The sequence below is a fragment of the Theropithecus gelada genome, chromosome 14 (genome assembly GCF_003255815.1).
Source record: "Theropithecus gelada isolate Dixy chromosome 14, Tgel_1.0, whole genome shotgun sequence".
NCBI classification, from domain to species: domain Eukaryota; kingdom Metazoa; phylum Chordata; class Mammalia; order Primates; family Cercopithecidae; genus Theropithecus; species Theropithecus gelada.
Window position 1 is genome coordinate 42,840,232 of NC_037682.1, and position 144,179 is coordinate 42,984,410.

The window sequence follows — 144,179 nt, forward strand, 5'->3', positions numbered from 1 at the left end:
TTGTATTAGTATATTTGTGTATTCCTTCAGATTTAATGCAAGCCTATAAAAAGGACTTGGGCTCTTTCCCAGAGGAACATTATAGGATACAGTCCGAAGACAAATACTGTCTTTCATGAATAAAACCAGTTATGTTTCATCCATCAGAGCGATGCTATTATATTCAGTATGCAAAAAGTAAATATGAAAAATGTATCTATAAACCTGATATATTTTAAGCAGATACTATAGGTGTGTGCTGAACGTGTTCTAATCCTCGAGTTCCTGCATAACCTAGAAAAGGCAGTGGACTCTGGTTCTTGTTTGACTCTCAATAAACCCACCTTTTTTAGGCAATGTGACTGGGCATTGTATTAAATCAAGAGACATAAAGATAAATATACATAGGTCTGGCCTGCACTTCAGGCACTTTAACTCTAGTAAGAGAGAAAACATTACTGTAAATCAGATTGAACTAAGATAAGCAATACATTTAAATAATATGAGGCCCAAAAGAGAAAGCGCATTTTGATATAAAAATATTGAGAGACGTCTAGAAGGTAACTAGGAATTTGAATGTCAGAAAAGAGACAAGAAAGGAACATATATATTTGTACTTATTTTTTGTCTTACATTATTTTTAATAAAGTAATTCTTGATGCTGAGCAGTTTACACAGAAAGTAGATGTGGAGAGGGCTGCCTTCCAGGCTCTTAGCATTAAGAGGCCATGTGTGTCTTGACACCCCTTGGATGGGATGTGTTATTGCATCTTACTGGAATAGCATGTTTTAAATTAATGTTAGAATACTTATTTTTTGTACAGAAAAATCTGTTGGGCATGTATAACCCAGTTTGGCTGCAAGCTCCTTAAAAACCTTAAAATTTTTTCTTCAAGATTCACAATGTGAATGAATGACTTAAAAAAATAACATTTGCATTTCTGACTACAAAAGCAGTCCATGCATTTATTGAACACTCATTTTCTGAAGATTTACTATATAGCTTGCACCAGAAGCAGCAATGTTAACACAACAATCTGGAGAGGTTACAGAAAAGAGAAGCGGTATCAACAGAGCGGGCATCTGGTTTATCAAAGTACTAAGAGTGGCGTCATGAGGTGGGGTACCAGTGTAACCATGGGTGTCCTGGGTTATGTGGGAGTGTGGAAGAGACAACCTGGGTATCATTTAAAAGGGAAGAATAGGAGGACAAAGGTGAATGGTAGGGTTTCAAAAAATGTTACTGATCAGAGAATGAGCTTCAATATTTTTCCTTTCCACCACTGGGACTCACATTTTTCAGCGGCAGACTTATTCTGATATGGGCAGAATAAAGTGTCTTTTAAACTTGCTCCAATTGTTTTACTGTGCTTATATAGTTCTTTACGACTCTGGCTGCTAATGTCATAACATGTGCAAAAAGAGTCATAGAATGCCTTCCATGCATACATATCGTGGAAATTACAGTGGTAAACAAGAAAAAGCTCTTCCTTCATGGTGTTTACAGTCTTATTGAATTTACAAACAAACATGTATTTTCAGTTTGTGATTTTTTTTTTTTTTTTTTTTTGGCGTTAGAGATTCAAAAGAAAAAATACGTATCCTTTTTTTTCTTTTTGGTCTTTCTAGAAATGGTGATGAATGCAGCTATTTAATGTATTTAATTCAATTAGTCTGTAGAACTAAACAGATATTATGACTGCTTTTATAAAGGTGATTTTCCCCCATTGCAACCCTTGTAAATTACTTGTCACATAATATAGTTAAGTAAAGTGAAATGATATTTTTCAAATTTTTTTTCTATCTTCTTTCCTCTGACAAATGTACATTTAAGGTGAGATTTAAATGCAAACTTCCAAACTACTACTCAGCATGAAAGTGTCTCCAATGTGCTTGTATTTATGCAGGGCTATAGAAAAGTAAGGCATGGAGAGTTATTATAATAAAATGATTTGGTGATGAGAAGAAAATGAAACAGCTGGGACAAAATGAAGCCATGGACTCAAGGGAAAATTAAATTCATGTCCACACTAATGCTCTTACTAGCTGACTTGTTGGAAAACAAATACAATTTATTAGATAATTTTGCTATAGTGAACGTTTTTTGCAGAATCAATCATTCACTGCTGCTGAATATTACAATAGTGGAATAATAAAGATTTTTAATCAAAATGATTACTGATTTTTTTCCATTTACTTTAAAAGCTGTTTGTAAAAAAACACAGTGGCTTGCTGTTTCATTTGGCTTGATGAAAAAGTGAAACCCAATATATAAAGAATTATGAGTTCATTTTCTTTCTTTTTTTTGGTGTAGATTTTCAGCACATAATAATTTATACTGCATTTCCTTCTAATTAGACTGAACTGAAATTTCAGCTAAAGCAGGCATGAGCCCCCTATTGTTTTATTTGAATAATGAATGGTCGGAAACCTAGCATTTAATCTAATGCAGAATGGGGAGCAGGTCTAGAAGGTTACCAGTGAGAGGGGGAATGGCTGTTTTTATTTAAATGGAAACTTCGTATTTGGTGACCTTGCTGTATAATGTTTTCTTTTCATGTGTGTGTGCAATTTTTATTTTTTCACAGGGAGGTAAGACCGTGTGCTGTGGAGTTTTCTCTGGAGGCCTGTTCTCCTGGCTGGATGTGTATGACAGGTTTAGGCATTAAATGGCTTTAAGCTTGTCAAAGAAAGGTTATTAAAAATGTCCCTGCCTTTCAGGCTCCATGCTCAGTAGGAGCCCAAATGCAGTCCTCTGAGGCTGTCTTTCTATTTAGTCATGTCATTTGGCTCTTTGCCTATAGCAAAAAATGAGACACCATCTGTTATTTTTCACTAATGGCTGTCGGTCCCAAGCTTGCCTGGATTGCTTACCCTTTTCCCACCAGCCGCTGGACACAGATTCACTAACATGATTCTCTATAGAGAAGTGTGTTTTATTATCAACGGGCTAAGAAATGTGGAAGTGCTTAATTACTTGAAAACACGATTCGAGTCTAAGCTATTGTCCTTAATTCATTACCACATTGAAATGTACATATTTTTTTGTATTGCATTGATCTGCATTTTATGGGAGAACTAGTATTTTTGCTTATGATAACAATAGCTTGTATTAATTTAAGGCATATAAGAGTTATTCTTTTAATTCTCACAAGTTCGTTTGTACTAGGCGTTATTGCCTCCACATTACAGATGAGAAAATAAGCACAGGTTTTCATTACTTGCTGAGTTCCAGATCAATTAAGAGCACGATTAGGATTCATCCAGATCACACTTTCCTCCAGAGCTGTACTCTCAACCACAACACTGTTGCTTCTCTACATAATGTATTGAGTTACTTGAGGTAATAATGTGAAACCTGAAGCCTAAAAAACACTATATGCCGGGAGCAAATTGTTTTCCCTGGGGTGATTTTTGGTGTCTGCATTTATTTACGAGTGAAGAAACACCTTCTCTTTTGCTTCAGGAACCATCTTGGATTTCCAGCTTTGCAGTCGGCCTTGCTAAAAATTCTCCTTGGCTTACACATGGAGTCTCAGAACCCCAAAAAGACCCTCAATGTCAGTGTGTTGTCAGACTCTTACAAACAGCACTCGCTTGAAAAACATTGGCTGAAATATCACTTATCACCAAGGCTATGATGTCTTTTCCATTTCAAAACCTCAACATGAGACAGTGCGTTGGAACAAACCTTTGTTATATAGCAACAGATAACTGTTGTCTTAGACTAAATCTTGGTAAATTTTATAGGTAGTATATATTTTGTAGTTGAAGTTACAACATTGTTACCTAGTTTAAAAACTCTTACTGTGTATTAGTTACGATGATGGAACTGAAAATACTGAAAAAGCTAAACGAATAAAAATCAGTTTGGTTTTCTTTGTCAATTCAAATTCAAATCGTTTCTGGAAAACTTCATTATGATTTATGTGAAGCTAAAAAGTAGGTTAACTGCATTGTTAGAGTGTCATTATTGGCAATTTTGCTGGACATTTAGTGATGAGTTGGGCAAACTAAATTGTTACAAACTAAATTACTCTGCAGAAAGCTAGATTTACACTATGTTAACAGAGGTTGCCCAAAAGGAAGACTCCATTGTCAAATACATTTGTGAAACATTACCTTGAAAATGTATGGTTCTCTCTACTAGAGAAAAAAAAACAATCAAAACCCCTTTGATCTTTAATACATTGGTGTGTATAGAAAATTTTTTCTAAGGCATAATATTTACACTATTTCCTAACCTTTTTAATCATGGAAACTTATTTTTTGAAGTTTTTACATGTCTAGTTTTTGGTAAATGTGCTTTGGAAGATACTTACCAGGTATGCTACCTGCATATTCCAAAGACACCTTAAACTCGTATTTGTACTTTTTCATCTCGCAATTAGAGCCTCTCTTAACTCACTTCGCTAGTTGTCCAAAGCAACAGCTCATCAGCTTCACTCATGTATTATTTTCTTTCATTTCTCACATCAAATTAATTGCCAATTGTTATACATTTTACCTCCAAACAACTTCTTGGAAACAACCTCTTCTTTTCATTCCCACTGTTTATGCCCCAGATCACATCATTATGATTTTCTGTCTCTGTACTGGAGTGATAGCTTCCCAATTGATCTCTGTGCTTTCTATCTCCACGTATGACCAGAATGATCTTTATAAAATATAAATTGGGTTTTGTAAATCAGGTCCTTGCGTAACTTCACAGGGTCTCCACAATGAATAATAAAAGTTGCAGTCCTCCACGTGGCTTTTAAAGTCTTCTGTGATCTGATCCACACTCATATCTTCTCTTCTCCCTGTACTTTAATCATTTGGGCTGCTTGTTGTTTCCCAAATACAGGGTGACTTTTTTTCATGTATTTGTGCTTTTCCTGTTTCACCTTCTTAGAGTGTCCACCTGTCAACTCTACCCACCGATTAATCTCTTGCAAAAACTTTCTAGCCACTCCACGCACTGTTATTTATTTTGTCCTCTTTTCTTACAGGGTTTCTTAATGCAGGGTCTGTGAGGCATTCTTCTGGGAAGAGGTCCATGGAGAATGTGGTAGTCAACCCGAAAGTTATTCTCTGATAATAGCTGCCTCCTGGTATTTATATTCTTTTGTAGTCTTCCATATTTTATCAGGTCACATAGAATACTGCATAAAGGATAATATGTCACTTCTGATGGTAGGTCATAAACAGCATTTTGGCTTTCGTCTTTATCTCCTTCACGGATCACTTGCTCTGAGGAGAACTAACTGTCCTGTCATGATCAGTCCTAGGAAGAAGCCATGTGTTTGAAAAATAAAATTTTCTGAGATAGCCCATAGGGAACTCCCTGAGGCCTCCTTCCAATAACCATGTGAAGTGAGCCATCTTGAAAACATGTTCTCCAGCCCCAGTCAAGCTTTCGGCTCATAGTAACCCCAACTGACATCTTTACTACAACCTCATGAGAGACCCTGAGCCAGAACCATCCAGCTAAGCCACTTTCAAATTCTTGACCTTCAGTAATTCTATGAGATAATAAATATTCATTGTTTTGAACTGCTAAGCAATCAGGCAAATATTTGTTATATAGCAACAGCTAAACAATTTAGACTATCATTTTCTCAAAAGGGTCCATGACCCAAAAAGGATTAAGAATCTCTGGCATGCATATTATTCATACTGTACTTCTATTAGCATTTGCCACTGTGTGTCATTTAACTATTGTGTGTTTGCCAGTCTTTCCTTACAGAAAGCTACCCCAAAACAGCAAAATTACATTTATCTTTGCATCCTCAATACTACTTCTGAGCTAGAACTATAAGACAATATTTTAAAAGATTTTCTGATTAAATGAAACTTTACATTTTATATGGAGCTTGATGTGAATATAGGCTTACAGGAAAGGTTATAAGAAAGGCAATGAAGGTCATCTTATGGTGCTTTGATGCATTAGTTTATTTACTGAGAACTTCTAGATAATTCCAACATATCTGAGACTTTTAAAGGAGCTCTCCCAGTGAAAGAGATACAGGGAAAACAAAATGTATAGATGCAAAATGTTACGTATGGAAAATACTTGATTTTTCTTCTCTTGTAACAGAATCTAAACCTATGTCTCCTATGATGTAAGAGCCAGGGAAAAAATATCTCAGCCATTCTCAGGTGATTGGGCCCTCAATCAATAAGGATGATATAAACTAGGTATGGCTTCAGACTAGTCCGTGTGTGTGTTTGTGTGTGTATATTTCACATATGTGTGGTTAGGAGGCATTTAAAACGTGTCATGTTTCTGTAAAAACCAAAGTCTGGCTTGCAGAAATGTTTATGGGAATCTATAAAAGGCACACAGGGCTTTTGCGTGGAGTTAGCTGAAACACATATGCATAAAAAGAGAAGTTCTTTAAAATTGGCTGTTGGGCTTTATAGTATAATTATATATATTACAGAGCACTTTTGTGCTTTATAATAAAAATATTACTTTTTTTGTTTTCCTTGTTGCTTTTGCAAGAGAAAGTGTTCCCTAATACAGCAATAATTGAATGGGCAGTACAGCAAGTCTGGCTCTGCACACTTACAATTCACAATCAAAGAAAATTCTAGAAATCTCAGATCATTTAAAATTACCAAACAAAAAGGAGATGAATTAGAAAGAAAGAATAGGCTTATCAAAACAGATCTACCTTGCAAAGTCCTTATGGCAATCTATAGTTTTACGTTTGATAACATGGGTATTCAACAGTTGAATAAACACAATTTTTTTTTTTTTTTTTTTTTTTTTTGAGACGGAGTCTCGCTCTGTCACCCAGGCTGGAGTGCAGTGGCCGGATCTCAGCTCACTGCAAGCTCCACCTCCCAGGTTTACGCCATTCTCCTGCCTCAGCCTCCCGAGTAGCTGGGACTACAGGCGCCCGCCACCTCGCCCGGCTAAGTTTTTGTATTTTTAGTAGAGACGGGGTTTCACTGTGTTAGCCAGGATGGTCTCGATCTCCTGACCTCGTGATCCGCCCGTCTCGGCCTCCCAAAGTGCTGGGATTACAGGCTTGAGCCACCGCGCCTGGCCGAATAAACACAATTTTGTAAGGACAGATTGATGCTATCTGCTCATACTCTTGTTTCATCATCACACTTGGGATGCATTCATGTTGTTGACACAAATCACAGACAACAGCAAGATTTTCCATGTTTTGACATCTTTTTTTAGAGGGAAAAAGCAATGAAAAAGATATAGATATACCTCAGAGATATTGTGGGTTTGGTTCCAGATCACTGCAACAAAATGAATATCACAGCAAGGCAAATACTGAAATAAAGTGAGTCACAAACCTTTTGGTTTCCCAGTACATATGACAGTTATGTTTAAGTTATACTAGAGTATATTAAGTGTACAATAGCATTATGTCTAAAAAGCCAATGCACATATTTTCACTAAAAATTAATTTATTGCTAAAAAGTGCTAACAATTATCTGAGCTGTCACTGAATCACGTTTGTGCTGGTGAAGAGCTTCACTTCCATGTTGATGGCTGCTTTGAAGCCAGGCATTGATTTCTTCTCTCTAGCTATGAAAGTCTCAGGTGTCACTTCCTTTCAATAGAAAGCTGCTTCATTGGCATTAAAGATCTGTCTTTTAGTGTAGCCACATTTATAAATGATCTTAACTACACCTTCTGGATAATTTGTTGGAACTTCTCCATCAGCATTTGCTGCTTCATCTTGCACTTTTGTGTTATGGAGATGTCTTCCTTCCTTAAATATCACGAACCAACCTATGATAGCTTCAAACTTGTTTTCTACAATTTTCTCACCTCTCTCAACTTTCATAGAATTAAAGACAGTTAGGGCCTTGATCTAGATTAGGCTTTGGTTTAAGGGAATATTGTAGTTGGTTTGATCTTCTATCCAGATCATTAAAACTTTCTCCATATCAGCAATATGGCTGTTTCACTTTATTACCATTTCTGTGTTCCCTGGATTAGCCCTTTTAATTTTTTCATCAACTTTTCCTTTGCATTTACAACTTGACTAATTATCTGGATGCAAGAGGTCTAGCTTTCCACTTATCTCAGCTTTCAACATACTTTTCTTATTAAACTTAATAATTTTTAGCTTTTGGTCTAAAGTGAGAGATGTGCAACTCTTCATCTCACTTGAACATTTAGAGGTCATTACACTTGAACATTTAGAGGTCATTACACTTGAACATTTAGAGGTCATTATTAATTGGGCTAGTTTTAATATTGTTGTATCTCAGGAAATAAGGACACCCAAGGAAAGGGAGAGAGATGGGGGAACAGCCAGCCCATGGAGCAGTCAGAACACACACAACACTTACGGATTAAGTTCCTCTACATTTCATTGTGTCTTACACGGGCATGGTTTGTGGTGTCCCCAAGTAATTACAATAGTAACACCGAAAATTACTGGTCAGAGATCATCATAATAGATATAATGAGAAAGTCTGAAATATTGTAAAAATTACCAAAATGTGACACAGAGACACAAAGTGAGCACATGCTGTTGGAAAAATGGTGCAGATAGACTTGCTCAAAGCAAGACTGCAACAAACCTTCAATTTTTTTTAAAAAAAGCAATATCTGCAAATCACAGTAAAGTGAAGCACAATACAATTAAATGTGCTGGTGGCTTTTTAAAAATGTAAATGCTGTATTTTCAGGACTCTTCAAGTATAGCAGGACTGATATTTCCTAAAAGTTTGCAATTGTCTCATTGGAAAAGAATTTCCAAGATTCTTTTGTCTTTGGGGAATTTTTAATAGTATGTACCTTCATCAGATGTTTACCCCTGAGGCTAGCTTTTTCTCTTTAACTGAAAGTAAGTGATTCACGAAACCTCCTAAATGAGATGAACTTAAATATTCAGCATTCCCAACACTCTGAATCATCTCTACAAAATGCTAACCAAGTTGTGATACAGCCTACATGCAAATGGCTCTGGAGACAGACACTGCCTTCAAAACACTGACTCAAGAAGCAGGACGTTTTCCTTATTTTAAATTGAAATATCATTTTATGGCTGTCACACAATGGAACTGTCTCAGTCTAGTCCCTCTTCCATAGGACAAGTTATCTGGAACTCTCACCTTGCTCAAATTCACCCCACTCCCATCCCACCACCGTACCCTGCTCTTCTCTAGACTACATATTCAAATTCCTTGGCTTAGCTTTTCTTTCAGTCAGCTGATGGGTTTCTACCTCTTGGTTTAAGACCTCAGTGCCTTCACTTTCCCCATCCTGAAAGGCTCCCTCATCCTTTACCCAGTTAACTGTTACCAGTCTCTCAGGACTCAGTTTGTCACATCCTCAGAGAAGCATTCTCATGTATTGCCTGTAGGGCCAACAATATACTCTGTTAAAAGCATAGTGTACATTTTTTATTATTCTTTTGATCTGTAATTCTATATCTGTGTGACTCCTAGATGAATGTTTGTGCCTATGTATTTGTCAAGTTGAGCTGCTATAACAAAAGACTGTAACTGGGTAGCTAGAACAACAGATATTTATTTGTCACTGTTCCGGAGGTTGGGAAGGCCAAGATCAAAGTCAGGGAAATTCACTATTTGGTGAGAGTCCACTTCCTAGCTTGCAGAAAGCCACCATCTCATTGTGTCCTCACGTGGCAAAGAGAGAAATATCTGGAATATTTTTTTTCCTTCTTATAATAAGGGCACTAATGGGAGCTGTCAATAAGGGCTCTTTATGGGAGCTCCATCTTCATGAGCTCAATTAAACCTAATTAATTATCAAAAGATCAACCTCCTAATATCATCACATTGGAGGTTAGGGCTTCCAAGTATGAATTTAGGAAGGTACACAAAACATTCAGCCCACAACAGTCCCCTACTAGACTCTTCTCTACAGAATAGAGAACTCTGTCTCTCCAGCACTGGCACAGTGCCTAGTACATAATAGACATTCAATAGTTGCTGAATGAATGAAAGAATTCCTTATATGTTGTTTGATCATCTTAATATCCTAAGGGGCCCTTCTTAAAAGAGAATTTCTTAGGATATTTTTGATCAGTAGCATTAGAATGAGCCTGCCACATCCTATACTTAAACATAAGGATCACATAGTAGCCCAAGATCTCATTAGCATTTTGGTGTTTACAACCCCTTGTATCACCCTGTTGACATATAGAGAGACCTTTTCTTCCAGTGGTAGTATGGGTTCTTCACCTTTACACCTGCAAATAAAAGCGGGAGGGTCAGACTGCAAGTAAAAGCAGGAGGGTCTTGTGCATATGAAAAATGTTGCCCAAATTTTTTCCAGAGCAGTAGGGAGTTAATTTTAGTCCGTTGCCAAGATTTTGGTCCAGATCTTTAGTAGGATTACTTGAACTCCAACAGGGTAAAACAGTTTCCTAGTTTTACAGAAGGTTTGTCTACTAGATAGGATAACTAATAGAAACTATTGTGGTACAAACTAGCTGATGCTCAGGTTTAAAACTTAGCTCAATCCAGGATGAGTATAAACCATAATTTAGTCTCTACAGGAACATCTAGGTTCCATCCTGTTTTGTGTGAAATCTACCATCTGACTGGAAGCAAATAAGACTCTAGGTAGGAGATAAAAAGGGGTTCAAGGACATGAGGACCCAGGAGCATTGCTGGTGCCACAGTACTCCAGTTCAATAAGGATGATTAGGTGAACTTATAACTCACATTAGAGAGTAAAAGGACGGGTTATTAATAATTAACATAATAATTAATGTCAAGTGTAACCTGGAACTGTCTTTGGAAAACCAGGCTCTATGGTTGTCCTAGTGATGGCATAATTCTTAGTCCCATTAGTCTCTGACACTGTTTAACTGTTTCCTGTTTTCTGTTTTTATCATCTGTAAAAAGTGAGCTGATACTGTTTATCTTATGAATAATGCCTAACAAACCACCTGATACACTATTAATGCTCAAGTGTAATCATAGTAGTTACCTTCCTTCATTCTCCTCTAATCTCCCAGTACTGGCTCAGAAATTGAAAGACTGCTCCTGAATAGTGGAGGGTAGAGGAGGCATCAGCAGACACAGAAGAGTGTTGGTAGAGACAGAGGAAACTGGGTCTTCCAGCTCAGAGCCGTATTTTTTAGCTTTGGTGTGTGTGGACTGTGATGTTGGCTTTCTAAACTTCATAAAATCATAGAACATAAGAAACTGCCACTTACCTACTCATGTACCAGTACCAACCAGAAAGGGTTAGTGTTGCAGTAATTTTTAGGAGGAGATATTTTTGACAATTAACACCAAAGGTCAAAAATAATTAATGTTATAGACATTTGATTTATGGGCCAAATATTTAGGGAAACCTGTTAAGGAAAAGGAGAAAAAAAGAAGAAGTGATCGATCGATCAGCCCTTAGATGTAGAAGCCCAGGATCCACTAAAATAAACATTACGAAGCCATAACACTCAGTCCTCCCAAACTCACACGTTATTTTCTTGGCTTATATATTTAGAATGTTTATGATTTTTTATTCTCTGAATACTTTTTTCCCAAATATTTCGGTCTCAAAAGTAAGTTTCCAGGGAGGGAAAACAAAACACAAAATAGATAGTGGCTGATTTTTTTTTTCCTTTGAAAGCTTTCACACAGATTATCATCTCAAAAACACAGTGACATGGTAAGAATGCAAAAATCAGATGAAAAATGAGCCAATGGGCAACAAAAAGTAGCTGTGAGAAACGAGGTTTATTAGCATCTTCCCGGGGGATGTCAGAGAATAAGGGAAGCTTTCAGGACTTGCTTCCAACTCTTCCTTACTCGTTGTTCATGAGGTGGAGCTGATAGTAAGGTCCTGTGGGGATCGAGAATGTTGGTGATCAGAAAACCAAATTCACTGTTTCACTGCCCTAAATAAAAGTGGGGGGACTTCTGCCTCAGCTCATCTTCAAGAAGGTGGAAGAGGATCGGGAACACCGGAAAACTGTTTCTCCTTTTTCTCTCCTCTGGCGCTCGTGGTGAGAGGTGAGGTATCTTGATAAATAAGAGCACCCAAGTTGGCTGGCTTCATCTCGGCTCTGCCAGTTACTAGTTATGTGACCCTGGGGATATTATTTCAACTCTCTAAATCTCATTTTTCTTATCTATATAGTGGGGGCAATTCAAATGCATGGGATTTTTGAGAACTTTAGATTTAATGTGCACATATTTTATAGAATAATGTTGGGTAGAGTAAGTATTCTGTGAGTGTGTCTTTTATTATCCATTATTGTCAGTAAAATACTCTCTTCTCCTGTCTTTAGATGCATCAAGAACCCCATATACTTTCTCACACGATTCAATGAGTCCTATGATTGATTAGTCGGTAAGGTGAGGCTTGATTAACCTATAAGGTGGTCCTGAAGGACTTGAGCTAAACTAACATGGACAGTTTCCTGTCCATCACCAAATCCTTCCAGAATCAGATGTACTTTATCTGATTGCTAAAAAGGGTAATGAAACCAAGCATGCTCAGTTCTTTCTCTGTTCATTCTGCAATCTGTCTATGCAGATAGATGGCATTCTAGTCTGCTTTCTAATATCCAGTAAGGTTACTAGACAGGGTCTGTCTTTAGTAACTAGGAAGATGAGCTACAGGTGTCCAGTTGAGTCACAAGTGGGTGGGGTAATCTATTTACTAATGCATCAGTGAAATATCAGCAACTCATTTAGCCACATACCTAAGCAATATTCTCCACATGTCTTATTTTTCACTTATTTCTGAACTTGAAGGTAAAGAAGGGGACGTTAATTGGCTTTGTATCCTCCAAAAATTATCTGGCCGATACATCAAGTGAAAGCTCCCTCAAAATAGGCAGTTCTGTTTTTTCTTTTTTCTTTTTTTTTGAGACAGAGTCTTGCTCTGTTGCCCAGGCTGGAGTGCAGTGGCACAATCCCAGCTCACTGCAAGCTCCGCCTCCCAGTTTCAAGTGATTCTCCTGCCTCAGCCTTCCGAGTAGCCAGGACTATAGGTGCCAAACACCACGCCTGGCTTATTTTTGTATTTTTAGTAGAGACGAGGTTTCACCATGTTGGCCAGGCTGGTGTCGAACTCCTGACCTTAGGTGATCCGCCTGCCTCAGCCTCCTAAAGTGCAGGGATTACAGGCGTGAGCCACTGCACCCGGTCGGCATCTCTTTTATTCGTTTTGAAAATTAGATTTTAGAGGATCGATATTACATATACTTGGTCTTTGTTTTAACTTTTCTTTTGTTTTTTCCTTTTTTTTTTAACTTTGGTGCCAACTGGTGTACTTTAAGTGTGACTGTCTATTGCAACCTGTCTAATGAAGATAGACAAATGGTAGTCATGCACTCTTTGCCTTTCCCTGACCCAGATTTGATAGTTTGCTTACCCAAAAACCTCTCAGGTTTCACTTAATGCCCTGATTAATTGCTCTGGTTTGCTCATTTATCATTTTCTCCATCAATGCTACTGTCTAGCCTCTATTCTTACCCCAAAGCTTATGGCAAACTCTATAAAATGAAGCATATTGTATATGGGGAGGGAACTTTAAAAGTATTCCTTAACAGTATCATTTTCGCTGGTATTTTGAGGGTATTTGATTAATTCCATAGTTGTTCCAATATTTTTTATTTTATCCAGTCCTTGCAACTTTTTTCATTTGTGTACCTTTTGCAGTGCCTGCATTGCAAACTACTTGAGATCACAGCCCTGTCATAAACATCTCTGTATTACCTGCATGGTTTAGACTAGTGCCTTACAAAGTATAGTTATTTAATATGACAGTCTTTGACCAACACATAATTCTACAAGAACCCTTCCAGGTTTTCCAGGTATCAGGTTCCATCATTCTGACTCTGTTGGCTCTGTTTATCTACCAATGCCTTTGGATTCCTAAGAGGTAGAACAGAGAGAAAATCCAAACCAGAGGCATGTTCTACTGATGACAAGAGTACTACCATAAATCTTATGTTCAACACTGGTGAGATAAATGAATTATTGGTGGAAACTCAACCATCTCCATTTAAGAAATTCTCAGTGCCTGGGAGATGGTGTCAAAATTATCCTGGAAGTGGGGTGGGTGGGAGTCATTAGTTTTCTAAAATCATGAACTTGAGTATTAATTAAGCAGTTGGTAAAATCGAAGTAAGGTAGTCAGTGTCTTTTCTTCCCACGTCCCCATCTACCCCATGTTAGAGAGTTGGAATTACTGAGGGAGGGGATGTATACCTCAGGCATGAGCAAGTAGGCAAAAAAGACCCTTCCCAAGGAAATGATGCATTTAGGGCATCTCACTCCTTTTCAAAAGAGAAAATGTTTCAATCCAATATTTATTTTTCATCTCTTCACTTCGAGCCACTACATATGGTCGTGTGGGTTATTCCCGAAGTGGCAAGTCTGGGTTTCCCTCTCCAGGTCATTTGTCCATAGTATAGCAACTCCACATCATGAAAGATGGTGCTTTTCACAAATTTGTGTAGCTGTATTACTACCCTCACCCCTCCAACCAAAGATTTTATCCATAAACCTAGAAAGTAGGACATTTGGAGACCTGCATGATAAAATTATTACACCAGAGTCCTTCCCGAGGTTAGGCTTGATGGGTCAATGTTGAGGGGATGGGTAGACAAAGGGGAAGGTGATCAATTGCAGTTGAAGAAGATTTTGACTGGAAAATCTAGTCTGGATTACACAAAGATGGGGAAACTCATTAATTGGTGGAACATGTCAGAATAAGTCATTCATCCATACAATCCAAACAGCCTTTTCATCTGTAATTCATGATTTTGGTTTTAATTGATGCTCCATTTTGGAGGATTTGCTCAAATCAGCAGTTAATTGAATTGATTCACAAGCAAAAAGCTTGCATGACTAGCTCTTGTTTATATTTCATTACCAGCATTCACCAACACTCCCATAAGAATAAAAAAAGACCCCTTCCCATAACCTAAAAATCTCTTATTTCTCAGATTGCTTTTGTGTTGTTGCTCTGGTTTTCATTTTAGGCTGCTTGAGATTTTTTTTTTTTTAATTTGGACACAATATTAATAGAATTCATCATTTTTGTCTGCTGACTTAACTACCAGGAGGCATCATCTGGCAATTGTCCCTTGTGCATCTAATTGCTTAATTAACATTCAAATCCAAGGATTTAGGAAAGGGTTGGTATTATTTTAACTTCTGAGTTAGTTAATTGCCACCATAACACCTTTAAAGCTGTCACACAGCATCTAGAAAGAGATTCTTGCGAGATGGATCTAGCTTGAGGTAAAATAAAAAATCACAGATTTAAAAATACATGTGAATAGTAACTCAGAAATGAGTATTTTTCTTCTAGAAAAATGATATTTAGGCATGAAATTTATAAATCAGTACTCTTTATTCAATCCCATTGATGAATAGCTCTTAAAAAGTATCTATGTATTTTAAAATGATTTTATGTTGTTTCGATCAGTGTTTACAAAAGAAGATGGTTAAGTGCCACTATACTTCACTTATTTATAAATTGCAGAGGACCCATTAATAATGAATTGATTTGACAAAAAGATAGCACAAGCAGATTCAGTGATACATATTTGGAATATATACTCTATAAACAACTGTAACTTCTTTGATCCGTGTAAAACATATTGCCTGAAAAATGCTATTTCCTAAAAATAAATATAGTAGGCACTACAGAAATAATTATTTATAATGTAACATTTTACATTTTGCAAAATGCAAAACAGAGATGATAGGGTATGGAATTTCTTAAACAAATTCAAATCTGAGAAAAATGAGTTGTTGGAAAAAAAGCTCAAGATTACAATGGATAGATAGATTGAAAGTACAAATACAAGACTCACAAAGGTAGAAATATTAAAAAGGAATGTGTAAATAAGGTTAACAAATAAATAACAAAAAAACTACAGATGGAAAAACAGAGCAATGTTCTTTACATCTACGTTCATCAATTTAACAACTAAAAATAGTAATATTTAATGCCACAAAATTGTGGAAAAATTTGTACATCCACCACTGGTCACAGAATAAATTGATATAACACATTTAAAAATAATTTGGTGGTCAACATCTATCAAAACCATAAAATGTATAAAGAAAGAAACTGTAAGACACATTAACATCTAAAAATAGGGAAGCCACTCAATGATTTCCTTTTGTCAACCAGTATGTATAGAGTAACAATAGTAATAATATTTATAATATCAGGTGAACTATGGAATATGAAATTTTATTTGTGCCAACTGTAAGGAAAAGATGCACATGACAAAAGAGCATAGAAATGTAAAAATTATTTCTGTCTTGTGGTGGTAGAATTTTAGGTGGCAGCTTACTAGTAGAAGAGAAGGAAACAAATGTAGGCTGAAGAGATGGTTTTTGTTAGCCGTGTTACTGTAGAAAATTATATAGCCTCTCTGAATCTCAATTTGTTTTTTTGCAAAATGATGCTACACCTACCTTATAACTTTGTTTCAGTGTTATATGACGTAACGCAGGTACAGTGTTTTAAGGAGTCTCAGAAAACAAAAGCTATAATACTATGTCATTCTTGGCAGTCTTGGTATCAAGAAATATATGAAAGAAGTTGAATAACAACATTCTTATACCAGGATAAGAATCACAGGTAGAGTGATGACAAGGGTTGAGTGATAAATGTAGACAGCATGTCTATCACAGGAAGGGCTTCTAATAAGATAACAGAATTTTAGTAGAATATTGAAGAAGGCAAGAGAGAGCTCTGTGAATATCAACGAAGATATTTTCCAGGTATAAGAAAGAGCAAATACAAGTACTTTGAAGTGGAAATTTGTGTGACTTTTGTTGACAATCACCTATACAACATAATAGCATCAATTTATGTTTAATATTTTTTGTTAGCATCTCCTGAGTGCTAGGTACTGGTTGAGTATAGACATAAAATATCCTTCCCTTTAATGGGCTCAAATTATAGAACTGAAAATATGTGAATTTAATCAATGCATTACAAATACCACAAATGCCAGTGGCTAAAACTGATATTTAGTTACCCTTATAGTTCATGCATCAGTGGGTCCACTAAGAGTTGGCTGGTCACGGCTGATCTTGGCTGGCTTGTTCATGCTTCTGCCAGTTAGCTGGGGGCTATTCTATTGGTTGGGCATAACTTAGTAAGGCAGCTCTGCTCCACATTTCTCTCATATTTTTCCTGGGATCATTTGGCATGTTCTTGTCATAGCCTTGAAATAAATGCAAGAAAGTAGTCTAACAGTTTTTTCAAGAACCCTGAAAATGACCCCTCCCTTATAGTTTTCACCCTAGGTACTTCACTTGATGCTCTTTAGTACTGGCCTGCAATTCTTCACTTACACCATGTCACTGCCGACATCCCACTAGCCAAAGCAAGTCACCTGAGCAAGCCTGAAGGCAGGAGTTAGGGAAACAGCACTACAAAGTCACATGGCAAAGAGTATGAATAGAAGGAGAAACTAAGAAATGGGACTATTTAAAGCAATCTAGAAACAATTCATCATAATTTGTTTCATCTTAACAAATATATAATCTAATAGTTTCCAAAGCATGGTATTCCTTACACTAGTGGTATGAGAAATGATTTTTGATAGTATTTCAAATGATAAACATTATTTATAATTTACAGTCATTAATAGTATATAGTTATTTTTATGTGTTGAATAATACAATAAGTGCCCTGAGCTCATAATTTTATGAGTATTGCTCCATAAGATGAAGTTGAATTAAGTAAACCAGAAAGTTAATTTATTGAAAAATACATAGTTAATAATGGTAAAAGTGTATGAGCGTATAAGGAAAAAACTCAATAGAAACGTAGAAGAATGAAGTGTAGAAGACATTTCTGGTTGGTATATGAACCAACTAAGAGCTTAGCAATGAGGAATATGGAGAAAAAGGAAGATTACAGGGGTGAGGGGTGACATTAGAGCAACATCTTGAACAAGTTGAGGTTTATAAGCCAGGGAAGGGAAGGAAGTATCTTCCAGATTGAGAAAGCAGCATGTTCAAAGTTCAAAGGTATACAAGTATATGGCACATAATATAATAATAGGTTCCATTGATCAGATGCTTATGGTGCCAGGCATTAGGCTAGAATCCTTCTGCACAGTATCTCACCCCTGGGTGATTACAGAGCCTCAACTCTTTCCATTATTTAATAGGCAGGGTCTTGTATGCAATAGGTTCACAGCAAATACCTCTTGGCTGAAAAAATTACTCATGAACTAGTTGGGCAATTTATATAATATCTTAATCCAAAGCCCAAGACTCCCAAAATCAATTCTCATTTTCAATATTTCTATTCCTTGGAAAGGACAATTTTATGTTTTTAGGGTTGCCTCAATTTGTTTTTCAGAGTGAGCTGTTTGATTCCCAAATGGCTTACGTCACCCAGGGGTATCAGAGTTGAATGCACACAGACAAAACAAGAGCACATTCACAAACTGAGAGAAATATTTATAAACGAAAAGACTGGAAACTATCTTCAGAGAAATAAATGAAAACCCTTCCTCTCTTTAAGCCTGAGCCTGAGGAACAGCTACCATCTGCCTCTCTTGGCCCAGGAGCCTGTGTTTGAATCATGATGCTGATTTCCCTCACAGAAACAAGTCAAAACAAGGTTTTCAAAGCAATTGCTCTTTTAAGTATAGTTTTATTTAGTTTGGCTGCGCTATATGTATTTTATGCATTATTTGGAGTTCCAGGACTGCTCCCTCTTCAGTGTTTTCCATAGATATAAATAACATCACCAGTTATCCAATTCTTTAGGACGTAAACTTTGGAGTCACTCTTGACTGCTCTACATCCAATACATGAGGAAATGCTGTAAGCTCATCCTACAAATTATATCCCCAAATTCTCCTTCTCACCTCTGCTGTTGCAGCTTTCTCCAAGTCATTATCACTTTCTTGGAGCTCCTTGCTCCTACTCTTGCCATCTTGCAATGTGGTTTATTCTCTATGCTGCAGCTACAAGAATTCTTATAAAATATAAATGGGGCCGGGCGCGGTGGCTCACGCCTGTAATCCCAGCACTTTGGGAGGCCGAGGCGGGCGGATCACAAGGTCAGGAGATCGAGACCACGGTGAAACCCCGTCTCTACTAAAAATACAAAAAATTAGCCGGGCGCGGTTGTGGGCGCCTGTAGTCCCAGCTACTCGGGAGGCTGAGGCAGGAGAATGGCGTGAACCCGGGAGGCGGAGCTTGCAGTGAGCCGAGATCGCGCCACTGCACTCCAGCCTGGGCGACAGAGCAAGACTCTGTCTCAAAAAAAAAAAAAAAAAAAAATATATATATAAATGGGATCATGTTACTACATTTCCCAAAACTCTCCAATGGCTTCCACTGGCGTTAGAATAGCATCAAAGTCTCTCCATGACTCAGAAAACAAAATGACGTAGGTATGCCAAAGGGAGCCAAGAACAAAAGCTCCCAATGGGTAAAGCTGGAGCAAAGTGACCACCACCATAAGTAATGTAGTATTGTATTATATCCCAAAAGATAAAGTCAATATCCGTGAGTCTACGATAATATAAATACACGAATGAACAAACATATAAATGGGAGATAATAAACAAACCTTTCGTGAGGAACAATTCCAAATAGGTTTTATTAGATACTGTTCCTTCAAGGAGATAAAGCACAACAACCTGTCCCTTAAGTGTGGGATGCTGATAGTAATGCCCTTGTAAACAGTATGGTATGAAAATGAGGAAAAATTACTTTACAGTCATTTAACAACAACTGTCTCAGTCAGGTGACCAATGATAGACGTCAGTGATCAGCCATGTTAGTAACAGGTATTCACGATACAATGTGATCAGAAGAGCATTTTACCTCTGTGGCCTTCCTGTCAAGAATGTACAAACCATTCTGAACATGCACAAATTGAGGGACATTTTATTAAATGTCTGACCAGCACTTTCAAAACTCTTAAAAATCATCAAAAACAGGGAAAGGCTAAGAAACTGTCACCACCAAGAGAAGCCCAAGGAGATATGATGACTAAATGCAGTGTGACTTCTTGAATAAAATCCTGGGACAGAAAAATGATTGTTATGTAAAAGCTAAGAAAATCTGAATACAATATGGACTATAGTTAGTAATAATGTATTAACATCAGTATTCTGGTTGTGACAAATGTGCCAGACTAGTATAAGATTAATAATAAGAGAAACTGGGGATGAGGTATGGGAAAACTATCTGTATTATCTTCGCAACTTTTCTGTAACTCTGAAGTTGTTTTAAAAAATTATTTGAAAAAAAATCACTTCCTGGCCTGCAAGGCATTGCATAATCGGTACCCTGGCTTCATCTCTATATTTTACCTCCTTACTCGCTTCAGCTACAGTGACATTCTTGTTATTCCTTGGGCCCATCCAAGCATTCTTCTACCCAGGGCCTTGGCTCTATCTGTTTCCTTTGCCTGGGATGCTGTTTCCCCCAGATACTCACACAGTTCTCTCACTTTATTCAGGTCTTGGCTTAAATGTCACTACTGCAGAGAGCACTTACGTGGCCATCTGATATAAAAAATTGCATCCTCCGTCATTCCCTATCCTGCTTTGTCTTCACCACAATGAATTTGGTATGTTCATATATTTCATATTCATTTCTTTACTCATTGTTTCCTCTTTCACTGTAATATAAATTTCAGTAAGGTGGAAGCCTATTTGTTTCGCTCATGATTGTATTTTCTGTTCCTGAAAGAATGCCAGGCATATAATACATGCTCAATAAAATATTTGTTCAATAAGTGACTGAATGAATTTAAATATTTCCCACAAAGTTGCATCATGACATTTCCAAAGGCCAGATGCTTTTAAATTTAAAACTTCCATCCTTGGAGAACCATTACATCTGCCAAGCACATCACATCCATGGTTTTATTTGATTCTATGTATGATGGTTCTGTTTGATAAACAGGGCAAGTGGGAATAGGGATGTTCCATTACTTACTTCAGACCTGTGGTGACTTTGTTAGAGTGTTCATCTCAGTTCTCAGATTCTTAAACCTGGGGTCTTTCTACTGGAACGCATAATGGTAGTATTTTTCTCCTTCTCCCCTTTTACACACACACACACACACACACACACACACACACACATTTTAATTTCTGAAGCAATTTGGACACTGACTGTCTGAGTAAATTTTTACTTCTCCCTTGGTGTAGCACAAGTGAGAAGATCTTTCTGGTCCTTGCTTAGAAGGAAGAAAATAAGTGTGAAATCAGCTCTTGTTGGTGCGACACCTGGTTTCCAAGGAGAAAATGGCTCTGAAGAGCTCTAAACTCTTTCCTAACTAGTTTTTGAGACTTAACTGGAGCCTTCGGTGGGATTTGGACCAGTGGATATAATCCATCATTATCATGAGTCTCTGAAGTCACAGGTCAAGTTGTTCATGAATTTGTTCACTCACCAGGTATTTCCAGAATGCCCATTAGGCACCAGGTGCTGTGCTGGGTGATGTGGAAGGGACAGAGATGACCGGAGCACAGCTGGGTTTCCCAGAAATATACAATGCAAACAATCTACTGAAATACAAATTATAAGAAAAAAGGTTAACAGTGACAAGAAAATAGAAGAACAGGCACCAAAAGGAAGATTTTTGTGAGCCAGGGAATGAATGATCAGAGCCCTAGGAATTAGCTGTGGAATTAACTAACAGAGAGGAAAAGTCAAAGCTATGATAATGAGGCAGAATGCAATTTTAAAAACATCTAAAATTGACATTTATCAATGTGTGTGCAAATATGTAATTTGCATTTATAAACTTCTTTTTTTTATTCACATATATGTACTATATAGAGAACATGAAAGTTCCTGTTGAAAATTGTTTCTTACCATCATTATGGGAAGACAGCAATGAACTCCGCTCCTGTGAAAAATAAAATGACCGTAAAAAATAGGTAGCTTTGAGCTACACACACTGTATTTCTTTTTAAATTGAGGTGTTCTACCTATTAAAGAAATGCAGTCATTATCCACCAGACATTTTCTGGGTAGAGAGGAATAAGGGAGCAAGATTACGTGTGAATTCTACCATTTATCTGAAATATCGCGTTGGTAATTTTTTGAAATCCACAATTGGTGGTACATTGTCCAGAATAAGAATCACTACTGCTAATTCCACTGCACCTCCCCATCTTCCAGCCTATCTCCTTCTACCACTAGAGTGCACCAGAATATTTATTACCAGCATGGAGAACCCAGTGAGAGAGCTTCAACGATAGAGTCTCATCTTTTCTTTCGATTTGATAATTCTATCACATAAACATTCTCATCTCTGTGAGAGATTAGGCACAGTCCAGGACCCCTAGTTTATAGAAAAAAAAACCCAGTTGGAATCAGACAAGGATGATGACTTCATTCAGTGGCCAAAATTGTAACTAGTCATTCTTTTTGGTGTGTATTTTGAGTTAAAAATTGGTACTGGATGTGGAGAAGGGAGCCTGTTTGGCAAGTGTAATAGAACAGCTTGAAATACACAAAATCCTGGTATGAAATTTGGCGAAAGATCCTTTTAACACATCAGTGAGCTAGTAATGTACTTTACAAATTCCTGGAAAACTCTAGGGAGTACACAACTTAAAAATCCAAACTATTATTAATATATTTTAGTATGATGTAGTCTGTAAACATCATCTTAACACCTACTATGTTCTTGGCACTGACGGGCTAGGTTTTAGGGTGGATTTGGCATTCTTGTTGAAGGTTACAAAATACCCTACTTCTAAAAATATTTCTTCTATAGCAATTCCTCCTAAAATGCTTACTTCTGCTTAAATTTTATTATTTGAACATCATTATCTTTGAGTTAAGTAATATTTCCAGGACACTTTTATTAAAAAGAAAGTTTTAAGCAAGAAAGGTTACCCATAGAGTTATTAATAATGATGATGGTGATCTTGGCAGCTAATATTTATTTATGCCTAACACAAGTAAAAACTTTTTAAGTGCTTTGCGTTTAGCTTATTTACATAAGGTCATTGCTATCATCATTATTATCATTTTACAGATGACAAGTCTGTAATACAGATAGGTTAAATAACTTGCCCAAAATTACACAGCTAGTAAATTGCAAAACCAGATTAAAACCCAGAGAGTCTATATTTAAAACCATACTTTTAACCACTATTCTGTATAATAACAATTTCCAAACTTATATTTCCAGTATATACACTTTCTCTAAGTTGTAGACTTATGACTGTCAACTTGACATTTCCACTTGGATGTCTCAAAGGCATCTCAATGATAATGTGTCAAAAATCGATCTCTTTATTTCCACCACCATTTCCCAGAAGTTACACACGAATACATCCCAAAACAAATATTCTCTCTCCCTCATTCTCTCTCTCTCTCTCTCTCACACACACACACACACACATACACACCATCATTTCAGTTAAAGTTACCACAGTCTACCCAGTATTAAAGTCAGAACCATGAGAAGCATGCCTGATTCTGAATGGTCTCTTACTCTCATATCCAAAACACCTGCAGATTCTATTGGTTTTCCATCCAAAATGTATACCAAATATGCCCATTATCTCCTACTTGATCCAAGCCACTGGCATCATCACTGAATTAGCATCCTATCTGGTCTCTGTGTTTTCTTTCCCTATCTCTCCACCACCACTAAATCAATATTTGCATTGAAATTATTGTGAACTTTCAGAAACCTGAGTCAGAAATGACACATTTAAAAAAAAAAAAAAACCTTCAAGAGTTTGTACTTAAATAAAAATTCTTTATTATGACTCAAATATTCTGTGTCTTTTCTCCCTTCTCTCTCTCTCTCTCTCTCTCTCTCATATCCTCTTAGGACCCACCAATCCCTTACTTACAATGTTGAAGTTGGGGGTGCTGATCTGCATATTCCTAGAGCATGCCAAGTTCTTGATGGCACAGGGAGTCTATGTGCACTTATCCCTCTGGTTATGTTTGATTTTCCTACCTTTTCACATGATTGACTTTTTGTTCTTCAGGTTTTAGCTTAAACATTGGCTTCTCTTAGTTATCTTCCCTAACCACTCCATCTTAGATAGTCTACACCCATTATCATTTATCCTAACACTTTGTTTCTGTATTTCATAGTACTGATCACAATCCATAACCATTTAGTTACTTATTATGTGCTTACGTATTTATTTCTCTCATGTCAATGTACATTCCAGAGTATCAGGAACCTAATGTCTCTTTTTCATTGTAGTCCTAGTACCTAACCAAGAATATGGCTTCCAGGGGACATTCAATAAATAGCTACTGAATAGTTTATCTACAAGAAAAACATGTAAAAATGAAGGACATGAGAATGCTAAAGTTTAAAGGATAGTAAAAGATATACCAGGCAAAGACAAACCAAAAGAGTTGAAATTACTTGTATCAGCAGGCAACAAAACTAAAACAAAACACACTCGTCTTTAAGATAAAAAATATATATAATGCACTCTATTAACCAATTAAAATATATACTCTACTACATAAACTGATTCGACCTACACTTTACTTAAAAGATAAAACATGATCATTTCAAAAGATGAAGTAAAAGCATTTGGAAAAATTCAAAGCTCATTTATGATAAAAACAGCAAACTAGGAATAGAAGGCAACGTTCTTTATCTGAAGGGTAGTTTCAATATGTTTTCAACAAGCCTCATGTTTAATAACGTAATGTTATGAGCTTTCTTTTTAAATTAACATACAAACAAGTTTAACCACCATCATTCTGTTCAAATAACAATGATTTAAAAATAGATATATTAATATTTGGAAAAAAGGATGTCATTGGTGACAAATACACATGTTTACATAAGTAAAAAGATTTTCCATTGGAACATTAGAATTTATACATTTAGGAAGCTGTGTGCTGATTAAATTAATACATAAAAATAAACTGCATTTCTTTACAAAGGATTGGTACAGTTCCTTAGAGCTTTTAAAATGTGAGTTAATCTATTAAAATGCTATTATTTTCCCATTTTACACAACTAACTAAAAATCAGAAGGCTATTAGAGTCCTCAAGTTGTTCTCATCTAAGTTAAAGGGAAAGTTTTGAATTACAGGGTCATTAATTTCTGTTAAGGAAAGAACTAATATAAAGAAGAATAATTGTATTTCCTACAGATGGATGTGTTCTGCAGAGGGAAAATGAGAACCTAATGACATTACATTTAATTTCTCTGCCTTTTCTTACTCTACAAATAACCAAGATTTGAAATATTAATACTTTCGATGATTATAAGACTCACACAAGAATTTATGAAGGCAGGAAAACTAAGTAAAAGTAATGCGCATAATAAGTCTCTGAAAAGTAAAGGTAAAATTTGTTTTGAAAATTTCCAACACAAATCTTTCACCCAGATTTTTAACCTGAAATAATTTTGGAAATAATTTGGAAACATTTTGGATTACATTCAAAATACAATCATTCCCTACCAGAATGAATTTTTAAGGCATGTAAGAATCCCCAATGAAATATTTATTTATCAACATTCCTTTGGTATAACAGCATTTTGTAATGGGGTTTAACCACTACAAATTCCATATGTTATTTGTTTCATTTTAAATTACTTTCTATCAAATAAATTTACCTAATTACAACTATGGATAACAGTGTTTTCTTCACCATTTGTTCATCCAGTAAGCTTTCCTTGAATCCCTGGTATGTGCCAAGTACCGATATTGGTAACAAGACTCAATTTCTACTTTCAAAGTCTTGACAGTCTAATGGATGATCAAACGCATAAACAGATTATTATAATATGTAATGGTTAATTCTACGAAGGGCTAAGACCAGAAAAGCCAGAAAAATATATGAGTCACTTCCCCACAATAGAGAGGTAGTCAAGGAAAGCTTTTAGAAGAGGTAAGGATTGAATTTGAGCTGAAAGATTAGCTGAGCTACCTAGGCAGAGAGAAGGCAGCAACTGTGATAGAACACTGTTCAGGAGGTGTTTTTAGTGGAATAATGAAGAGAAGGAGTATAAGAAGGGTGATAGCAAAAGACAAAGATAAAGATGCAGACAGATTAAAGATTACAGAGGGGGCCGGGCGCGGTGGCTCAAGCCTGTAATCCCAGCACTTTGGGAGGCCGAGGCGGGTGGATCACGAGGTCAGGAGATCGAGACTATCCTGGCTAACATGGTGAAACCCCGTCTCTACTAAAAATACAAAAAAAAAAAACTAGCCGGGCGTGGTGGCGGGCGCCTGTAGTCTCAGCTACTTGGGAGGCTGAGGCGGGAGAATGGCGTGAACCCGGGGGGCGGAGCTTGCAGTGAGCCAAGATCACGCCACTGCACTCCAGCCTGGGAGCACAGCGAGACTCCGTCTCAAAAAAAAAAAAAAAAAAAAAATTAAAAAAAAAAAAGATTACAGAGGGTTTGTATGCCATAATTCATCCAGAGTAAAAGATTTCTGTGGATCCACTGAAAGATTTTAAGTTTGAAGGATCATCCCCTAGAGGCTTTAGAAAGAGCATGGCCCAGCCAACACTTTGATTTTATACTTCTAGCATTCAGAACTGTGACACAATGAACATCTGTTGTTCTAAGCCAACGGGTTTGTGATTATTTTTTATGGCTGCCCTAGGAAACCAATATGGAAGCTATCACAGTGCTTTAGACTGAATTGTGCCTCTCTTCCCTGTCAGATTGATATGTTGAAGTCCTAGTCTACAATACCTCAGAATATGACTATATTTTAAGATAGCGTCTCTAAAGGGGTTAAAATGAGGCTGTTAGGGTAAGCCCTAACCTAATCTGACTTATATAAGAAGAGGAAACAAAAGGAGACATCAGGACTGTGCATGCATGGAAGAAAGACCAGGTGAGGATGCAGCAAGATGGTAGCCATTTGCAAGCCAAAGAGGGAAACCTCAGAAGAAATCAAACCCCACTGACACCTTGGTCTTGGACCTCCAGTCTCCAAAACCGTGGAAAAAGATGCACTTCCATTGTTTAAGCCACCGCGTCTCTCGTATTTTGTTATAGCACCCGTAGCAAGCTAACACATACAGTAGTACAAATACAAAGAACTAAAGCCTTGAAATAAGTTTGTGACTATGGGGATGGAGAGAAGTGCACAGACTGGAGTTTAGTAACAAGATGGAATTGACTTATTCTGTGTGATGAGTAGGAGAGTGAGGAAAAGGGCCCTGATTTGGACACAGAGAGAAGAAAGAGCTGTAAGGAGGAAAGAGAAAGACATGGGTTTCCCTATTAGACATGCTGGGAGTGTGACATGCTGTGGATGCGTGAAAATGGTGCACTGGCTGTTGGAGATGGAGGTTTGGATGTCAAAAGAGTGATCAGGTCTAAATTTTTAGCTCTTAGAGTCATCATTATATAGAAAGTCTATGGAGTCACAGGAAATGATAGGCTCACTTAGGAGAGCCCAGAGAGAAAGGAAAGAGAACTGAAGATCTAAGGAACACCAACATTAAGGGACAGGCCGAGGAGGAGGAAGCCACAGCAGTGTCAGTAGAGTGCTACGGCAATTATTTGTGTTCTATGGGTAGAAAGGATCCATCAGATCTGGCAGTCAAGAGTCCACTGGCACCCTCGCCAGAACATTTTTATTTGAGTGGTAGTGGCAAAAGGTAGACTTTAAAGATAGGTTGTGGGGCACATGAGACAAAAGGAGCAATATGTGTAGGTGACTCAGGATGGGAAACAGCATAAATGTTATGGTATCTTATAATGTTTCTGCATCAAGGGTTAATTTACTTTTTAAAGGTTGGAGACAACTAAGTATGTTCAAATGTTGATAGAAAAGGAGTCAGTGGAGATGAGGAAGAAAAAGAAGATATTTAGTAGGGAAATACGTCTGAGCAAATGGAAAAGCACAGACATCAAGAACAGAATTGAAGAAATCAGCATTACATAAGAGGAGCAAAAACTAGTCCGTTTGGGAGAACAAAAATGGAAGTAAGATGGAGTGAGGGGAAGTAATGTGAGGGTAATATGAGTAAACTAATGGATGAGGTTGCAGGAAATAGAGTTTCTAATTTTGTTGTGAAACAAAAGGGCATAGGTCATGGATAGAGTGAGGTGGAAGGTAGAGAAGCAGGAGATTTGTGGAAAGCTGAAAGGGTTTAAATGGCTGCTGTGGTGAAAAAGATAAAGTACTGCTTAGGGGCAGATAGAAAGCTAGCAGGGCGGTGTGGGGGACTGATTATTTTCTGGCCTCAAATTCGTCCCATGTGTAACAGATTCACCAGCAAGTCTCAATGGCTTGGGACTAGAAACTGAGAAGACATCCTGTACTGGGGAGTTGCTCAATTCCAGTTAATAATTCAAGTATTTATTAAGCACGCAGATAATGCCAGACAGTTTTAGGACCTGATGATACTATACAAAGAAGAATAGGGTATGGTCTTAGTCCTTAAAATTTTATTATCCCTGAAATATTTACTAGATAAACAGGGGGATTAAGTCAAGCACACATGTAACTTCAGAAAATATAAAATACAGGGGTGCAACAAAGAAACCACACAGGACTACGAGGGTTAAAAAAAAGGAGTTTGAAGATGTGTTGAGAGCCGATTACATGACAAGCTCTAAGCTAGAAGTTTTTTATACACAATGTAGTCCTTAGCACAATTCTGTGTGTTTGGTATGACTATCCCCATTTCACTGATGAAGAAACAGGCTCAGAAGGAAGCATAATTTAGAAGGATAAGGAAATTATTCATAGGGTAATTGGTATGTAGAGAAGGCATTAAAAGGTAAGAGAGGTTTGGCCAGATAAAGATGAAGGACTGACCTCATTAGTGGCTGCATGCATTTGTGAAATGGCAAGTTATTGTGCTTGATTTAATTATAGGAATGAAAGATCAAGTTATTTTGCATTTGGGCCTCAAATACTAGCCTAAAGAATATGGTCTTTTATTTTTTAGGCACTGAGAAAGGATGCAAAGCCTTTTAAACAGACTGACATTGTCAAAAAGTTAAGTGACTTTAGATAACATGGATCGAAAAACACAAGAAATTGGGCATGGTGGGAACATTTAAGAAGTCAATTTTGCTATCTAAGGGAGAAAGGCCAAGAGAAATGAGACCAGGGTACAGTTCTCAGATTCCCATCTATCTAATTCTGCACTTTGGACACATCCCTTATCCTCTTTTAGTCCCAAATTTTTGTTATAAAATTGAAGAGATTGGAAGAAATAACTTCTAAGGGCCCTTTTGAGGAACATAGTTTTATGATTCTGAGGTTCTGAACAAGAAGGGTGGCAGTGAGAAGGGAAATTATGGGGAAAAATGGAGCAAAATTTTTAGAGCTTTTGAAACCTTAAACACAATGTGAATACAAATAAAGTATTTCCACTTTATCTCCATACGCAACCTCTACACCACTTAGGTCTGTTGATTACCAAGTCTCTTGTATCACAAACACACATGTATACACACACACGTAGCCTCTTCTATTCAGAAAATGAGATGAAAAATTTGCTATTCATTATTCATCTGGTCGACTGGTCTAGTTTTTTTTTTTTTTTCTTTCTTTCTTTCTTTTTTTGAATCAGGGTCTCACTCTGTCACCCAGGTTGGAGTGCAGTGGTGTGATCATAGGTCAATACAGCCTCAATCTTGAGCTCAAGCAATCCTCCCACTTCAGCATAGAACTACAGGCACCTGCCACTGCACCTGGCTATATATATTTTGTTGTTGTTTTTGTAGAGATTTGGTCTCACTTTGTTGCCCAGGTTGGTCTCAAACTCCTGCCCAAGCAATTTTCCCATCTTGGTCTTCCAAAGTGCTGAGATTACAGGCATGAGCCGTTGCACCTGGCAAGTTAAGCGTCTAGTTCATACTCATTCTTTTACCTCAGATTCATCTATCCTTTTTAGAAAGTTTTCTCACACTCAAGATATCAAAAAATGAATTTATAATTTCATTGTCTTTGCCTTCTTGCTAGCTGGTTTTCTCTTCTTCCAGGATTCCCCTCTCTGTACAGACTACCATTCACCAAATGTTCAATTCATTATGATTACCTCCTTCCCCCTCAACCTTTCGTCTACCAAATCACTTCTCCCTCATCATCAATCCATCGCTTAATCTCATAGAGTCTGTCTCCTTGTATATTTCTTCATCGGTCTTTCCCTCTTACTCCTCCTGGCAGAAGTACTCAACAGCTTACAGTGGGATCATTCCTGTTGTCTACCAACTCATTTTGCTTATTCCATTATAACTCATTATCTACACTCTGTTGCTGAAAATTTTCTTTTCTTTTGCTTTTTTCTTTCTTTTCCTTTTCTTATTCTCTTTCCTATTCTTTTTTATTCTTTCCTTTTTTAAAATGTTCTTTACTGTTTCTCTTTTTCTTTCCTTCTTTTAACTTTTCTCACCTTTATTGAGGTATAATTTACAAATAAAATCATATATATTTAAGGTGTACAACGTAATGTTTTGATGTGCATATGCATTATAAAATGATGACCACAAATCAAACTAATTAACATTTTTATTATCTCAGTTACCTTTTTTGTGTATGGCACGAACCCTTACAATCTACTTGTTTAGCAAATTTCAAGTATACAATACAATAATATTAACTATAGTCACTCTGCTGTACATTTGATCTCCAAAGTGTATTTATCCTGCTTAACTGAAGCTTTGTACCCTTTGACCAAATGAAAACTTATTTCCAATAATTTTACTTTTCTACTTAAAATAGTTTAGATACTTGACTTAGAAGTTTATGCTCTTTCTGCAATATATTTTGTAGGTTTTCATTTATATCCACTTCCTTCTTCATTTTTTCAAAAAAATATATTTAAGGAGGCTTTATTTTCTTGACAGGATATCTATCTGTCTTCTATCTATCTATCTATCTATCTATCTATCTATCTATAGCTCGACTATATATATATATATATCCAACAGAAAGACACATGTAAGAATATCTGTAGATGTATTATTTTAATATCCCAAACTGGACATATCCAAAATATCGATCAACCATAGACTGATTAAATAATTATTAAATAAACTGTGGTATATTTTGATCATGGAATACTGTAGATCAATGAAACTATATGTACTACAGCTATATAAAGCTGTAATACTTTGAAAAATTATTTTGATTTTAGAAACTTGTGGCATTATTACAGAAAATAGATGACTCTCACAAACAGGTATTATTGAAGGGGAAGACAGTAGACCCAAAATAGTACAAAAATATTATGATTTTATTTATATAAAGTCAAAATGTGGCAAAACTAGGAAAGTGGGATTGGGCTTTGAGAAGGCACAAGTGATGATTTCTGGTACTGATAATGTATTTCTTCATCTAAGTGTGGAAACATGTGTTAACACTTAGTAAAAAGTCATCAAGGCATACACTTTTAAGTGTGTATGGTTATTTAATAAAAATTTATTAAATTAATAAACATTTGCAATTATGTAAAATATACAGTAAAAAAGGAAAGATTGAGAGTCAGGAGAAGTGACACATGCCTATAGCTCCAGCTACTTGAGAGCCTGAGGAGGAAGGATCATTTCAGTCCTAGAGTAGTTCAAGTCCAGCCTGGACAACACAGAAAGACCCCATCTCTAAGATAAATAAATAAATAAATAAATATTGAAGAAATTGGGGGGTGATAAAATAATGAAAATGGAAAAGTAGAGAAAATGTCAGCATACAATGTGTATATGATGAGGTCTACATCAGTGTCTGTACCTGACTCACAAGTTCATTCTGGGCTTCCTAGCACATCTTTCCTTACTTTCCCAAACTGCTGTAACCAATAACATCCTCAATAACATCCTTTCGATACAGGATGTGTCTACTATAATGTTCTACAGTGAAGGCTGTTGCCATCACAACCAGTGGCAATGTAGTAAAAATAATTCAATGGGGTGCTAAAACAATGCCGTTTGGTCTTTTAGAATATTCAGAGTAATAGATAGATTACACATCTTTCAGATAATCTTCTATGGATGTTAACTATTTTAATTGTACTTTCTCTAATAAATGAATGGCAGCAGTTTGAGGTCACACTTTCCAGTAAAAGCCTATAGTGCAGACAACCTAGGTTTCCGATTAAGAGCAAGTCTATAGATTTCCAATCATTCTAAAATAGGGTAAGGTTTACCCATAATAAGGAAAATGAAGGCACTTGCCTGGCACATTTGGCTGACAAGTTGGCCACCATGATTCTGAACAGAGATTGCTCAAAGGAATCCACTGGGGCTTAGGTCCACATTTTGCTTAGTAAACAGATTTGGAACATTCTACTCTATTAAGAATCACTGTAAAATCTTTAAAGCAGTATTAGTAATCACTCACCAGAGCCATAAAGATTCACCATAGAGCAACTTCCTGGTGATCTCACCGAGGTAAATTAATTGCAAAATATACTTCACTGATAGCTGCAAGATTTGACCTGATGAACAAAATGGTTGAAGGTAAGCCAAGTAAACACTGGGAGACTTCTGCCATGAAAAATTATTTTGGTTTTAGAAACTTGTGGCACAGAAAATAGAGTATGTGATCAATTGCCTTATCTGGCAGGCCTTAGTATGCCACTGTAATCATGCCATTATCAAAGAGAAAAATATTTATCATTATATTCCCAGTGGCAGAAAGGTGTATGTCTATTTAATCAAGAAATATCAAGTCATTAATGTATAATTTCCAAAGGAGGAAAGTTAAAAATGAAATGTATTTCTAGTTTTTATGCTGCTTGAAATTGTCATCAAAGGACTGTGACTCTCTATGGCATTAGGGTGCATTTTTAGATTAAGATTAAAAGTGAGTTTATACTGCTAATTCCATGTCCAAAGGCTCAATGGGCTTTTGTTCATATTTACCTATGAACTAGTACAACAAGCAAACAAACAAACAAAAAAGCCAAGATCCAATAAAAGCAACCAAGTTGTATTTTTAAACATGTTTTACTTAGGAATTTAGTGTATGATATAGATAGAGTATAAATGTAATGGTTGACTTGATCATATCTTGAGAAATTTACTAAGTTAAACATTTGTCTTCGGTGATATAAATTCAGTTCAGTAACCCATATCATCTTGGTTATGCAGGGTAAAACCTTTAAATAATATTTAGCTTTCCCTCTCACCTTATACATGTAGTCTTTAGAAATATTATACTTATTATTTTTCCTAAAATGCCTTTGCCTTGGGGTAGCATAGCATGGTGATTAAGAGTATGCTTTTTGAAAAGATATGATCTCAGTTTTAGCCTTGGGTTTGCCACTTCCCAACTGTGATCATAAACAAATTACTTAAACTCACTCAATTTTAGGTTCATATTTCATAAAAGTTAAAATTGTCATCACGCCTACTTCCTGAATTTATTAGGAAGATTCAATAAGATAATGCATATAAAACATTTAGTGTAGAGCCTGGCACAGAATAAATGCTTGGCACACAGGGGCTGAATGAATGAGTAAATGAATGAGCGATTATCTTTATCTTTGGCATCTGTGTTCTCCACCAGCACTTATTAAAATAACGAAAGAAAGAACAATTATGAAAGTTATAATGAACCATGTGTCCTTGTGCATTATGATGGAAAGTTACCAAGGACAAATTGTGCATAAAGAATTCACCAGTTCTTCTTCCACTAAGGGACACATTTAATGGATAAAAGTTCTACGGTTAATATAATTTTCCTTTTCTTCGAAGATATGCTGGCCATAGCAATTATCTTTAAATGTTAGTAAGTTAATGCATAACGTTAAATGCTACTTTAAACAAAGCTTTTATAAAGACATGCTTAACGAGTCCTTAAGACAAAGTGAAGTCCACAAAAGACAAATTTGAAAAGTTTAGAGCTTGAAACATCGATTTTTTAGCTTCATGATTGCTTTCAAATGACAGAGATGATACAATTCACTCAGTAAATATTTATTGACTATCATATTACCTTTAGTGATAAATGGTTTTTATTATCTATTTTATGCTCTATATTATTTGTTTTTATTGAATCTTCAGAATAGCCCTTCAGGAAGAGTATTATAATCCTTTAACAGTTGAAGAACTTATGACTGGTGTACATGGGACCAGAAATTTGATTGCAATGCCTTGATCACTCCTCTACCCCTCAGTCTATAATGTTGCAGTTCCTATTATTATTATTAGACATTTGATACTGTGTAGAGGATTATTAAACAGATTCCTCCTTTAAAAATCTTTTAGAGTTTACAAAGTAATCTTATATATTATCAACTTTAATCTTTACCATAATTGAATAAAATTATTCTTTCCATTATATAGAAAGTAAACACAGGCTGGAGATATTAGCTAATTTACTCAAGGACTCACATCCATTAAATGTAAAACTAAATTTAAGCTGGAACCTTCTTTATTAACTATCAACTAAATGTAACTCCTTTAAATAAAATATTATTTTTTCCTGTCAAATTGGCAAGTATAAGAACATGGTAATATGCAGTGTTTGCAAAGTTGTGTGGAGATCACCGCTTTCATGTATTCTGGTGGAAATATAAACCAGTGAAACCATTATAGAGGGCCATTTGACAAGGTATCTCTCTCTATGAGATGCTTATACCCTCCTGCCTCCTTGAAGTCAGACTTGACCACATGACTTGATTTGGCCAATTAATTTCAAGAGTCATCATGTGCTTCACTACTCTCTCCTTACTGCCTTGATAACCGGCAGTGTCCAAGAGAATGACTCTCTGACAGCTTAGTTCCAGAGTACACAATATGAAGCAGAACCCAAGCAACCCTGATGACTCATATCACAAACCACTGTCTTAAGTCTCCGAGATTTTGAGTTGTTGTCATCCCAAAACAACCTAACATAGCAGAAATTTTTCCACATAGAATTTATCCTAAAGGAATAGTTAGGTATTTCACAAAATGTATCTAAATGTATCTTCATGACAGTAAACTTAGAGATAAACTATATTAAACTATTTCTCAGATAGATAAATAAATCAAGGTACTTTTAAGTACATCTAAAACGTGGAATATCTGCTATAACACTAAAAGAAATTTGAGATGATAATAAATGAAAAAGAAGATCAGCCTTAAGTATTACATAATCGTAATTTTCTTTTTTTATTCAGAAACAATATATACCATGGTGTTTACAGAATTATTTCTACATGGGTTCCATTTAGTTTTAAATCTTTTTTTCTTATTTGCATTTTCTAATTTCTCAATAAACTCTTTAAAAGTAACAAGAAGAATAGCACTAATAACAAGAGAAAAACATTGTATACACTTTTATCTCAAGTCCTATTCTCATTGAGTTATATTATGCTATGTCTTTAGTGGGAAAATTACATATTTTCATAATGAATAAAAGAGACTCCAGGAAGGCTTGGCTTTGGACACTGGAACTCTATTTTTCTTTTAGAGTCAGTGATTGGACACTGCTTGGAAGGAGTCCAATCATCATAAGAGCAGTTTACCAGAGTACCCCTGCAAAGCTGGAATGTGATGCTCTGGCAAGTTAAACAAATATTTTGCCCTTCTGTTTTTGCTTATTGACTGAAATAAGAAATGTGATGTACTCAGAGTAGAGGTGAACTGTTAAAACCCTGTGCCCTTCAGTATTCCTCAAACTGAGACAATTATGAAAATGAAGGAAAAACTATGAAATTCTCCTAGTTTACAGGAGACTCCGCCCAGAAGACATGACAACTAAATAAAATGTGGTATTGTGGATTGGCTCTTGGAACATAAAAAGGACATCATGGAAAAATTGTGAAATCCAAATAAATCTGAAGTTTAGTCAATAGTAATGTATCAATGTCAGTTTCTTAGTTTTGTCAAATGTACAAGGGTAAAGTAAAATGGTAACAATGAGGGAATTTGGATAAGGGGCATGGTAGGCAGAATAATGGTCTCTGAAGAATGTCCATGCCCTAAACTCTGAGACCGGTGAGTTTATTAAATTATCTAGCAAAGGAGAATCAAGGTAGCTGATAGAATTAAGGTTGTTAATCAGTTGATCTTATGATAGAGAGATAATCATGAGTTTGTCCAGTTAGACACAAGATAATAGTAAGAGTCCTTAAATGAGGAAGAGGGAGAAATAAGAATCAGTGTCAAGAGTGACGCAATAGAAGAAAACCTTGACTGGCTGTTGCTGGCTTTGAGGATGGAAGCTGGCCACACACCAAGCAATGCAGAAAGCCTCTAAAAGCTGGAAAAAGCATGGATATAGGCTTTCCTCTTAAGCCTCCAGAAGGAACAGAGCCTTGGCAACACCTTAATTTTACCCAATAAGCGCTATTTCAGACTCCTGACTTCCAGAATTGTACAGTGATAAATTCATGTAATTTTAAACCACCAAGTTTGTTACACAAGCCATAGAAAACTCCTAATTTCTTATAAAAGTCATAGAAAACTCATACAAGAGGTACACAGGAACTCTCTGTACTATGGTTGCAAGTATTCTTTAATTCCAAAATCATTACAAAATCAAAAGTTATTAAAATAAAACTTTAAGAAAAGTCAGGGTGAATTTATGGAGCTCAGTCATTCAAGGGACTGCTCAACATAATGGAACACTGAACTCTTAAATATATTTGGATTTCCTGGTCATGGGCCCCGGTTTCTTGGTGCTGCCTCCTCTTCAGTCTTTGCCAGGTCTGCCACCTTAGTCAGATGCCGAGTCTAGGTGACTAGGATTTGACATCATTCCCACCACTCATGGATCTCTGACCTGTATGTCTTCCCTAGTTGCGGTTTTGCCACTACTGTTTAGGTGCTGACAACTCAAAGTTGTCACCACCTGCTACAAAAGGTGGATAAAATAACCATTTTTATGTAACATATTTTAGAAAAGAACTGAGCTGTATTACCATAGCAACAAGCTAGAAATGGAAAATGCAGTCAACTCTTTTGTTTGTGCTACAGAGTATCAAGAAATGATGCTATCATCAAACCAGTTTGAATAGCCCTTCTCCCTAGATCCCAGTCACTATTCTTTTTTTTTGAAATGGAGTCTTGCTCTGTCACCCAGACTGGAGTGCAATGGCATGATCTTGGCTAACTGCAAGCTCTGCCTCCTGGGTTCAAGCAATTCTCTGCCTCGGCCTCCTGAATAGCTGGGATTACAGGCACCCGCCACCACACCAGGCTAATTTTTGTATTTCTAGTAGAGACAGAGTTTCACCATCTTGGCCAGGCTGGTCTTGAACTCCTGACCTCATGCTCCACCTCCCTCAGCCTCCCAAAGTGCTGGGATTACAGGCGTGAGCCATCGCACCCAGCCCCAGTCATGGTTCTGATTGTGTACCATGCTGTCAGTGTGAGACTTTTTCTCAGGTGAAAGACAGTGTTACCCTTAGAGACACAAAGAGTAATTATACTGTAGGAGTAAAAGAATGACCTTTTAGGAAAGGGACATCCTCAACCAAAGACTTTCTTTAGTTTTTGTTGTTGTTTATATTATTTTAGGTTTTTTTTTGTACTTATTTTCTCAAATACAGTTTTTTTATATGCTTTTAAAAATTGTCTGTCAATGGGTTCTGGGAAGTCTTCTCTGTCTCGAGTCATTGTTCCTGCTTCCATGTGTAGGCAGCTGAAAAGCCATCATTAGTGAGTCATCATTTAAGAATTATGTTTGGGTCTCAGCTTTACTGGGGTATGTAGCAGACCTTGCCACGTAAGGTTAATAAACCATGCAGAGTACTCTACCTCTATTTTGTTGTGAGATATCAGTGCCACATAACAGGTGCTTAGTTACGGTTAACTCTCTTTTTCTTCTCCTTTTCCTTATCTTGGATTTTATGGTCTTACATGTACCTGTAAAAATGCAGGAGAGGTAACCTGGAAAGGTAACTAAGATTATGAGTTTTTCTGAATTCTAAACATTCATAAAGATACTTTACAACAAACCCCCATGACACCTGTTTACCTATATAACAAACTTGCACATGTACCCCTGAACCTAAAATAGAAGTTAAAAACAAAGACATTTCAATTCAATTCTTCATCATGCAGGCATGGAAACTGAACCTTGGGAGCTCTTGCCTAAATCAGAACTTTAATTACTGGAAGACCCATGGCCAAAAGCTAGGTCTTCCAAAATTTTATTTCTTTCCCATGGCAGAGAAAGTCCTAGCAAACACTCTCGGTATAGGACATGTAGGGGTAATTCGTTGACAAATTCCTAGGAGTTTACAGAAAAGACTTTACTCATCTTAGTAAATAATTTCCATGCATCTAATTGTCTGGTTCACTCACAACTTTTTATGTACCCTGGGGAGAGAAAACATGCTAATCTTAATTATTTTAGCAATGGCAATGCCTACTATAATGCCTGTCTTATGTGAAAGGCAAATATTTGACATTTTTCTGATAATTTAGATGCTTCTGTAGTGAAAAACCTCTCTGCAAAAAGAATGCAACTAATTGCTATAACTTCATATCTGTTAGTTATTTACAGATAGCTAACAGTCATTCAATCATTAATCACACATTTATGACTCTAATATGGAAATTAGATAAGGTGTGAAATTGTGTAAGGTATGGATAAGTATGTGTCTAGTCAGGAAAATACCCTGAGTACATTTAATAAAATAAATCTAGAAGCAAGGTATTGTGGGTTGTTTTGTAGTTTTCCATCATAATTTGTCTTGTTTTCCATGATATCGTAAGATGTTGTGTCAATTAAAACAACAATACTTTTTTGAAATAACCTTATGGAAGAACAAAATAGTTCCTATCTGGCATGGTCTGGAATTTATAGCTCCTTCAGAATTCTCTAACTTTACCTTTTCTGGGTCAGCACAAATGGAAAAACAAAACCCACAAAGAATATTCATTTTATCCTCTTATTAATGGAGAAATATTAGAATATACAAAACAAAGTGTCCACTGAAAATAGACATTTCTTTCTGTATACATTTTTGAAAAGGACAGGCTGCATATGACAATGAGTTGATCTTTCCTCTGCTTTTTAGAAAATCAACAGCATTCTTTAACAAGGTTTTATCTGTATTGTAAAAAAGGAAAATCAAGGTATGGAGATGTAATTTGTTTTTTACTCTAAAATATTTCTTAAGGTGTGGGGGATGAGGAAGAAGAATAAATAGATTTGCACAGCCCCACTTAAATTAGTTTAAATCTTAAAATAATATGTCCTTTGGCAATCACTTAATCTTACCATTGGTTCAAAGCAATAAATCTTCCAAGGCATTGAAAAAAAAAAAGGGAACACCATTGTACTAATGAGATTACCCTGAAAATAAAGCGGTGGATTAGTAAAATCTAATTTGGAAGTGATGAAGTACATGTGATGTCCAAGTAATTATTCCTGCACAGTCCCCATCCATGGGGAGCTTGGAGTTATTGGACACTGCAGTATGTTAATGATGCCACTGCCTGACATTTGAGTGAATGTGCTGACCGTCTGCTGTGTCCCGTCTCCTATTGTCAATACTCACTACTGGGTCCAGCAGTTGCATTCATAACGCTACCTCAGACACAGCCAGAGCTGAATGTGTGCATGCATGTGTGTGTGTCCTGTGTCTTAGGCCAGTGTTATTACCATTTTGAAATCTGGGCAGAGACAAAAGAGCTATCCAGAGTACTGCTTTGTAGAATCCAAAATCCAAATTAATTTCTCTGAGTTTTATTTAAGCACTGAAACCAAGCACACAATTTGAGTCCTCTTTGTATTCCCTTGTCTTTCAAAAGCATATACGTAAACCCACAATTGGCCAAAAGCAGGCTGTCAGGTAACATTAGGTCCTGTGGTAGTGAAAATATTTCTAATAAAATATTTTACTTCTCTGTACCTTGAATAATGAAAATCTCTATGATTAGGTGCCTAATGAAGTACTTTTTGTGATAGAGAATATAGAGAATTTTGTGCTTTAATGCATAACTAATCTGACTTCAAGTTAAACGTACAAAAATTACTGAGGGAAGTTGAATGATCACACTCAAAGTAAAAAAAATACAAAATACAAAAAGCCTTTTTATATTTAATCCATCAAGAACTTAATCAGACTGCTCATTTAAGAGGCATTCCAAAAGGCTAACCTTAGGTATGGTCAGGGAGGGCTATTTAGAGAAGGAGAGACATTTGTGGATGGATTATAAAAGGTAAAGTGGAGTAGGAAGGGAGGCAGTCTCAGGAGAATGACCAGCAAGGGCTCAAAGGTGCACTGTATTTGGCATCTTTAGAGTTAGTTATTTTATTTCAAAAACTAAAATTTAACTAGAACTATCTGTAAGTAAAAATAAGCTATTATAAATATATTGGAATATCTCATGAGAGTCCCTTTCTGTGTGTCTGTTCATTCTACTCTTTCTCTAAAGATTGACTGCTGCGTCTTTTTTGCACATAGTAAAAAACTTATCTAAGATAAATCCTCAGCATTATTTCTTAGACTTTAAATTCTATGTCCAAATGTCCCAGGGAAGGGACTCATTGGCCCAGCTTGGGCTAGATTCCTTTCTCTAGGTCCATTTGTAATGCCAAAGGTCAGAAAAAAATTAAAACATAGCTGGTGGCCAGGAACGGTGGCTCACGCCTATAATCCCAGCACTTTGGGAGGCCTAGACGGGCAGATCACTTAAGATCAAGAGTTCGAGGCCATGTTGGCCAACACAGTGAAACCCCGTCTCTACTAAAAATACAAAAATTAGCCATGTATAGTGGCAGACAGCTGTAATCCCAGCTACCCAGGAGGCTGAGGCAGGAGAATTGCTTGAACTCAGAAGACAGAGGTTGCCCTACTGCACTCCAGCCTAGGCAACAGAGCAGGATTCTGTCTTTCTGTTTTTTATGAATTAAGCATCTTTAATTTTTGCCAGTTTGATGAGTGAAAATGATATTTTACCACTTTTATTTTCTAGTGAGACTGAACATCTTTTCATACATTTCAGACTATTTGTATTTCCTCTTCAGTACATTACAGGTTCATTTCTCTGCCAATTTTTACTTATTTATCTTTTTTTATACTTTAAGTTCTAGGGTTAATGTGAACAATGTGCAGGTTTGTTATACACATGTACATATACAGAAAAAAAAGGGGGGGGGAAGGAAACAAGAAACAAGAAAAAACCCCAGCTGCGTCCACTGCAAACATAAGTTTGGGTGGAGCAGTGATTCCTAGAAATGGAGTATTGAGCAGAAAATACCATATATGTCTACCAAACACAATGTTTCTTTAATTGCTTTATTTCTAACAATTTTAAGGCCACAGAAACCCTATAAAAAGCCACTGCTTTCTTCAGAAAGGAATTGTTCTAGGTTACACCTCCCACTCTCCGACTCCGAAGCAAACCCTTACTGTCCGTTCTTACTAGATCTCTATGGAACCTGCAATGCTGTGTTTCATGTCCTCATTCTGAGTCCATCCTCTTTGGAGTGCTGACTGATTTGGAAGGTCCCACCTAGCATCTTATTCCACTTCTGAAGCACAGTCCCTCTGGTTACTCCAGCTTCGTTCTTTACTCCAGCCCCAGATACGGCACCTTGGTTCCATCTATCTTGAGAGACATTCAGTCAAAAAGATATCCAAGATTGCCAGAGGGCTGGAAATATATTCAGTGCTAAAGAATAACACAAGAATTAAATGCTAGAAAAAGTGAAAAATTGGTAACCAGGGCAGTCAAGAAAATGAAGTGAAAAGAACAGCATGGAATAGTCGAGTTAGAGGTTCAAGAAATCAGATGTCCATAATGCTATAAATGCAGTAGGGAATCCTTTTCCCACTGAGCAGGATCTGTGCTGCAGGGAGTGGGACACTTAAAAGGCACTCATACTCCGGCATGGACACAGCTCATTTTCTTTCCACAGCAGTAAAAAATATGATTATCAAATGGATATTATGGACTGAGAAGGCAAGAAAGGAATTCCCTTCCTCTAGGGGCAGAGAACAAGTGCTATATCCCGAAAAAAATGAAAAAGAACATTACAGAAAAATGGTTGGTGGTAGGGTGGTTGAGTGGTTGTGATGATCAGTAGGGTAAAATGTTCGAGGACTCTATTAGAAATACCTATTATAGAGAAGCGATCAACATTTGCTGATTTAGACACTGCTCTAATTGCATTACATTCTTTATATCACTTAGTCAGCAAGTGAAATCTGCAAGATAGATATAATTCCTATTTTATAGAGAAGCAAAATGGAGGCTATATGAGATTAAAGAATGGACAGTGGTTAGATATGCCAGAACTAGAATTTTATACTGGTTATATCTGATTTTTAATTCTGTATACTTTCAACAACATAATACTGAAGGCTAATTAAATTCTTATTATATCTGGGACATAGTGTGGAATGTGTATCCTAATTAATCCATAGCAATCCAGTGTGTGTGCATGTGTGCATGTGTGTACGCGTGTGTATCTATCTATCTCACCATTTAGGAAGAATCCTTGAAACACTTGCGTTTAAATAATAGAAGTGCATCTTTACTGACTTTGCTGTCTTTCCAAACAAGTGCCTCAGGGTGGGTTATGCGTCAGTGGGGGATGGGTGGGAGGCAGAGGGAGGGACTGAAAAAATAACGGCCTTGGTATTCATGAAGGAAGAGGAAAAAATAACAAATCCTTTGTTCCAGGCCACTTCCTTTCTCCCATTTCTTGGGTCTGCAAAGTGTAAATTCAGGCAATGGATTTTAGGTTTTTCTTTTTTCTTTATAGGTTCCTTAAAAGGCACAAATAGTGAGTGCAAACTACCGCACTGCATCACCATCCTGGACCATGGAACCTCCTGCCTACTTCAGAGCCTGACTGATTTGCACATCCCAGCCAACTTTTGAGCCCTGGGCTGGTCATAGAAACCCGTGCTGACTGATGACTGGCAGTCAGCCTCACTTGGCAACTCCACATGAGCGAGTAAAAAAAAAAAAAAATTCCCGCTCCTCAGATTGAGACGAGAACTCCCCCTACACACACAAACACACAAACAAGCACTCCACTATGAGACCAGTCTTTATTTTTAACAAGTTGTACTGATCCTGAGGCTGTGGTGAGGCACTCTTCATGCGTTACCTCAGTTAAATCTCAGAACAAGACAGGAAGGAGAAATTCTGACCTCCATTTCACTGACAAGGAATCTAAAGTTCAACAATAGTAAGTAATTTACTGAAAATCACAGAGATACTATAGTGATGTGGTTATGTCCTCAATGACCTGGAATGCAAATTCAGGTGCCTCTTACTAGCTGCCTTACATTGGATGAGTTGCTTAACCTTGTTAAGCCTCAGGCTACTAACCAGTGAAATGAAAAATACTCATAACAAAGCAATACTATGCTTCTATGAGGTCGTTCTAAGAATGAGATAAAACTCTACACACACACACACACACACACACACACACAGAGTGCTTATCACCTTATTAAAGTTTAAAAAATACTAGATATTAATTTGAGGCAGAGTCAAGAGTTGAATCCAAAGTAGTATTATATTCCTCCCACCCTACTGACTCCCTCTAAATGTTAACTACTCCAGGAAGATTTTAAAGCACTGGCATAGTTCTCTAGAAAGAGTTAGTGGCTGTTCTGCTCTTATAGGCCAGTGTTAGGTTTCATCATCCTCAGGGGCCACTGTTTCTATCTTGCCCGGCCACAGATACCCTGAATTCCCAGCATATCTCTTGCAGTCAGAACAGACAATACTAAAGAAGTCACTCAGCTGCTCCTGCTAAACATCTTATTCATCTTCCCACCCTTATCTCATTTAATCCTTACCATACACCTGTGCCCACTTCATAATTGAAGCCTCCAAGAGGTTAAAAACACCTATGAGATGGCATGCTGAGAATAAGCTCTTCCTCTTTCTGTTACGTCACACAGCACACTGCAACATTTTCAATGAAGATCCTCCTTACAAAAATCTGGAAGAATATATAGTTATTAATCCATGATCCACTTGTAAAATATTCCAACTAATTTTACTGATGATTGTGTAGTTAGAGTATGGGGAATAAATAAGTCATCTTTTAAAATCTTATGGTGTTAGATATTCCTGTAACACTTCCAAGCCAGTAATTCCAGTGTTTAGCATTAAACGCTGAAGAGTGTACCTTAATTAAATCAGATTCCTTGTAAATATTTCTTCCTAATATATTGAGATGTTTGGCCAAACCAATTTTCCAAACAGGGTCATGTTCCCAAAATCATCTCAGTTAGAATCTCTAAAAGCATTTGACTCCATAAATGTCTCTCAGAGCCTCTGCTTTCTAAAGTAATGGGAATTTTGGGCCAGGTGCAGTGGTTCATGCCTGTAATCACAGCCAAGGCGGGTGGATTGCTTGAAGTCAGGAGTTCGAGACCAGCTTCACCAACATGGTTAAACCCCGACTCTACTAGAAATACAAAACTTAGCTGCGCATGGTGGCATGCGCCTGTAATCCGAGCTACTTGGGAGGCTGAGGCAAGGAGAATCGATTAAACCTGGAAGGCAGAGGTTGAAGCAAGCTGAGATCATGCCACTGCACACCTTCCAGAGGTGAGTAAGAAATGATTAATGTTTTTATAAGTTACTTTCCAATATAGGAGATCCACATGCAAACAAATAATTAGAATAGAGTGACTCATGCTGTATAGAAGTTGGTGCAATATGCTGTGAGTAAAGAGGTAAGTGAGCAATCCTGAGGGGTGGGGAGAGACAACTAAGGAGAAGTTAGTTTTCAGAGCTGGCTCAGGAAAGCTCTGTGAGAGTTCACCAGAAAAATTAGGAAAAAAAAGGACAGACGAAAGGGTATAAACAAATAATCTGAGGCATGATAAGCATGACATATTTTAAGAAACTGAAGTATTCAAGGTCTTGCTTGGGGTCAGGGAAATGGCAGGAATTGAGTGGAGAAGGGAAGACAAAAGCACGTCCTACCTGAAGGAACGGCAGGACCATTTAGAGTCTGGACTTTCCTATAAATAGCAGGGCCTTTAAAACCAAAGTTCTTTTTTTTTTTTTTTTTTTTTTTTTGAGATGGAGTCTCGCTCTGTTGCCCAGGCTGGAGTGCAGTGGCGCGATCTCGGCTCACAGGGATTATATAAACCCTCCAAAATTGCACAAAATAATATGTAGGGGTGTTTGGAGTGCTGAGCGGAGGGGGAAGAGGGCTCACAGCTTTTCTCAAGTTCTCAAAATCACCACTATTTAAGAAAAAGACTCGCATATTCCACCTTATAGTTTCTTGGCAAGAATGGATTCAGAAAGAATTGGAGTTGAGTACATTGCTTGAATCTCTTTAATCATGCTAGAGTGTTCCAGGTTTATGACGGAAAGCAGAAGGGATGTAGTAGTAGTCCTTTGCCAATCTCATCCCTGACTGGCTCGGGGGCAAGAGGGTGGGGGAAGAAAGAGCATATTTTAGGGCCTTCAGAAATATTATAATTCAGCAGCCTCTGTTTGAGCCCTGTCATATTTCCTCCACCTCTTCTGTACGTTGGCTCTTCACAGCTTGAGCAACACACAGGCTCATTCCAGCTCCACTCAGCCTGTTGTAACTTCAGGTCTGAAAGCAATAAATGAAGATCAAAATCAACAACACGTTTCTTAATAGTATCTTTAAATATTAACTCTGCTCTCTTTCAGTTAATTGTCAAAACATATCTGCACTCAGTTTGTGCTGGAGAACATAACCTATAATTCTTTGTTTACCAGTTATAATCAAGCCTGTTTGTAGGAATTAATATTTCCAGGTTAGCTTTTTCATATTCCTTTCATTTTTTCTCTCTGCATCATTCACATTCTGTTCTTAAATGAACAAAAAATATATCAGAGAGATGAATACCTGTACTACATTGTTTTGACCCATCTTACTAAAATTACTTTTACTAAATTATAATTGATATGAAAGAGATTAAACTTCATTCAGGAATATGAAAAATCAGTTTTAATATTGATTATAGGACCATGACTGAAGAGGCTGATCACTATAATCTCACAGAGAACTCTGTTATAGAGACCCCATCAATGTGCTGTTCCAGGAGAAATTTATATCAGATCTCATTATTGTGTAAAATATACTGCCAAGGAACTAGAAAGTTTATACCATATGTCTATAGTAAATTTTGAAATTTGCTTTGTTTAAGTTTTTGCTTTGGCTGCTAGAAAATTTAGAGTCACATAGATGACTTATCTCTAGCAATGATGTAGGATTACATAGTATAAATTTTGGGAACAATGCTTTTTTAATTCCTTACTTTAGTTTTATTGTTACCTCTATTATTATTATTATTTGCCTCATATCTGTGCTACCTAGTAGCATTACATGCATTTGTGTAAACTGATATTTTGGATACATCCAAAATATCAGATTAAGTATTATCAATGTATACAAGAAATACATAATTTTTAGAAGCATATATTGCTTAAAATTTATGAACTGAATATGAACTAAATAAAACCCTAGGTGTCAGACCTGTGTACTGTGTTTCATCTTTAAATTTGAAATATCTTTCCTCTGTACTCACTCCACAGAGGTGTCTGTCACAGTTCAGTGAAACACCCAGAGGTCACTACAAGTGACCTGTGAATTTACATCCCCATAAATAATTATTCACAAGCAGGCTATGGCCCCAGTGCTCACCGCAAATACAGAGGAACCTTGCATGGGTTAAATTAACCAGCCAGGAGAACATGTGAGCTGAACATATGGTGAAGTGTTTTGAGATTTAGAAAAGCAAGTTTCTGGTACAAACAGAGTCTGGCCTCTGAGACCTCACTGTCAGCATGAAAAAAGATCTCCTTATTTACCAGGGTGAAAAGAAAGGGGCGCTTTCAATGACTTCACCTTCTTAGCTCTACACAATGAAACAGGAGGAGAAATTGCACATTAATGGAGAGGAAAACAAGTGTAAGTTCCTCAGGGAAGTCATACAATGCTGCAGAAGGTGAGTAAAAAGCAGTTTGCAGCTCTGATTGGAAGTGAACAGAGAAGAAATCGGAAGTGAAATCCCACAAATTAAAATTAAAATTGCAATTCCCTTGAGCATTCTGATCCTCACATCCCCAGACCATCCCCCACACTGCTCTAATTGTACCACTTCAAACCTAATGAGTTGGGTATGGAAGTACTGAGGTCTGTAAATGAAACCGTTTATCATTGTAACACTCTTATTAGATATTTGATTGAGCACTTGTTTTTAAGGCTTGGAAATACAACAGAGAAATCAGTCATTGGCGGCATCTTCACCTGTGTTTAGAAAAAAATGAAAAAAAGGTATGCTTAGCCTAAGAAACAGTGAGTTGTTAAAGATATTATTTGGCTAACTCCTTAGTTTACTCTTAGGAAGATCTGAAGCTGGAATTTTAATTCCTATTCCACTCATTAGGACTGGCATTTTAGAACAGTTGCTGGTTGGCTTCAACATGTGAGAAATAAGAGGAGTCTCCTCTTGCAGCTGAGCAGTTAGGCAAGTATCTTATTTTCTCTATGTATCTCTGTAATTATATGTAAAATGAAGATTATAACATAATCTTAAAATAATGCAGAATTATTACAATTAAATGTTATAATATGAAAAGAGTGCTTAGGGCAGTGTCTAGCACATGGTAAATGCTTCACAAGTAGTAGCTGTTATTATTCTTGCACTTGTGCCCAACCTTCTGGAGTTAGAATAGCAAATCAACATTTGGTTGATAGCATAACATTATTCCCCATCATTCTTAAATACATAATTAAAGAACCACATAATTTAAAAAATACAATGCCTGTAATCTTGGCAAAGATTTAAACATTTGTTAGTTCTCAATATTAGTGAAAGTAAAGATACTTTCAATAAGTATAGGTAAAAATGTCTTTTGAGACTTTTTTTTGAAGTGCAATTTAGCAATATCTGTCAAACTATTAAATGTTCATACACCTGAATGCAGGAATTCCACCGCTAGGAGTATTAATCACAGCAATGTTTATAGTTGCAAGAAAAATGGGAAATGACTTAAATCTTTATAAATGTGCTAAGAATTAAATAAATTGTGGTCCATCCATACAATGGGATTTTAGCTAGTTGTTAAAAAGCAGGATAGATCTTTATAATGTATTGATTATAAAAAAATAACCAAGAGAAAGAATTAAGTGTCAACAGAACGTTATAAAACAAAATGTATAAATGCATGAATTATATTAAAAATTCCTATAATGTATGCATATGTAAATTACTCAAACCATCGTGTTAACAGGTTAAAAAATAAAAACTATATGACAGTCTTAATAGATTCAGAAAAAACATTTAACAAAACTCAATACCCATTGATAACTAAAAAAATAACCTCTCCGAAAGCTAGGAATAGGACAGGAGTGGTGACTCACTCTTGTAATCCCAACATTTTGGGAGGCTGAGATGGGCAGATCACTTGAGGCCAGGAGTTCAAGACCATCCTGGCCAATACAGCGAAACCCTGTTTTTACTTAAAAAAAAAAAAAAAAAAAAAAAAAAAAAAAAGCAGGGTGTGGTGGTACACAGCTGTAATCCCAGCTACGTGAAAGGCTGAAGGAGGAGAATCACTTGAGCCTGAAAGGCAGAGGTTGTAGTGAGCCAAGATTGCCAAGATTGGTTTATTATCAATCAGATAATAAATATCTATGAAAAACCTGTGGCTAGTATCATAATTAATGGTAAAGACTAAGTGTTTTCTCCCTGAGATTAGATACAATACGGGGCTGGGTGTGGTGGCTCACGCCTGTAATCCCAGCTCTTTGGGAGGCCGAGGTGGGCAGATCACGAGGTCAGGAGATCGAGACTCTCATGGCTAACACGGTGAAACCCTGTCTCTACTAAAAATACAAAAAATTAGCTGGGCATGGTGGCGGGCGGCTGTAGTCCCAGCTACTCGGGAGGCTGAGGCAGGAAAATGGCGTGAACCCTGGAGGCAGAGTTTGCAGTGAGCCAAGATTGCACTACTGCACTCCAGCCTGGGCGATAGAGGGAGACTCCGTCTGAAAAAAAAAAAAAAAAAAAAAAATTAGAAACAATACAAGGATGTCGTCTCTCTACACTTTTATTAAACACCATATTGGAAGCCTTAGACAGGACAAGAGGAAGACATAAGATTGCATTATATCCAGTTAATATTGATGTTTATACAGAAAACTCTATTTGACTTATAAGAATAAGTCACTAGAATTAATAAGTACATTAATGTTACTGAATATAAAGTATGCATAATAAATGGATTGTACTTCTATAAGCAAGAAGTAGAAATTGACCTTTAAAAACAATAACATTTACAACAGCATCAAAATTATTAATATTCAGGAATAAAGTTAACAAAATATGTGCAAAAGTTATGCACTGAAAATTATAAAATATTGCTGAGAGAAATTGAAGAAAACCTAAATAAATAGAGAGACTGGAAGAGTCAACATCAAAATGTTAGTTTTCTACAAGTTAATCCACAATTCACAGTAAAATCTCAGTAAGTTTTTCTGTGTGTGGTAGAATTGATGAGCTAAATGTAAAGTTTATTTTTAAAATGTGAAGGACCTAGAATAGCAAAATGGGTGAGAAAAAAATTAAAGTTTAAGGACTTTTACTACTAAATTTCCACACTTAATATACAACTTCAATAATTAAAACAGTGTGGTACAAACGTAAAAATATACCTAAGTGGAAGAGAATAGAGATCCCAGAAATAGGCTCCTTCTTATCAATTGATGTTCAATGTAGTCACCAAAGCAACCCAAAATATGATCTTTTGAACAAATTATGCTGGACTAGTTAGATAACCATACACAAAAAATTAACCTCCACCCTTGCCACATACTACACACAAATTTAATTTGAAATGAATAAAAAAACTAAAGGTAAGAGTCACACATATAAAACTTCCAGAAAAAAAAAAAATAGAAGAAAATTAATGTGACCCTGGGTTGAGGAAAGTTAGCCAGGACACAACAAACAATACATAATAAAGAAAAAATTATAAATCTCATTCAAATTAAAGATAAATTTTCCTCTTCAAAAGACATCATAGTGATAAGCAAAAGGCAAGTTACAGTCTGAGAGTAATATTTGCCAAACATGTATCTGATGAAGAGCTTTGTTTCCGAACTAAACCCTGCATGTTCTCACTTAGAAGTGGAAACTGGACAATGAGAACACTTGGATACAGGGACGGAAACAACACATACTGGAGCCTGTATGGGGAGGGCAGGGGCTGGGGAGAGCATCAGGAAAAATAGTGAATGCATGCCATTCTTAATAATTAGGTGATGGGTTGATAGGTGCAGCAAACCACCATGGCACATGTTTACCAATGTAACAAACCTGCACATCCTGCATATGTATCCCAGAACTTAAAAGAAAATTAAAAAGAAAAAAAAAAAGAATTTATTTCCACAATATAGAAAGAACACTTATTGGGGGTGGTTCCAAGATGGCTGAATAGGAACAGCTCCAGTCTATAGCTCCCTGCGTGAGGAACGCAGAAGATGGGTGATTTCTGCATTTCCAACTGAGCAAACGGCACACCAGGAGATTATATCCCGCGCCTGGTTCAGAGGGTCCCACACCCACGGAGTCTGGCTCATTTGCCAGCACAGCAGTCTGAGATCTAGTTACAAGGTGGCAGCAAGGCTGGGGGAGGGGCGCCTGCCATGCTGAGGATTGAGTAGCTAAACAGAGCTGCCGGGAAGCTCGAACTGGGTGGAGCCCATCACAGCTCAAGGAGGCCTGCCCGCCTCTGTAGACTCCACCTCTGGGGGCAGTGCATAGCTGAACAAAAGGCAGCAGAAACCTCTGCAGACTTAAATGTCCCTGTCTGATAGCTTTGAAGAGAGTAGTGGTTCTCCCAGCACAGAGTTTGAGATCTGAGAATGGACAGATTGCCTCCTCAAGTAGGTCCCTGACACCCAAGTAGCCTAACTGGGAGGCACCACCCAGTAGGGGCAGAATGATGCTTCACACGGCCGGGTACCCATTTGAGATGAAACTTCCAGAGGAACGATCAGGCAGCAACATTTACTGTTCAGCAATATTCACTTTTCTGCAGCCTCCACTGCTGATGCAGAGGCAAACAGGTTCTGGGGTGGACCTCCAGCAAACTCCAACACACCTGCAGCTGAGGGTCCTGACTGGTAGAAGGAAAACTAACAAATGGAAAGGACACCCACACCCAAACCCCATCTGTACGTCACTATCATCAAAGACCAAAGGTAGATAAAACCACAAAGATGGGGAAAAAACGGAGCAGAAAAGCTGAAAATTGTAAAAATCAGAGTGCCTCTACCCCTCCAAAGGAACGCAGCTCCTTGCCAGCAATGGAACAAAGCTGGACGGAGAATGACTTTGACGAGTTGAGAGAAGAAGGCTTCAGGCGATCAAACTTCTCCCAGCTAAAGAAGGAAGTTTGAACCCATCGCAAAGAAGCTAAAAACCTTGAAAAAAGATTAGATGAATGGCTAACTAGAATAACTAGTGCAGAGAAATCCTTAAATGACCTGATGGAGCTGAAAACCATGGCATGAGAACTACGTGATGAATGCACAAGCTTCAGTAGCCAATCCAATCAACTAGAAGAGAGGGTATCAGGGATTGAAGATCAAATGAATGAAATGAAGTGAGAAGATAAGTTTAGAGAAAAAAGTAAAAAGAAATGAACAAAGCCTCCAAGAAATATGGGACTATGTGAAAAGACCAAATCTATGTCTGACTGGTGCACCTGAAAATGACGGGGAGAATGGAACCAAGTTGGAAAACACTCTGCAGGATATTATCCAGGAGAACTTCCCCAAGCTAGCAAGGCAGACCAACATTCAACTTCAGGAAATACAGAGAATGCCACAAAGGTACTCCTCGAGAAGAGCAACTCCAAGACACATAATTGTCAAAGTCACCAAAGTTGAAATGAAGGAAAAAATGTTAAGGGCAGCCAGAGAGAAAGGTCGGGTTACCCACAAAGGGACGCCCATCAGACTAACAGCAGATCTCTTGGCAGAAACTCTCCAAGCCAGAAGAGAGTGGGGGCCAATATTCAACATTCTTAAAGGAAAGAATTTTCAACCCAGAATTTCATATCCAGCCAAACTAAACTTCATAAGTGAAGGAAAAATGAAATCCTTTACAGACAAGCAATCCTCCCTAACTCATTTTATGAGGCCAACATCATCCTGATACCAAAGCCTGGCAGAGACACAACATAAAAAGAGAATTTTAGACCAATATCCCTGATGAACATCAATGCAAAAATCCTCAATAAAATACTGGCAAACCGAATCCAGCAGCACATCAAAAAGCTTATCCACCATGATGAAGTGGGCTTCATCCCTGGGATGCAAGGCTGGTTCAACATATGCAAATCAATAAACGTAATCCAGCATATAAACAGAACCAAAGACAAAAACCACATGATTATCTCAATAGATGCAGAAAAGGCCTTTGACAAAATTCAACAGCCCTTCATGCTAAAAACTCTCAATAAATTTGGTGTTCATGGAACATATCTCAAAATAATAAGAGCTATTTATGACAAACCCACAGCCAATATCATACTGAATGGGCAAAAACTGGAAGCATTCCCTTTGAAAACTGGCATAAGACAGGGATGCCCTCTGTCACCACTCCTATTCAACATAGTGTTGGAAGTTCTGGCTAGGGCAATCAGACAAGAGAAAGAAATCAAGGGTATTCAGTTAGGAAAAGAAGAAGTCAAATTGTCCCTGTTTGCAGATGACATGATTGTCTATTTAGAAAACCCCATCATCTCAGCCCAAAATCTCCTTAAGCTGATAAGCAACTTCAGCAAAGTCTCAGGATACAAAATTCATGTGCAAAAATCACAAGCATTCTTATACACCAGCAACAGACAGAGAGCCAAATTATGAATGAACTTCCATTCACAATTGCTTCAAAGAGAATAAAATACCTAGGAATCCAACTTACAAGGGATGTAAAGGACCTCTTCAAGGAGAACTACAAACCATTGCTCAGTGAAATAAAAGAGGACACAAACGAATGGAAGAACATCCCAAGCTCATGGATAGGAAGAATCAATATCGTGAAAATGGCCATACTGCCCAAGGTAATTTATAGATTCAATGCCATTCCCATCAGGCTACCAATGACTTTCTTCATGGAACTGGAAAAAAACTGCTATAAAGTTCATATGTAACCAAAAAAGAGCCCACATTGCCAAGACAATCCTAAGTCAAAAGAACAAAGCTGGAGGCATCACGCTACCTGACTTCAAACTATACTACAAGGCTACAGTAACCAAAACACATGGTCCTGGTACCAAAACAGAGATGTAGACCAATGGAACAGAACAGAGCCCTCAGAAATAATACCACACATCTACAGCCATCTGATCTTTGACAAACCTGACAAAAACAAGAAATGGGGAAAGGATTCCCTATTTAATAAATGGTGCTGGGAAAATTGGCTAGCCATAGGTAGAAAGCTGAAACTGGATCCTTTCCTTACTCCTTATACGAAAATTAATTCAAGATGGATTAGAGACTTAAATGTTAGACCTAAAACCATAAGAACCCTAAAAGAAAACCTAGGGAATACCATTCAGGACACAGGCATGGGCAAGGACTTCATGTCTAAAACACCAAAAGCAACGGCAACAAAAGCCAAAATTGACAAATGGGATCTAATTAAACGAAAGAGCTTCTGCACAGCAAAAAAAACTACCATCAGAGTGAACAGGCAACCTACAGACTGGGAGAACATTTGTGCAATCTACTCATCTGACAAAGCGTTAATATTCAGAACCTACAAAGAACTCAAAAAAATTTACGAGAAAAAATCAAACAACCCCAACAAAAAGTGGGCAAAGGATATGAACAGACATTTCTTAAAAAGAAGACATGCATACAGCCAACAGATACATTACAAAAATGCTCGTCATCACTGGCCATCAGAGAAATGCAAATCAAAACCACAATGAGATACCATCTCACACCAGTTAGAATGGCAATCATTAAAAAGTCAGGAAACAACAGGTGCTGGAGAGGATGTGGAGAAATAGGAACACTTTTACAGTGTTGGTGGGACTGTAATCTAGTTCAACCATTGTGGAAAACAGTATGGAAATTCCTCAAGGATCTAGAACTAGAAATACCATATGACCCAGCCATCCCATTACTGGGTATATACCCAGAGGATTATAAATCATGCTGCTATAAAGACACATGCACACGTATGTTTATTGCGGCACTATTCACAATAGCAAAGCCTTGGAATCAACCCAAATATCCATTAGTGACAGACTGGATTAAGAAAATGTGGCACATATACACCATGGAATACTATGCAGCCATAAAAAAAAAGATGAGTTGGTATCCTTCGTAGGGAAAGGGATGCAGCTGGAAACCATCATTATCAGCAAACTGTCGCAAGAGCAGAAAACCAAATACCACATGTTCTCATTCATAGGTGGGAATTGAACAATGGGATCACGTGGACTCTGGAAGGGGAACATCACACACAGGGCCTATTATGGGGAGGGGGAAGGGAGGAGGGAAGGCATTGGGAGTTATACCTGATGTAAATGATGAGTTGATGGATGCTGACGAGTTGATGGGTGCAGCACACCAGCATGGCACAAGTATACATGTGTAACAAACCTGTACGTTGTGCACATGTACCCTAGAACTTAATGTATAGTCAAAAAAAAAAAAGTAGGTATTCAATAAATACAACTTTTTAAATTAAAAAAAAATTTTAAATGAATAAAACACCAAAAATAAAGGACCGGTTTGAATACTAACATGATATTTTCTTAAATAAACCATCAGGGCATAGGGATTCAGTAGAGGATGTGAAGTAGATATTATCTCCACAGAAATTTTGGTAATCATAAGAATATATTTATTTTCACAAAAATGGATTATGATTTCTATAATTTAGAAACTCTCTTGGCACAGCTGGAAAAATTCTTGGGTGCTACAAATTGATAATGGTGATCATTGATTTATGACAAATCAAGCATTTACCGTAATGATGCCCATTAATTTTTGGCTTAATATACCAGTAACCCATCATTTGTGTATAGAAGCTAATTCAGAAATAAAAGGAAAAATATTCTTAAGATTATTTTAGTTCAAAATGAAAAAAATAAATTATTTTATTAGATACTATGGCTAAATTGATTTTTTTACAACTCTATATAACATATTAATGACATTATGAAAATTGACATCATTTTTAGCTTCTAAAATGCTAAAACCTGGTTATGCTTCAAGTGGTAATATATAGACATCTTTCTTACCTGCTCATCATTTGTTACATATGTGTTCTCTAGGAAGGCAGAGATTTTTATTCCATTCAGTACTGTATCCCCATGGACTAGGACAATGCCAGCACATACAGACCAATTCAATAAATATCTGTTGAATGCTTGAAGTACCTAAAAATATGGTTTATGTAATTGATGACTGAATAACGTCCCTAAAGAAATTTTTTCAGGTTATTTGATTCAACAAGTTATAATTACATTCTTCTTAAGGATAATACTGTGCAATGAGTACCATGGTGGGTAGAAGCTTCTTTAAAGTCTTTGGCTTTAAAAAAGATTTGGCACAGAGGAAGAACTAATGTTTGTTAAATATATGTGTCAAGTGTCATAGTGAACACATTATTTGTAATCCTTACAAGCCTCCTGGAAAATCAATGAGACTCAGATAATTCAAATGATTTGATATCGTTCACATTTTTGGAAAGTAGTCGAATCCCTCTTCAACTTCCAGTTGGCTTGGACATTACCATGTGCTTTCTATTATCCCAAGTATTTTATATCTGGTCAAGGATATACTAAAGCAACTAATATGTGCAAAAAACAATATTCGACCAAAGGATAAAATGTGTAACTCATGGAGGAATCAAAAGTAGTATGTGAGATGATTGCAGGCTGGAAAAGTTGAAGGTTATTTTTTATTTATCTATTTTTTTTTCTTTTTCTTTTTCTTTCTTTTTTTTTTTTTGAGACGGAGTCTCACTCTGTCACCGAGCTGGAGTGCAGTGGCCGGATCTCAGCTCACTGCAAGCTCCGCCTCCCGGGTTCACGCCATTCTCCTGCCTCAGCCTCCCGAGTAACTGGGACTACAGGCGCCCGCCACCTCGCCCGGCTAGTGTTTTGTAATTTTTAGTAGAGCCAGGGTTTCACCATGTTAGCCAGGATGGTCTCGATCTCCTGACCTCGTGATCCACCCGTCTCGGCCTCCCAAAGTGCTGGGATTACAGGCTTGAGCCACCGTGCCCGGCCTATTTATCTATTTTTTAAGAAGACAGAATTTAGCTACACCCCCAAAAAACATGCTAATGTATTAATGCAGATTCTTCTGGGAGCCATGAGAAAACAAATGAAGATTTCTGACTTGATGTGTGGCATGGCGGTGTTGATGTTTTGGGAGGTTCATCTTGGAGCAACAAGGCAAGCTGTAAGCAAAAAGGAAGCCCTTTGGATTCCCAAGATCTAAGAAGTATTTCATTTCAGTCACTGATGTGTAGTAAATCGGAATATCAAAGAGTACAAGTTTTATTGTGGATTGCTACTGTATTTTGCAATAACTAAAACATAGATGATCAAAACAATCAGAAGAGTAGCTAATCACTACCTATGGCATAGAAGTCTGATATATAAAAGTGATTTTTTTTTTTTAAAAAAAGGAAGAGCTGTCCTCATATTCTCTTGGAATTATAACCCCAAAAACATACTTGTCTCTCTGAACATTCCTATAGAACATACTTTAAAAAACATTTGATACACGCTAAAATATCATGTGACCATTTCTCTCTGGAGACCTCTGGTGGTTTCCTCAAGAGCCTAAGACAAAGTTCGAATTCCCAGGTCTTTGGTTTTCAAGTTCTTTGGCTTCACTTTAATAACAATTTGTACTATAATTCTGATTATAACTGATAACACTGTTGTGATATGTTATCATCTCATTAAAGATGTGACCTCCAAATCAGAATTTCTAAGAGAATATTGCATGACCGAATAAATATTGAAAACACAAAAACCAAAATTGAATAAGAGATGTTAGAGGCCTTAACAGGGCAATAGTCATTGATAATTTCCCAAAAAGTACACATATTATAGAATTTCCTTTCTTTTTTTTTTTTTGATCATTGAAACTTTCATTGGCTACTAAGTTGAAGTACTAGAATTTTTCAAAATGTATTTTAGTAAATACTGCTCTGAATGTAAGTTTTAAACATTGGATAAATTAAAAAGTAGAAAGCAATTAGTTATTCAGGTAATAAATTATTCTCTTCTCTGTCCTTTGTGGTCATAGCCCTTATTCCTTTGTAAGCCAGATACAGTGGGAAGAGCATGGGTTTTGTTATCAAATAAATCTGGCTCTTATTCTTGTTTTGTTGTGTGTGTGTGTTTGTGTGTGTGTGTGTCTGTTAGTGTGTGTATGTATGCATGTAAAAACAATTAAAATAATTTTTGTTTGTTTGATTTTGTTTTGCTTATTTTCTGCTTGACTTTTAATAAACTTTAAATCTTTTATGAATGATTGCTCCATAGTAGAACCAAGGTCCCTACCCTGGTTATATAATGTTAAAATTAAACCTACTGTTCTTTCCCCCTTGATGGCTGGCATTTTGGGCACAGATTCAATGCCAACAGCATGCCTAAAAAACAGGGATCTAGTTAAAGTGAGAAGACCTGAATTCTGTTCTTTTGAAACTCTGGGCTTCCCGGCCCACGCCCCCCTTTTTTTAACCAGAGGAATAATTTCCACAGACCTCAAAGAGAGGAGAAATCCAAATAATTCGAAAAAAATTCATCTCCCAGATCTCTTTTCTGATGGTCACGGCTCTAGATAATTAGTAACTCAATGGGAAATTCATTAGTTTGGGCACAAGGCCCAATTCCAGAAACATTTTATTTTCACCTTCACACCTTTGAGGAAATTCTTCTTTTAGGCATCTGGGTTTTGGATCTGAGTGAAACTGTCATATCTTAATTATATTCAAAGCTACCCTCTTGACTTCTATTTCAGCTGTGACATTAGCCTTCACACTTGGATTGGCTTGAATTCTCTCTGGCTTGAGAGTGAGAATTTCATATGTTTTCTTTTCATCTGCAGACATCTGTATTCTGTTTAACTCAGAACTGTAAAACTCACAGAGCAGGAAGAGCTTGAGCACATTGTGATCACTGTGGGACTTGATCCTTTCAGGCCAAAAGCTACAAAAATCCTTTTACCAGCACTCCAAAGAAAGTTTTTCACACCAAAGACCAAGGATAGAGAACATCAAATTATTATAATTATGGTTTTAGAAAACTTTTTCTTTAACTATAGTTTACTCATCATTACACACTTTGTCCACACCAGCTGTATTAAATGAATTATTAGAAGAAAATACATATTTAATTTAGAGAAGAACCTAACCTCTCTTGATGCTGTGGAGACACAAACACATTATTAATTTATATGTCAGATATACTTACTAAGTGCATTCTTGTGAATGAGGAAGAATCATGGTCCCATAATCTGTACAGTTTTATGATTCTTAAGGTACCTTTTTATTCATTACATCATTTGATATTTTTGCAATTCTATGAGGAATGAAATGGGCATTATTGGTGGAAAATATGAAACCCAGAGATTTAAAGACTTGCTAAGGTTACATATAAGTGGATGGATTAGGACTATAACACAAGGGTTTTTTTTGCATTTTCTTAGCTCTTTGTAGTTGTAGGTCTGCAGCTTTATGTTGCCTCTTCAAAATGTGGCCACTAACTTTGAGGAAATAATTTAACTGAGGAGAAATGATAAATAAAATAAAATATAAAAAAAATTAAGAGAGAGCATAAAATTTCATTTTAGTCAAATTAATGTGTGTTTTCAGTTCATTACTGGACTTGTATTTTCAATTTCTGCCCAAGAATTTTGTCATTAGATTGGGCATTTGACATCTTCACTAATCCAGTCCCTATAGAAACAGTTAGAGATATTTTTAGACTGGATTAATAAATAATAATAATGTTCTAACATAAGTAGGAATTAGTGTTGTTTTTCAAGCTGATCACATTCCAACTGGAGCCATTTGTTGAATTCATTTGATAAACTAATTAGTGACCTGGATAATGGCCATACAGAAATATCATGTTTTTCAATAAACAACAGAAGAATCTAGGGAAAACCAGCTGTGTGTCTACCTTGGAAAAGAAAGACACTAGAGAACATAAGTATCACCTAAATTTTTGAATGAGCCTCATGTTTAAGAAAGCATAGATCTAGTCACATATTTTTCCATGTTTGTATAACAGGGATAAATAACATTTTGAATATTGTCAGAAAAGAAATGAAATATAATATTTGTATATGCTAATATCCATGTAATTTATCAAAATTATTCTCTATAGAAAACATCATATTTTGTGATTCTCTTGGATTGTTCAATATTCTTTGCAGCTTTGGGGCTTTTATTAATAATTTGAAATTTTACTTTATTTTTCAACCATTAAGTTTCATTTTCATGAAAAGATACTACCAGAAATGCAAAGTGCATTTTTGTATAAATAACTTGGAGTCCAAAAGAAGATAGTCATAATTTCAGTTTGGAGTAGGGGAATTAGGACTTCTTAGCAAGTGGCTTATGTGTAATGAAATATTAAATATTCTGTGTTGTTTTGGTATTTTCCAATAGGTCAATAGTGCTCCTAACAATAGATTCTGAAAGTCTAGTGGACTCTTGCAATCTTAAAAGTGAGTTATTTTCTACAACAAATTTCCTTGCTAAAGGAAACTGGCAAGTAAATCCTGAAATTGAAAGCCTGAGCATTTCTGGATTTCCAGTGGAGGTAAAACAACTCAGGACAATATGAATGAGGGATTTCGTGCCTGTATCTAAGAGATGTAAAAGTAATTAGGTTAAAGTGATTAGGAAAAGAATAAGATAGAGATGAAGGACATGATAGAGATGTGATGACATCCAGGGATGTTAACAGTATTGCTCTTGGTCCTTCATAGGACCAAGATACATAATGAGTGAATGAATACAAAAATGAGTGAATGAATAAAGTTCTGCCTTCTCAAGTATTCATTTGAAGGAAACTTTAAAGGAAAGGGAAAGACAGACAGACTATGACCAGTTGAGTGTAACATTATTTGGCCACTTTAAGGGTTTTACAGCTTTGGGAAGCATATACAGACTTCTAGTTAAGACAGCACTATTCTATGCCAAACGTGGCAATGCTGGATATTGTAGGGCACTGTCTATAGGCAGGGAGTGACCAACAGACATAACAGATCAAAAAGTGAATGTGGATGGAAAGTGAGCAAAACTAGAAGACATGAATAAATGTCAGAATTATTTATCTATCATGAGCAGTTTCTTTCTCTACTTAGAGTCCATCCAAGGCTTCTTTCAACCTTCCTTTTAAGTTTCAGGTCCTACAGCTTTCTCTTGCTGCATTCTATAGCTTACAAATATAAATGCTATTCATTCTGCCTGATGCCTGAAATGTACTTTTTTTTTTTTTTTTTTTGAGACAGAATCTCACTCTGTTGCCCAGGCTGAAGTGCACTGGCATGATCTTGGCTCACTGCAACCTCCACTGCCTGAGTCAAGCAATTTTCCTGCCTCAGCCTCCAGAATAGCTGGGATTACAGATGCCCACCACCGTACCCAGCTAAGTTTTGTATTTTTAGTATAGATGGGGTTTTGCTATGTTGTCCAGGCTGGTTTTGAACTCCTAACCTCAGTTGATCTGCCAGACTTGGCCTCCCAGAGTGCTGGGATTACAGGCGTGAGCCACTGTGTTAGACCAAAATGTACTTCTTATCCTCCTCTTTTCACTTATAAAACTACTCATTCCTTAGGATTCAATTCAAACGTATTGTTCAATGCCAATCCTTGTTTCATTTCTGTTCCCCATCCTCCAGCAGAAATAATTTTGTTTTTCTTCAATAGAGTTCCCACTATAATGTTACTACACTAGCCATATTATTTCATAATTAGATATTCACATCATTTCCTACTAGATTAACAATTATTTGAGAGCCTTTGTATCACATTAATGTTGAAATTTCTAGCACCTACCATAGTCCTTAGCATATAACAAATCTGGTAAATAAATGAATAGATGATGTGAAGACTGGATGGTGAATATGCACCTTTGAATGACATTTATGCATCCCCTAGCCATTTATTTATTCATGCAATCATGCATGCATTTAGATGGCCAAAATAAACAAACATATTGACTAACTGCTATGCTATTATCTAGAAATATTATTTCCATCATGGGGCTGAAAGGGTTGACTTTTGCACAGTTTTACCTTCCTCCAAACCATCCCTGCCATTGTGAGCTGTTCAGTCTCGCAGTCCATGATAACTGATAGTTTACTCCCATGCTTTCTTTACCCCAGTGACTTGCTGCTGCATAGCTGGTAGCTGAGTTCTCTAGGGAACCTGTTTCCAGATTTGATTTGTGCCTGAGCAAAACCCTGGTAGCCATTTGGAGGTAAGGTCAACAGTTCTGGAAGGGTTTCTGCTCTTTGATACCATGGGCTGCCAGCTTGTGAGTAATGTGGCAAACTGGATCTAATAGCAGTTAATGAAGCCAGTCCACATTTCCTTGGGAGGCACTTAGTCCCTGTTCTCCATATACTTGAACTAAGATGCCTTCTGCTAGCTCAGTGTGGTGCAGAGGAGAGGGCATGGCCTGCCAGATGTGAAAGTACACGGGCAGAATAAATTGGTACAAAGCACCCTGTGAGTGCACTTCATAATAATGGAAACGTGTTTCAATCAGTCACTACGATAACCCTCTGCAATAGGGATTATGATCTTCCTTTTATAGAAAGAGAAAACGAGGTACTGAGATACTGAGTAACTTAAGTTAGAGTCACAGCTACTAAGTGATAGAGTCAGGACTGAAGGCCAGACTTAGTTGATTTCAATGTTCAAGGGTACATTGTTTTTCTGTACAATCAGGTATCATCCCAGGAAGGTTAATTTCAACTCAATATGAAACAAGACTTTCTGAAAAATAGAGCTATCAAATGAATAAATGTCTTCAAAACTCAGTGAACTCATTAAGCAGAATTCAATAAGAGGTCAGAAGAACATGACAGAATAAAACTGTCAAAGAAGCTGGAAAATGAATTACTCTATTTGTTGGAATGTTGGTTTATATATTCCCCTTTTTGTCTAAGATTCTGAGATTGCATGCCAATTATAGACAGACAAACACACACACATGCACACACATACAGAAAGCCCTCATGTTAATGCGTAAAAGATTAACATACGTAAAACTGTGTGTGCCCCAAATGTAAGTGCAGACAAAATTAATAATAGTAGCTGGTATTAATTGAACCTCTACACTACACTCTCCTTTATACTAGAAGATGTGCCTAACACATTTCATGCATTATCTCATTTAAGGGACACAATAATAGTAGGTACCATATGGGAATTTTATACAGATTAAATTAATACATGTAAACTGCCTAGAGCAATGCCGGACATACATTAAGTGTTAAATGTTATCATTATTACTATTAAATGTTAAATTACTACCAAATGTTTATTACTATTGCTAAAAACTAATAAATGTTTAACTATTGCTATTACCAATAATTACTATTAAATGTTAAGTTACTATTAAGTGTTACATGTTATCATTATTACTATTATTCCTTGCAGCAAGGAATAATAATAGAGCATCAATAAGTTGCATGTTTTGGTAGACTGCAAATTCATAAGGAAAGAGGGAAAGAAAATGAGAGGAGAAAGGAGCAAGGAAGTTGTCTTACATTTACTATGGTGTGGGTAAAGGCAAGTTGGTATTTTAACCCACAGTAAATATTTAGACAAGTGTCTTCATCTTGCAAAGCCTTAATTTCCTTACCCCTAAAAAGGGAATGATTATAGCACCTACTTCATAAGGTTGTTTTGAAGACCATATAACATCGTGCAACCAAAGTACAAAATTTGGTGCTTTGAAAATAGATGTCTTTAGAAAAATCTCCAAATACTTAAAAACTGTAAATTCACAAGTTGGCATAAAATAGCTCCAGATTTTTTTTTTCTTTCTGTTCTCACTATTTTCTCTCCCCTAGACAATTCCATTGAATCTAATAGGGTATATCAATGTCCAGTGTGGTGGCTCAAGCCTGTAAGCCTAACAATTTAAGAGGCTGATGCAGGAAGATCGCTTGAACCCAGGAGTTCAAGACAACTTCAGTGACATAGGGAGACCCCCATCTCCCTTAAATAATAATAATAATGAAATTAGCCAGGTGTAGTGGTGCATGCTTGTAGTCCCAGCTACTCGAGAGGCTGAGCAATCAGAAAGATTGCTTGAACGCATAAGGTGGAGGCTGCAGTGAGAGAGAAACAGAGAGAAAGAGACATGAATGAAGGAAGCAAGCAAGGAAGGAAGGAAGGAAGGAAGGAAGGAAGGAAGGAAGGAAGGAAGGAAGGAAGGAAGGAAGGAAGGGGAAGGGAAGNAGGAAGGAAGGAAGGAAGGAAGGAAGGAAGGAAGGAAGGAAGGAAGGGGAAGGGAAGGAAGGAAATTAGCCATGCATGGTGGGGCACACCGGTAGTCTCAGCTACAAAGCAGGCTGCTTGAGCCTGGGAGGTTGAGGCTGCATGAGCTGTGGTCTTGCCACTGCACTCCAACCTGGATGACAGAATCAGACCTTGTCTCAAAAAAAAGAAAATAAGGCTAGTATGATTTATTAGAAAACAGAAAACAACACAGAAACAAAGATTTATATGGCTCCAAAATGAATTTCATGATTTTACTGAAAATATGATTCAACAAAAATTTATTAAGATTTATGATGTTACAAGAGCAACTGTATTTTTTCTCAGTGATGTGAAGGAAACCTGAGTATATGAAAATGCACAACATGGAAAAGGCATGCCTGTAGTAGTCAGAGAGCCTGACTTGAAATCCCACATATACATTGAAGAATATTTTGGGCCACTGTTTTAACAACTCTTGGCCTCAGTTTCTCCATTCATAAAATGGGAATGACAACAGTATCACATAGACAGTTGTGAGGATTAGATAAAATAATCATGGCAAATGCTGGCACATAACAGGCATTCCATGTGTGTTAGTCATTTATTGTATGTAAAGCAACAACAATTTCCAAATAAATATTGCTATACATTGACAATTTCATGTACTTTCATAGTAACAAAACAATATTTTAAAACTAAAATTGGCATGAAATTTTGTGATTTAGGATCACTCCCACACACATAATGCAATCTCCAAAAATTTATAATTTTGATGAGAATAGAATACTTGCACATAAGTAACAACCAAGAATAAGAAACACATGTAAATAATTATATATTGAAATGTAAAAGATCTCAACTACAGAAAAAAAGTAAGTATAAAATGGCAAGTACAATGGATACACCCTGCACTAATAGTAAGCTCTATAAGGACCAAGACCACACCTCTTTCATTCTTCATTTTACCTCCAGTCCGTCACATTGGGCCTGTCACACAGTCTTTGTTCAATACTGTACTTATTGTATAAATTTTAAAAGTGCAAAAAATGATGGCTATAAAGTCCACTGTAGAACCACTAGAAATGTTTATGTTATTGTATCCTAGAGAAAAGCACAATATAATATTCTAATTATATATTACTAAATACATTTATTTATCCATATAAAGCTGAACTAAAAGGATTTTTTTTTAAAATAAAATCTCGCTGATATGTTAATTCTGTAACATGTTTTATTTCAACCCACGAAGTTTGAAGGCATCTTAAAGAAATACTGATTCAATCTGCTCAGGTTACAGACAAGGAAACAGAGGTCTAGAAAGGAGAAGTGATTTACCCAAGTTTGTTCAGGATCAAGTATCAAAGGCCAGATTTCTCAGTCCCCTGTTTCATTCTACTGGACCAACCACACTGCTTCATTCCTACTCCACCAACACACACACACGTGCGCACACACACATGCACACACACACACACACAGAGTTAAGAACTTGCTTTAAGTAAATTTTATTTTTATCTATTTATCCAGTATTTCTCAATGAAGTTTAGGAAAATAATTCATCTATATTACCCATTATAATATAGGGCACACAGAATGTGTTCAGTAAACGTTTATTTAAATATTGATTCCCTCCAATGGAATTAATATAGAGTTTCAAAAGATAACATTTTTTCAGATCTGGAAAAGGGGCAAGATGAGAGCCCTTTTCAGTAGATAAGAATTTGACAATATTCTGTCAACAAATATTCATGCCATACTTACATATTAGGCTCTAGGAATAGAGTAAAAAACAAAAACTCATACTGTGCCTGTTCTCACAGTTATCCCTGCATTGTCAGGGAGGTAACATTAATTAATTAAATAGCTGTACTAGCAATGTATAATTACAAACTGAGAAAAATCTATGGACATAAATTAACATGATTTTGTGAAAGCATATAATGAAGTAATCTTCCACTAGAAAGTGATACTTGAGTTTGAATATCGGTTGAAGGATCAGTAGACGTTAAAGTATGATACCAGTATAATATGATAAATTTGAGGCTCTGTGAAGAGGCTATCTGATCAGAGTGATGAAGACATGGTGATGAGAAATGAGATATGGGAAGGATTATTAGAAATCAGAATGTACAGATGGATGGAACCAAGGCAAGATTATGAAAAATCTCAAAGATATAATAAAAAGATCAACAAAAAGGAGACATTAAATAATAGTAAGAAATAATAGAAGATACAAATAGTAGAAGATACATATACATATACAAATAAAAGTAAGAAATAATGGAATAATAGTAAGAAATAATAGAAGATACATCTTATATGTATATGTATACATATAAGATGAGCCTGATTAAGTGCTTTACAGAGATTATCTCTGTAAAGAGATTATCTCCTTTGACCTAATTACTTCCATATTTACAGATGAGGAAACTGAGGCTCAGAGACACCAGACAATTTACTGAAATATGTCAATCAGTAAGTGCTCACTTCAACCCATGACTGCCTGCATTTGAGTAGAAGTTTTCCAGAAGAGGACTGAAGTAATGACAATTGATGATGCCTTATAGAATAGATTGGAGAAACTATATAACAATAGATTATGGCTTCTAGAAGGGATTGGAGGAACTAGGATCATGGGGCTGTTTCAGAATCCAAATGGGAAGAAATCTGGGCCTTAAGCCAGAGTATTGGTCATGAGAGAGGATAAAGCCAGACAAACTGACAGAATAAAATTGTCTTTAAAAGGAAATTTTAATAAGAAACTGGTTTTCAAGGAGGCAGGTGTTAAATTAGGAGGGGGAGAAGTCTATTTAAATTTTATACATGGAGTGCACTAGTAAGAATATAAAACATTTTTAAAAAGTTAGTAATTCAAGGTCCAAGGTTCAAACTTGTCTGAAATGGGCTTTCAAATATTCATCAGAATTTACGACTCAATGCCAAATGTATTCAACTAATACATATGTTAAAATGCACACTACACGTCTTACTTTTGACTAATGAGATTTCAAATCCACCCTGATTCACTCCCGTTTACAGAAGGAAATTAAAAAATTGATTGGTTACTTCCTTCGCTGCATACGGACACCTTGATTGGCCAGCTGCCGTGGCTAGGCAACCAGGCGGAGAATCTTTGGAACAAGTAGCAGACTTCATCACAGCAGGAGCCGTGAGGCAAGAAGCTCTGGGATCAATTAAAATGCCAGGCTTTTCCAGGCTGGTTTCCAGCGCATCTGTGCATGATTCCACATAAATTTAGGGAATTAGAGATCAGACAAAGGTAAACATTTCTGTGCTTTGCTTAGCATTGATTTAGAATGCGAAGATGAAATATACCACAGTCATCCAGCCTGGAGGGGGTTTACACCTTCAGCTGATTTTTTTTCCTTCCTCAATTGCTTCATTATTTTAGGTATGTTGTAATCGAAGGCTGTTTAAATCATCTGTGTGTTCCTTTGGGGAGGGGAGGAGAAAGAGAAACAAAAGAAAAACCAGTTCCTACTTTCATAGACTAAACAGTAGAATGACTCATTCTTTAATTTTATAATGACACCTCTTAAAATAAGAAATTATTAATGATCTTCATTTTCCAGCTATTTGGTTTCCTGAACTTCGGTTAGATAAAAAGCTCACTCGTGTCCTCCTAGAAAATGAAAGACTGTTTCTCCCTTAAAGTCTGGAAAGTCTAACCTTTTGTGGAGTCTTCTCTCCCTTTTTTTGCTTGTTTATTTGTTGTTTGTTTTTTGTTTTCTGTTGTTGTTTTCTTACCTTATCTATCAGTTAAAGTCTAAGGTTTTGTTTGTGTTCTTAGTACTGAAGGTCTTTTAACGCCTGTATGTTGGGGAGAGGTTTAACTTCTGCACTTCCTTTGTACCTGGGGTGAGGTGAGGGTTAGAGGTTTATCTTTGAAGTACCAAGCAGCATGACAAGGACAGTACAGAGACAGGAAAAGTACAGACAAGTGGCTGGAAACAATGACAAGGCAAACAAATATCATGAACAGCAAATTACAGATTTTAAAATCCTACAGAAAAAGACAATTCCCTGACATCACAGAGGTAGTACAGACTTACCCTTTTATTAAGCAACAAGAAGAAAAGCAGAAAGCCATCAGGCTTTAGCTGAATATTAGGAAGGAATCAGAAGTGGGGCTTTAAGCCATCTTCTAAATGAACATCACCAACTCAATATCTCCTACCCTATTTCCACACCAGTGATAAGTGTTACAAAGATGTCCAAAGTTCTTTTCAGCTTTATGGTTGTAAAATTCTGTGAATTAATTCAAAATTTTAGAAAAGTTGAGGAGAAAATTAACATTTATTGAGCTCTTGGGACTGGGTTCAATGCTCAATACATTTACTCTATTTTTTAATTCTGATGACAATCCTGTGAGGGAGACAGTATCTCAATTCTACAGGTGAGGAACCTGATGTTTTCATTCTATTAATCAAGCTCATGTTATTTCTACTTCCTCTACCCTCTGAATTATGTCATCCTCAAGAATTCTTATACAATGAGGACTACCCACCTAAAGTTTGACTTAGGTGAAATAAATCATTCATTCTATATGCATTATAAACATAAGTGCAGTATAATATAAATCTATAATGACCACTTCCAGGAGAACATAAAAGCTTAAGAAAATATCAGTTAACGATCTCTTGCCGTTTGGTCAGCAGACTGTTTGAGAAATGGCAACCTCCCAACAGAACACAATATATGAAAGGGTTGAGAGTCAGACTCTCAAGTCTGGTATTCCAACTCTAGATACCTTCAGAGTAAGGTGATACAGATCTTGCCAAAGTACATGGTGAAATATTTGAATGCGAGAGTGAGTGTAGGTTAAAACTCCAGCAGCTTGGAGTTTTAATATTCTGTCATCCACAAGTGCCTGTAATTAATACTGCTTACATTCAGTTGGCATATTTATGAGTTGAGTTTCCTCCGTATATCCATTCTTCAGTTTTTTCCTACCTATTAGCAGTGCTCAGAGACCAGGGAGTAACTGACTGCAATTCAGTTGAAGCAGAAAAAATTGCCTAAGAAGACATCAATAAAAGAATGATTTCCATAAAGGAACAATTACTTCTGCTACATTCTTTGAGCTGATATAAATCTAATTTTAAAAGTTCTTCATTAGTTTAGAAAAATTCTGCTTCTTCTCAAAGAGAGTTTTGCTTTGCTTTTGCTTCTTTAGAAAGAGGAGTTCCTCAATAATACAACTCTAGATGGTAAACTGCTATCTTAGTTCCCCACCAGGAAAGGATCATACCCCTGAAGCTTCAGAAATCCCTGCCGCCATGGCTTCTGTTGGAAGCTCTGCTCTGTCAAAACCTGATGCTCTCTGAATTGCCTTTGGGCGATTCTTTTTTCTTCTTCTTCTTTTAATTTATTTTTTTTCAAGAATAGTACAAATTTACAGCTGAATAACTTTATCATTCTGTCCTGTAGAAGCTAAGAAATTTGAAAGTCTTCCTTTATTTCCATTTATTTCACTCTCTTTCTTTCCCTTTTAATTCAAATTGGCTGTGATTCCACTCTGTCTGTCCCTTTTAATTCAAATTGGCTGTATCTTTGCTGTATAACCCCATCTCTATTTCTGGCTTCTGTTGAGATGGCTGATTAGGTTCATAGTTCATACCATCACTTATCAACTTACCAAACTGTTGGTCAGTTACCCCCTTGGTGTTCTCTTATGAATGTACCTTCTCATTTTTGCAACATAGACAGGCTGAGAATTTTCAACATCTTTAAGTTCTGGTTCCTTTTTGCTTAACAATCTCATCTTCAATTCATTTCCCTCTCCTCTCATTTCACTATAAGGAGTCAGGAGGAACCAAGATGCTCCTTCAACACTTTGCTTAGAAATCTCTCTAGCTAAATATCCAATTCTATCACTCACAGGTTCTGCTCTCCACAAAACACTAGAATACAAACACATTTCAGCGGAGTTCTTTGAAACTTTATGACAAAGAACACCTTTTGTTCTTTGTCCAATAATATGTTTCTCATTTTCATCTAAGACCTCTCTAGAATGGCCTTTATCATCCATGTTTCTACCAAACTTGTATACGTGATTATTTGTGTATTCTTCAAGATGGGCACTTTCTCTATAGTTATTTTCCTTTCTTTCTGAGTGCTTAACAGATTTATCTTTAATATTCCCTTCATCCCAATATCTGCTTTTTCTAGCATGCACCTCAATCTCTTCCAGCATCTACCCATTACCCAGTTCCAAAACTGCTTCCACAATTTTATGTATTTGTTATAGTGGCACCCTATTTCTTGGTAATAATTTCTGTCTTAGTTTGGGTAGTGATAACAGAATATCATAGAATAGGTGACTTAAAAATATTAATTAATTTCTTACAGTTCTGGAGGCTTGGAAGTCTAAGATCAGGGTGCCAAAATGGTTAGGTTCTAATAAATCTCAGTGGCCCTCTTCCTAGTTTGCATGTGGCCTTCTTGCTGAGTCCTCACATGGCAGGAGGAGAGGAAGAGAAAGAGATAGAAAAAGAGAGAGACACAGACACAAAGACAGGAAGTTCCCACCCCTGTCTCTTCTTATGAGGGTACTAATTTGATTATGAGAGCTTTGCTGGGATGTCCTAATTACCTTCCAAAGGCTCTGTCTCCAATACCATGTCACAGTGGGAATCAGGATTTCAGCATATGAATTTTAAGGGAACATAAATGTTCAGTTCATGGAAATTATTACAGGTTTTGAATTCAATGAAATAAACAAGCTGATTGTAATAGCATTAGACATTGAGTTTTCAATAATGATTCAGGGAAGGTGCATTGCACTTATTGATAATTTTGCACAAAATGTGTATTCACAAATATGTAAGAAGAGAATTCCGATTTTGGTAACATGAATAACATATCCAACATAGACTCCTCACCCCCTCAAAAACACACAATAGTAGAAGTTAACAATAGCAACAACAAATGCACACAAATGAATAGGTGTACTCAGGAGAATTAGTAAAAATCCCAAATTTTAGAAAAAAAAAAAACAAAACAGAGAGAACTCAAAAGAAAAAGGTAAGCAATTTTATTAACCCTGTAACATCCTAGGGAGGAGAAAACCCTGATATAGGTCCTATAATCTAGTACTTAGGGTATGTTTCTTAGGGATAGAAATACAGTGGTTTAAAGCTGAAACTTGGGGCCCTGAGTAAAGCTAGAAGAGCATTAGAGCAGCCTCCTTCATGTAAGTGAGACTAAAAACAATCAGTCCATAAAAAAGCAAGGAAACTTGACTCTGATTGGGTCTTGGAGTGTGAAAAAGTCTCCAATTAGCAACCGAAACTCTAAGCCTATTCCACATGCAGGTGTGGAGTCAAATTTTAGCTATCTTCTATTAATCTATATATTTGTCAGCTTGAACTACCACAACAAAGCACTTTAGCCTGCTTAAGCAACAGAAATTTATTTTCCCATGGTTCTGAAGGCTGGAAGGCCAAGATCAAGGGTTCTGATCAATTCGGTTTTTGATGAGGGCTTTCTTCCTGGCTTGCAGTTGGTTGCATTTCACTATGTCCTCACATGGTTTTTCCTTGGTGCATGCATGGGGGTAGGCAAAGAAAGAATGAGAGATGATCCACATAATTAGGAAATGCAAATTAAAGCTACAAAGTCATACCATTTCACATTCACTAGAATATCTATAATAAAAAAACAGACAGTATTATTAATGGTGAGAATGTGAAGAAAATGAAACCCCCACATATTGGCAGAAATGTAAAACTGGTACAGCCAGTTTGGAAAAGTTTAGCGGTTTCTTAAAAAGTTAATCATAAACTTACTGAATTAGTTTCCTACAGCCATCATAACACAATACCACAGACTAAGAGACTTAAATAATGGAAATTAATTTTCTCACAGTAATGGAGGTTGAAAATCCAAGATCGAGGTGTTGGTAGTTTTGGCTTCTCTTGATGCCTTTTTGACTGTAGACACTGGGCTTCTCATTGTGTTCTCACATGGACTTTCTTCTGTGCACAAGCCTTCCTAATATCTCTTCCTCTTTTTATAAAGATACCAGTCATACTGGGTTAGGGTCCCACTCTTATGACCTTGTGTCACCTTCATTAACTCTTTTAAGATGCTATCTCCAAATATAGCCACATATAAATTTTGGCAGAACACAATTTAGTCCACTACAAATACAATCCAGAAATTCCACCCCTACTTGTTTACCAAAAGGAAACGAAATAGATGTTTACACATATATTTTACACATATAAAGACATGTATGTGAATGTCACAACAACATTACTCTTAGTGGCTATAAACTTGAAATAATTTTAATGTCTGTGAACTGGTGAATACATAAACAAAAGGTGATCTATCCAATGGAATAACAGCCATAAAAAACTACTGGTCTATGCTACAACATGGAAGAATCTCAAAGCCATGGTGAGTTAAAGCAGCCCCTCACAAAAACCTACGTATTGTATGATTACATTTACATGAAATATCCAGAAAAGACAAATCTATAGGGACAGAAAATAGATCAATATTTGCCTGAAGCTAGTTGTGGTACTAGGAATTAATCACAAAAGTGCACAGAGGAACTTTTGGGAGGGATATAAATGTTTTAATGTCAGATTGTGGTAATGGCTGCTCACCTCTATAAATGTTCTAAAAGTCATTGAATTGTATATTTAAAAATGAGTGAATTTTATGTTATAAATTATACCTTAAGCCGGGCACGGTGGCTCATGCCTGTAATCCCAGCACTTTGGGAGGCTGAGGTGGGCAGATCACCTGAGGTAGGGAGTTCGAGACCAGCCTGACCAACATGGAGAAACCCCATCTCTACTAAAAATACAAAATCAGCCGGGTGTGGTGGTGCACGCCTGTAATTCCAGCTACTTGAGAGGCTGAGGCAGAAGAATTGCTTGAACCCCGGAGGCAGAGGTTGCGGTGAGCCAAGATCGTGCCATTGCACTGCAGCCTGAGCAATCAGAGTGAAACTGTGTCTCAACAACAGCAACAACAACAAAAAAATATATATATGTATATGTATATCTTTGGAAAGCTGTGAGGAAAAAGAAACATTTAAGGAATGAAATAGTATAGGTGTTCATAATCCTTGCACTTTCTCATTCTCCTTCTCCATATGCCACATTCCTTTCTGAAAATAACCTGCTTATTTTCCAAGTATTTCTGGTCATTTAAAAAAAAAAGCCAACTTTGAAATGAGCTATTGATCATGAGCCCTTGGTCTCAAGAGAAATTACACAGTCAGTGGTGACTTTCTCTTATGGAAGCATTCATTATATGGCATCTTTCTGTTTTGTTTTGATTCAAAACTAGACAGTGAATTTCTTTCAAAATGTTAAATAAACATATTTTTAAGCATTGCTTTTCTCTGGTGGCAAATTAGAAGTCAAATGCAATATGCAGTTCTCATTAATGACCAAGGACACACTAGACATCATAATATAGGTAAGATGTAAATTTATTTTCTTAATAAATTACATGTTGACAATTACATTCATTTATAAATTTTCCTCCCAGACGTTTTCCCTTAAAGGAAAAATCATAGACCATGAGATGGTCTTTCACGTTCATATTTCAATTAGAAAATTTCAAGTGACTGTGGAAAGGTTAATGCCACTATGATGCTTTCTCAAAGCCCAAAAGTCTTCACAATCCCTTTGGACCTGTCCCCATTTCCCAAGCCAAAAGTCATTTCCATCTGTATTCTGAGAGTTTCACTGAGCTTTTAGATTTGTATTGTGCTACTTACAATTTCATACAATTTGGATACACTTTTGCATCTAGAGGCAGTTTATGTCTTAGGCCAAACCCTGAACTTAATTAACTTACCATAAACCTTCTTACCTTATAGCTATATCAGACCATAACACCAGTGCCCAGTTTGTGAAATCGATGTAAGGCATGCAGTAGGAATCTCTTTGTGTGTCAGCTAATGAGGCATTCTTTTCAAATGTCAAAACCTTCTAGCAGATAGGCATTTTTAATCATTCCATTTTGATAGTACAGGGGACAAAGTTCAAATTATAATTGCCATAGGACAACAGTAAGAAGCAGATATTTTCCTAATTTCCTCGAATTACAAGTTTAAAAAATCAGATATTAAGTGATAAAAACAAAAACTGAAAAACTAGATTTGAAGTATGATATGATTAAAATTGACCAAACTCGGATTCAGATGGATCTGAATTTAGTTTCAGTATTGCTTCTCATTAGCTATGTGAACTTGGGCAAGTAATTATTTTACTTCTTTAATCTTTTTTTAATTGATAGAAGGGCATACGAATATTTATTTCTAAGACTTATTCTGAGGAATGAGTGGGAGTTCTTAAACTGAGATATTTGAACTACTTTCAGGGTGATTGTGAAGCACTGAAACCGCCAGAAAACATGCGTAGGTTGTTTGAGTGTTCATAGCTTTCATCAGTTCTCAAAGGAATTTCTGTGTTCATGATCACTAAGAAGGGATACATAGGTGCTTGTAAATACAACTTTGATAACACTTGAGAATGTGTAAGTAATGTCAATAATCTATTTCCTTCTCCTTTCTGAAGCAAATGATCAGATTAAAATTACAAACAATATAAGATTTCATATTAAATACTGTTTTATACCACATGTATAGATGTTTTCAACAGACAATGAGAAATAACACTCAGTTTTGTTCTATACAGACCTTCAACGGATTGAGCAAAGCCCATCTACTTTGGGGAGAGCAATCTGCTTTACTCAGTATACTGATTCAAATGTTATTCTCATCCAGAAACACTCTCACAGATACACCCAGAGAAATACTTAACCCAATATTGAGTACCCATGGTTCCAGTCAAATTAACACATAAAATTAACACTGACACAATAGATTATGAAATAACTGTCCCTAGAGGTAAAATACATGTTCTTAATATAACTTAGCAGTTATTCATGCAATAGTTTACTTCCAATATTTAGTCTTATAGAAACCACAATTGAAACACGTATTTCCTATGCTAAATGCTTCCATGTTGACTAAAGATTGCTAATATCTAGAACTTTTGCTTATAACCTGCTTTCTCCTGTTTTATTTTCCAATTATTATCTTTGTCGAGTTTTATTTTGTCTAATAGGTTATTTGTTCTTCCCTGTAAAGTTGCACTTTTTTTTTTTTTTGTAGTTTCTCGGAGTTTTTGCAAACCATTCAGCAATTTTCTTCAAATTTTTAAACTATTAATAAAGAAAACCTCAGAAAAGTATACAATGCTTACATTTTTATGCATTGAGTCAAGTTCAAAGTTAGTGACATAGAATTTGTAAACTTATTTTCAATGAGATTAAGCAAATAAATACTCAGAAACACACATAATTCTTACAGCAGTGACTGCATGTCAGTTATTTCTAGGCTGAGCATTCCAATTCTGAAAACCCCAAATCTGAAATGCTTCAAAAGCCAAAACTTTTTGAGCATTGATATGACAATAAAGGAAATGCTCATCGTAGCATTTGGGATTTGGGATTTTCAACCAGTAAGTAAAATATAAATATTCCAAGTCTAGTCTGAAATTTCCAAGATTTAACTGGTTTGGTGTATAACTTTAGCGGTTTCACCTAGTATAAACTTTAGATTTAAGACTTATTTTTCAGGGTCTTTTCACTTAAAGAGACACATTCTCACTTTTTAAATGAATTATTATTTTTCAGGTTCTTTTTATGATGATTCTCTTATCCTTTGAGTTTTTAGGTAAAACTTCGTTTTTTTAAATGAGGTCTTTCTTGACCATAAAATGTAAAAGCACCAAATTTCACACGCAGTGAAATTAATACTTTTTACTTCCTCAGACTCATCAGTATCTGAAGTGCTCATTTGTTTACTTATTAAGACTTTCCCTCTCTCAAAGGAAAGCACTTAGTACTTTCTATATAGAGACTGAGTATCCCTTATCCAAAGTGTTTGAGACCATAAGTATTTCAGATTTCAATTTTTTTTTCAATTTTGGAATGTTTATGTTATACTTACTGGTTGAGCATCCCGAATATTCCAGTAAACATTTTCTTTAACCATCATGTACTCAAAAGGTTTTGGATATTGGAGCATTTCAGACTTTGGATTTTTAGATTTGCAATACACAACCTGTAGTAATTACACAATAAACACTGAATAAATAAATGAGCTAATGAATGCTTAAGATTATGTTGCTGTGTTAGTCCATTCATGTTGCTGTAAAGGAATACCTGAGACTGGGTAATTTACAAAGAAAAAAGGTTTATTTGGAGTCACAGTTCGGCAGGCTGCACAGGAAGCATGGCACCAGCATCTGCTCAGCTTCTGGAGAGGACCTCAGGGAACTTACAATTATAGCAGAAGGTGAAGGGGAGCCATGTATCACATAGCAAGAAAGGTAGCAAGAAAGACAGAGAGAGAAGTGAGGTCTCAGACTCTTAAACAGATCTTGCATGAACTCAGAGTGAGAACTCACTCACTACCATGAGGACAGTGCCAAAACATTCATGAGGGATCTGCCCTCATGACATGAGCCAAATACCTCCCACCAGGCCCCACCTCCAGCACTGGGGATCACATTTCAACATAAGCTTTGGAGGGAACAAACATCCAAACTATATTAGTTGGTTGGAAAGATCATATGAAAACTCTTTGGAGTACATTGTAAATATACATATGCCTAAAATGAGTTTTAAAAACTTTTCTCTGATGATAAGAAGAAATAAAATGATGAAAACCCCCAGGCACCTATAAATTAAGGAGAACAAAGGTGGAACTGTGGTGAGAACTGTGTGAGAGAGAAGACTCTGGAGGAATCAGAAAAGGAGAATTCAAAAAGTAAATGCTTTGGGAACATTGTTATCCATGGATCTTTCTCATTTTTATACTGTTTGCAAACAAAGGCACTGGCTGCCATTGTTCCCCATTGTATTTTCCAGGCTGCTTGTATAGCAAATGGCCTTGGTAGATGTAGATATAATACCCCCAACTCCCAGAGCAAAGGGTAGCTTTGATAACTGTCTGGTATACTAAAGATAATGTCTCTTCCTGGAGCAAAGGTCACAGGAAATGTGAATGCTTAGAATCAGACAATCTGTATATGAAATCTGGTTCTGACACTTATTGGTAAGGTATTTTACCCATTTTGGGTATCAGATTTCTAATTTTGTGTGACAGTTTTAAGAAGATATGCCTCAAGAACTGTTTAAATAAATAAATAAAATGACATGATGACTTGTACCATGTGTCTTAGTCTGTTTTTTGTGTTGCTATAACAGGATACCACAAACTCAGTAATTTACGATATACAGAAATATTTCAGCTCACAGTTCTGAAGTCTGTGAAATTCAATATCAAGGTGCTGGTATCTGACACATGATTTCTTGGTGTGCTATCCTATGTTGGAAGGTGGTAGGGCAAAATGAAGAGAGAGAGGGAGAGAGAGCCTACACCTGAAAGCCCTTTTACGAAGGCACTCAACCCTCAATAATTCTCCATGGTCTAGTTATCTCTTAAGTCTGTACAATGGAAATTAAATTTTAACATGACTTTGGGAGGGACCAATCATTCAAACCATAACAGCATGATAGGCATATCTTTTGTGCACAATTGCTTACTATTTCTATCCTTGTTTCACCTTCCTTTTTCTCTGCCTTTCATCCTACCTTCTTTGAACTGTCTTTAGAAAATCAAAATGCCCCCATTTCCTTAGAAAATCACAACCCACCTCAAACTGATAAAGAAACTGACATTTATAGAACACATCCAAATATAATTATCCTAAAACTTTTTGGACAAAACAAACTAACAAACATAAATACAAAGCAGAGATTACAGAGGCTTAGACAATTAGTCAAACTCCTCTATCACAAAGTATGTCTTTCACCCAGTTATCTTTCCATGATATACCAACCATCTATTGAGCACTCACCAAGTGGGTGTATTGAGAGAGAAGAGGAGATGTACTAGTATGAAATGAATTCAGCCCAGATAATAGGAAACCCAGCCAACAGTGGCTTGAACAAGTAAAAGGTTTATTTGACTCATGCAAAAAGAAGCCCAAGATAATTTGGTTTAAGTGTAAAAATGCCATCAAAGACCTTTCTAATACGCCACCCTCAACATGCAGTTCTTCAGCTTCTAATATGCCATCCTCAACATGAAGATCTTCAGCTTCAAGCTTCTCTCTTCTTGGTAACATCAGATGAACTGTGTGAATTACATACATTCAACTCTGGTACCTCTTGAACTCTTCTTTCAAAGTTCTTTCAAAATTCCCTAACAGCATTTACTGACCAGAGATCTCACAGCCTACTGGTACTTAGCCTCAGAGACATTTCACCCAATGGGGAATGGAGCTGTATTCCATTTCCAGAATGCTGAAGGTTGCCACCAGCCTTATACAGCTTTCTTTCCATCAGAAGATCCACGGTATTTTCTGTACCCCAATATGGGGCAAGGATCAGGCACCAAGCTCTTTCATGTTCTCTTGTCCTCTCAAGTAGAATTCTTTCTCTCTCTCTCTCTTATTTTTTACCCTAATATCTTTATTATGTTGAAATTAAACAGATTGTTGCAAGTGATCATATCTCAGGTTACATTCCTTTTCTTTCTCTGATAACATCAAGAAAGATTCACCATAATCAAGAATGGCAGTTCCAGTGGAAGGAATGACCCTCCTGATCCCTTGGCACAGGCACAACTAGGTGGAAGCCTGTCAGCTCCTAAGTTGAGGCCATGAGAAGGGTGTAGGTAGGAGGAAAAAACACAGTGAGAGTATTTCTAACAGGCTCAGAATTAGGCAACTGTGTACACATACAAATATATATATATACATATATACATATATATATATATATATATGTATGTACCCACACACACACACATATTTTAGAAAACAAAAAATTCTGTGCCTGAGTAGTTACATGTAGCTACAGCAACTTCACAATGAATCCAGAATCTAGATCCCTCCATCTTTCTGTGTGACTAACCATAACTAATGTTTCTTGCTCATAGTTATAAGACAGCTGTTGATGTCCCACTCACAGTTATAAGACAGCTGTTGATGTCCCACTCACCAGTTAGGAGGATCGAGAAGAAGCTGCTTTCCAGGAAATCGCAGTCAACTTCCAAATAGATCTCTTTGGTCAAACATGTGTCACAGATCCAACTCTCTTTTTGTAAGGTAGTATGGGGAATAAAATATTTAAGTAGTAAAATTGGGCCTCTGCCAATAAGAAAGAAGGAGAGGATAGATATTGGGTAGATAACTAGCAGCATCCTCCATGTGATAAACTGGAATGAGAGACATGCTAGCTTTGATAAATTACATCTGCCTCCATTTGTTAGCTCTTGTCACATATTGAATTATTTTCTGTTGAATCCAAGGAATGCACTTAAATTACATTCAAGTTTTCAGTTTGAAATGAAAGTACCACATTTGTTCCACTCTACTCTTATTATTTCCACCAAACCCTGAATTTCTCCATTCCTTACCACTATGTTCCATGGTATTACATTCAAAGCCTCAGTCACAGCCCACTGAAGTCCATAGCAGTCAAATGGTTAAAAATCAGAGTTCCTAGAAAATCCACCTGAGATGATTAGTTAAAGCAATCTGAAAAAGCAAGATATTTCACCGCCTGCCACATAATGTTTCTCCAGGCCCAGCCCCTGTAAAAATAAAATATCGTTAATGGAAGCCAACTCGTTACCCCATAAAATTACTACAACACATGTGCTTGAAAATGTAAGACAGATATTCTTAACTTGGAAAGCCACAGGGAACCACAGAAACGTTCTCCAAGAAATGATTTCATTTTGTTGGTTTTATATTTAAAGTCACATTTTTGGCAGGCAATCCCAAAGACAAAGTTCCAAGAGTAAACTGGCCTATGGGATAGAACTCAGACTTCTGGTCACTTGCCCACACGTGTTTAAATTACTTACCTGTCCTTGTATACCGGACATAATGATCTGGGAGCCTGGCTCTGTTCCTTCTAGTTGTAGACCTCTTTTTGCCATCTTTTCTTCTACCCTCCATACTGAGTGTAGTTTATTACTTTAGCACACATATGTGGGGTTATAAAACAGTCTAGATTTGAAGTGCTACTCTGGCACTTAAGAGTAGTGTAACTTAGACAAATTACATAACCACACTTTGCTTCAGTTCACTCATCTATAAAATAAGCATCACAATAATGTCTATGTCATAAAGCTGTTATGAAGATTGAATCAGTTAATGTATTAAAGTTCTTAAAATAATGCCCAGCATGTAGTGTGATATAGGTGGTAGCTGTTATTATTATCACCCAGCTGGATAACAGGACATGACCTAAATTAGCCAGCAAAATTATTCCCTGAGGTAAGTCAGCCAAAACCCGAAAAAAAAAATTCTGTAGAAATGTGTGTGGAAGCTGACAGATATTCCCCCAAATACTACAACTATAAGGGACTCAGCTGAGTGATCAGGGAAAGTTACCTGGGATTCAAATTCACTATTTCCTCTGGATGCTTAAGAACTGTGAAATTTTAGTGAACAGAAGATTCTCGGGGTTTATCTCATATAGTTCCTTCATTTTATAAAGAAAAACCCGATCTATGAGTAAATACAAGGTTACATAAGTAATTAGTGGACAGCTTCCTGGGCCCTGATGCAGTGACTTTTTTTCTTATATTAAGGTAAGATAATTTCTTTATTCCCTCTCAAGTGATGATGGGAAGAGAAAGACAAGAATCTGAAATAGGTTGTAAATCTCCATAATCTCTGCTTACAAAGAGGTCCATTCCAACTCAGAAATATTTACTTAACACAGAATCTTGAAACTGTAGAAGTCTTTGGGCTTGGAGCTTTATAACTATTTACTCAGCTGATTATCTCCATTTCTTACAGTGAAATGTGAAACTTGTTTTTTAAGAGTGTATGTGCAGCTTGAAATCTTCAAGATAGGCAAAAAATGTGAGTTAGGTTTTCCCATTCGGGTGCCAAACTTACAATCTTAACCTTTTCCTCTTCTCATCTTTGCTTCTATTATTCTGATTTCAGAATAATGTCCAGCCCCATTATATACATTTCTGTAGCATTTTCATTTCCCAAGGGTCTTCCTGATTTGACTTATATTTCTCAACAATTGTCATTAGCTTTATCATCCTCACTTGACCAATGAGGAAATCAAACTTAGAAAGGATTCAGCGACACTCTTCTATGATCACATAAGTAAAGGGGCAAGCCTGATTAAAAAACAACAACAACAAGAAACAAACAAAACAAAACAAAAAACAAAGAGACAGGTTTTCTGAGTCATTCTGTCTTGCATTTATTCAATATTATCTTGCCAATATGACTGTGTGTTTCCCATGTGCACTGAGGATAAGTGTTTGTTTTTTTTTTTTTAAAGTCACTCAAGATCCTTTCTTAAAGCTTAGCTTATATCCAGATCAGTTATGTTTTATTCTAACACACAGTAAAACTATTCAGTGTTATCAATGAGTTCACAAAGTAGTCAAAAGGTAAACTATACCGGAGATATCAAGTATAAAGAAATAAGAGGTTTTTAGGGTAACAATATAAAACAAATTATAAATGTGCTGAGGTCAATAAATCAGTGACCAGATAATTAGAGCCAATCAGAACCACAGACATAACTGAGAAAGACTATCTGTAGGTCAGCTTCACTGCTTCCCTCCCAGCCTTACTGCCCCAGTCACTCTACAGCTCCCAGGTTTAGTCACACCAGACTAGTTTCATTTCTTTGCACACCTCATGCAATTTCAACATGTCTTCCTACAATTTGTATTTCCTTTTCATCTTTTCTTGTGCTTCTATTTTTTAAAAAAATGACTTACTTATCATTTTATGTATCCTTCAAAGTCTCCTTCAAAAGTGTCCAAGACTGATAAAACTACTGTTGTTTAGGAACCCTCAACCAGTAACTGGGGCCTCCTAGGAATTTAAGAGACTCTAGGAAATAAGAAGGAAAAGTCAGTTCATAATAACTTCTCATCCTCATGAAGTTTCTCATTCTCATGAAGTCAGGAGACTATTAGAGACCAAGAAAGTGATGATGTGATGTTTCCTGCTCATCCCCTAATTCAACAATTTTATTGAGCACCAACTATTTTATTTTTCTAAGTAAAAATGCATCATTAAATAAGACAAAAATTATCCTCTTATGATGTTTTTATTATGATAGCAAGGCAGACAATTACATATATATATATATTTAACAACACACATAAATATATAACCTAAAATTGTGGTGACTGTAAAAACTCAAAAAGACAATAAGATTATATTTGAGGGAAATGTAGACATTTTGGTTGAATCTCCAGCACTTACTTCATCATCTCTTGATGAATAACAGCAATGCATGATTTGGAGAAGGATTTCAGTTCAAATGGTGATGACTCATATCTCATATTTATAAATTATTCCCATCTACTTTATCAATGATTGGTTCAAGCATAATCATGTGACTCAGTTCCAGTCAAAAAAATGTAAAACCAGTTTACTGCAGGCATCAGAGAAAGTTAAAAAAAAAATTTTATGGAAGAACCATAACAAATTAATAGTTTTATGGTATTAACAAGGAGCCTTGTGGCCCAGAATTTTCCTGAAACCATTTTTACCATCATGAAGGGGGAACCAGCTGTAGGAGGAATATAATGATATGGAAGCTGGAGTTAAAAAAGGAACGAACTTGTTAGGGTACTAAGTCAATCACCTGAAACTCACCTGATTTCAGGATCTCCTCTTGTAGGATCTGATTTCAGGATCTCCTCTTGTAGGATCTCATATTTCCTGCTGTTAACATAAACTTGAACCACATTTTCTTTTACCTGTTCCTGAAAACAAATGACACAAAAGGCTAGATGGTCAGGCAAGATCTCTCTAAAAGGTGACGTTTGGACTGAAACCTAAATGATGAGAAGTAGCTAACTGACCAAAGATCTGGAGGAGTTGGAGACAGTCAGGATAAAGAGGCTAAGGAGTAAAGAAGTAACAATCAGCTTTTTGAGGGACAGAAGGAAAGCCAGTGTGGTTGGTGAAGTGTGAACCAAAGAGAGAATGGGATAAGAACCAATTGAAACATACACAAGAGTCAGAGTTTTAACTGAGATTTTAATAGATTCAAAGCATCTCTTCTTTGAAAAGTTTAGCAGAAATCGAAGTTTTTGTTATTCTTTCTGAAGTCATATATTTGTCATGACATCCAAAGCAAAGAACACCTTAAATGCTCTCCATCCCCTCAGCTAAGATCCACGTCTCAAATTTGAAGATCCTAAATTAGGCGATTCTGACAGAATGCTAAGTAATATACACCCTTTTGTTGGGCTATAAAAATCCAGGAACATAGGCAGAAAAGATTTGATGGTAAAAAAATTATTGTAAGACAAATGGGAAGGGGAAAGAGACAGTCAATATTCTGACATCCGGGCATACAAACAATTCTGCTTAAGTGATTTTAAATATCCAGAGCCAAATGGAGAATTAGAGACAGTGTTAAACTATCACTGTTTATCTTCATAGTTTATTATTGCTTCTAAATCCTTAACATATTGTAAAACTAAATGCTCCACTTTACTCACCTGTATAACACTTGTACGTATTCTATTTTAAACCTAATTTTGTTTAGTTATGTGCGTATGTATCTATGTCTTTCCCAGCAGATTGTAAGTTCCTGGAAAAGAGACAACTTGAAATCTCTTTTGTATTCCCTCATCCTCTGACAGCTCTATCAATTTAATAGAAACTCAGTACATTTTTGATGAATTAAATGCTCCTTAGTTGCCATTTAACACTGGCAGACAGGTGCTAAGATTCCATTTCTCAATAATTATATTATATGGTGGGAACTGAACAATGAGATCACTTGGACTCAGGAAGGGGAACATCACACACCGGGGCCTATCATGGGGAGGGGGGAGGGGGAGGGATTGCATTGGGAGTTATACCTGATGTAAATGACGAGTTGATGGGTGCAGCACACCAACAAGGCACAAGTATACATATGTAACAAACCTGCACGTTATGCACATGTACCCTACAACTTACAGTATAATAATAATAAATTAATTTAAAAAAAAAAAGAATGCATACTAGGTAAGCTCATTCCAATAGTTTGTGACAAAATTTTATATAAAAGAAGGATTCTATTTCAGTTTATAAATAATTACAGGCTTTTTTTGGTCTAACTTCAAAATTTAACTGATGTCTGAGTTTCTGAAACCAACAATTCCTTCATTTGTTTCATAGAAACAACTGCTCTAAATTGCAAACAACTGTCTAAAAACGTACCCACATTCACATGGTACACTCACCTCATTCTTCAAATATTGGTTTCCTTAAGGAATCAGTTTCTGGCACCCGACATTTGGTTTTGATGTCCTTCCTATGTGTTCGCAGAGCAACCTGGTTTGTATGACTCAACCTATGTAGTTCAGTCTTACCCTGATAGATACACAATACATGTTTGGTTGATTAATCAAGAAAAAGTCTGTGACATCCAACTTCCTTCCCATCTGCAAGCTCTTATCAGAGAGACAGTCAACATAATAATGTCTGCCGTGTGACTGATACAATAAATAAATAAATAAATAAATAAATAAATATTAATGCTGTTGATCTTAGCAAAGTAGCATATATTATGCCAAGAGCATTCACACACATTATTTCGTTTCATCCTCAAGACTTCTTCTAAAGCCAGTGATCCTTCCTCTGCTCTTCTCCACTTCCATCTACAGGCTAAGGCAATGGAAATCGAAACTCAAAATGAGCTTTTTTTTTTTTGTTTTTTTTTTTCTGAAACTGAATTTAAGTCTGAAGGATTCTATATATAAATAATTCACTTGTGTTCAATGTACTGTATTCATTGAGTCTAAGAATTCCTTAAGAGCCAGGGGAATTATTTATTTATGGTATTCTTTTCAGCCTCCCACTGTAATGCCCAGCATGTGTTATGTGCCCATTAAAGGCCAATTGAATTTAAACAAGGAGGATCATTTCTTAAAATTCTCAACAGTGAGGCTACAAGTGCAAGAAAAATCTACTTTATTTTCTAGCCAAATCAAAGTTTTGCTTACTCAGATATTTCTTTTTTCAATTATTCTGCTTAACCAATATTTTACTGAAGTAAAATAAGTCATCAAATAAAATCAGTTTCTCTTGCAAACTAACATTTTTCGTTTTGCTTCACATATTCATTAGTAACCTTAAAGTACGCTATTTTAAATATATTATTGATATAAACTTATATATTTAAAACTGAGTATATTACCATGTTTATCTTGCTATTTGCTGGACATCTTAACAAGTAAACTTGATTCATTTTCAAGCTTTTGAAAGAAAATGTTCCGGCAACTGCTAGTTGATCTTGGTGAATCAGGACTAGCTCCCACAATTAACTTCTGAGATTTTAAATTTGTCAAAGAGAAAGTACAAATGACTTAATGTGTGGAAGAATGTCAGTGTCCACTGTATTATGATCTGCTAGTAAGCAACCTCAGTTCCTCTTCCTGGTTCCAACTGAGGTTAAAATGAAACTTTCTGGATCTGCTTCTGAATATTCTCTACTTTCGGAGATAAAAACTACTGAATTGTTGACATCTCAGTTGGCTCCATAACTGATATATTTCAAACTGTGTATTTACTTTAAAGTATTGCTTTACCTTTACAAATTTAATACACTTTTAAAATCCCTTGAAAATGTAAGTTTAGATTTTGTCATTATTGGGTAATTTGACATCGAATAAGGAAAATGAAATATTTTTATCTGTTTCAAACAAATGAAGATATAAAAGATGCTGCCATTTTTTCTCTGGTTTATCATGTAGTTGCTGTTATACAAAGAGGAATGAATTCAACATCAAACATCTGTACTTCAATGTCAACATGCGGTTCAGTAGCAAACAAGTGATTCCATGATTTACATGAAGAGCTAGCAGGTTTTAATTTTAGGTTGAATCAGTTTCTAGAACTTCTTCTAAAATTTGAGCCAACAATTCTGGGAAAATCATCTCTGATAAGTGATGAAGATAATATGTCATTGTTGTTGTTTGTTTTGTTTGTTTGTTTGAAAGACATCCTGGGATTCCTGAGGAACATAAAACAGCTAGAGTCACTATCAAATCAGGCTGGGATTCTTTAGCTCTAATGCCAGTCCATATCACTGTTGAAGCATTCTCACCACAGATTACTCTCCTGTTAAAGTGGCAATTTGAATATTTCCTCCAAACCTTTTGTTTTAATTATTAAATACAGTTGCCCAGAGAGATTTTTGTTGTTGCTGTCAGACTTTATATCAGGTAGGCTGTATTCTCTGCATTCCCTAAAACATTTCGGTATCTCAATAATCAGCTACTTGGTTGTCTTTCAGTTTCTTAAGAAGGACAGTCACATGTCACAAGAGAACTCAGCCAGGTATAAACAGACAATGAAATCAAAGCTGTACCAACCCCTTCCACCATAGAATCATGGACTTTAAGAAGTTTCAGGGACCGTCTAGCCCAATGTTTCATTTTACAGATGAAAAATTCTGAAGGTCACATTGGTTCAAGACTTTTTTAAGATCATAGCGTCTACTAGCAGGTATATCTTCTGGCTCCTAGACTTGTTCGTCCTAAATCTCGTAGTCCTCAGATCTTCTCGTTGCCATTCTCGTATCCTCCTGTGAAGGACTAGCATCTTCCAGACTTCTTTTTCATATGGCTCCTGCTGGTTTAGGCCACTGGGAGGCACTGGTAGAGGACTGGAGGACTAGAAGAAGAAAGAAGCAAACAGTGCCTTAACAATATCTGTACATGGTAAAGTCATAATATTGCATTTTTCATATATGAGTATGATTAGAAAATCAAGATTTAGTCTATTAATCACAGATGGAAAATTTCAATGTTTCAAGGGGCTGGTTAGGTCACATAAATGAATAAGGCAGGCACAGTAGACACCATGGAGAACACTCAACCTATCTAGAGAAGACAGACTAACACACAGTTCCAGAAAACTACTGCCCTGCGAAAAGCTGGCCCATGCTGCTGACTTCTCTGAATTTTTCATTGAAAGGAAACACCTAGAACTGCATGTGAAATTTTCTTTTTTTCTAAGTGATAGCAAGCATTTCAATTTTAAAACACAACTATATGGACCAAATGCAATTTAACTGTGAGTTAAATCTGGCAGGCAGTTTATGATTCTGGCTTTGGGACAACAGCTCACCTCTAGGAAGGAAAAGTGTATTTAAATATTCACCAAGAAGTGCAGGATTAAAGCACTCACTGGAGTAGTTCCTTTTCCCCACTGCCCTGCACGTCGAATACGTGGTTATTTCAAATAATCATTCTATCTTGCTAAAACATCTTAACATAGCTGCTTAAATATTGCACTTTACTTAGTGTGTTTAAACACAGACTAAGCATGATCATACAGAGTTTTGGGGAGTTAAAAGGGCAACATTTGATAAAGACCATCAAACTGAGTTGCCAAAAAACCAAACAAATCCTGCTGTAAGTACATGGCATACCTTCAGTTATTATCTACAAATAAACCCTGGTAATGAGGTTTGGGATTCCTCTCAGTTGCATGTTGATGATAGATTCTCTGTGGAACTGACTCTAACCCATTAAGCAAGCTTGTTCCTGCCACCATGGCTGTTAATTTGACAAGACACTGTCGCATTAAGTAGAACAAACATGTTTTCATCCAGTCAGCCATCCAGAACCGACATGGCTGTTACTCTAACAACTGGATATTGATTGGAATCACTCACCCCTTCTGACCCTCCACTGGGAGGTGGAGACCAGGCTCAAGCTGGCTGAAGATTTGCCTCATTGGCACACATGGGTAGCATATTAAGGATAGCCACAAATTTTAAACCATTTAGCTCCTTGTCATGTTCATCCTTCAGGCACTGTCTGGTTCTCAGTTTCTTCAGTGGAGCAATAGGCTCCCAATAAATCATTGTTTATTAATTTTATAGATCTACACATTCATTTGTGAGGATGAATTTGTGCTGTTTTAGCATTTAAAACTTCATAAATGCAAAACATTATAAGGCACACAAAGAAATTTTACAAGAAGTCCAAAAGATAAAAAATTAAAAAATTTTAAATTCTAAAAGGTAGGATGGAGTCTTCCCTCTCTTTTTAATCTATGTGATTGAGAGACATCCACTTAGTTTTTGAATGACCAATCCATTTAACCCAGATATAATCTTAAAAGGCTATAAATCAAGCTAACTGAAAAAAAAATGATATTTACCTGATGTTAACTGTTTTTAATCTGGCTATTTTTAACCTGCTTATTAATATGGGTACCTAACATTTAGTAGAGCTTGCTTTTCACTCAGTCATTCATTTACCATAGATAAATTTTAACATGTGAAATTGCTGGGGTATCATTTACCTGTGTCTCTATGTCAATCTCAGCATGTGTTAGGCCCTGCTCTGTTCACTAAACTTCACATGCATGACAGCATCCCATGGTTGAAAAGGACCTTAAAGGACATTTAGTCAAATTGTTCACCAGACTCCCTTGCCTGCTCTGGAACAGTCTCAAGAATTGGGCATTCAATATTTGCTTGAACACCTCCAGTGTTGGTAAACTCATTAAACTCATAACCATCTGGAGAATTCTATTAAAATATTAGACATATATCCTCTGTTTTTTCTAGTATAGGTCAAATCCTTCTTCTGCAGGGAAGTGATTCAAATATCCAAAAATAGTAATGATATTCTCTTTCTGTCTTCTTCAAGAGATATGGTTTGAATTTATGTCCTCACCCAAGTCTCATGTCAAATTGTAATCTCCAGTGTTGGAGTTGGGGCCTGGTAGAAGGTGACTGGATCATGGGGGCAGATTACCCCTTTGGTGTTGTAGAGTTTTCATGAGATCTGGTGGTTTATAAGTGTGTGGCACCTCCCTGCATCTCTCTTCTGCTCCGGCCATGTGAAGTGCCTGGCTCCTTTTCTGCGTTCCACCATGATTGTTAAGTTCCCTGAGACCTTCCCAGAAGCTGATGCTGCTATGCTTCCCCACACAGCCTGCAGCACCATGAGCCAATTAAACTGATTTTCTTTATAAGTTACACAGTTTCAAGTATTTCTTTATAGCAATGTGAGAATGGACTAATACACTCAGCTAAACACCTCAGTTCTTTGAACTACTTATCTTATAGCAGTCTGCAAACTGTGATCTAAGAGCTGTATCCAGCCTTTCACCTGTTTTTGTAAATAAAGTTTTATTAGAACAAGTCCATTCAATTACATATTTTCTAGGCTGCTTTTATACTACAATGGCAGAATTGACTAGTTGTGAGAGAGAGTGTACAGCCCCCAAATATTGAATAACCTGGCCCTTTAAAAAATAGTTTGTTGGCCACTGTCTTATACCATGGTGTGCTAAGAACCCTCATCATCTGTATTCTGGATGTCTTTCAGTTTTTCACTATTGCTATAAGCCTGTGACCTGCAAAACTCAAGAAGTTTGTGTTACTTGTTCTGGATACATTTTCTATTAATGTAGAAAAAAGTCCTTTGGCTTACAAAAATTCTCCATCCTAAAGCACAAAGAAATCCTCAGTTAAACCATTGAGATTAGCCTGATTTATAGCAGAAAATATAAAGTTTTGCTGTTTTTCTCCAAGTGTATTCTTATTTTACTGTTCCATCGTTGCTTTAAAATATACTTTTGAGTACCTGTTATTGCAGAGCATTGTTCTAGACACTACATAAAATACTAAGACAGGGTTCTTCCCAAAAGAGTTTGCATCTGGTTGTATGGAGGAAAGTATTTATAAACTACCTGATATATTTGGGGTTTTACAAATCTCCCTTCACTGGATTATCAGCTGCATAAGGTCAGGCTGCCTTGTCTGCTTGGCCCTGTAACGTCTCCCCAGTGCCTAGAATGGTGCTCAGCATATGGTAAATTATCAGCAAATATTTGTGGGATGAGGGAAACGATAAGAAGAGGGAGACAAAATGTAATCAAATATTAAATTATGTGATAAAGACTATACAAACAACAGGAACTCTGGGAAGAAATACATCAACATGGTCTGGACAGAGTGCTGAATGGAAACTTCATCATGGAATCTAACTTCTCCTTTAAAAATAGATATCTCTTTTACAATCTGCAGATTGTTATTTCTCACCCACATCAGAATCCTCTAGTTGGCTTATTAAAAGGAGAGATTCTTGATGCCTACGAGGACTCCTGAATCAGAATCTGGCTGCCATGCCCAGAAATTATTCTTATGAATTCTAAAATTTGAAAACTACCCCTCTCAACAGAAGGTGACACAGTCTCTATGTGAATACCTCTAGTAATGAAGAACTGACACTCCCACAAGCTTCTGTATTTGTTAGCTTTAGTTGTTGAAAAATAATTTTTTACTGAGTTGCAATTTGCCTCCCATCATTTCTAATCATTGGTCTCAGCTGCATTCATTAGAGTCACAAGAGACAACTTTATTTTTTCTCTTGCATATGACAACTCTTCAAATGTGGAGAGTTCTATTAAATGTCTTCTCCTAAATCAACATGACTTAGATGCTCTTATCTTTATAGTTGTTGTTCACTAGCAGAACTTCCCGAGATCTATCAGTTACCCCAACATTCTGCTGAGGTGCCAGAGGAACCCGGCACTCAGAGCCAAGTAAGTGGTTTGGGAATCTGCAGATGAATCTCTTTTCCTTCTATACCAAATGAAACAGTCTGCCACAACCCATTCATCATTCACACCTGAAGCCAGAGTGTGCACTTCCCCCTCTAGCCCTTTATGTTCAGTCTCAGCAGACTCATTGGAAGGGGTTGAGGAGAGACATGTTCATAGATTGTGGATTCCCATCTCTACACCATTCTTAACACTCCTGTCAAGTTCCATATTTCCCAACATCCATCTTAAAATGTGTCTCCCAGAACAGACTAATGTAGAGGTCAAGGTCTAAGTCAGAGTTAGACTTCACCACTAATTAGCTGTGCAACATTGGGTGATTATTGTTTAAATTCTTTTACCCTCCATTTGCTTAATCTATAAAATAGAAATAATAGCACTGCTTCATATGGTTGTAAGAATTTAATGTGGTAAAGCAATCAACACAGTACCTGGTGGTATATAGTAGGAAATATAGGTAAAGCAATCAACATAGTACCTGGTGGTATACAGTGAGTTTTCAATAAATGTCAGCCATTATTACTACCTTCTTGGTAGAATGAGACTATTACACCCCAGCAATCCTGTGAGTGTTGTAATATTTCTATTTACATTTCTGTCTCTTTGTGCAGATGATTAACACAGGCAGGGGCCACATCTGACTTATCTCTAGCTCCAGGTACTAAAGAGCCACTGGGGAGAGCTCAGTCACGTAATCGAACACTACCTAAGTTTTCAACCTCTCCAGTATTTTGCATATTACCAACCCCCTACTTTGTGCTTCTAAACTAGGCCAACCTAATACATGCAACTCTGTGGGCAATCAATTTTAGAAAGCCACCATCACAACAGCCTCTTCTTCATAATTGTCTGAAATCCAGCTTCCCTGCCCCTGCCCTTGAGCCTATGCTGAGTCCATCTCCCTGTCTTACACCTGATCCCCTGGCTTGGTCACAAATTTTTACTTACATGCTCACTTATGGACATACGGACTAGATTTGAGCTTGCTCTCTGACTTGCCCATATTCTGACCCTTATGAGTAGCCATGCTGGTTTCCTGAGTTGCAAACTCCCAAGCCTAGAGCAGTACCCTGTGTTGGACGTCTGGCCAGCACTCCAGTCATGCCTGCCCTATCATCCCAGAGAAAAGCAGTCAGAGAATAAGAAAGATGCCACAATACAGGGTTTGCTACACATCAGACTGATCTGGCTCACCATGTCATTTTAGTTTCAACTCTTTTGCTTTGCAGACAAAGGGTAAGAGCAACACATCATTAATATGTTATTGCACTATCAGTGATGAGGTGCTAATAAAGTTAGTTCAACAAGACATGGGTTACACATAAGTAGGTCCCAGAAAATTTTATCAGCATCAGCTCTGGAAGTCAGGATGATGATGACATCAGGTCTTAAAAGCAAACTGCAGGGGCTGAATCTGACCTCCTTTGCCTTTGTGGCGGTGGCTCAACACCCAATCAATCTTACAACAGCAGTGTGATGCTTTGCGCAAAAGAGGCTGGCGCAATTCAGCTGAGTGGGCGGGTTGATGGAAAGTGACTCTGGCATTGCTGAGTTCAAAAGGAATTAAGGATTCATGAGAACGCTGCACAGGCAGGCAAGCATAGATCCCCGGATGAATGCTGAATGAGTCACAAGGGAGACCTGGCTGGGCTTCGAATCCCAAATAAGCAAGGAATTGCTTTTTGATGATGCCTAACTATAAATATCATCACCTCAGAAAACCAGGTTCTCCTCTTACAGTGTCAGGAATCAGCAAAGAGGACTACAAGACCAAATGTGTATGTTATTGACAAACGTAATGCTTTACATAAAGAACACTGCCACTCTAAAACCAGTTGTGAAGCAATTTTGAATTTTTCTTAATATTTTAATTGTACTTTAATCAGAGTAAAAAATCATGGGTGGAATTCAAAAATGTTCATTTTTGGGGGCCACTTCACTGGCAATATAATTACAAGCATTTTCTCTGGTCCTAATCTGGGTTTGGTTATGAAATTGCTAATGTCTAAGTATCACATATCATAAAAATGAGTGTGTTTCAGGTTTGCCTGCCACTTTTTCACTCCAACTCCTTACATTTTTTTGAATTTCTTTCTTTTGACCTCGGATGGAAAACAAAGAAACAAAAATTGTATTTTTTTGCCAAAATTTTCCAAAAAGCATTGAAAAAAATGTGTCCAAAATCCTTGGGTTTTAAATACTTGTCTCTGTTGTGCTTGTCACCAGCAGCTCTTGTGGAATCCCTCACTGCAGGACTTGATGAATTAGTGCAGACCTTGCTCACAATCAGGAAAGGTGTTAAGGGCTGTATCCTTGTGACTTATTCAATTCTGCAAGGGTGGATGGGCCTTATTTTCAGCAAAGCTGGGCCCACATAATTGTCACAATAGAGGAAGTCAATATCCTGCTTAACATCCAATATGGTTCTGTATTCATCAAATGACTGGGATAGGGTGATGTGTGTCAACACTGGAGCTCTATGTATAATTTTTTAAGTATATACAGAGACACATACGTACATAAACCTGATACACCACCATATTCTCACCATTGTGCCTTCAATATAACGTGTCAAACAATGGGACTTAATTTAGGGGTTAATAAATTATGTATGTAGAGACCTGGATCAACATGGCTATACTCAACCGTAATGTTCACCAAGCTGATTAAACCAAGGCAGGTCTGAGCTCTAGACTACGTGACCAGAATTCCATGAACAGGGTCCCTGCATCATCTGGGAAGAATTCATCTACTTTCCCTGCTCTCTTCCAATTTCTGACTGTTCTTTCTGTAGTTATTTGTCAATTAAAAGGAAGGAGACAGTGTTGCTGCTACACTGTGTTGCTATCTTCACTAACATCTACTAAGAAAATTCCAGCACCTTGCCTGAAAAATGCAAATAAATATTGTATCATTTTGATTAATCACAGTAATATATACAGACCACTCAACTTTTTAAAAAAAAGAATCACTGGCTTTTCAGGACTTTCTGGGAGTTTTTATTGTTTTCCTTCATTTTACGGTAATGTAAAGGAGAATCGTGCTACAAAAATCTAATACTTATCTTTTCTTTGAATGTAATTTATACCATCTAAACTCCTCTTTGATACTTTAAAATTACTCTGTTGGCTCCTCATCTGGGATTTTTATAGTATAAATAAAATGTTCTCTGCATTAAGACTTAGGTATATAAATAAATAAATTTATACATTCCTTTCTCTGAAAAGAGTTACAGATCGGAATGTACAATACATGTTATATTTTTATTCTTACAATCTTCTCTCACAACATGCCTATACATTGTACATTAAAACCAGGTTTGGGCCCTGCTAAACTTCATCTGTGCATGTGACATATATTAATGTAAAAATTTTATTATTTCCCTCATAATAGAAGCACTTGAAAATTTGCTTAGAATCTCCAGAAGCAAATAATAGAAAAATTGGTATCTAACAAAGTTGGGGGAGTATCAGAATAGCATTAAAGGCCTTTTTGAGTTTTAACAAAAGAAAGAAAGGAAAGAGAGAAAGAAAGAAAGAAAGAAAGAAAGAAAGAAAGAAAGAAAGAAAGAAAGAAAGAAANAGGAAGGAAGGAAGGAAGGAAGGAAGGAAGGAAGGAAGGAAGGAAGGGAGGGAAAGAAAGAAAGAAAAGGAGGGAAGGGAAGGGAAGGGGAGGGCAGGGGAGGGGAGGGGAAGGGAGGGAAGGAAAGGGAAGGGAAAGAGAGAGAGAGAGACCCTCCTTCAGCAAGGTGTTTAGAAGTTCAAGCTCTAAGATACCATTCACCATGCACCATCTGGCCTCAGCCCGTCTTCCCAGTCCTCCCTTTCCTCCTTACCCCTTCCACTAGCCTTCCTCTCCTGTCCTATTGGCTACTGTTTAGTCCCTGAATATATGCACTATCATACCACTACGACTTTGCCCATGCTGCTCGCTATCTTTCCACCTCCTCACTCCTCCTCTACCTATTGGGGTCCACTTATTTTCTGAGACTTAATTCAAATCTCATCTTTTCTGTGAAATCGTCCTCAAGTATACCTTATTCCACATCTCCTACTCACCCAACTGAAAAGAATGGCAATCCCTAGTGCAGTAAGTACAGTTTGTCTGTCTCCTTCAGCCTCTAGTACAGGAACTGGCATAAGCAGTGGATTATGAACAAATTAACCAATTTTCAATGAACAAACCTTACTTCAGTCTCTATGACCTTTCCTTTTTGAACCACACTTTGCATTTTATTATTTTTGTTTTTTAACTTTTATTTTAGGTTCAGGGGTACATGTGCATGTTTGTTATATACATAAACTTGTGTAAAAGGGGTTAATTTACAGACTATTTCATCACCCAGGTACTAAGCCTAGTACTGAAGAGCTATTTTTTCTGCTCCTCTCCCTCCTCTTACCCTTCACCCTCAAGTAGGCCCCAATGTATGTTGTTCCTTTTTTTGTGTCCATGAGTTCTCATCACTTAACTCCCACTTGTAAGTAAGAACATGTGATATTTGGTTTTCTGTTCCTACATTAGGTTTCTAAGGATAATGGACTCCAGCTCCATTTATATTCCCATGAAAGGTGAGATCTTGCTATATAGTATTCCATGGTGTATATGTCCCACATTTTCTTTATCCAGTCTGTCACTGATGAACATTTAGGTTGATTCCACGTCTTTGCCATTGTGAAGAGTGATGCAATGAACATTTGCATTCATGTGTCTTTATGGTAGAATGATTTATATTCCTCTGGGTATATCCACAGTAAAGGAATTGCTGGGTTGAATGGTAGTTCTGTTTTTAGCTCTTTGAGGAATCACCACACTGCTTTCCATTATGGTTGAACTAATTTACATTCCCACCAATGGTGTATAATTGTTCCCTTTTCTCTGCAATGTCACCAGCATCTGTTATTTTTTTCCTTCCCTAATTTCCCAGTGAATCTCTGCTGCTTATTGGTGTTTCAAGTGTCCTTGTCAAGCCCTGGATTTCTTCCTGTTGATATAATATTCACATTATCACCAATATTAGGCCCTCTACAATTTCTTTTGGAGGTTTCTGACATGTCTTAAGACTAGAGAACACCATACTGAGTAAGAGTTAAGAAACTGACAGTCTGGACCTTAATATTTTACTTACTTACTCCAAGGCCTAAGACAACCACTATTTACTTCTGGGTCTCTGAATACTCACTTGTAAAATTAGGAGGATACACTGAGTGTCTAAGGTCCTTTGCAATGCGAGAAAAATCTGTGGCTGGTAAGGTTTTCAAGAGTAGTGCCTCCGGTAGGAATAATTTCAGCTTGATAAAGATTTAATTTATTCATGTACTCATTCAACAAATATTCATTAAGTACCTATTTCATGTCAAGCATTTTTTCTAAGATCTGGGCATACAGCAATAAGCAAAATGCAAATCTAAATACCATCTATGTAGCTTACATTCTGATAGAAGTACAGAAAATAAATTATAACTCATCTATGTATGTGAATGTGTGAATGAATATTTATCTTTCTATAAAATCAAGCAGTTTTAAATGCTGTAGCAGGAAAAAGTTTAAGAGCAGTTTAATGTGGAGAAAGAGGGAATATTGTTCAGGGCAAAGGTAGAAAGATAGATGGACCTATGATTTCATTCAGTATATCCAGTGAGAGAGAGAAAGAGAAAGCGTGTGTGTGTGTGTGTGTGTGTGTGTGTGTGTGTGTGTGTCCCAGGCAGATGGGACAGCAAGTGCAAAGGGCCTGTGGGGTCAGAGTACGACCACTTGCTCAAAGAAGATAAAGAGGTTAAATTGCAACAGAATTAGAGAGTGAATGAGAAATGAAGTTAAAGAGGCAGAGGTAGAAGAAATAGGTCACTAGGGCCCTGTGGGCCATTGTAAATGCTTGACTTTGAGTGCTGAGAGACTCTTGGAGGAATTAAAATAAAGGAGTGACAAACTCAGATTCAACCCTTTGGAAAGATCACTGTAGCTGTTGACTTGAAAATAGAAAAGATATGGTCAGTGAAGAAGGTAAAGATAATTAAGAGGTTATAATAATCTACATATAAAACTACAGATAACTTGGACTTGGAAAGAAACCATGGAAATGGTGAGAGGCTGTTGGATTCCACTCATATTTTGAAGACAGAGCTGACAGAATTTCCATAGATTATTTATGTGCAGTGTAAGGCAGAAAAGGAGTTAAATATTGCAGTATTTGTGGCCTCAAAAGGGTAAGGAGACAGTTGGCACTTAGTGAAATAGGGAAGAGTGCAGGAGGAGCAGGGAAGGAATTCAGGAGGTTAGTTTGGGACAAGAGAAGTTTGCAATGCCCCTCAAATATCCAAGTGGATGTTTCAAGTAGGTTGCTGGGTAAAAGTCTGGAATTCAGGAACAAGTTCTTTGCTAGAGATACAAATTTTAAAATGATTAGGACAGAGATGGCTTTACGAGATCTCAGAATGTATGATATTACTCAGGGAGTGACTACAGATAGAGAAGAGAATAAATGCCCTAAATATCAAATACAGTCCCAGGACACTCTGAAAATAAGAGATTAAGGTGATGAGGAGAAATGGGAAGGAGTGATGAGTGAGGTGGCAAGGGAGCCAAGCCAACATGTCTCCGAAGCCAAGTGAAAAGTGCTTCAGGAAACAGATGGTATACTATGTCCAATGCAACTGAGAAGTAAAATGTGGTAAAACTTGAGTCAACTCTCAATTCCCATTGAATTACTGAGAGTCTTTCTAACTGTGATCGTTGTAGATCCTGAGCAGATATACATGGCACCCTGGGCCAGATATAAAGAGCCAACAGATCCTTGCCTCAAGGCCTCTTAAATTAGCATCAGGTAGGGGACTAGATAATAGCCAGCATATAAGCATTCCTCTCCACCATCATCACCACGACCACTACAACATACACACACATAAACTTGTCATATGTAATTCTAAATGTGAAAAGCAAGTGAACTTTGTAACAACAAAGTGTAACTTTGGTGTGAGTTATAGCACATCAAATGTTTGATGAATTACAAAGTATAACTTTGTAGTACTAATTGTTAATGTTGCTATTATGTTATTACTATTAACCGCTTTTTTGACTGAGTGATTAGCAACCATCCGGCATTATTGTAATCATTTTACATATATAATTTTGTTAAAACATCATGATGCCTTCTGAGATTATTATTAATATCACTCTGATTTTCAAATGAGAGTATGAAGCCTTAGAGAGGGGAAGTGGCTTGTCTAAGGTCACATGGCAAGCAACTGGCAGATTCTGTTTCAAAACCAAAAGTCTGCTTCTAGGTCTCTCAGCCAAGAAATAAGAATGGGAATGTTCAGGTCTCCTAAATGCCCTGTTCTTTGGATAATGCATGTATTTTCAACTGTCTATTACCAAGTTTTCTTCTTTGTGATTCCCAATAGGGATGGGTAATCTGGAACTAATTCCAGAAGTTTTCTGATGTTTAAAATACAGGCAATAGCTAGCTTTGCCATCCTTTCTTAGACAGTTAGTCATTGCTGAAACAAAGTATTCCATGGTTAGACTGACCCATGAGTAGCCAAGGGACATTTGAGTGGTAGCCTTCCATTCCCTCAAGACTGTAAAGCTGACCTAAATAAAGTTACTAGCTATCATTTCTAGAATTACATGACCATGTTTCCCAGCCTCCGAGTTTACTTTTAAGAAATAATACTCCAGAGGTTAGATATCAGACCTCTAAGGACCGGGCAGTAGTTGGAAATTTACTATGATCAAGTATTGATTTGGTAAGATATGATAGAATCCTTTTTCTTAAGTGATTAGTGGTTGAGATGCCTACTTTGAAAATAAACAACAATCCATACAGCAGAAATGCCAAGCCATTTGTTAGAGAGGGAAAGGAATCACTCAAATCCCTTAGTAGACAGAAAGAACTTTAAAATGTCTACACTATTAAAAAACTGATTTAGAGCACCTTTCCCCCCAAAAAAGACATAAGTTCAGACTATCAGTTTACCCCTTTGTATGCTAAAAAATATATATTCTTGGAAAATCTTATTTCATGGAGAATATAGTGAAATGACACTAAACTCCATGTTTGATGAATGCCAAAATGCTGTTCTTGGACTGTTTCCATTATTCTTTATGCTCTTCCATTTCCTATGACAACCTTGTTCAGGTAAACCTTTGAAGTATTAGAGAAGAGAAAGAACAGCTGACTCATTCTCAGCAAGGCAAGTATGGCCTGAAATTGAATTTCCTAACAATGTGATAGATTGTACTGAGTCATCCATATGCTCATCTGGTCTCCTCTATTCTTCATCAAGACCTTCCACATACCATTGGAAAAAGTCTCACTGGGATCAAGCCTGTGATATCTAGTTGTAATTGTGTGTGTGTGTGTGTGTGTGTGTGTGTATGCACAGGGATATGCAGAACCATTGGCCTTCACTAGGAACAAAATTAGGGGTCCTACTTCATTAACAGAACAGTCTAACTATAAGAGAGTTACTTGATGCAATTTGAATCTGGGCTCTGATCTCATCTTTCCTTCCTCAGAGGCATAAGGTAACCAGAACACCAGATTTGAAGTCAGATACAACCAGGTCCAAATCCTCATTCTGCGGTCTTATTCCTGTAGCATCTTAGAAACTGATTTACATTCTCTGAGCTTTGGGGCTCTCATTTGATCAAGGGGAATAAGTAGACTCATGGCACGTGAAGTGTACTTATATATAGCAGGTGAACACATGTTCACCCCTTTATTTTGGACATCGGTGAAACTTGAGCAGTAGTATCTTTTGTCAATTTCTTTAAAATTATCATCCTGCTCTAGAAAGTAAAGTTATCAAGCTGTTCTTTACACAGTGAGAGCATTTAACTCATCACTAGTTCTAAATTTAGAAACCACCTCAAAATCCGGTCAAAGCACTTACACAAAAGGATTTGTCCAGCTTTAACCAACTGGAGCTTTATGGGACTCGAATTAAAAGATGGGTGTGCTCAGGTGCCTCAAAACAACTACTGAGAGTGAAGGAATAATAATAATGACTAACAAATCTTAAGTGCTTATTACATTAATCATCATCTGCTGCTGTGTAACAAACAATGCCCAAACATAAAGCAACAAATACTTATTATCTCTCACAGTTTTTGAGGGTTATGAGTCCAGAAGTGGCAAGCTGGGTAATTCTAGCTTCGGGTTTCTCATGAGGTTGCTGTCAAGATGATGACAGTTTAGTCATGTGAAATCTGTAGGGTCTGCTTATAAACTCGGTCACATGGTTGTTGGCAGGATTCAATTCATTGCTAGTTATTTACTGAAGACCTTAGTTCCTCACCACATGTGCCTCTCAATTCAGCAGCTAAGTGCCCTAGTTACATACAGTTGGTTTCTCCCTGGAGCAAATGACCCAAGAGAGCAACCAGGACACAGGAAATGACTCGCACAGGAAATGACATATCATGAAAACTTCCATGGCCTATTCATTGGAAGTAAATCACTAAGTGTAGCAGCTGTCAATGGAATGCGAACTAAGCTCCACTTTGAAATTCACCACACCTATTATATGCTCTGAAGCCATTCCAAGTATGTGATGTAAATTATTTCTATTTAGTTTGTACCATAATTCCATGAGGTTAAAAATTATCATATTTCCCATTTTGTAGATGAGATACATGAAGCTTAGAAAGTTTGATATTCACTCCAAGATGCAATAGTGCTGGGCTTCTAAACCAACCAGTCTGAATCTAGAGATAAAACATTTTGAATAATCAAAAAATTTATTTACTTCAGTAAAAGTTTTAATATTTTTCTTTGAAATTGATAATGTATATCTAGAGTATTTCGCATACTTTAGTAAACAGAATTTTTGATTAAGCAGAATATATCATTTTCTGACAATGTCAAGTAATTAAATATTTACTGTTTATGAATTAAGATGTATTGTGACAGTTAAATCTGAGTCTACAACATTTTTCTATATGGCTTATACTTCATTCTCAAACATCTATCCCAGAAGACTATTATTTAAAATATAAGCAGTAGTGAAGAAATTTAGCCACATATTCAGGTACAGAAGTTAAAAGTTGTAAGAGATTCTAATGGATTCTGGTATAAAATTATCTTAGTATCTTTTCACTCCCTTTTTTTAATGCTCACAGATTTATTTCCAATTATCTCATAAACGTGAGGGGGGAAAAGAGCCCCAGTGAGAAATAACTTACACGGTCATTTAAGAGCTGCTTTTCTGCCAGCAATTGCTTGAGTTTAATTTACCAGGAGACAAAATTGCAGTTGTTGAGACAGTCAAAGCAGAAGGGGGAAGAGTCAATGATCCAGATCAAGGCTTCAGTAACGGGCAAGAAAAATGTCAGAAAGATGTTAATAGGATATGTAGAAGAAATGGGAGGGGAGAGAGAGGGAATGGAAGGGAGTAAAGAATGGAAGGGCAGAAAGAAAGGAAGGAAAGAGGACAATGAACAAATGAATGAATGTATAAAAGAATGGATGAAGGAAGAAACTGGGGCCTGCTATGATCTGATTTGTCCCCCAAAATTCATGTGATAAAATGTAATGGCCAATGTGATAGCATTAAGAGGAGAGGCCTTTAAGAGACGATTAAGTCATGATGGGGAAGCCCTCATGGATGGAACCAGGTTCCTTACAAAAGCCTAGAGAGAGTGGGTTCAGTTTTGTTTTGTTTTGTTTTTGTTTTTGTCATGTAAGGACACAGTGTTTAATCTCCAGAAGATGCAGCAACAAAGTAACATCTTAGAAGCGGAGAAACTTGGCTCTATTACAATCTCAACATGCTGGCACTTTGATTATAGACTTCCCCATCTCCAGAAGTGTAAGAAATAAATTCCTGTTGTTTATATATTACCCCATGTCAGGTATTTTGTTATAGCAGAAATAATGAATGAAAGGAAGGCCTGAAAGTAAAAGAAGGGAAATAATGGTGTAGGCAAAATGCCCTGTGGTGTCAGGAGAACGAACAAGTTTTGTGCAAAAGCTTTCAATGGGCCTCCATTGTCTAGAGCAAGTATGAATGAGCAAACTACTGCCTACTGCCTGCTGCCTGTCCCCAAGAGGGTTAACAGCTGAAGGGTGACAGCCAGAGCTTGACAACAGCCTGGGGAATAAGTTATTTATTTCTAAAGTGGGAACTTGTAACTGCCCAATAGGTTCGTCCTGCCTGCTGCACAAGACCACAGCATTTCAGTAAAGAAAGAGTTTAACTGACATGAGGCTGGCCACAGCACATGGGAGATGGAGTTATTACTCAAATCAATCTCTCCGAAAATTTGGGGATGGAGTTGTTAAGTACAATTTGGTGGGTAGGGGGTTGGAAAGTGGGGAGTGCTAATTGGTCATATCAAAGATGAAATCATAGGGAGTGGAAGCTATTCTCCTGCACTGAGTCAGTTCCTAGGTGGTGGCAAGAACAGAAGAACCTGTTTATTGATCTGGTTGGTGCCAGCTGATCCACTAAGTGCGGGGTGTGCAAAATACTTCAAGCACTGATCTTAGGTTTTATAATAGTGATGTTATCCTGAGGAACAATTTGAGGAAGCTCAGAATCTTGCAGCGTTCAGCTGCATGACTCCTAAACCATAATTTCTAATCTTGTAGCTATTCTGTTAGTCCTACACAGGCAGTCTAGTCCCTAGGCAGGCAAGGGGTTTGTTTTGGTAAAGGGCAGTTACTATCTTTGTTTCAAAGTTAAACTATTAACTAAGCTCCTTCCAAAGTCAGTTTGGCCTATATGCAGGAATGAATGAGGATAGCTTGGAGGTTAGAAGGAAGATGGAGTCAGTTAGGTCAGATCTCTTTCACTGCAATAACTTTCTCAGTTATATTTTTTGTAATAAGAGTTTCAATCTTGAGGTCACAGCATAGAATCCTTCCCCATCCAATTATCCTTTTCTGCTTTAGACAGTACCATTTTTATGATGCTTTATCAATAAAGGGAAATATTTTAATTCAGAGAAGATACAAGACTCAAATCTCAGTTGTTTATCTGAAAGCTGAAGATAATACATGTATTCATCAAAACTAGTATAATGAAGATTCAATGAGATAAAACAAGTAAAGTATTTACCACAGTATCGATGTCAGCTGCAATTATTATTATTACTACCTATATTGCAGGCTTTTGAAATACATTTGTCTAGAAAATGCTCCAAAGTTAAAAATGAATATATAGTTCACAAGATAACCAAATCCTGGGTTTACAGCTATTAACATCTTTAAGCCTGCTCAATAAATGGCACGTCTGTAATTTCCCCAGGATTTGAACAAATTAAAAAAAATAAGGCCAAGGAGTGACAGGTAGTTGCCCATATACCTCATTTTGGCAGATAAAAGCTGAGGAGGGCCAGTTGATGTGTGTATCTGGGAATTAGGCAGACTTACCAATCTAATCTCAGCCTCAGTGAACAAGGATAAGCTCCCCCTTCCTGTCCCTCACAGGGGAAGAGCCTAGCCTTGGAGGAGCAGAGCAGGAAGATTCTTTCAAAAACTAGATGAAAGTAGGAGAGCTGAGCACGCCTATACCCTGTTCACTCTTTTCAAATGTACTAAGCAGATAAGTCACTCCTCCTCCTTCTCTAGATTGAAGTAAGCCAACATGCAAGAAAAATGTCAGAAAGATGTTAATAGAATAAATAGATGAAGTGGGAGGGGAGAGGGAATGAAGGGAATAAAGAAAGAATGGGAAGGAATAAGGGAGGGAGGGAGGACAATGAACAAATGAATTAATGTATTAAAAGAATGGATGAGGGAAGAAATGGGGGCCTGCTATAGTCTGATGTGTCCCCCAAGAGATAGACTAAGGTCTGCAGATTCACTGAGTTCCCTTCATATGGAAGAAAACAACTAGCATGCTAGGCAAGTGTTCCCCAAAACAGATTTTCATAGAGAAATTCTGAATGTTCCCACCCCTGGGTCAGGCCTCAACTAGCCAGAACATTGGACCTTGGAACAAAGACACTAAAGGGAAATTCAAAAGTTCTTAAATTCTCTAGATTTAATACAGTGTGTACTCTCTAACTTTTTTTTTAAATTTTAGTAATGTACTTTCATTTTTTGCAACATACTTTTATTGGAGAGATCATTACCAGTTTTAAAGCCTGAGGAATCACTTTATTTTAAAAAAATGTAAAATATATAACCAAGGAAATAATTGCATTAACAATTACCACAATCAGAGAGAGCCCTAAACTAGTAACGCGAATATCTGATTTTCTATCCCAGTTCCACCACTTCCTAGCTAAATATCCTTGACTAGTAATTTAAACTCTAAATCTGTTATCACATCTTTAAAATGCAGAGGATACCAGGATGCATAAGATTTTTCACATGCTGCTGAACAGATCACTAAAGGATATACGAGAAAGCACTTTAAAGGTGTTACGAATGTAAATATGGCATCTTCAAGAATGCCAAATATATTTTAATATAACAGAATTTTTTTAAAAAATCTAGTATATTGGAAACATGGACCAAGAAAAAGCATCAGTGTTTTAGCAGTATGTAACAACAAAACACAAAGAGAAAAGAAAAAAAAAGATTCCATTTTCTCCCACTCATAAATCCATTAATTTTTCATGATGGGCTCAGCCTTGGAGAGATTTTACATAGAAGAGGAGTTTTTCATTATGTTGTCCAAGGACCAAATATTTGGGAATCAACAAATAACCAAACAATTGGATATTTCATATAAATGTAAAACCACTGTATTTATCCTCTTTAAAAAAAAAGTCAGACTGAATCTACCATGAGCTTCTTCTTTCAAATGCTTTTCATTCAAAAATGAAACAAAAGACGCTGCTGCTAAGAGCTTCAAGGTCTAGAATGCCTATGTGCTCCTTATTATAATTCCTTTCTTCAAAATAGGCATCTTGTGTCCCAGAAGGACAAGCCTTGTGTTCACTCAGCTCTAGGAATTGATTACTGTCTCGGGATGTGATGTATATTTAAGCCAAACTCGCGGCCTATTAGCAATTCACAAACCATGACTTGCACAGTGCTGTGCTCAAATCTATTTTGCATTACAAAATGTTTATAAATCAGCCTCTATTCCCAGAATGTTATATAAACACGTCAACAAATCACATGTGTATTAAGGGGAGAGAGGTAGAAGGCTGGGAATTTATCATAGCCTCAGGCTGTTCTGGGACAAATTAAATACTACCCTGGCCACCGAGGTCCCCACTAGGCAGTCGTTCAGAATGAACTGCAGATAAATTGAACTTCTCTTATTGGAGACAAGCCAGCAGCTCACCCAAATATGAAAAATTGTATCCCCACACTAAAAAAATTAAACCATGCTAAACACAAGCTTTTCATTTCTGCAAGACTGCAGTTTTCCTATTTCTTTAGAAAATGAAGATATTTTATGGCTCAAAAATAAAAGTCACAAGAAGTAGGTGAGTAACAGGGAAAAGGATGGTGAGGACATTACCTATTTGTATTCCCAGCACCTGAGACATTTTTGTGGGGAGATCTGGGAAGCTGGCTTCAGATTAATTAAATATATATAGTCAACTATATATATATACACACACACACACACACACAGACACACACACACACAAATACATATATGTAATCGCATAGTTTAAATGTAGAGGATGCCAGTTTGCCTAATACATATATATTATGTTTCTAGCAGGTGAATCATTTTTCCTCTTATATTTGGAAACTTAAAATCATTTCCTCTTATATTTCCTCTTATATTTGGAAACTTAACTTAAAATCATGTTCCTCTTATATTTGGAAACTTAACAGGCAACAGAAAGTGGATAGAAGAAAGGCCCCTAAGCGGAGGGCTCACAAATTGTCCCTGAACCCCCCCAAGAGATAATTGCATAGATTCTGGTCTTCAATGGGATTTAGTCTCATACAACCCTCATTTTTCTCTGTTAATCTAAAAGTATGCAATTGGACATAAAACATAAGTGGTTTCTGTGCAGTGACTGGTGTGAAGATATGCTTTGATATGAACCAGCTCTCCTAAAAGGTCTTTTAGTCAATTCAAAGGTTCATCTGATATAACACTTTAGCTTATAAAATAAGGTGTGTTCTTTTATATTATACATATTTTACCACAATTTTTCAAAAAAAGAAAAACTGGTTTCTCCTGGAGAAGCACACACACTAACTTATAAAGGGGGAAATGTTTTGTGTAATTGGATCATAAAATTGCAGACTTTCAGAGCTGGAAGGGCTGGAAACTCATCTGCTGCAGTTTTCCAGAATGTAATTCTACAAGCTAGTTGTAGCTTTTACAATAATAAAGAGTTCCACAGTTGTAGTCATTAGTCCTGTTCATCGCCATCCAATTTCTCTGTCCTCTAGGCTCTTCCTATCTTTCTCCCTCTTAGTAGACCACAGTCATGTGACTAGTTCTGACCAATGAGTTCTGTGTGGAAATGAGATGCATCATATTTGGGAGGTAACCTTTAAAGACTGGTTTGAGACTCCCCTAAACTTCTTTTCTTACTAGCAAAATGACCTGCAAGTTTCATTATGGTGTCTACTCCACCAGCTGGTATCCCTAAGTAGCTATGAAAAAAAGAGCTCTTCTCCATGGTAGTTAAACTATGTTAGACATATAATGGGTAGGGGGAAACTTTCTTATTTTAATCTGATGAGTTTTTCATGTGTTTTTTTTATTTCAGCATAGCCTAGTCTATACTGATTTATACAATGGTCAGTTAAGTTTGAAGAATACGGATTTACACAAGTTTATTTACTATGTAAATCCATAAGGCTTCAAAATGCTAATAGGAAACATAAGTCTTCAAGAGAGGAATATATTAGGAAACATTTATCACACCTGTTTGACTATGAGAATTTTTGCTTTGCTTTATTTTAGTATTTGTGTGTTGTGCAGAGCATGTGTTAGGATATCAATGATCACAGTGTTCCACAGAGCAATTAGGGAAATCACTTTTGGTCCAATATCAGCACTTTACAAAATAATTTAACAAAGTTCTAAGGAATGAAGGTCTTTTCCAAGGCCATCCTCAGTGAGGTAATCAGTGAGTGGCAGACATGGCAGCTGATGCCTCTTGGTCATGCCCTGGACCTAGTAGAGTACTTTACAACTAACTATACCAGGTGTTTGCCTCAGCCTCCCAAGTAGCTGGGATTACATGCACCACCACACCCAGCAAATTTTTTGTATTTAGTAGAGATGGGGTTTCTCCATGTTGGTCAGGCTGGACTCCTGACCTCAGGTGATCCACCCGCCTCGGCCCCCCAAAGTTCTGGGATTACAGGCATGTGCCACCACGTCCGGCCAATGTTCAAACTTTTTACAGAAGTCTTTAAAGAGCCACACCAGTGGAAACATTCATAACACCTTACCACCCAAATTAACATCAACTCAAAGTTATGTTTTGCCCACAGAGAATTAATATGAAGAAATACCTATAAGAAAACCTCAAAAATTTCACATCAAAGACAAAAGCCAGAGATTACAGAGTTAAAATATTTTTGGAGCTGAGGGGGAAAAGTCTCTCAGCTAGATCTTCTGAACCAGAGCTCCACAACCTCTTGCAAAAGATCATTTCCCCTGCTAAAAACCTGGCAATAAGAACCTCCTTTTTTTTGGCGGGGGGCGGGGGGGAGTATTTGACCAAAAATGAGATTTCAGCCAGAAACAAGGGGAAAAATTTCTGATTCACTGAACTTGTTAAGCCACTGAAGACACTGCTTTCCTTTGAAATAACTTATTTTGACTGATGCTACAGGCGCTAGTAGAATTTCCTTCCCTTCATAAAATCACTGTAGTTGCAATGATAGCTCTGAAGTTGTGGGAGTAAAGATCTGCTAAAACATCATTTGGATTTAATCACAATACCAGAGGAAAAGAATAAAAGCTGTTTTTTTTTTTTTTTTCAACAACAACAACAAACTGCTGGATGGATATTGCCAGAAATTAATTGATCAAGAAAAGCTCCTAGAAATCTTTTTCTTTTTTTTTTCCCAAAAAAAGTACCTTTTGTGACAGCTTCAAACTTGATCTCTGAGCTCCAGCGAAGCACAAATTACTGTGTGGCATTTTATCTCACAGATTAGAGCAGGTCCTAAATAGCATGCTGTGCCTTTCTTAAAATGCTGTCTCCAATGCAAGTTTTTTTTTTTAGCTTCTTTGAAATTTCTCGTATTGCACTGGGTTCTTCACCCAAGGGAAATGACATTTTTAGTTAAAAAGTAATAAAGTATAATTAAAACATAAATAATTTATAAAGATTTTGAAATAAGCCTGAAAATGGGCATGTGAATAAATTTGCACCATGTCCCAGGAAGTATATTGGTAGACATATTTGGGAAGGATGAATTCCAAGTACTGCCTGGAGGGGTCCAGACATAATGTCTAATACCCTAAGTTCTCCAAGTACTCTCTTGAGGTTTCCAGACAAACTGCTTTTTTAGTCACAGAGCCTCTACAGAAAGCCTGCTGCTGCATCACCTCATGGAGAAGAGAGAGTCCCACCACTTCTCGTCAGCTGCAGAAGCACTCCCTCTGCCTCAGCAAACACAAATAACTGCAGTATCTAGCCAGAGAGGTCCTTCCCACAAAACAGGAGGTGAAATTAGGATAAACAGGACTTGGGGAAATAATTGATTTTCCAGAATGTGGCTACTGTAATAAATGGTTTCCTTGGAGGACCTAAAATACAGACGGAAACCACAACTAAAATATGGACAGAAGCAGTAGACCTGAACCTGGAAGCCTACAAACCCTTTTTCTGTTATCATTCATTCACATATCCACCTCCTCTCCTCTCCCCGCAATAGGATACACACAAAAGGGCTACTTGTCAAATAGCAACAATTATGCAATGACTAAGCACCGTTGCCTGCCTTCCACATTAAAATGTGATTTTAAAATAAAATAGAATTGGAGACCCTTTTCTTGCTCCTGAGTTGTGTCCAAGCCTTGCACAGAGGTTCATTTCAAAGCTCATTTTGCCTTCTTTTTTTTCCTTGTGACCCAGTTCTTTCATTTTCTCTTTGTCTCTGAGCAGATAAATGTATTCTCAGGAAAATATGCTGGATTTAACAGTTATTCTTCCCAGACCTGTGGCTTCTCAAGAGATAATTAGTCCACAATAATATGAAATAATGAATCTCTAATGGTGAGCTTTTTAGATTCACTACCATTGATTGATAAGGAGAGAAGGTAGACCTATCTACTAACCTAGTCATGAGTATTAGGTATTCACCAGTTTGATTCAGTCTCTCACTCACTCATTTATTTAACAAACATGTTATGAACTCCAGTAAACCAATCACTGTACTCATTATTGATACAGAGAATCTTTAAAAGACACAGATCCTGATGTAAAGAACTTTAGAGTGAAGAGACAGATATCTAAACAAATATCTATAACACAAAGCAAAAAGACACAAGACATATGATAGAGGTAGCAGCAACATACTATAAAAGACAGAGTGAAGAAATAATTCTGATTAGGATGATACAGGCCTCATTAGAGCCTTGAAGTAGGAGTAGCAGCTTCATACAAAGAGTAGGAGGGTAGTGCAGATGCACAGAACTGAGAAAACAGCATAAGTGATGAACAAGAAGCCTAAACATAGTCTGGTCAAAGCACAAAAGGTCAGATCATGGGAGTCACTGTGTGCTGTGCTAAGTACTTTGGGAAAGTCTATTAGTAACTGTATTAGTTTCCCACTCATGCTGCAACAAATTACTACAAACTGGTTGACTACAAGCAACAGGAATTTTTCCTCTGCTGTTCGGAAGACCATAATTCCAAAAGCAAGGTGTTGGCAGGGCCATATCTCTGAAGGTTATAGAAAAGCATTCTTTCTTTCCTTTTTCTAGATGGCAATTCTTAGCATTCCTTGGTTTGTAGTTGAATTGCTCAAATTCCTGTCTTCCTCTTCACATGGCTATCTTCCTTCTGTGACTGTCTCTGTATCTCTGTTTTCTCTTATCAGGACACCGGTCATTGGATTGGGGCTTACCTTATTTCAGTATGGATTCATCTTAACTAATTCCAACTGCAAAGACCCAATTTACAAATAAGATCACATTCTCAGTTTTAAGGTTTCAAGTGGACATAAGTTTTAGGGAAACACTAATTAACTCAGTAATCAATGTCCTTTACCATATTTGAGGCCAGTGGTGGAATAACCTAACTGTTACAACTTCAATCAGGCAAACTTTGTGTCTAATATCTCTAATAAAATTTCCCCAGTAAAACAAGTAGGGATAGGAACAGCTCCAGCCTCCAGCTCCCAGTGTGAGCGACACAGAAGACAGGTGATTTCTGCATTTTCAACTGAGGTACTGGGTTCATCTCACTGGGGCATGTCAGACAGTTGGTGCTGGTCCATGGGTGCAGCCCGACCAGCAAGAGCTGAAGCAGGGTGAGGCATTGCCCCACCGGGAAGTGCAAGTGGGAAGGGAATTCCTTTTCCTAGCCAAAGGAAATTGAGACACACAATACCTGGAAAATCGGGTAACTCCCACCCTAATATTGTGCTTTACCAAGGGTCTTAGCAAACGGCACACTAGGAGATTATATACCACACCTGGCCCAGAGGGTCCCACGCCCACGGAGCCTCCCTCATTGCTAGCACAGCAGTCTGAGATCTAACTGCAAGGTGGCAGCGAGGCTGGGGGAGGGGTGCCCGCCATTGCTGGGGCTTAAGTAGGTAAACAAAGCCACCTGGAAGCTCGAATTGGGTGGAGCCCACCACAGCTTAAGGAGGCCAGCCTGCCTCTGTAGACTCCTCCTCTGGGGACAGGGCATAGCTAAACCAAAAGCAGCAGAAACCTCAGCAGAGGCAACTACCCCTGTCTGACAGTTTTGAAGAGAGCAGTGGATCTCCCAGCACGGAGGTTGAGATCTGAGAACGGACAGACTGCCTGTTCAAGTGGTTCCCTGACCCCTGAGTAGCCTAACTGGGAGACATCCCCCACTAGGTGCAGACCGACACCTCACACCTCACACGGCGGGGTACAGCCCTGAGACGAAGCTTCCAGAGCAAGAATCAGATAGCAACACTCACTGTTCAGCAATAGTCTATCTTCTGCAGCCTCCGATGCTGATACCCAGGCAAACAGGGTCTGGAGTGGACCTCAAGCAAACTCCAACAGACCTAAAGCTGAGGATCCTGACTGTTAGAAGGAAAACTAACAAACAGAAAGGACACCCACACCAAAACCCCATCAGTACGTCACCATCATTAAAGACCAAAGACAGATAAAACCATAAAGATGGGGAAAAAAGCAGTGCAGAAAAGCTGGAAATTCAAAAAATCAGAGCGCATCTCCCCCTCCAAAGGAACGCAGCTCATCGCCAGCAATGGAACAAAGCTGGATGGAGAATGACTTTGATGAGTTGAGAGAAGAAGGCTTCAGTTGATCAAACTTCTCAGAGCTAAAGGAGGAACTACGTACCCAGCGCAAAGAAACTAAAAACCTTGAAAAAAGAATGGATGAATGGATAACTAGAATAATCAATGCAGAGAAGACCTTAAAAGAACTGATAGAGATGAAAACCATAACACGAAAGCTACGTGACAAATGCACAAGCTTCAGTAACCGACTCGATCAACTGGAAGAAAGAGTATCAGCGATTGAAGATCAAATGAATGAAATGAAGTGAGAAGAGAAGTGCAGAGAAAAAAAGAGTAAAAAGAAATGAACAAAGCCTCCAAGAAATATGGGACTATGTGAAAAGACCAAATCTACGTCTGATTGGGGTGCCTGAAAGTGACAGGGAGAATGGAACCAAGTTGGAAAACACTCTGCAGGACATCATCCAGGAGAACTTCCCCAACCTAGTAAGGCAGGCCAACATTCAAATTGAGAAAATACAGAGAAGGCCACAAAGATACTCCTCGAGAAGAGTAACTCCAAGACACGTAACTGTCAGATTCACCAAAGTCGAAATGAAGGAAAAAATGTTAAGGGCAGCCAGAGAGAAAGGTCAGGTTACACACAAAGGGAAGCCCATCAGACTGAAAGCAGATCTCTCGGCAGAAACTCTCCAAGTCAGAAGAGAGTGGGGGCCAATATTCAACATTCTTAAAGAAAAGAATTTTAAACCCAGAATTTCATATCCAGCCAAACTAAGTTTCATCAGTGAAGGAGAAATAAGATACTTTACAGACAAGTAAATGCTTAGAGATTTTGTCACCACCAGGCCTGCCCTACAAGAGATCCTGAAGGAAGCACTAAACATGGAAAGGAACAACAGGTACCAGCCATTGCAAAAACTTGTCAAAATGTAAAGTCCATCGATGCTAGGAAGAAATTGCATCAAGTAGCGAGCAAAATAACCAGCTAATATCATAATGACAGGATCAAGTTCACACATAACAATATTGACCTTAAATGTAAATGGACTAAATGGTCCAATTAAAAGACACAGACTGGCAAATTGGATAAGAGGCAAGACCCATCAGTCTGCTGTATTCAAGAGACCCATCTCACATGCACAGACACACATAGGCTCAAAATAAAGGGATGGAGGAAAATCTACCAAGCAAATGGAGAACAAAAAAAAGCAGGGGTTGCAATCCTAGTCTCTGATAAAGCAGACTTTAACCCATCAAAGATCAAAAGAGACAAAGAAGGCCATTACATAATGGTAAAGGGATCAATTCATCAGGAAGAACTAACTATCCTAAATATATATGCACCCAATATAGGAGCACCCAGCTTCATAAAGCAAGTCCTTAGAGACTTACAAAGAGACTTAGACTCCCATACAATAATAATGGGAGACTTTAACACCCCACTGTCAACATTAGACAGATCAACGAGACAAAAAGTTAACAAGGATATCCAGGAATTGAACTCAATTCTGCACTAAGTGGACCTAATAGACGTCTACAGAACTCTCCACTCCAAATCAACAGAATATACATTATTCTCAGCACCACATCACACTTACTCCAAAATTGACCACTTAGTTGGAAGTAAAGCAATCCTCAGCAAATGTAAAGGAACAGAAATTATAACAAACAGTCTCTCAGACCACAGTGCAATCAAACTAGAACTCAGAACTAAGAAACACAAAATTGACAAATAGGATCTAATTAAGCTAAAGAGCTTCTGCACAGCAAAAGAAACTACCATCAGAGTGAACAGGCAACCTACAGAATGGGAGAAAATTTTTGCAATCTACTCATCTGACAAACGGCTAATATCCAGAACCTAGAAAGAACTCAAACAAATTTATAAGAAAAAAACAAACAACCCAGAGTGGGCAAAGGATATGAGCAGACACTTCTCAAAAGAAGACATTCATACAGCCAACAGACACATGAAAAAATGCTCATCATCACTCGCCATCAGAGAAATGCAAATCAAAACCACAATGAGATACCATCTCACACCAGTTAGAATGGCAATCATTAAAAAATCAGGAAACAACAGGTGCTGGAGAGGGTGTGGAGAAATAGGAACACTTTTACACTGTTGGTGGGACTGTAAACTAGTTCAACCATTGTGGAAAACAGTGTGGCGATTCCTTAAGGATCCAGAACTAGAAATAGCATTTGACCCAGCCATACCATTACTGGGGATATGCCCAAAGGATTATAAGTCATGCTGCTATAAAGACACATGCACATGTTTGTTTATTGTGGCACTATTCACAATAGCAAAGATTTGGAATCAACCCAAATGTCCATCAGTGACAGACTGGATTAAGAAAATGTGGCACATATACACCATGGAATACTATGCAGCCATACAAAAGAATGCAGCTGGAAACTATCATTCTCAGCAAACTATCACAAGAACAGAAAACCAAATACCACATGTCATCACTCATAGGTGGGAATTGAACAATGAGATCACTTGGACACAGGAAGGGGATCATCACACACTGGGTCCTATTGTGTGGAGGGGTGGGGAGGGATAGCATTAGGAGATATACCTAATGTAAATGACGAGTTAATGGGTGCAGCACACCAACATGGCACATGTATACATATGTAACAAACCTGCACATTGTGCACATGTACCCTAGAACTTAAAGCATAATAATAATTAAAAAAGACAAGTATACTGGCTACTTCAAATGGAGCACAGACTGAGTAGTCAATAAGGCATGGAAGGATGAAGCTGAAAAGGAAAGGGTCAATGATAACGAAGGTTTCAGGTGGAAGCCATAGGATGATGATGATGATGATGATGATGATGATGATGATGATGATGCTGATGGAACCTAACATTTGTTGAGAGTTTCCTATATGCTAGGCATTTTTCCAATTGCTAGTACTTTATTCATGTTCATAACAATCCCAGTAAGAAAGATTTTATCATTTTGCAGGTAGTGAAGTGTTTACCATTTTTCAAGTGATAAAATTGAGGCACAGAGAAGTTACAGAGTCTGCCCAAGGTCACGTAATAATCAATGTGAGTGCTGGAAATTGAATCCAGGTGATCTAATTCCAGATCCTGTGACATTAACCACTACAGTAGAACTGCCTCCCTAGGAAACACGGTGATACTACATTTAACTAAGAGAATTCAGGAGACATCCTATTAGGGCAGAAGATTAAAAAAGGGGGAAATACATGAATTGGAAGAAGATTCAAAGAAATGTGTTTCCTAGCACTTACTTTACAATCGCAATTACATTTGATGCATTAGGGTGAGCATTATCTCCCTAACAAAAATGTAACGTGGGTAAAAGATCCAAATGTTCAGAATGAACACTGTGTTATAGTACAGCAATGCAACATATCAGGAAATTTTAACATATTATCAGAAGCAGAAATAAAATGATAGAAAACATTTTCCTGAGTTTCCCTTTGGGCTTTCTTTTCAAATCTTTATCTTCACATTAGTCCATGGCATAGATTCCATGTTTTGCTCCTCTGCAACTTGTATAGGTGACAGCGGAGGCCTTGGCCACTGGGATGAAGGACTGCAGTATCACATTCCACATGGCTTTTTTTTCTTCTTTGTTAGTTATCCTACAGAGTCACCTTATCATCAGAAAGGGTTTTGTATGTTGCATCTCTTTCTTTTTAAAGTCTCTTTTAAGCACAGATAACCTCTATTTAGCACACACTCTTCTTTCATCACAACAGGACTCTTTTGAAAAAGTCACCTATTCTCACTATTTTTACTCCTTAACTTCACTCTTCTATCCATAGTAATCTCCTTCCACTCCCCTATAGTAATGCAATTGCCCTGCCTAGATTACCAATGACACTCTGAGGGGTGGCTTCTGATATTAGTATAGTATTTGATATTATTTCCCAAAACCTTAGTGGCTTTTGGAAGCCCTTTCTGGCTTCTCTCTTGCCTCTGTAGTTTCTTATGTCCCATTTTCCATTTTGAGCTCTGATTTCTCTGCCCATCATTTAAATAAGTGGTTTTCAAACAGGATATTATAGTGTCCTAAGAAAGGGATGCCATGGAATAAAGACTTTGATAGGTGGCCTTAAAGATGAATCCCACTGATCTCTATAGTATTCATGTCCTTGAGTAATCTCCTCTTCCTGAGGGTCAACTGGACTTACTGACTCTGATATAGTTTGCCTCTGTGTCCCTACCCAAAATCTCATCTTAAGTTGTACTTCCATAATTCCCACATGTTGTGGGAGGGATCTGCTGGGGGTAATTTGAATAATGGGGGCAGTTTTCCCCAGACTGTTCTTGTGGTAGTGAACAAGTCCCATGAGATCTGATGGTTTTATCAGGGGCTTCCACTTTTGCATCTTTCTCATTTTCTCTTGCCACCACCATGTAAGAAGTGCTTTTCACCTCCTGCCATGATTCTGAGGCCTCCCCAGTCATGTGGAACTGTAAGTTCAATTAAACATCTTTTTTCTTCCTAGTCTCAGGTATGTCTTTATCAGCAGTGTGAAAACAGACTAATACAAACTCCCTTCTAAAGATTGGAATACCACAGATGTGATATGATGTCACTTCGGAGATTAGCCTATAAAAGGACTGTGGCTTCTATCTCTTGGACTGCTCATTCTGGAGAAGCCAGCCATCATACTGAAGGTCCATGTGACAAGGGACAGCGGCCTGACAAATTGCATGTGAGTGAGCCTGCAAGAAGGTCCTCTGCAAGATAATCCTTCAGATGAGACCACAGACATAGTTGACAACTGGACTGCAATATAATAAAACACCTTGAGACAGAGGCACTCAGCTAAGACTGACGCAGATTCCTGACCCATGGAAACTGCAAAGTAATAAATATTTGTTGTTTTAAGCTGCTAAATTTGGGGTTGATTTGTTATGCAACAATAGACAATAATACAGGACCCTACATGTTAGGCTTCATCATTCAGGTCATCTGTAATATCTTACTTCCACTCCCCACTATTCTTCCAAGAGTCATTTAAAATTCCCTAAAATTTACTTTCTTAATATACCTTGGATTTATATCCCTTATTTCTACTATCACTCTGTTAGTTCAGGCCACCATGACTTCTGCCTTGATTATTTTAACACACCCATAGATAGTCTACCCATATCTATACAACACAGAGGTGAAGAGCTCAGGTTCTTATTTCAGACTGCCAAGTCTGAATTCAACCTCTGCCACTTACTATGTAAGTAATATTAGACAAATTATTTAACCTCTCTCCTTAGTTATATCATCTATAAAATGGGAATATTAATATTAACAGTACTTCATGCAGTGGTTCTAGCATATTAGCTTTTGCTTGTAACATGCTTAGAACACTGCCTGGTATAGTGAAAGCTCTCAATAAATGCTGTAGTTATTGAAAGGGAGTCTAACATAATGGTAAGAACATGGACAGCCAGACTGTTAGATTTGAGTTGTTATTCTATCATTCATTATCTGAGTAAACCTGGAAAAATTGCTTTATAGCTCTGTGTCTCCATTTCTTTACCTGTAAGACAGAGATAATAATAGTACTCAAGAATAAAATTGTTGTGAGGATTACATGAGTTAGTGTCTAAAAAGCAAGCTGAAAAAGACTGGCATTGAACATTACCAGGTGTTTTCAATTATTACTATTGCTGATCATTCTGCTGCTTTTTGATTCATTCATTACCTTACAAAAGTGATATTTCTTAACATCAGATCTGATTATAGCATTCTCCTGTTTAAACCTCTGTGATGGTCCACCCATTAGCCCCTACGTGGCCTAACAGAACCTTCATAATCTGGCAAAACTCTCAAACCTCACATGTCTCCACTCTTCCCCACTAAACCTTAAACTCCAATCAGACTAAGCTGCTCGACCTTCCTCAGATGAGCCATGTTCTCCTATATTTCTCTATCATTGCAAATGCTCTTTTCTAGCATAAATACCCTTTCTACTATACTGCCAGGCTAACTCCCACTCATCCTCTCAAAATTCCATTAATAGTATTATATTTCACAGGAATCTTCTGTAACCATCACTGATATTCTTTGCAATACACATGTATACACACACTAACACACACGTAGGTGGATCCTCCATTAAGCACCCATAGTTCTCTGTGCACACCTCAATATCTAATATCTAAGAGATTGTAACTAACTATGAACATTTCCATTTCTCTCCACTAGACATGAACTACGGAGTCCCCATCCAAGGCACTGAACAAGTACATCTGGAACATTGTAAGTACTCAATAAATATTTCATCAACAAATAAATGAAGGCTCTAATTTACCATTTCCTTTTTTCTTTGAGAAGCCATATGAACTTCCTTTATTGTGTTCCTACAGTTGACTTTTGTGGCACTACTTTGATATGGGGATGGCAAAAACTAAAAGGGTTCTTCGTAAAGATCAAATAAGAACATGCTTTCTAGACAACTAAGAACCCTGAGAGGCTCCAGACACTTTGTACCCATGTGTTCAACCCAACTCAGGGGAATTAAGTCATAACAATCTCTTTAAGCCCGTATGTTCCCTAGTTTTGAGAAGGTGCATACCTGGCTAGAGTCTCTTATTTTAATTCCCCATTCCCACAATATACTATAAGAATTTGGGGCAAGGCACAGTGGCTCATGCCTGTAATCCCAGCACTTCGGGAGGCCAAGACAAGCAGATCATGAGGTCAAGAGATCAAGACCATCCTGGCCAACATGGTGAAACCCTATCTCTACTAAAAATATACCAAAATAAGCTGCGCATGGTGGCACGTGCCTGTAGTTCCAGCTACTCAGGAGGCTGAGGCAGGAGAACCACTGGAACCCGGGAGGCGGCGGTTGCAGCGAGCCGAGACCACACCACTGCACTCCAGCCTGGCGACAGAGCAAGACTCTGCTTCAAAAAAAAAAAAAAAAAAAAAAGAATTTGTATGAAATTGAAAGTGTTTGAGTACTTCAAACAAAAGCCTCAGACCAAAAACTCCAATGTGGTAGGTTTTGTATCTCATCTTTCAACAACTCTCTAAGTAGGCAGGTGGCCTTGTATTGGTACTCCATTAGCCAGGCAGTGTATTGATTTCCAAATGTGGGGAGGGTCAAGGTCTAAATCACTTCAAAAGTACCAAGAAAAATAAGTAAAGAGACCACAGAGTTTCTTGTCTTTTTAGATTTAATCAAGGAACTGCTAAGTCCCTCGTTCTTAAGAACCTATAACAATGAGGAAGTTATGCTTTTTTCTCTCCCAATACCACTTGCTCTTTTTATATATCCTGAAAAAGGAAAATAACTGATGAGAAATGACATGTACTGCTGACAGAAATGGGAAAAACTGTCGAGGTCTCACCAAAAAATGAGCAGTGTCAGTGTTACTAATAAGATCTCCCACTGAATTCCCTCATTTCATAAAGGTTCTACCTATGTGAGATGAGCAAAGATTTTTTTTTTCAAACAGAGCCTATGTTCTATAACTAGGATAGAGAAATGAAGGGAAAACATACCTATAAAACTGACTTAAAAAATAAAGAAAAGCTCTCCCTAAATTTGTAATACAGAGAAATTGAATCAATTTTTAAGAATGTATTTTCATTACTAGAGTAAGTAGATCAGGGTAAGAGTGACAGACAGTATTTGCATTTTTTTGCAGTATATGCATAGTGAGATCTCTGGCATTTCCTTTGACACAAATAATTTTCCCACAGATGTTTGCTTGAAGTTTCTATGCTACCGCACAAATGGAAAATAGAAGCAATAAACAAGTGATTGGAATGTTTTATGTAAGAAAATACAACTCATAAAAAGTGATGGCAAATAGCAAACTACAGTGTTGATCAGACTAAGAAACAATATTTCAATTTAAGTTAAAAACTAGGAAATGTGTCCAATAAAGTATATACAGAGCTACACAGTGTAATTCAACTCACTCTGTACCATAAAATCACTCTAAAATATAGAGGGAAAGGAGTTAATGCTTTTCAAAAAATGCTTTGCACTCTTATCTTCAAATCTGTGATATATCCTTGTTAAATGATCTCCCTGTAGAAGATACTGACTTTATTAGATCTCAAATGATATATTAATGAAAGCCAGTCTTGCCTGGAGAGGATATTATCAAGATATTTATTCGGCAAGAGGATGATATCACAGATGATAGAAAGGACAGTGGAGGAATAGACAAGGGTACTGAACAGATATGCGACAGAAAAGGATATACGAGTGGCCACTTGGCACATGAAGAAGCTGTTCATCAGGGACATGCAACTTAATAAACAATGCCATGCCACTACGCACTCAAAAGAATAGCAAAATTTTAAAGGACTGACCATAACAAGTGTTGGTGAGAATATGGAGCAATTAGTACTCTCATATATGGTGGTGAGAATATTAAATTGTACACTTTGAACAAAAGTTCTGAGAGTTTCTTATAAAACTGAATATACATTTTATGATTCTTCACACCAAGATAATTACCCAAGATAAATAAAAATGTATGTTTACAAAATGCCTTAATAAAAATTGCTTATAGCAGCTTCATTTATAATTAGCCAAAACCTGGACAGAATCAGAATCAATAGAGTGTTTTAGTAAACTGGTTCACGTGATTGTGGGGCTAGCAAGGCCAAAGTCTGTAGGGCAGGCCAGCAGGCTGGAAACCCAGGCACAAGTTGATGCTGCAGTCATAATGCTACATTTCTTCTCCAGCAAAGCTCAGTTTTTACTCCTCAGGACTTCAACTGATTGGATGAGGCCCAAAGACATTAGTCAGAATAATATGTTTTACTTAGAGTCAATTGATTGTAGATGATAAATATATACACAAAATACCTTCACGGCAACATCCATATTGGTGTTTGAGTAAATAACCGGGTACTATGGCCTAGCCAAGTTGACACATACAACTAACTATACAGAGGTCTTGCATAAGATACTATACTGTCTGATTTTATTTATTTAAAATTCTAGAAAAAGGAAAACTAACCTAGAGAAGCATAAAATTAGAAGAAAGTTTGCCTCTTGGGGTTGAGGGAGGAGTGATGAGAAAAGAGCATGAGAAAATTTTCTATGGTGATGGTAAGTTTCTATGTATCGAGAGGAGTTTGCGTTACACAAGTATGTGCATGTATGAAACGTCAGTGAATGTACACTTGAGATTTGTTCATTTTATTTTGTAAATTTTATAACAAAATAAAAATCTGTAAACAACATTCAAATCTATTTAATAATATATGTGATGACATATTTAGGGAGAAAAGTACTGTTATAAAATGAGACGGATGGATGTAGCATTGAAGACATAGATAAGTAATAAGGTGAGTATAGTAGAATGTTTATGGCAAGAGTATAGGTCAGGAGTTCATAGAGGTTCACCGTAAAATGCTTTTGGTTTTGCTGTATGTCTAAAATTATCACAACAAAATGTTGAGAAAACAAACCAATCTCTCAAAATAAGTTATACATATATTTTCTTCAACCAACTGGAAAGCAGCATTTTATCAGTGGTGAAAACCATCTAATTTCGGGTTAAGTGACCAGGTTTCAAATCCCAGCTCTGCAATTGTGCTGGTTATACAGCCTCTACTATGCTATTTAATATCTCTAAGACCTAGTTTAATCATTCATAAAATGTGAATAGCAAATGGGATTTGCGCATGTGGGTGCACGTGTGTGACCAAAGCATTTAGTGTGGTATATATTAGGTGATCAATGTGCTTTGTGGCACGGTTATCATTATATTGCCTGAAATGACTTTTCTCCACACTTTGCCAGTGACCAAAATGGCCGACTGGTCTCTTCTGCTTGACTAACCTTTAGACAGGTTCCTTCCTGACTTTAAGTCCCTGACTTCTATTTTATTAGAGGGTTTGCTTTAGAAAGCTTGTAACTGTAAATCCTTCCTCTGCCTTTTAGAAATGTAAATCTTCTCCCAGTCTCTTGCCAGTTTTATGACCCAGGAATGTCTTTCTTTAGGATCCGAGAGCCATGTATTTGAAACACAATCATCAAGGAAAATAGCGCCCCATCTCCCCTATCTCATAGTCTCTCTTGGGAGAGCAGGAGCCTAACTTTGGTGGGCAGTTTGTTCCATGCAGTGCAACAACATCCTATCACATAGATATGAGAAGTTTGTTTTCTGTTTTGGACAAAGCCAATTGGCAAATATCGGTGGCCTATGACTTATCTCTAATGTCCCACAGTGCTTTTCCACTAGCTCATCCCAGCACTTAAAACCCCTCCCTCCTTTTGTTTCAGTGGAGTTGAGTTCAGACTGAGTTCTTTCCTCTTTTGCCTATTTAAATAGCCTGAATCAAGTCATCTTTGCCTGTTTAACTTTGTCCCGTGCAATTTTTTCTTTGACATAGGGTAATTGTTACTTATCCTTTTAAGGGTCAGCTTATATGTCACCATTTTAAGGAAACTTTAGCATCCTCCACATTACCTTCCTCACAAAGATTTGATTGCCTTCTTCACTCTCACAATACTTGGTACTTGCTTCAAATAAGATATATTTGTTTTTGTTTATCTGCTTCATCTCCCACACTGAGAATTCCTTGATATGCAAGTACTTCTTGCATCTCTGTATCTCAGCTTCCAGAACAACCATTATTCCATAATAAACATCAATTAATGGTGGCTGAATGAATAAATAATCAAATGAACAAAGATATCAGGTCCAGTTCTTGCCATAACACGACGCTGAGCAAAGGATGACCAGAAGGCTAGCAACTGCTTATGTAATGTCTGACGGATCTGAGGCAATCACAAAGAACACATTATCTGATAAATGTAAAACAAACAATTTGTACTGAGCAAGTGGGAAAAGAATATCCATCCTTCTCTTGGAATGCATCTCATTTTATGTTGTCTACTAGTTTCTAGCATTTTTGGATTTTAAACATCTCCCTACCACTAAGCTGCACTTTTGGTTTAACAAACTTATACACATATGTGTTAAAGCATTTTTATTTTCTTTTAGATAAGGAATAACATTACATCTTAGCTCAATTGCTTAAGCTATAAGTGTGATAAACTGAATGTTAGAGCGTTGTGAGTTACATGTTTGCCTTGACAGTGTTTTTCTAAAAAAGAATACAATAACCTCAGTCTTTTATGCCTCAAAGTTTGTGCATACCAGGAAAAGACAGATTTCAAAGCTGATAGAACACATAGTTTCACCACATACACAAGTAACACAGGCTGCATTTATTGGGTGCTAGGTAGTAGGAAAGTATTGAGGTAAGCACTTTATAAGCATTATTTTATTTAAACACCAATTCTGTGATTCAGATATTATATTATTTTTACTGACCAAGCTCATCTTGAAATCTTCCTTTGCTCACTTTGTCCTATCCATGTGACCTTCTTTCTATTCTTGAATTTCCCACCTCTGAGCTTTTGTATTAGCTGTTTTCTCCATCAGAACTCTTTTTTTTTCCTGCAAGTCTTCCTTTGGCTGGTTCCCTCTCATCCTTCATGTCTCAGCTTAAATCTCATCTTCTTACAGAGGCTTTTCCTGACCACCCAAGCTAGAGTCGCTGCCTACTCTCCCCAAGTCAACTGATAGCCCTTCCCCTTGAATTATCTTTATTATATCAGTGGTTCTCAAAGAGTGCTCTACAGCCCTGTGAGAATCTCAGGCTCTTTTAGGGCATATGTGAGGACAACCGTATTCTCATAATAATACTGAGATCTTATCTGCCTTTTTTGCTGTATCTACATTTGTACTAATGGTGTAAAAGCAATAAGAAAATAAGTAAATAAGACCCTTGTTGCCTTGGCATGAATCAAGGCATTGGCCCCAAGCTGTGCTAGTGGTCATTGTGTTTCACTACCATGCAATTCTAGATACAAGACAAGCAATCCCATTACTGAGTATATACGCAAAGGATTATAAATCATTCTACTATAAAGACACGTGCACACATGTGTTTATTGCGCGGCACTATTTACAATAGCAAAGACTTGATACCAACCCAAATGCCCACCAATGATAGACTGGATAAAGAAAATGTGACACATATACACTATAGAATACTATGCAGCCATAAAAAAGGTTGAGTTCCTGTCCTTTGCAGGGACATGGATGAGGCTGGAAACCATCATTCTCAGCAAACTAACACAGAAACAGAAAACCAAACACCACATGTTCTCGCTGGGAGTTGGACAATGAGAACACCTGGACGCAGGGAGGGGAACATCACACACCAGGGCCTGTTGGGGAGTGGGGGGCTAGAGGAGGGATAGCATTAGGAGAAATACCTAATGTAGATGATGGGTTGATGGGTGCAGCAAACCACCATGACACATGTATACCTATGTAACAAACCTGCACATTCTGCACGTGTATCCCAGAACTTAAAGTATAATAATAATAAAAAAGAACGAAAAACAAAAAGCGTCACTTAAGAATTTCCTTGACATAATAGTAAAATCTGTTACTTTTATTGAACCTCCACCCTTAAATACACATCTTTTCAATACTCTATGTGATGAAATGGGAAGTACACATAAAGCGATTTTGCTGCACAACAAAGACAATGATTATCTCAAAGTAAAGCACTTATGTGATTGAGTTGAGAACTGAAAACTGAATTAACCATTTTTCATGGAGCAGCATTTTATTCAAAAGAACAACTGAAAAACTTGAGTATTTGGCAGACATTTTCTAAAAAATAAACAAAGTGAGTCTGTCGTTTCAAGAAAAACAAGTGACAGTATTTGTTGCCAGCGATAAAATTTGAGTTTTCCAACAAAAATTAGAATTTTGGAAAATCTGTATATGCCATCATGAGCTTGAAAGCTTCCCAATGCTTAAGACTTATCTGATGATAACACTGGTCATATTAACAAATGTTTTCTGATATTTTAAAATGAAATATGTCAAAATTTGGAAGATGTGCATAATTCAGTAAACTAATACTTTCCACATGGCCAATACTTGATGGTACAAAATCATAAATGCATAAAAGATTTACTCAGAGTGCGAGGCCAACTGATGGCTTTTAATGTAACAAAGTATGAAAAGTTCATTGATATGATTTTAGACTTTACATTGTAATTAACATTAAGGAAACAACCACCTGTCAAGTTGTGATGTAGTATTGGGCAACAGCCACAATTACCTGAAAATGCTATTATAGTAGTCTTCCCTTTTCCAACTACTTATCTGTGTGAGGCTGGATATTCTTTTTTTTATATTTATTTTTTAGACCCAGGGTCTTGCTCTGTTGCCCAAGCTGGAGTGCAGTGGTGCAATTATGGCTCAGTGGAGATTCAAGCTCCTGGCTCAAGCCATCCTCCCATCTCAACCTCCCGAGTAACTGGACTACAGGCACGTGCCACAATGCTGTTTTTGTTTTTCTTTGTTTTGTTTTGTTTTTTAATTTTTACATCGACAGAGTTTCACTATGTTGATCAGGCTGATCTCGAACTCCTAGATTCAGGTTGGCCTCCCAAAGTGCTAGAATTACAGGCATGAGCCACCATGCTATATTCTGTTATGCACATATTAAAGACACTTGCAAAAATGTGGAAAATGACACTCTTCCCACTAATTTGTTTTTAATTTGTAAACTATAGTCATTTTCAATGAAAAATGTCTTTATGTTAACATGTAATGGGATAATTCTTGTTATTTTTAGATAAATTAATAATTTAAGAATTTTGTTTTAGTTTTTAATATGACAAATATCAATAGATATAACCTATACAAACAAAATTTCCTTTGGGTATTTTGTAATTTAAGATTTTTCAAAGTTCCAAGACAAAAAAAATTAAGGATCAGTCATTTATAGCAGATATCACCAGCTTACATTCTATTCTATATTTTTAGTTATTGTTTATTGTCTGTCTCCATCTATCAGATTATTAGCCATGAGAAGAGGGCTATATCTGTCTTGTTTGTTAATATCTTCTGTGCCTAAAAGAATGACTGGCATATACTAGGTGCTTCATAAAAATATTTGTTGACATGAATGAATCTTAATTTTAAGGATTAAGAAATGGCATCTGAAAGAGGTTTTCAGTTATGTACCTAAGGTCACATCACTAGTAAGTGACTGAGGAAGCATTCAAATACAGCTTTGTCTAATTTCAAAGCTCATGCACTTAATTAAATTATTCAATGAAATTGCCTCTGCAGTGAGGATTTGGAGGTGGTCTTATCACAGCGATATTTAGCCTTAATGTCAAAAGACTTGTAGTCTTTACAAACTTCTATAGTATTTTGTCTTAGACATGAAATTATTATAAAACTACAAAGAACTTTAGAGGGTAATTATTTCAACTTCTCACAGAGTTGGGTCATACAGTTACTTATTTATACAACTAAGGGACTGAGCCCCAGAGCTTCCATCCATACCCATTAGGGCAATATGTTGTGGAAACAAAGTCATGAGAATCACATGAAGTTACTTTCATTTCTTCTGCCTCATCCCAGATTTCTTTTCTAAAATCCCAGATGATAAGGAAAGGCATGGAAGAAATGGAGCCTGGCATGGTAAATTGAGGGCTCTTTCTGACCCCAGCAAATCTATTTTTCCATCGCTGACAATTAGGCCACACATCCTTTAGAGGTGTGCCTTGATCAATGACACCCAGCTACACAAAGCAGGCCCTGCCCTCTGAGCGACCACTTCATCTAAAATGGATGCAAATTCTAGCTTTTCCTGTACTAGGCCGAGGTGCAGTGTATAGGTCTTTAGAGACCAAGGTCCTTTGGTAAGGCCCTTGCCAAGTCTCTTCTGTAATTGAATTGCTTTTCCTTTACATTTGATACTTAAACCAACAAATAAAAATGTTTTATTTCCAAATCAGTTCAAATGTTGCAAGGCAGCAACCAGAGCAAATGTGACTCAAATCATCACTAAAGAATATGTTCATGGGAATGTGCACATGAAACATAGCTGAGTAGTTGTAGAATATAATAAAAAGGGGCACTGTGCCTCCTATACTTTGCTGTCACTGTGCTCAGGGCAATACCTATTTCACACCAATTCCAATGCCCAGGGAAACACCCGTGATCAGTGCTGGCTTTAAGCACTGAGTGGCTACTTAGGGTGGTAAGCTCCCCAGCTTCTAGCATAGAGCAGATGATCAATAAATAATCATTGAATGACTAATTTTCCACAATGCCAGTACATATTTCAAGCATTCACCATGAGTACGGCCCCTCTAATCTGGAAACAATATGCTTGTGCTGAAGATCCAACAAATCCTGCAGTCTGTAGCACAGAAGGTTAAATTCATAAATCCTGGAGGTTTATGTACTTCTGTTTGTAAAGATGATAATATTTTACCTTTAGAGAGATGTTACATCCAGATCACTGCCGTCAGATGAAAATATCGACTTAGCCTACAGCCCTACTACAAAATATAAAATCGTAACATCTAGAGAAAACAAACACATTGTCATTTGGAGGGAGGGGTGTGGTTAGGAAAGCAATAAATAAGCCAGATAATTAACTCAAATTGACTTAATAGAAGGTTTAAAGTATCTTAATTGCTACTGTCTGAATGTGTTTCCCCGAAATTCATGTGTTCAAACCTAATCACCAATGTGATAGTATTAGGAGGTAGGAACTTGGGAGGTGATTAGGTCATGAGGGGAAAAACCTTCATGATGGGATTAATGCCCTTATAAAAGAAGCCTCAGATGAAAGTTGGGGTGAAATCGCAGCATATAGCAGATGCTACAAGATCGTACCACTGCACTCCAGAGCAAGACTGTCTCAAAAAAAAGAGGCCTCTGAAAGCTGTCTTGCACCTTCCACCATGTGAAGGACACAGCAAACAGTTGCCATCTATGAGCCAGAAAAGGGGCCCTCACCAGACACTGCATCTGCTGGTGCTTTGATCCTGGACTTGCCAGCCTCCAAAACCGTGAGAAATGGATGTTTGTTTATAAGCCATCCCATTTATGGTATTTTCTTATAACAGCCTAAATGGACTAAGCACAAGTTATTGCATTTTGTAGTTATTTTTCCCCACCCTTGGTATTACTCTTTTATTTCTGTATTTCAATATATGTATTATCCAGACATTAGCACAAACTAAGTGCTTAATAATTTTTGTTGAATTAACTTAATACACTGGTTCTCCCATTACAGTTTGAGGATCCCTGGAGGCAATGGTGTGCTGGTGCAGCTTCTATCATCTCTTAAGGACCCACTGTCAAATTTTATTTTTTATTATTATTTAGTTTAGTTTAGTTTAGTTTAGTTTAGTTTTTTGAGACGGAGTCTTGCTCTGTCACCCAAGCTAGAGTGCAGTGGTGCGATCTAGGCTCACTGCAAGTTCCACCTCCCTGGTTCACACCATTCTCCTGCCTCAGCCTCCCAAGTAGCTAGGACTACAGATGCCCTCCACCACGCCTTGCTAATTTTTTTTTTTTTTTTTTTTTTTTTGTATTTTTAGTAGAGACAGGGTTTCACCATGTTAGCGAGGTAGGTCTTGATCTCCTGACCTCATGATCTGACCGCCTCGACCTCCCAAAGTGTATATTTTATTTTATTTTAAGTTCCAAGATATATGTGCAGGATGTGCATGTCTGTTACATAGGTAAACATGTGCCATGCTGGTTTGCTGCACCTATCAACCCATCACCTCGATATTAAGCCCCACATGCATTAGCTATTTATTGTGATGCTCTCCCTCCCCCAAACCCCAATAGACACCAATGTGTGTTGTTCCCCTTCCTGTGTCCATGTGTTCTCATTGTTCAGCTCCCACTTATGAGTGAGAACATGTGGTGTTTGGTTTTCTGTTCCTGTGTTAGTTTGCTGAGCATAATGGCTTCCAGCTCAATCCATGTCCCAGCAAAGGACATGATCCTGTTGCTACTTATGGCTGCAGAGTATTCCATCATACACATGTACCACATCTTCTTTATCCAGCCTATCACTGATGGACATTTAGGTTGATTCCATGTCTTTGCTATTGTGAATAGTGCTACAATGAACATATACATGCATGTATCTTTATAATAGAATAATTTATATTCTAATATCCTGAATCTACAAGGAACTTTAACAAATTTACAAGAAAAAAAAATACCCTATCAAAAAGTGGGCAAAGGACATGAACAGACACTTCTCAAAAGAAGACATTTATATGGCCAACAAACATGAAAAAATACTCAACCTCACTGATTAATAAGGAAATGCAAATCAAAACCACAATGAGATACAATCTCACATAAGTCAAAATGGCGATTATTTAACAATCAAGAAACAACAGATGCTGACGAGGCTGTGAAGAAAGAGGAACACTTTTACACTATTGGTGGGAATGCAAATTAGTTCAACCATCGTGGAAGACAGTGTGGCAATTCCTGAAGGATCTAGAACCAGAAATATCATTTGACTCAGCAGTCCCCACTGTCAAATTTTAAAGAATTTTGTGAGTCAGTCCTTAAACATAATCATTATTAAAAAGTATATTATAAAAACATTCAATTAAATTATATTAAGATAATAAATATTCACAACCCATCATTTCCTAATCATTTTACTACAATCTTGTTAGGCTCTTGCAGTTATTTCTAGCTATTGTATTTGTATGGTAGAAACACTATGTAATAATGTGCTACTGCCTGTCTTTTCCCAACTTTGCATTATCAGCCATGTTGGGAGTATTTACACCAGAGAAACTGGCAGTGCTACAAAGTGGCCTTTCTCTCCTTCAATAATGAACTGGTTTTTAAAACACTGTCCACAAGTGGAGCAGCACACCACTTACTGAGAGTTCTCAAGAACCTTTCCGGTACTAGGTCCTCTCTTTTTGTATGAGTGGCTAGATTTCTTCATGTATGTTAATCAAAGTAACACTCTAAAACAGATTGAATGCAGAAGCAGAGCTGAGACTCCGACTATAAGTTCCCCATTAGTTTTCAAAAAATGGAAATCTATATATCTCTTCTCATTAATTTTCCTCATAAAAATGAGTTATTTGGGTTATCATATAATGTTTTACTGCTATTTTAAAATGAATTAGTATTTTTATTTCTAATTTTGCATTTTAGTATGATAAATAGTGATAGATACAACTCACAAAAATGAAAGTCCTTGGGGTCCTCAATAATTTACAGTGTGAAGGAGACTGAGATCAAAAGTTTTCATTTTTCAACGCAGTGAATTCCACACCTCGCTTTTTTTGACTTGGCGTAGTTAAACCAGAAAAGCAGGTCTGTATTCTTACGGCTTTGTGACCTTGGTAAGTTAATTCTTTACCTCTTCAAATCTTCATTTCTCCAACTGTGAAAAGGCAATGTTGGAAAAGATTTTGTCTCAATGAATCATTTTTTTTTTTTTTTTGCTTTTAGCTTCTGTAACTACGAGAATTATAAACGAGCTTTGCTCCTAGCTTGAGGGCAGTACAATTATTTCTGCTTTGTCATCCTTTTTGTACCTCCAAATCCCATCATCACTGTCTTTAACAATCTGTTCTGCCTAAACTCCTCCCCCAACCAAAGATTTTTCATTGCATTACATCACTGTGCAGTAATTACAGAAGTTACTATTTCCAGTTGTCAAAAAAAAAAAAAAAAAAAAAAACCGTTCTGCACTAAACTGCATGCATGCAGCACATACAAAACACAGTGCAGACCAAGAAAATGCCAGTTTAGTGTCACCCCATCCATCAGGTGGAAAAATGAAATGCCTAAAGCAGGCACTGCGACCGAATTTAATAAAGCATACTATTACTCAGGCCCTGCCTTGCATCTCCTCACTGAAGCGGAGTGAAATAGAAAGACATGTGCTGCCTATGCAGTTTCTCTTTTCTGTGAAAACACCACGGATTGGTATCTGCTTGGCGTCCTTAACGAATGTGTGAATATGTGTCTTAATTCCAGGTTAGTGCGCGTCTGGTTTGCCTCCGAAATGACTGCGGCAGAATACAAACAATGTATAAAATAAAAAGCCTTTGCCAAGTGCGCCAACACTACAGCCTTCACTTACGAATCACATCTGCGTCTCCTTTCTCTTTACGCACCCGCAGTAGGATCAACATGTGAAATCGCACCCCAGTCTGCCGGGAATTTGATTTCCACTTCCCCTCCCAACATCAAACCACCACGAAAACCAACCCTTCCGGGCGCGAAGCTGCGCGTAAGGTGGGGAAGGCCAAGAGACTGCGCGGCGAGCGCGCACTGTGGGGCGCGCCCGCCTCCCGCCGCAGACCCCGGAGTGAACTGCGCTCCACGGAGGCCTGTGCTGGGAAGAAGCCGAGGAGTAAGAGATGCGATAAAATGGCTGCCAGGAGGGGGTTGCTCTGTGCTAAGGACAGCATGCCCTCCCCAAGGGATCCAGTGTGCTCCCAGCCAGCCTCCTGGCAGCGGCCGAGACGCCTCACATTTGGGGCGCATCCCAAGGCCAAGGCGAGGCGACTTTCACAGCTTCATTTAGCTCTGCAGAAGGTCACCTCCGTCCCCACCCCCATGCGGCACGTGCGGCAAGGCATCGCCATGGCAACCTTGCTTTCCGCCCCTCTCTTGTTATTGAACAGCTGAGACACCCAGCGTCCCTGAACTTGTTACTGCACAAGTTAATGCGGTCCTCTGAGGGCTTGGTTTCCTAACTATTGTTCTTTGGGCAACTGACTGCTTCCTGAAACAAAAAAACAAAACAAAACCCTACGCGTGTGTCTCAGACGTTCTCCCCGCCACTCCTGGCCACAAATGTGAGCGAATCCGGTCATTCTCCTCCTAGGAAGCGCAACAGAATAAGCTGGAAGGAAGCAAGGATTCAAGTCCAACCGTGATTTACTGACACTAATGTTGTCACCATTTTGACGTTTGCAGCCTTCAGTTTCACTAGATATAAACCATTAATAGTTATATGACTACCTCTCTCATATATGGTTGGTGAGTGAGTAAATTGATGCAATCTTCCTGTAGGCAACTTTTTCAAGAAATAGGCTTGAACAAAATATAGCTACAAAGATACTCATAGCAGCAAATGTTTATAATAGTTGTTTTTAAATCAAGCTAAATGTAAGAAAACAGTTGGTTAAAGTAAGGAATACAATGAGATAACCACTGGGTGACGCGATTACAGGTGACTTTTTCTTATTCTTTGACAGTGGTAAGAATTATATAAGAACAAAAACATGTTTTGTTTTATTGTTTCAACAGGTCTGATGTGGTTTATAAGCATATAAACGGATCATTACTTATAGATTATACATAAAAATGTTTTCATCAAAGGAGAGTGTGAAGGTTAAAATGGAAGAGCTCTGGATCACTTAGATCATTTGTCATTGTTTTTGTTTTTTTTCCCCCCTCAGATAGCAAAGTATTTGCATTTGGTTTGGGAAAAATTATTTTTAATTATTTATGTTCTACCAAAGAAAACAAAATGATTTTCCATTGAACACATAATAATATTAAGAAATACTCAAAATCATCTTACTGTCATAAACCATTAAGGATAAAGGCTTTCATTTTGTTCTTGTTCTCTGGCTATAGAATTTCAGTTCAAAGAGCAGTTGTTGTTTTAAAATGGAAATTCATGAGTGCTGAGAAGCCTGGCTGCAGAGCCAGATTGTGCTCAAAGTGGAATCTTTCAAAACCGCCTTATCTGAGGTCCCTGCACCCCGGCCCTGAAACAGCAGGGAGTAGCTTGTCATCTCATTTACACAGAACTGCGTGATCCTTCAGGGTAACCACTTTCTTCCCACTGTAAGAGTGAACCTGGCTGTTGTCAAGTAGCCTGTAAGAAGCCCTGCAGTATCACACTAAAGACACCTCATCTCTGAAGAGGGCTCAGGGAGAGCCCAGGCCTGACCAACAGTTGCAATTAAATCAGGACCTTTTAAGGCTTGGAAAATGCTCACTGTGAATTATTCTGAAAGAAAAAAAAAATCATAGACCTGGGCAAAAATTTAGCTATGCGAATTTAGTTTTTATACTATTTTATAATAGTAAAATTTTAGAATCCACATAAATGTCAAAGAACTAAAAATAAATCTGTGTTACAGCTGGATGATAAAACTATATGGAGCCATTAAAATTGAACATATAGGAGAATATGCAGTCATGTGGGAAAGTGTTCATTGTGCCGTGTTAAGTGAAAAGAAAGGCATGTTAAAAATAGAATGTTCATAATGACCCAATTTTTATAAAATATTTTGTAATGCACGCAAGATTTAATGTGTTACATACATCACTCAAAATTTAAGCTCCAAAATTGTGGATTGCCAGTTGTATTTTTTCTTTTTATTTTTCCTTCTCTAAGAAGTCCATTAATAATAAGGTATTAATGGCTAAGTGATTGTTAATAGGGCATTAATGAGAGAGGGTGTATTTTATTAGTACCCACGAAATGGTACTACACACTCTGATGACTTTTCAGGAATGCATTTTGCAGACACTTCAGAACATTTCCAAAGCATACATTTTATAAGCTTAGTAATTAGAGGATGATAGATTGCCTGAGTCACATTACCCACTTCACATATCCATTCATCTGGACTAAAGCGTTTACACCTTGTGTTTCTTTCCAAGGTAAGTTTTAGAGCAAATGTAACACAATTTTCCTGAAGACATCTGTTTACAGCATTGAAAAGATTAAATCAAGCTAAGGATTGTCCAGGCACCTAGTAAGCACATTCTATATATTCTCAGAGTGCACGTGTGCTCTGGATTCAGGTCTGATTTTCCATAAACCCCTCATTTATAATTGGAGAAGCAGTTGCCCACATGACTCTCTAATGGAAAATCCACAAAGGCTGTCCCCTCAGGGTGGATGGCCTGGGCTTTGCAGCCCAGCCTGGTAGGCCCTTTATTTCCTGGTTCCTGCTAACCTCTTCATGTCTCAACCCTGCCTTTCCCACCTCCTGTGCTCAGTCGCAGTGAGACTATCACAGTGAACACAAATGGAATCTTCCTATGTGCTGGACATTTTTTATGGGATAGGTATTACTCTAATATTATTCCTCCCATTTTACATATGGAGATGCTGAGGCATGGACACATCAATCTCATCATTCACAGTTCCTATCATTTACAGTTAATAAGGATTAAGATGTAAACCCAGGAAGCCTGGCTCTTGTTCATAACTGTTATATCTCCACCCAGGTAATATGTAGATTCCCAAATGAATTATTAGCTTCAATGACTTTCTGCTTCAACCTTTCTGTATAGGTTCCTTCTATGTAGAAGTTCTTTCCATTTAGCCAAACTCTGATTCTTCTTTCAAAACACAGATGTCATATAGCTCCTCTGGAAAGTCTTCCTCAGTGCTCCCATATGTGCCTCCATTATGGTTCTTATCACCTTGCTGTAAAGCATGATTTACCTCCTGCCTCCGCCATGTGTCTTCAAAGACAAGTTTCAAATTTCTATTAGTTTTTATAACTCCAGTGCCCAGCACAGTGTCTCTGACACATAGGTGGTACTTAATCACTGATGCATGTATGAATGATTATGAACAGCACCATAGAGTTCTGCTTGCCCAAAACTATCATCTTCAACGTCACACCATAACAGCCAGTGTAACACCATTGGAGTTGGTGTTATGCAAACAAACACTGGATAGGTACCCACAAGAACAGTGCAGTGCCAGCTCCTAAAGAACAGCCTTTTTCTTGCTGGGCTCTAGTTAAATGTGGACATATTCTTTGGAAGGGGAGAGAGAGTGTTAAGAAGAACTATTAAGATATTATCAGGCATTATTTTTGACAATTTGTCAGGTCCCCAGAATGGTGGGACAGAAGATGAGTAAATCTGGTATCAGGCTTAGGGCTTGGCCAAGAAAACACACCTGTTAATAGGGCACTGTACTTTGCAACTAACACAAAGAACCAGAGATGTCTACCTAGGACAGTTGACACTTCCCCTGTCTCACAAGTTTCATGAAGACAGTCTTGAAATTCACGGCATATTCATGTCAATGTTCTTAAATAGTTAATGATTATTTTTGCTCATTTTAGCCAGGGCACTAGTAGGACAGACTGAAGCAGTGGAAGACAACTGATATTTATGCACTAAAATCAATACTTAATGAATATTCAACATAAAAGCATGTTTCTGCTTGCATCATTCTTATTTACTATTTGCATCATTTTCCTGTTAATGTCTGTATCTTTTTTTTGCCAAATAGTTTATTATTATTATTATCATCATAATTATTATTTAGTTCTGGGACACATGTGCAGAACGTGCAGGTTTGTTACATAGGTATACATGTGCCACGGTGGTTTGCTGCACCCATCAAACTGTCATCTACATTAGATATTTCTCCTAATTCTATCCCTTCCCTAGCCCACCCCTTGAGAGGACCCGGTGTGTGATGTTTCCCTCCCTGTGCCCATATGTTCTTATTGTTCAACTCCCAGTTATGAGCAAGAACATGCAGTGTTTGGTTTTCTGTTTCTTTGTTAGTTTGCTGAGAATGATAGTTTCCAGCTTCATCCATGTTCCTGCAAAGGACATGAACTCATTCTTTTTTATGACTGCATAGTATTTCATGATGTAGATGTGCCACATTTTCTTTATCCAGTTTATCATTGATGGCCTTTTGGGTTGGTTCCAAGTCTTTGCCATTGTGAATAGTGCTACAATAAACATACATGTGCATGTGTCTTTACAGTAGAATGATTTGTAATCCTTTGGGTATATTCCCAGTAATGGGATTGCTGGGTCGATTTCCCCTATTTAATAAATGGTGTTGGGAAAATTGACTAGCCATATGCAGAAAACTGAAACTGGACCCCTTCCTTACGCCTTATACAAAAATTAACTCAAGATGGATTAAAGACTTAAATGTAAGACCTAAAACTTTAAAAACCCTAGAAGAAAACCTAGGCAATACCATTCAGGATGTAGGCATGGGCAAAGACTTCATGACTAAAACATCAAAAACAATTGCAACAAAAGCCAAAATTGACAAATGGGATCTAATTAAACTAAAGAACTTCTGCGCAGCAAATAAACTATCATCAGAGTGACCAGGAAACCTACAGAATGGGAGAAAATTTTTGCAATCTATCCATCTGACAAAGGGCTAATATCCAGAATCTACAAGGAATTTGAACAAATTTACAAGAGAAAAACAACCCCATCAAAAGGTGGGCGAAAGATATGAACACACACTTCTCAAAAGAAGACATTTATGTGGCCAACAAATGTATGAAAAAGAGCTCATCATCACTAGTCATTAGAGAAATGCAAAACAAAGCCACAATGAAATATCATCTCATGCCAGTTAGAATGGCGATCATTAAAAAGTCAGAAAACAACAGATGCTGGAGAGGATGTGGAGAAATAGGAATGCTTTTACACTGCTGGTGGGAGTGTAAATTAGTTCAACCATTGTGGAAGACAGTGTGGCAATTCCTCAAGGATTTAGAACCAGTAGTGCCTGTATTTTTATTAAAGTAAAGACATTATCTCAAATGTCTTTTGGAATAAACCAGGGAATAAATAATTATATAAAATGAAAATAAACATCCTGTTGTTTCACTTTGAGGAACTGGTTTAAACTTTCCTTTGAGCATTTAGGTTTATTTGTGATGATGTTTATAATGGAATCGAGTATGTGCTTCACAGATGTCAAAACAAATGCTTTGAAAGAAAGTGTCAAAATCCCAGGAGCCTCATGTCCACTGATTTGGAAGAAAACAAAATTATTTTCATCCAAACATATTTTCTGCACTTTAATTATAGAAATTGAAATATGGGATTTAAAGGTTCATTTGACCATTGTTGAAAATTTTATTTTGTGTTGTAGTGCTATTTGCACATTTAAAAAGTTCTTTTCTGAAGTTTTGCAAAGTTCTCATAGGTGTCTAGTGACTCCTTGTGGAGTTTCCCTGCACACATAATAATTCACTACAAAGGTTAAGAAATCACAGAATCTCAGAGTTGAAGGGACCTTGGAAGTACTTAATACAAACTTCCACCCAGTTGGGTGTCTATTTTGCAATAACCATGAAAGATGATCGAAAATATCTGATGACAAGAAGGAGTCTTTTGGATTGCTGCCTATTTTCTGCTCTTCTAATGGTGACAAAGAGTTACAAATCATTTTGCAGTTTTCCTGGGATTTTGCCTCAGAGATAATCATTTCAACAAGGCTTAGAATGAAAGTAAAAAGGAAGAAAATTTCACATTGGCCCAAATCTATGACTCCCATTGTGATTCTATGGAGAATTAGACCCTCAAGGAAGAGTTGATTTCACTTAGAATCCAAGAAATTCACATTCCAAGTACAAAGAGGTGTGTCTAGCCCCCTGAACCCCCAAGAAACAATATCCCTTTTACTCTGAAATTTCACCATTACCTTATATTTTTGTTTTGCCTTTCATTAATATCCAATAATCTTGGTAATAGATATCTGTCATTTGGGTCTCTCAGTATCTAATCTCTTACCCTGATAGTACCCTAATCACCTTTTGTGGAACAACTTTCTGCCATGTTGTGTGTAGTCTACATGGCATAGTAAAACTGATTGCCCAACTTTACACACCTGAAGCTTCAGTATAGTCAGGTGGTTATCAAAGTCAATGAGACAGCTTCTCCCAAGTCACTGAATCTTAGGCAAGAAATAAAAACCATAAGAAGCCATTTAAAACTGTCATTGTGCCAGTGTTGCCCAATCAGACTCTTCCAGCTTTGAGGCCATCTCTTCACTTTACAGAGGCACCTTGGATCTTGCCTGGTTTCAAGACTGGTCCTTTGGGCTTTCCATCCTTTCTTGACATTCCTGAATCCTTCTAAAATACTCCCCCTTTTGAAAAAGTTAACCACATTCTAAAATTGATCATGGTTATGTTTGCACAGCTCTGTGAAGGTACTAAAAAACCACAGAATTGCACACTTTAAACAGATTAATTATTTGGTACAGGAGTTATATCTCAATAAAATTCTCCTTCACACACACACAAAATCAGAGAGTTGGATTCCATTGTTTAAAACATAATAAGATCTAACTGACATTTGACTCCTGTCAAAATACAAATATCTGACTGTAAAGGATTTCATATCTCACGTCTTTTTAACAGTGGGTTTACCAGGAAAAAGTATCAAGGCACTAGTTTTGATGTGTGTTGAACAAATTTAGCAAATACAGTGTCATTCCAAGAGATCAGGCAACAAGGAGGCACCTCATGGGAGGTGATTTTAGACATTTAGACTAGCATGAGGACATTGAATGGTGGGGATGTTGGAGAGAGTGGTGTGGAAATATGTTGTGGTAGTCCAAAACGAAAGGTAAATTTTTTGGTCACTAGTCCCAAATCCAAATTAATCTTAAGTCATAAATCTAGTGCCAACTGTATTATGCTCCGACCGCAAATCATTTAGTATCTACTCTATTATTTCTATAAAAAGTGTAGGATTTGAAGATAAAGGATACAGATTGAAAATGCGTAACTAATAATTAAAACACATTGCAAATCCCGAGGTAAAAGCTTTCTATGTTTTATTTTATTTACAACTCACAAAACCTACGTACTTCTACTTAGAATATTTAGTGGTTTTCTCAAGTTTACAGAGCCAAGGTAAAGGAGATGATATTTAAACTTGTATCCATCTGATTCCCAAGGTCATTTTTTCTCTTAATGCCTCCCATTATGCTTGCTCTTTCAAGGTTCTAAAATAAAATTTTCATTCATAACTGAGGGCAAGAAGAACTAGATAATGACATATATAAATCCCTACTAATGAAATATCAATTTTTCAATTAAACCAACAGGATGATAAATGTTTTTTACTTTTGACACATACATACCAAAAAATACACATTTTCTGGGAATATGAGAATAATTTAGTTTCTCCCTAGCTTACCTCAGCTTCATCTCTTCTTACCTGCACCCTATATATTCCTTACACCATGAGTTATTTATATTGAGTTTGCATATATTTTTGTCTCTGCTCAAAATACCCATCAGATGCCCCCAGTTGTGTTTAATCATTTCAAGAAAAATGTGTTCAGTTTAACCTTATTTTAACTAGACTCTCACAGTGGGTGACCCTAACACTGTCTACTCTTTTACAGACTTTTAACATATTCTGTGCCCACCTCCAACATGGAACACTTTAGTCTGTATTGTATTGGTGGCTTGCCTTTGTCTGCCACTAAAAGGCAAATTACTTAAGCCTACAAGCTGCATGTATTTGTCTTTAAACTTCAGCTTCTATCTGGTTGGTGCCTGGGACATATTAAGCACCTAATAAATGTCTGTTAATAAATTGAATAATTAATCATTCAGTGATTTGGAAAATGAAAACTTTTTTCCCCAAAGTCTAATAAACTCAGTTTGGTTTATGATAAGGTGTTTTGGTTAAACAAATAATCCATCTAAAATATTATCTATAACATAAATGTTATAATATCATAAAAAATAAAAATCTTACAAAACATAACTTCATTCCTCCTTAATAAAATAATTTTGGATGCTATGATAGTTGAAAACATCATAGGCCCTCATTGGTTGTCATCAGTAAGGATGTTTCAGCATCATTTAATAAAAAGGTCTTAGCAGGGTGTCAAATTCCAGGAAACTTACATAGTGGCATCATGTCAATTATTCCAAAAGTTGATCAAAAAATATTCCTAAACCTAGAAAAAAAAGTTTATTTTGGGAGAGCCTGTAGAGTTTCAGTAATTTTCTGAGTATCTTTATCTTCTGATACTGTCATCCTGTTAAACTGAACTTAAGTATGTCACCAATATTAAGGTTGTTCAAGGCAAAAGCTCATGCTTGGAGACTACGCCAAGGATCTCCTGTCTATGTATTTCCAATTTACTTGCCCTGTCTTTATTTTCCAAGCCCCAACTTGGGGTTTGAAATCTTGACTTAAAACCACATTTCCCCCCCTCATATTTTAACACCTTTCATTCTGTCCCTGGCACTTAAGACTTCAGTAATCAGGAAAGGTTTTGATTCTAGTTCCTCCTTGACTTTTGGCTTTCCATATTGCCTTTACTGGGAATTCTATTCCAGATTCCACTGGACTTTCCCTTTTCCTGGATCATTGTTTAACTTGCTGCAGGGAGAGTGAGAGGATAGAGGAATTAGACAGGCAAAGCTTTGATAAGTGTTATTCCTCTTCTCCATCACACATATGCAATAGAAATCCAGTGACTCTTAACCAATTTTGAATAACAAGCAATTAACAATGAACTTCACATGGGGAAAAGCTGTGCTCTCAGCATTTACAGAATTCTAACCCTGACTTTGAATATTTGTGTTTGTGCACAAGCATGACGGTTACCTTTAGTGTTTTAAGATCCTCTGTAAAATTTATTGTGCGAGTAAAGAGATTTCTTGAAGAAATAATTATCTAGATTTTCATTTGTGAATAATTATAATTACATTTAAAAGGTTTCTATAGGCTGATTTCTTTTTCTGTTTTATTTGGGGGGATACCAGAAAGTCTTGATGGAATTTTTAGTGCTTTTGTGTGCATGTAATGCCATAAAATATTTATATATTGAATTATGTCATATGAACTAGACACATTCTAGCAGAAATTATGACTGTTATATGTCTGCCATAAAATCACAATCATGGGTCCAGGGTGTTGAGGGTTTGGGGAGTCAAGCAGTCAAAGCAAGCATGAATTTCCATTTCTCAGTTTTCCCACATGCTTGTTCCTCAATCATTTCTTTCCTTTTTGTTTTTTAAGAGAGGCCATAGAAAGTATCAAATATCAAGAAATATATATGAAATAAATTTTAAGAGTGAGCCATTACTACCCTCAAAAATCATTCTCACTTTTGGAAGCAGAATGCTGCAGCATGGTTTAAAAAGATCACAATATCCACACAAGCATAGTTTCAGAATCATGGTGCTCACGTCCCACGTTGAACCTCTAAAACAAATACTATCATTTTTTCCTTAACATGAGCTGCAAGTTAAAATTAGATGGTTTTACTCAGGTAGGAACTGAGATGCTAATATTTCCAAAGACAATGAACGTAGACTTCAGCACAATACATAACGTTTACGTTTCTCATTCTTAATATTCTTTTAAATGTTGACATAGAGCATTCACACTATACTCATTCATGGAATCGATGCCTAATTTGAAACATATTTTCTGTTACAGCGATGATTGTATATGGAAAAGGAAATAACTCCCTTAGTCCCACTGTGTATATCAAAAGAGAAATCTGGAGCCATTACATAGTTTATGCTTAAGATTTTGATTAAAAGATTCCATGAAAATCCCATGAGAGCTCAGTCCAAGGTAGACGATTTGAACTGAACATATTGGAAAAAGATTGGGTGCCCAAATACCAATTTTAAGTATCTTTTCTTACTGAACTGTATATTAAACAATCCACATGAATGTAAAAACCAGCCACTTCCTGAATAATGGCCACATCTGTTTTCAAGTCAAACTTAGATCCCCTATCTCTAAATTTGGTGAATGATTCAATTTTAGAGCTGGAGGGGAATTTAGTCTAATTCCCTCATATTACAGATGAGGAAATTGAGGCACAGGGAAATTCCTTTTTAATAACCCATAATAATCCTTCCAGTCTTATCCTGAGTCACTCCATGGGGAGGTCTTTTCTGCTTCCTGTCACCACCAAAAATGAGTCTCCCCTAACATATACTCACAAATTCCTCCACATTTTTACTTCATAGTACTTAATGTAGCTTCTGATTATGCAAGCGAAAGTCATGATTTTTGGCTTAGCATCTGTTGCCACAAATAAATGCTCCATTAGCTCCATAAGCTGGGTTCTCACTGCCTAGCACATTCAGACACATAGAGGGTAACCAATAAACATTTAATGTTTGAGCAACATGCAATGACACAAACACATATTATTTCATTTATTAAATGAGCAGTTAGACTAGATTATCTTTAAAGAATATTCCATCTCAAAAGGAATGTATAAATGTTTGGTGAATCTGATGTTCTTTGCACCATGCCACAAATGTCAGAAAAGACATTTTGTTGCTATCATAGTTTCTCCGTTTTCTATTTGCATGACTTAATCAAGTCCCATTCAAATAGTGGAATGTACATTGGAAGGGAAGACTTAGCCCAAATATGTGTGGAGAGTTTGTCTTAGTCTCAGTCACTAGTGAGACTTCACACTCCAGAGACCTTAGGTTAAGCCAGTGTCTTTTCTGTGTAAATTACAAGTCAGATGTACAAAGCACTCAAAGAGGGGTGCAAGAAGTCTTGTCTGATAGTGTTGAAGGAACAAATGTAATTGACATTTTGATAGGAATACATGCGTTCCCAGGAAGAACCATTTTGAAGCAAGCTACTGAATAGAGATTGAACTGAGATGCAAATAAACACCACTTTCATCTTTGACCTCTGGAGAAGCTTGATTTATTAAGATCGCAGGCAAACAGAATGATGTGACTCCTGGTGTTAGCATAGACATTGCAGTAGGATCATGGAAGGATAAGAAAGTGGGTTTGTTTTAATACATTTTGCTCTATCCCTCTGCAGGCAAGCCTGTAGGTTGCCCATGCATAACAAAGAAATGTTTATTGAATATTAGAACATAGTTCTTCCTGCCACCTCCCACACTGTAAATTTCTGATGAAGGATGAACACCTTTTGAATTAAGAGATAGGCAAGAGTGAGAGAAGGTAGAAATGGCACTGACTTCTTCGAATATGGAAAACAGCAAAAAAATAATAATAATAATAATAAATAAGGATATGTGACTAAATGTTGGCTTTATGTTATAGACAGTCTAGATTAGAATCAATATATTTGTTATGATCTTTAAGATAAATCCATCCTTCATTTTAGTAATCAAGGAATATTAACAAGGTGTAATGTTGAATATCTTATTTCTGCCCTGAGTAAGAAAAATAGTTATACAGCAATTATAGTATTAATCTCTCATTCTTCAGACATCAGACTTTACTTCATAACCCTATGTTAAGACCACAGCTTGTGAACCAGGACAAAAATACAAGAAACACACCAGACTCCACTTGTCCTTGGCTGATGTGCCATCAGACCCATCTCTTTAGACTTAACTATGCTAGCCATTGTGTGAGATCTGTGTATCAGTTGTTTACTATGATTATATAATTACATTTTATTTACTAAATAATTAACTCTGGCATATCTTGACACACTCATTTTCTTAAAAGCTTATTTTCAAGAACCTTTCAATTACAGGTGAACTTTCTGGAAACTGGGGCCACAACAAGGCAAAGAAAAGTAGAACAATTAGTTAGGACTTTGCATAGTACTCAGCTTTGCTTTGTTGAGCACTTAGTGTGGTGTCTAGTTTCATGTCAACGGATCAAAGCTCTGGTTCCCAGTTGTTTAGTTAAAAATTAGTCTGGATGTTGTTGTGAAGGTATTTTGTAGATGTAATTAAATATATACAATCAGTTGACTTTAAATAAATGAAAATTTCAATTATGTGAATAGGTCTTATCTACTCAGTTGAATGCCTTAAGAGCAAAAACTGAGGCTTACTGGGAAAAAAGAAATTCTGCCCCAAGATTGTAATATGGAGGTCCTACCTGAGTTTCTGGCCTGCCAACCGATCTACAGATTTGACACTCAAGACTGCAACATCTCATATACCTGTTGGTCATCTTTAAGTCTGCTTTGAAAAAAGAATGGGTTATTTATTTATCTATGTTTTGCTATTGTGTTGTGTGAGTTCCTTATATATTTTGGATATTAACCACTTACTTAGGTATATGATTTGTAAGTATTTTCTACACATCTATAGGCTATATTTTCATCTGGTTATTCCATTTGCTGTACAGAATTTTTTTAGTTTGATGAAGTTCTACTTTATTTTTGCTTTTGTTGGTGTGATATCAAAAATATCATTGCTGAGGTCAATGTGAAGGAATTTTTCCCCTATGTTTTCTTATAAGAGTTTTATAGTTGAAGGTCTTAACATTTATGTCTTCAATTCATTTTAAGTCAATTTTGTGTATGGTGTAAGAAAAAGATCCAATTTTGCTCTTTTGCCTGCAGATATCCAGTTCTTCCAACACCATTTATTGAAGAATCGTATCCTCATTGTATATTCTTGGTGTTTTGGCCTAAGATTAGTTAATTGTACCTACTTGGGTTTATTTCTGGGCTCCCTATTCTGTCACAATGGTCTACATGTCTGTTTTTATACCAGTACTATATTGTTTTGATTACTATAGCTTTATAACAAAATTTTAAATTAGGAAGTGTGATGCCTCCACCTTTGTTCTTTTTTCTCAAGAATTGCTTTGGCTTTCAGAGTCTTTTTTGATTCCATGAGATGAAAAGGTACTCAGTATCACTAATCAGAGAAATGAAAATCAAAACTGTAGTAAGATATCACCTTACATTTTTTACGATGGCCCTTATCAAAAAGGAGAGAGAGAGATAACAAGTGTTGGCAAGGGAATGGAAGAAATGGAACTCTTGTTCACTGTTGGTGGAACTCTAAGTTGATATATCCATTGTGAAAAAAACAATTGAGGTTCCTCAAAACATTAAAAATAGAGCAACCATATGACCCAGCAGTGCTTCTTCTGGGTATATACCATAAGAAAATGAAATAAACACTGCTTATATATATCTGCATTTCCATGTTCATTGCAGCATTATTCACAATAGTCAAGACAAGGAAATATGTATCTATTGATGGGTGACTGGATAAAGAAATTATGAGATAGATAAATGATAGATAGATAGATAGATAGATAGATAGATAGATAGATAGATAGATAGATAACAAATATTATTCAGTCTTAAAAAGGGAGATTCTGCCATTTGCAAAAATGCTAGTGATTCTGGAGGAAGACATTATGCTAAGTGAAATAAGCCAGGCAAAGAAAAATATTGTATGAGTTCACATATGTGTGCAATCTTTAAAAGTGCTGAATATCTAGAAACAGAGAGTAGAACTCTGGTTAACCAAGGGTTGGAGAGAGGAAATGGGACAATGTAGGTCAAAAGGCATAGAGTTGCAGTTATGTAGGATAAACGAATCTAGAGGCCTAATGTACAGCATGATGTAGTTATTGTTGTACTGTGTATTGGAAATTTGCCAAGAGATTAGATTTCAGGTGCTCTTACTACACAAATACACCCCTCTACACACATGAAATGCAGCTCTACACACATGAAATGTAAGAAAATGGATATGTTGGCCGGGCGCGGTGGCTCAAGCCTGTAATCCCAGCACTTTGGGAGGCCGAGACGGGCGGATCACGAGGTCAGGAGATCGAGACCATCCTGGCTAACACAGTGAAACCCCGTCTCTACTAAAAAAATACAAAAAAAAAACTAGCCGGGCGAGGTGGCGGGCGCCTGTAGTCCCAGCTACTTGGGAGGCTGAGGCAGGAGAATGGCGTAAACCCGGGAGGCGGAGCTTGCAGTGAGCTGAGATCCGGCCACTGTACTCCAGCCCCGGCGACAGAGCAAGACTCAGTCTCAAAAAAAAAAAAAAAAAAAAAAGAAAATGGATATGTTAATTTACTTGACTGAACAATTTTTTATGTATGTGTTTATAAAAACATCATGTTTTATGCCTTAAATGTATATAATAAAAATAAAGACTGCAGCATCAACTCTTGCCTGAGTTTCCTGCGGGCTGGCTTACCCTACAAAATAAAAATTTTCCAGCCTGCGTAATCATCTAAGCCAATTCTCTAAATTCTCTCTCTCTCTCTGTCTCTGTGTGTGTGTGTGTGTGTGTGTGTGTGTGTTCCAAATTTCTAGTTACTATCTTTCTGTAAGTAGAAGATCCAGATAAATGAGGCTTGAAGCTAGTTAATTAGGAAGGCCCTTTTGAAGAAAAAGAAACACAATATTACAAATACAAAATTAGGTAATGACTTTGGAGAAAATCTGCACAAATGAAACATCAAACTTTAACCCTTGTTGGTGTCATGGTAAGTACCTCTTTTTATAACAACCTTTGAGATTAAGTACTATGATTTTTGTTTTTCCCAACTTACATATAAGTGTGATGAGATT

General features: G+C 37.1%; 1 long non-coding RNA gene across 1 annotated transcript; it reads left to right on the top strand.

The window, feature by feature from the left end:
- The first annotated feature begins 66,461 nt into the window (after positions 1–66,461).
- On the top strand, positions 66,462–116,562 carry LOC112605605. The gene is made up of 4 exons (XR_003115535.1): positions 66,462–66,566; positions 78,323–78,459; positions 90,552–90,650; positions 116,458–116,562. It is a non-coding gene; the product is annotated as an uncharacterized LOC112605605 (long non-coding RNA).
- The last annotated feature ends 27,617 nt before the right edge of the window (positions 116,563–144,179 follow it).